This window comes from Lampetra fluviatilis, chromosome 32 (assembly GCF_964198595.1).
Source record: "Lampetra fluviatilis chromosome 32, kcLamFluv1.1, whole genome shotgun sequence".
Classification (NCBI taxonomy): domain Eukaryota; kingdom Metazoa; phylum Chordata; class Hyperoartia; order Petromyzontiformes; family Petromyzontidae; genus Lampetra; species Lampetra fluviatilis.
The window spans coordinates 10,419,886-10,541,781 of record NC_136306.1 but is presented as its reverse complement, the minus strand read 5'-3'; the positions used below and the strand labels follow the sequence as shown (position 1 = coordinate 10,541,781).

At 48.9% G+C, this 121,896-nt stretch overlaps 2 protein-coding genes across 3 annotated transcripts; both read left to right on the top strand.

Annotated features, from left to right (window-relative positions):
* Positions 1 to 241: 241 nt before the first annotated feature.
* LOC144943751 (interferon-related developmental regulator 1-like) lies at positions 242 to 28,507 on the top strand. The gene is made up of 12 exons (XM_078871545.1): positions 242 to 614; positions 6,868 to 6,990; positions 8,646 to 8,733; positions 9,587 to 9,711; positions 11,220 to 11,377; positions 12,048 to 12,095; positions 16,004 to 16,176; positions 19,500 to 19,608; positions 20,878 to 21,012; positions 25,387 to 25,515; positions 26,181 to 26,276; positions 26,731 to 28,507. Exons 1-12 carry the CDS (start codon positions 581 to 583, stop codon positions 26,809 to 26,811), a joined length of 1,299 nt encoding a protein of 432 aa, XP_078727671.1. The 5' UTR covers positions 242 to 580; the 3' UTR covers positions 26,812 to 28,507.
* Positions 28,508 to 42,282: 13,775 nt separating this feature from the next.
* LOC144943748 (MAP kinase-activated protein kinase 2-like) lies at positions 42,283 to 109,736 on the top strand. Of its 2 annotated transcripts, none has more exons than XM_078871540.1 (10): positions 42,283 to 42,858; positions 80,806 to 80,945; positions 101,079 to 101,143; positions 101,631 to 101,710; positions 102,205 to 102,331; positions 102,513 to 102,588; positions 104,114 to 104,238; positions 104,373 to 104,458; positions 104,593 to 104,667; positions 105,074 to 109,736. In XM_078871540.1, the coding sequence occupies exons 1-10, from the start codon at positions 42,634 to 42,636 to the stop codon at positions 105,437 to 105,439; spliced, it is 1,365 nt and encodes a 454-aa protein (XP_078727666.1). In that variant the 5' UTR covers positions 42,283 to 42,633; the 3' UTR covers positions 105,440 to 109,736. The 2 variants fall into 2 exon arrangements, with proteins under 2 accessions (XP_078727666.1, XP_078727665.1); XM_078871539.1 differs by having other exon boundaries at positions 104,593 to 104,673.
* Positions 109,737 to 121,896: the final 12,160 nt, after the last annotated feature.

The window sequence follows — 121,896 nt, the reverse complement described above, 5'->3', positions numbered from 1 at the left end:
CACCAACACCCACTGGGTCACTCAGCCGGCTTTGCCCCACACGGGCCGCGTGCGTTCGCGCGCCGCAGCAAGCCACGTGGCGCAGCCATCGCGCCTCTTCCGGAAGAGACTCACGACCCGCAGAGCAACAGCGGCGGGTGTGGTGGTGTTGTTGTACGTGGTGTAAGTGTGGTGTTGTACGTGTGTAGTGTGTGGTTGGTGGTGTAAGTGTGTGGTTGGTGGTGTAAGTGTGTGTAGTTTGTGGTGTGTAGTGTGTGTGGTGTATGGTGCGTGTGGTCTGCATCTTCCGGAAGGGAGAGGTGGAGGGGGTTAAAAAAAACGAGCACGCATTTGGGGTGCTCGTATCCGAGCTGGGAAATGTAAAAATCGACAGTCACAACCCACCACCACCATCACCAGCACCACCAGTCCGGGGCATCTCCGACCATGCATCTACTCCCAGTCGTCTGCCTCGGCGGGGCTTCCCGCTCGTTTCACGTCGTCACCTCGAGGTGTTTTAGTTGTTTTTTATAGAACAGAAGCGAGCGAGTGAGGGACGAAAATAAGAAGAATAAGGAGGAGAGAAAGCGACGAAGAGACGATGCCCAGGTGTAAGAAGCGCTCCGGCACTAAAGGTGAGGAGCGGCGGCTTGCGGCCTACGTCAGGCTTTCCGTACGGCCTCGCCTCGGTATCGATTACATTAAATCGTTCCTTAATTCTACGACGTTAAACGTTGTCGGTTGTCAGATCGCTACCAAGTAACGTTGACGACGTCGTCCGGTTAAAGCGAGGAGGCTGACACCACCCTCCGTGATTGTTATCGGGCTTAAAGTTGGGCTCAAAACGGTCGTCGGTAACGTTTACGGACGGACTTGGACCCGCCGCGCGAACGTGGAATGTCCTACACGTTTCTCTGCCCACGCCTGTGATTATTGAGCCGATCGCCCCGTTAAATTGTCGTGTGAGAGGCAAACCGGCTTGGACGTGTCTAGCGGTGGATAGAGAAAGTTTCGTGTATTGAGGCTGCACGCCGGGGCAGGCTCTAGGCCTACAGAGTGGTGGGACACAAGTTAGTGTTTTAACGATTTCGCGATCGATATTATTCATTATAAAGGTTTTTTGGGATTAGATCGCGTAAGTATAAATGTGTCATAACCCCTCTTCTTGGTTCTTTCGGTAAAGTCACGTAGAAGGGAAATAATAAAATAATATAAATATTAAACAGAATAAAATACAATTCTCACGACGTTTCGGCCACAACGCAAGCAGCCGTCCTCAGGTGAAGAACAGGTCTGTCGGAAAGACTGTCTGAATGACAACAAACTCCGTGTCATAACCCCTCCACCACCCCGACATGGCCAATTAGTAAGGGATTTGTCACGTAAACTAAAACACGCCAATTAGTTTATTACTTCAAGCCCCCACCGGTGTGTTGGAGAAGTAAATCCACAACATTAACAATTTGAGTAGTTCGACGTTTCGCTGGTAATTACATCAACCAACATCATCGGGCGATTTGCCAGAATATGACTAAAGTATTCTTGGTTATATCGGTAAAGTCATGTAGAAGGGAAACAATAAAATAATAAAAATATAAAACATAAAATTATCTTGCTGTGGATTTCACACCTGATGATTGTTGCTTGTGTTGCAGTCGAAACGTGAACATTTCTATTGTTTTATATTTCTATTATTTTATTGCTTCTCTTCTACGTGATGACTTTACCGAAAGAACTAAGAATACGAATCCCTGCAGTCACGAAAGTTTTAAATGAAAATGTTTGAACTGAAGTACTTTTAAACGTTGACATGTTGTTTGTGGTGGGTTTGTGTGCCCTCTCCCCTAGTATATAGATTATATAAGTTATAAACTCTTGCACACACACTATTTTGTAAATAATCTCACGGGACTGCGTGAAGTAAATTCTAACGGTGTCCAAGAAGGTTTCTCGTGTCGGTAGACTAAAGGTAACATTTGTATAAGTATCTCATATTACGTAGGAGCGCTTGATGTACATTACTGTATACTGCTTCAATGTACTCGTAACTATAAACATTCCAAAACTTTTATATTTCCTTCCCCAAAATTAATTACGGCCATTAAGTTGCGTTACTCGTTGGGCAGGGTCACTTTGTAAGGTTCTAAACGCTTAAAGATGTATATATATATTCTTGGTTCTTTCGGTAAAGTCATGTAGAAGGGAAACAATAAAATAATAAAAATAAAACAATAAAGAAAATGTTCTTGCTGTGGTTTTCACACCTGATGATGATTGCTTGTGTTGCAATCGAAACGTCGTGAGAATTGTATTATTTTTTATTATTTCCCTTCTACGTGACTTCACCGAAAGAACCAAGAATATGAATCCCTGCAGTCACGAAAGCTTTAAATAAAAATGTAAAGATGTAGTATATACCACGGCCTCCACCTTCACAGTAAACTCAAGTATCTCGCCTCCCGTGTAAGCATGACCCTAAAGCCATTTCAAAGTGAAGAAAACCAGCTGACTTGCTGCTACAGCTGTAACAAGATCAAGAGATGCCTGCCTTGTGTGAGAAAGTAAGACTGCCGCTAACACGCTAATTCTGGCACAGAGTGGCTCCTGCATGGCAAGGCAATGCCCCCACCCTAGGCCTGCACATTGGTAATATTGGCTACTCCTTGCCATTCCAGTAGTTGGCACTTAGTGTTGGGAATTGTACACGCGTGGGGTTATGGATTAATATTTTTAAAAATAAGGGTTAAGGCCCTTTTGTCTGTGAGTCGTCTCATGGGTAATGTAAATCCGAATGTCCTTGCTTATTTCCCTGGCTCCGTGAGGGTTAAGCTTTTTGACGTCAAGACCTCGGGCAAATTGGCTCCGATCAAAGCTGCAGTGATGGTGGTGCCTTTACATGTCGTACTGTAGCTGGGAGCACGGTCCTCAGTGAAGCCACACATCTTTACATTGATGGCATGATTCTGCTGTGGTGTTACGGTTATCACACTGGACTTGCAATCCATTTGGATTTCCCGGCATGGCAGTTCAAGGAATGGTGCAGAGTTTCTTAAACCTCTCCCCGCCTTTCTCCACCCAGCAATATAAATGGGTAGACCACAGGTTATATTCGGGTCGAGTGTCACGTGGTTAAGTAATTGTACTCCAACCTTATCTCGTGTGGAAGAGTAGGCCAAATACTAGCTCTCTCTAGTGGATGCTCTTCCACCAGCAATGGCTTGAGAAATCAAATACAAGGCTCAACCTTTACTTGGGCAACTTGTGATTTACGCACACTGGATATAAGCACACCTACCTTGCTTTCAAGGGGCGTAATTATAACCAGCTTATGTAATGCTTTATTAACACTTTATTAATGCAATAAAACATCTAGCAGTTAATTTGTGACTTGGCTTTTTTATCCACGCCACTCTCATTGTAGTTTCCTAACACTGATGCTGTTGCATTCATGTTGCCCAACTTCAAGCCACTGTTGGCCAAACATAGTTGGCGTGCCGTCGTTGGCTTGATGGCACTACTTTGCCTACCATGCAGTCCACTGTGGACATGCCATCGTTTATTCCCTGTGGGTAAATATCTCTGGGAACATATCACCCTGCTCATCAACAAGTGGTGTTGTGCAGAATATGTTTGCCCACTTTCCTGCCACGTACCATGAATGGTCATCATTACACAAGTGAGCTCACAAAAACACATGGCATTACTACGTATGCCTCGTCATTAGGTAGACCTCTCACCAAATCGCTTTGAATGCACCCGATCTCATCAGATCTCAGCAGCTATAGAAGGGGTTGAGCCTGGATAGTGATTGGATGGGTGACCACCATGCTTAAAATGTGTTTAAAGTTGCCGTTGGGCTACGTTGTGAGCTGAAGGCAGTACAGCAAACCCCGTTAATGTCCTGTGTGCTTCCATCTGTGCTCAATTTCAACAACCAGTGCTTGCCAGCATGGTGAAGTAGTTAAAATAACCCCGCGACCCACAGGGTGTTGGGCAGGGCTTGAGCCATTTTTGTATCAAATTCGGTAAAAATAAAACCCTCAATATTTTAAGAGCCGCAATGTGAATAACTCTATGACGCAGTCCTTTAAAGAGCCGCCAGTTGCCGGCCCATGGTGTAAAGGGATTCCTCCCCCCCCCATCCAGGAGTGGATTAACCAAGGGGGCTTGCACGTGTCTAACACATTGGGTAGCTTTCACCCCACAATCTTGCATGTGGGAATGGTTTGGGACTTGGCACCCTTCCCCGACCACGCAAGGCACGAGAAGAAACACTTTTGCTGCTTGGGGTAAATCTGACACGGCAGCCGCGTACCGGCAATACGTGTGTGCTCGCCGTCAAAGTAATGAATTGGTGCTGACCTGCTTAGTCACGTTGGAGAGGCTGTAATGTGAGGTTGGGGGGGAGGAAGTAGTATTTATTTACAGCTGCACTCGTGGAGCAGTGAGATGAAAGCGCCACAAACTGCCCTGGGTGTATATATACAGAATGCTTAACAAACTAGCATCCATTGTTTCGTTCACACTAATATCGAGGATTACATTAGCTAATGCCTAATGAGTAAACAGCTCCTAAACACAATAGAGTACTTGAATTGGTATTTGCAGGATTAAACCCATGATAACGCTAATGATAATTGCATGTTGTATTGTACACTGTGTGGTCTATGTAAAGCAGTATGACTGCTTTCCTGACTCGTTGGTTAAACCCAGGAGATGGAGCGATACAATCAGCTCGTGTTCACTTGCTTCGTTCATAATTACATCGCGCGATTGTTAGAGATGGTGCGGTGGCTTGGGGAGCCCTTCATCCAGCAGTGGACTCACCATGGCTGGTTATTTAACTGTGACTTTAAGTTCACTTTTAAATATTGTCTGGGTGCTAATTGTACATGCGGGTCGGCACATTGTCTTTGTGACGTAGCGCCCATGAGGTTGTTAACATACCTGGTTTTGTCTGACCTTTGTCACTACTTTCCACCGCGAATGCAATTGGGTGTAAGCCCTGCTGACATTTGAAAGTCAGAACATCATGTGATACGTAAAAAATGCTGTAGCTCTGTTTGGAGAATATTGTTGACTGGATAGTTGTTGACACAGCAACACTGATTATTCGATTGTAATATTTTAAACAAAGAGGAACAGTTGCACATCTTACAAACTACACTGTACTGATATTTTTTACATCATAGGACCTCCTTTGCCAGTACTGATATTGTCTTAAGTGATGTTCATATACAGCACTTGTAGATACCCTGCTAATTTCTAATGATCCTTCTTAACAGGTGATTGAATATTGTCAAAGGGATGGCTTCGTGTTATAAGTTGTAATGCGATAAGTGAGGTTGGTGGGAGACGTGTGAAGGCTTTGAGATAAGTTCCCAATAATGTCCGCCCCGTTAGTGGAGTATCCAAATGGATCTCCCTTGTGTTGAGATTCAATACAGTGCGTGTTAGCAGAATTTCCCACTCATGTCCTATCGTCTTGGGTGGCGCAAGCCCTGTTTTTTAACGTCCTTATTCTCTCAGCCCATCCAAACAGCGCACTGGAGTGAGGAATCGACCCCGTATTGTGTACACGAAGGCATAAACATGTCCTCCGATTACGATACCCATCGTAAAAAAAAACTAGCTGCAATTGACGTCGGTTGCCGAGTTTACTCGATGTCGTCATCTCCGTGTGACTCTACGCAGCTGTGGGGCAAGCTGTGGATAACAGTGTGTGTGCATCATGCAGCCCCTGTGTACTGTAAACTACATTAGATGTTAAGTTATACGTAGCCCTCTTGTCCGGTCCCACTAGTGGATGAAGGCTTTGCGCCATGCCGTTCCGGTCACGGGTTGGTGTTTCACCATACTTCACCATGCTGGTCAGTGTCGGTGGAATTTGGGGGAGAGAGGCTTAGGAAGAGTTCACATATCATCGTAGTCCAGGGCTTGAAGTACCGAGACACTGTTCAACTGCTCTTTACACTCTGCGCTGGTGAAGAAACCCTTACCTGCCCTTTCACTTCAAAGCACAAGCACATACTTCACAATCAAGTTATGCTACCCTTAAACTGTATTGGCTATAAATCATGTACGAGGTGATTTACATTGCCTCTTAACTCTGCCAAGTAAAAAAAAATAGTTATCGCAAATAGAAGCGTGATTATTTTATTAACTTGTGCTCCAAATTAGACATGAGTACGTGATCTGCAATCAATCTGTACGCTTTTAGCAAGTCGTGTGTGTGTTTTATAAAGCGTGGCGTATTTCTGCCAATGCTGCCAGTAGCCGTTTGCCTGTTGGCATGGCTTCGCAAGTCTGCTTTCAATGGCCTCAATGTCCCTGTGCGAATTTGCATCTGCATCTAAAATGTTATTACATTTTATTGTATGATTGCAATGCAATGAGGAACATGCATTCCGCTCATGAGGTGATTTTAAAGGATGTGTGATGGTGAGAAACCAATCTGTGTGTGTGGTACAGAAATTGCCGGGGGAAAAATGCCAATATTGTTCAAGTTCCCAGTGAGTTGTGTGACTTCAAATTGTACAAGCCAAACTTTAAATCTTTGAGCAGAATTTTTTACTTTATTCCAAACATGCATTAAACCAGCAGGAAGCATGTAGCAAATGACATGGAGTGACTGCTTAAACAAACTTCAAACTTAAACCAATTCGACATGTGAGAATTACATCGACCAAAAGTGTAAGCTTCCTGAGGCCAACATTTTTTAACTAAGCAAGTGGGGAGACTGAATTTTTGGCCCCATGACATATCAGACATAGCCACGTGAGAGATGGTGATGGTTTTGGGAGGTCCGCGGCTACATTGTGTCTGATGATAGTGATGAAATTAAAGTCCCGAACTACCCTCCCTGTACCCCCGTATCACCGATGGCAGGTGGCGGCGGCGGCGGCGGCGCTCGCTATGGCGTGGAGTCGGTTTGCAGCGAGGACGACTGTGCGAGTGAGGCCCGGAGCCACTGCAGCAGCGCCAGCGAAGTCACCAACGCCACGGAGGATGGTACGTGCGTACACGCCGCCAGTGCCCGCGCCAAAACCGACGGGGCCGCCGCACCCTGGCCAAACAAATTGCCAACGTCGACAATATTGGCAATTTTCATCTATCGCGTCTTAATTTCAACAGCGTCACAAGGAAGAAAAAAAAACCCTTGATAGGATTAAAGAGGGGTGTGGGAGGGTAAGGGGGTCAGAAGCATGGAAACGTGGGAGAGGGGACAGCACTCAGGTGCTCAGCACCAACAACAGCGATGAGCCCGAGGGACAGCCTGGGCAGTCTGGGAAACAGCCTATTTATCCCGAGGGCATCCACGGGAAGATATGGCCCATACAACGAATTCCCCCCCCCCCGCATCCTTCTCTGGCCCCACAACATTCCCATCGTTCACTTGTGTTACAAGGACTTGCTTTATTACGGCTCTGTCCAGATGCTGCTTGCAAACGACAGAACTTGTTTTTAATGTGCTTGGGCCTTTGTTTATTCCATTTATCTGAAAATGCTGTTGGTCGTCCTGTGACCGAGGGCTTACTTTGATTTTTTTTTTTGAAATGAATAGGGGGGGACATGTTGAAGTTGGGGAGGTGGGGTGTTTGGAATTGTAACAGATTGCTTTGGTTACGTTTTGACTCATTCTCTCATGCAAGGGACACACATTGTGGAATTGGCACCAGATACACAAGGCATGATGTGACCGCCCGATGAAAATGCAGACCAGCGACAATTTTTACCACTCGTGTTTAAATTGTGGGTTAATGTGAAAAGCTTTTCAAAGATATACCGTGAGTTATGACACACGTCCTAACTATATTACTGGCAATCTAAATTTGATGGCTTTTTCATTTCAATTTCTGGGTCTGTGTAGTATCTTCCTTCAGGGAGAAATTGATGTCTGTTTTAATGTTGGATATTTTTACTGGATAACTTAATTTCAGGTGCACTTGAACAGTTTTACTGCTGGGGCAACAATGGCTTGTCCTTGATAATGGCCTTGTGGGATATTTCTCCGCAAGTGTTTGTCGAGGTAATTTAATCGTTGACCACAATGGAAACGAATTGTGTAAAAACGGGGTGTTTCAAATTGTTTTTTTAACACTCATGAGAATTTGCAACAATACCACAATACATGTGCCTACGGGCTCTGGAGACTAACTGGAGAAGATTCCAGGCACGTTTTGACTTTTTGAAGCTATTTAAACATACATTTGTTATCATGTTACAGTGTATTATCCGTTCTTCTTCCATTACAACCATAGTCCCATATAAGTGTTAACATTTTTTAAAGCACCCTCTATATATACCAGGTCTCGCTCAAAGCTGCATTGACACCTAACTTATTAGCACATTTTTATAGCAGCCTGTGAAAGAAGAGACTGCATTTAATTCCGAGTTTAAACAACTTGTAGCAATCTTGGCATGGGACACCTTTCTTGTGCTAGGCATGTGTTCAACAAAGGCATAGGGCACTGTGCAGTGTTAGGCATGTGTTCAACAATAGCATGGGACACTGTGCAGTGTTAGGCATGTGTTCAACAATAGCATGGGACACTGTGCAGTGTTAGGCATGTGTTCGCCAATGTAAATCCTACTGTTTATCTGGGATAGAAAAAATCCTCTCCTTGCCGACTCGTGTGTTATTTATTCCTGGCTGTTTGTTACAGTGGGTGGTGAGACAACGGACGAACATGCTAACCAGGAGGACGTTGAAGACAAATTGAAAGACTTCATTGAAAGCACCCTGGATAAGAGGTGTGTTGCTGCACTTGAGTGCAGACTCACGCTGCATATATACAGTCGTCTATGTGCTAGGCAGCAGAGGGCTGTGCAGAAAACTCATTTGTTGTACTGTACTTCTATGTGCCCTCATCTAAGCTCTCCCATCTTTACCAACATGTACTCGCCAGTGTGGCGCTGTGTGGTCAAATAACTCCAAATGACCCTATTGTTTGGGGAGGCTCTCATCCTGCAGTGGATTGATAGAGGGCTGTACATGCACATTTACTGCAATAGCAATTTAAATATTGTATTTTATGGTTTTGTTATTTACTCTGATATTAGGCTATTGAAACAGCTAACACGCACAGCCATAGACGCAATGGACACATTTCTTAAATTCTCCCACCCCTATCCATCCAGCAGTATACATGGGTCCACCATAGTGGATCAGTAGGTCGTGTGTAGTGAGGTAAAGTGTCGATAATTCCACCTCTTCCTAGATGTCTGGCCAACGTGGAAGAGTAGGTCAAAATGTGGCTCTCAATCTATGTATATATGTTGAACTTTTTTTTGCACCGTACGTGGCCAACCGTGCTAGCGGTAGAGGCCCTTCCATTGGCAGTGGCATGAGCAAGCAGTTGCAGGGCCGCTCCTTTATCACGCACCGTGTAGTCCAGGAGTCGGCAACCAAAATAACAAGAAGGGCCATTTTTATCTAATTCAGTTAAACAGCTCAATATTTCAAGAGCCGCAATGCATTGTGTGGTGAATGGTGGTCCATACTAAATAACGAGTCACGAAGCGGTCGTTTAAGAGCCGCATGCGGCTCCGTAGCCGGAGTTTGCCGACCACTGGTATAGTCTAACCCGATAACCTTGTCACGAAGCGTGAAGATCCGCCTGGCTGCGCTGGAAGGCCTGCGCTCTGCCCTGTCGAGGAAGAACCTCTACGACTTTCTCACGGAGCGGAGGGTGACGCTCACCGACTCGTTGGAGCGATGCCTGAAAAAAGGTGAGCGTTTGTCCCGCGCAAAACTTTCTCTCTCCTCGCACTGCCGATCGGACAAATCATTGTTTGGTGGTACCGCGTTGGCGCTGGTGCACGAGCAGGAATGGCGAAACCGTAATGCGTTCATCAATAACACTTCCCTGAAAAGGAGAGTATATAACAGGCGACATTTCAGACATTGATTCCTCACACCACATAGAGAGGCCACAGAGGTGAAGCCTCTCTGTGTGCTGTGATGAAGGACCGTTGCTCGCCACGTAAAACCTATTATATACTTTTTCTTTTTAAGTCGGTTTCTGAATTGATAGGCTTCCCGGAGGTGAGCTAAATAGAAATTTAAAATGTTGCCGAAGCTGACGTCCCTGATGGTGTTGCAAGTGGGCTCGTAAGTACAAGAAGATCCATTTATAATTTCCCCACGAATGTAACGGGCGTATAATTATTACAATTTATTTCAAAGCCTAGACATGTCTCCCACCAATATCAATATACTGAAATCTTGTAATGCTCTTAACATAAGGAGCCACCGCTTTCACTCTGTTCAGCCACCTGTTGAGCAGTAATAGGATCATTAGAAATCATTGGGGTATATATATAGTTGAGTCACCCTGTATCATACAAATGGTTTCTTGTTAATGGACTGACATTCCCGTCAACCCAAGCCCCAAACGTACACTTCTTCTGCATTAAGCTGTTTGGCTAAGAGTCGCAGAGTGCGTAAGCAAGCTTCAGCATAAATCGGTTACTCATGATCTGAGTACCCTGAAGGGAGCTGACGAGAGGCAATCGTGACTCATCGTCGAGTATAATGCGAGGGGGAATTTAAACAGGGCTATTGCATTCTATATTCCGGGCAAGCGTCGCGGGCACAAACGTTGCGACATGATTGCTGTACATGTCACCACTAATGTGTGTACCTCTTTTCTCTAGGTCTGTCCGTATCTCTCTTTTTGATTATCAGTTATCTCTCATCTACAGCTATCTTATCAGCTGTCGCTTATCTCTCTCATCTCACTCACTAATCTGCATCTCTTTGTCTCGGCAGGCCACATTGAGAGGCCATTACGGACCACATTCTGCCAGTTAAAAAAATGCCACCCCAAGAGACAACAAACCGCCACCTGCTCCATTGCGTTGTTGTTTTTTGTCTATACAGCATAAGTATGAAAATGTGCTGAATATAATACTTGTTGTATGGTATTTCAATTGTTGTTTTTATATATGTGCTTATTGTTAATGAACAGCTTTTTAGTTGGCCAAACGTGGGCATCCTGATGTCAGCTGTATTGTGCAATTTAAACAAAACTTCACATTTCGATTTAAAGCTTTCGTGACTGCATGGATTCATATTCCTGATTCTTTCGGTCAAGTCACGTAGAAGGGAAATGCGTTGTTGTTTTTTGTCATTACTGCAGTGCTGCAGCAGCACGGCTGCAAAGCAATGCCGCTTGCTGACCGCTCGCATGGTCCTCTTTCCTGACACCGCACTCGCCGCTTTGCCGCCCCGACAGGGAAGGGCGAGGAGCAGGCGCTGGCGGCGGTGGTGGCCACCCTGCTCGTGGTGCAGCTGGGGGCCAACAGCGAGGGGGAGGAGTGCTTCCGCACCCTGCAGCCCGTGCTCACCAGCATCCTCGTCAACGCGTCGGCGAGCGCACACAGCAGGCAGAGCGTGAGTGCGCTCGGCTTGCACGCCTCCCGTCGTGTCGACAAGGCACGGTCAGCCGGTGCTGTCTGGCACTCGGCTCTTCCATTGAAAGTGCTTGCCGCAAGTGAACCACAATACTTGTGCTGATCTTGTTGAGGAGCATGAACCGTCAGGCGAACTCCGGTTGTCCTTGCAGCGGCCTTTTGGTTAGCCGTCGAAAAAGACGGTCAGTGCATCGCGCGCTTACAAATGCACTGCTGCGGCCGTCAGGAATGCTGTTGCCGATATTAGAAAGCCACTGGAGCTATGATTTTATGCATCTGATCATAAGAGTCAATATTAAACTATCGTTACATGCCTAATCATTAAAGTTGGTACCTACAAACAAATTTGATTTTACATCTTGTGTAACTTTTTTCTATTTTGCTATACAACAAAAGTATGAAAATGTGTTGAATATAATACTTGTTGTATGGTATTTCAATTGTTGTTTTTATACGTGTGCTTATTGTTAATGAACAGCTTTTTAGTTGGCCAAACTTTGGCATCCTGATGTCAGCTGTATTGTGCAATTTAAACAAAACTTCACACTTGAAGTGTGCATTTCTTGGCTTGTCCATGTTAACCTCTACCTGCTTCACACACAAAAAAATCCGCACACTGTCTAACATGACACATTTGCACTTCTTTGCAGTGTGCTACAGCTCTGGCCATGTGCTGCTACATTTCGGATGGAATGGAGGTGAGTTGAATGTTCAAGTGGTGCTGCAAGCCACAACATGCGCAGGGCCGGATAGTTGCTCGACGTTGTTGTGTTTGGTCCGAGTTGGGTGAAGCGAAGCTTTATGCAACACAGTTGGCAAAGATAACATGGTGCTCACTTTGGTGTTCGGTGAATTACGTTGCAACGGCTTGTAAATAACAATTGCCGACTGCAGGCTCAGAGTCCCAAAATGGCAAGCGATGAGCAACAAGACGGCACCATTGAAGGTGTAACGGTTGAAGGGTGAATGCATTTCTTGAGCTTCAGAAAGGTGGATGATTGGAGGAAGGGATTCCACATTTGAGCAGTGCGAGGCATGAAGCGGAAAGAGGAGTGTGAGGTGACCTGCAAGTGTGGTGGTTGAACACGAGAGTGTGGATGAGATGCAATGATCAGTCTGATAGAGCCGTGGCCTCAGCATGGTTGAAGAAATAAATGACTGAAGTTCACGGGGTTCATCGATACAGCCTCAGTCTAATTTTCACAGGTCGGTATTTAATTTCGATACTCTTCAGGGAATTTATTAATACAAACAGCAAATGTTATGTTGTCATATCCCAGCAGTCACGTGGTTATCACGATGTGATCTTATTATTCATGTCTATTATTCGTGAATGACTTTGAAAGCCTTTGAAATTTGGCATGTGCTTCTTATTTATTCAGTTTCTTAAAGAAGGTGACATTTCCCTTTATATATTCACCATTTGACTCTGGTTTAAACCCACTTTACAGCAGATAACTTGGCCAGGTTTCTTGAATGTTACAAAACACATGTTCACCACCATATGCCATTCACTTTGGATTATGGGTAGATTAAGTAATATTTAAAAAGACTTTTGTTAAAACACCCTTTAATGAAATGTACCGTACGAGTAATGGAAGAACTCCACGACTCCAGGAAGTGGCCCCGAAGTTTGCCATAACGTAAGGGATCATGGCCAATTACAGCCAACGTCAGTTAAGCATGGACAATTAGACCCAAGCCGAAACATAACATATAAAAAGAATGTTTAAAAATATAGATTTTTTTTATGATAGAATATAGTATTGTCTTCAGTATGACATATGTATACCAAGTTTGCAGTCGATAGCACATTGGGAAGTGGGTTAAAATTGAGTTACAAGATTTGAGGATACGACAACAACAACAGACAGAGTGAGTTAAATAAATGGGTGTAAAAATAAAACTGTTACGGTGACTCGGTACTGGAAAGTTTGGTGCTTGCCAACCTCGTGACTTTAAATAAATGTCACATCACCCAAAAACCTCGTCTGTGAAGTTTCAAACTGGAAATATGTCCCATATATGCTAGGCTGACTCAATTTTACATATCGGGTCACAGTCTTGTTTTAAAAAAAAAAAAGATTCTTTGGCACTTTAAATTGGTTTAAGAAAGTGTGTCGCTCGCCACACTAATTTCTAGTGAAGCCTTCCGAGGTACAATTGCGAGTGCTCCTTCTGGTGATGATGCTCTTGAAGCCGATGCAAATTTGCCGTTCTCGGCACACGTCACGTGGCGTGGTTGCTCGCTCGCCCAATTGCTCACTCGTCTAGGAAGGGTGAAGATTTTAGTGACGGCGACGCGCTGGATTTTTAAGCGTGCCGGGTGACCTCTGGAGCAGCAACCATCACATCAGAGAGCAGAGTTGCAATGTCGCCACTTTACGAGCGGTGAAACAGGAGAGGCAAGCGCGTCTGGGCACGGGTTTTATTCATTGACGTTCCATTTGGACACATTTCTGCATGTGATTGCATCGTCTTACCATGACAAATGTTGGCTCCCCATGCTGTGTTTAGTATGCATCAATGATTAATACAAATCACGCCGCGATAATTAATTATTCATGGGGTATGCAAATTTCGTGCAAATTAAATGCTAATGTTGGTTTAGGCTAACGGGGAGGGCAGGAATGTACCAACAAGATGGAGAAAATGAGAAATGATACTAACGGGATGATGGTAAATAGAGGACGTAAAAATAGTTTGCGAATTGCAATCTGCAATTGGTGAAACATTTTGTGACAATGAAACTCAACAATTGTTTTATCTAACCAGGTAAGGCCCACTGAGCTGTTTAGTTCTATTACAGAAGCGCCCTGGCTATCGCAGATGATAGCTCGACGATAAGTGGCTTATCATCATGTGGAAATTTATAGCAGCCAAATAGTCTTAAACGCATGTTTATAAAATATCTCTTGGAGGTGGGGGTTGGTTACTGAATATTTATTTGTATAACATAGAGTATTTTGGTTTCGCGACCAATATTATTCATAATAGAGGTTTTTGGGTTAGATGGCCTAAGTATAAAGTGTTCTTACGCGATCTCGCCCAAAAACCCTTATTATGAAGAGTATTTAGGCTTTTTTTCCTTCATAATGCCATGAAAAAAAATGATGCTTGATAAGAATTTGTAGAATAAAAAACATGCAAAATTCTTAAAAGCGAATCCATTTACTCTTTTAAAGGCGCTCAAAGAACCAATCCACACAGTCATATGTGGGACTCTTTTAATCAAATGTGCCTGCCTGAGTTAAAAAAAAAACACCTTCCAGGGGATTTCTGCAAATAGTCTTTTTTGGTATTACTCTATCTATACTGAATCTTCGGGCAGGTTCCTTCATTCTAAAAAAACAATCACCTGTGTCCACCGAACAATAGATGGATACGTTGCATTAAATTGGTTATTGGATTTTTTGTGTCGGTGCAGTGAAAATGTGGGCACGGCACCTCTGGCCACGGGGATGGAATCGTGTAGATCAGATTTTTCCAACCCCCAATCCTCACGATCCGTATGCTGCACACGCCTGATGATTAAGATCCTTCTGTGTGTTCTATGGAACTGGCGCTCCATGTGTCACTGGGATTTTTGCACACCGTTGGTGTACGGTGCTTTTTTTCTGGAAGACTGCAGTTTTTTCCTGGATTTTTCTGTTTGCGCATAGTCATTTTGAGATGTTTTTTTGTTCATGTTTTTGTTTTGTTGCGGTTGCACCCGATTCAAGAGCCGAATGGCTCACAGGGCTATACCTAATACATGAAACTGAAACACTTTGGACACGTGCGTACACAAAAACACAAGAGCCTCTTTGTCATTTGAATCTTCACTACCTGTGTGGAGTTAGTTAATTGCTTAATTTCCACTACCCAACCTATTGTCATAGGCCATTGCCTATGACCAAATCACCCAGAATGCACGCAATCTCATCCTATCTCGGAACTCGGCAGGGGTGAGCCTGGATAACGCTTGGATAGGCAACCACCGGGCACATAAAGTTATCACTTGCGGAGATATATATGGTGGACAGCAGAGGGAAGTGTTGTACTCTACCTCTATGCTCCCACGTTTGTGATGCCATCCTTCAACCCTCGCTAACCAGACATTGAATGGTCACATAACAACCACAGTCTGCAAGGCATGGGGGGGGGGAGGGGGGGGGAGGCCATCAGTGGTGGACCTGACACGCACATGACTTGGGACCACAGAGAAGAAAAGCATTCCATACCCACCCACTGGGCCATGAAAACATTTCGTCACCTGTTTAGCACCTGCCTGTGCTCGTGTGGGTGACTTGGCACTTGGTAGCATAGCGCGATCAGCGTGGGCCCTGGTGCCAAAACAATTGAATGGGACCCTTCCCCTGTCCAATTCCTCCACCCTCTTCCGCATCGCCCGGTGCCCAGGGCCCCACCAGCCCGTGGGCACCCGCTGCTGTTGCCGCTGCAGTTGCCGCTGCAGTTGCCGCTGCTGTTGCCGCTGCTGTTGCCGCTGCTGTTGCCGCTGCAGTTGCCGCTGCAGTTGCCGCTTCAGTTGCCGCTGCTGTTGCCGCTGCTGTTGCCGCTGCTGTTGCTGCTGCTGAAGCTCATTATTGTTGCGTGCCGTTCGCAGGAGCTGGTGGCCACCATGAAGTGCCTGGAGGCGGTGTTCTCGGCGGCGTACCCTAGCGCGGGCTCGCCGGCGCCGGCCCCCAGCCCCGCGCTGCAGGCGCTGCGCTGCGCCGCACTGCTCGGCTGGGCGCTGCTGCTCACCATCTGCCCGGCCTCCCGCGACATCATCGCCAGGTGCGCCGTTGCTCCCCACGTCGTAACCTTGCCCTCGCACTCCACCCGCCCCCCCCCACCCCGATATGAGGAAGCCACTGGAGCTCTGAATTTTAAATCTCGATTGAAAACTCATTTGTTTAGAACTGGTTTTTGTGTTTAGTTTGTTGTCCTTCTCCCGCACCTCCGATTAGCACGGTTGACTACGTACGGTACGAAAGAAGTTCAACATACATACTGTCCCCCCATTGTTCCATCACACCACTTGCCCCCTACCACCTCCCACCCCCAGCAAGAACATCCCTTTGAAGTGGATATTACAGAGTTACCTCTGAGACCCCTTTAAGTGACCTCTGGTCCACAGTAGAGAACGGTATTAATTTTTTTACAACAAAAATTGTTCCAGTGTGTTTCCATGATTGTATATGAAACTTCACTGACTCGGTGAGGGGTCTCTGAAAATGAAGTCACCAAACTACCTATAAATGGCCTTCATTAGGCATACACCTTTTGTGTACTTGGGAGTAATACCAAATGTGTGACTCAGCAGTGGAATTTAAGCCAAATTAAGTGAAAAAATAAATATAGCATGACCATTTACATAAAGGTGAGGGATTTTTGTTATTGTGCGGGCACTGGTGCCTGGGTAAGAGACCAGCGACTCACAGTGCTTGAGACTCATTTAGTCATGGGCCAATCACCTAGATTCCACACCCAGACCATCTCACCGGGACCAGCTCACCCCGAGATCCACACCTAGACCAGCTCACCGGGACCAGCTCGCCCCTTGATCCACACCCAGACAATCTCACCGGGACCAGCTCACCCCGAGATCCACACCCAGACCAGCTCACCGGGACCAGCTCGCCCCTTGATCCACACCCAGACAATCTCACCAGGACCAGCTCGCCCCTTGATCCACACCCAGACAATCCTACCGGGACCAGCTCGCCCCTTGATCCACACCCAGACAATCCCACCAGGACCAGCTCACTGCTTTGTCCCTCCCGAGCCACCCAGCCGGCGCCGTTGGGTGATGTTTTGACGAGTGTTGTTTTTGTGCTGTTGTTGCTTTGTGCTGGGATTTCCACTCCCCTCTCCCCCCCACTCCCACTGTGTAATTAGTGTTTTTGCCGCCGAATGTTTTTCATTGGTTTCTCTTTCCTCGCTGTTGTTTTGTGGCCTCGTTTTCTGCATTGGGCTTTTTTGTGTTGCACCGTGGCCGTTTCACTGTTCGCTGTGGCAGCGTTATCGGATGAGGCCGTTGTGCTCTATCATGCACAGCTTCCAGCGTGCGATCTGCTGTGTTCTGTACGTTTTCCGTACTTGTCGCCGCACTATGCCCCGCTGTGTTGGCAGACGTCGCGAACGGCATTGATTTTGGCCGGCACCTCGCGCTTGTGTAACATGACATGGGCGGGAGGTTCCGCTTGACTGCTCTGTGTATATTGTTGATGCGTTTTGTGCTGGGGACAAGGATATTTAAGCCTTGCTAACCTTGTTCTGGCTCAACTCTCGCTGTAACCTCGGTGCAATATTGTAGAGTCGTAATTAAGCCAGGGAGGTTTCAGGTATAGTTGAATGAAGGAACTGGCCTTGTTGCTGCTGCTGCTTGTCCTATATTTGACTTGACGATGTTCAAGTCACGTTTCAAGTCCGGTTGCTTAAAAAATAAATGCACGTCAACTTAATCGGGAAAAAATGTTTCGGTGTAAAATGTATATCAAGTTAAACGCACACATTAGTATATTGCGCAACCTTAGCAAGGAGTGATAATAGGTTTTTCCCCTCTTTTCTGGCAACAAAACAGGTGTTAAGACGTTAAAACACCAAACTGGAACATTTTACAAGGAATCATGTCTGAATTAACCACAATGCTTGGGGTCAGAATGCAAACAAAAAAACACTGATAATATATGGACGCCAAAAGGCGTGTCTTTTGGCGTCCTCTGGTCTAACACCGTTTGAGACGAGGCTCAAAAGAAAGCTGTCTCTGGTGTGGACCAATCAGTTTCAAGGACAATGCCACAGATATTATCACAGAGTGTTTTTTTGTTTGCATTCTGACCACAAGCATTGTGGTTAATTCAGACATGATTCCTTGTAAAAGGTTTCAGTTTGGTGTTTTAACATCTTAACACCTGTTTTGTTGCCAGAAAAAATGGGAAAAACCTATCATCATATTTTGGCAATGGCAAAGGAGGTCCCATGATGTCGATTTAACAAGGAGTGTTTAGCAAATTGTCTTAACTTTTGGTTGGGTCAAATGTCCTTGTCCTGAACACAGAAATGATGAGCAGAAATAACAGTACTGAGGCAATATTGTCACATGACGGCAAAACGAATAACGTTGAGACAGAGACGGAGGGAGACGCCAACAGAGATGATAAAGTATATGCTGGCATTGAGGATCACAGCGACGTTTATTGTACATGTTCACCTGGTGGTTGTGACCAATTCATCAAGGTCAAACCCAGAGACCTCATTCCATCGGGAAAATGAATATAGGTGAATAAAAACGGTTTAGAAAATGCAATAAATAAAAACACGGTACAGCTTTTTATTTTGGGATATTAAACCAGGTGAGCGCTTGGCAAGATGACAAGTCTCTTGTGATGAAAGCTATGTTTTGTAAAGTGGGAAAACGTGCACATTTTGTCTAAAATCTACCTTCAAATATGTATATGATGTAACACTGCAACAAAACAGCAATGGAATGTGTAGGTTTTAAGGGTAGTGGTGTGTCGCCCTCTGTTTGCGGATAGTTACCGCACGTCGTACAGCGTGACGTCCTAGATTTCACTCTGCGCGGCTGGAGGCTTCATGGAGTCTCATTGCTAGAGACTTGATGTTTCTCATCAGGAAACTGAAGAAGCTCCCAGCATGTGTTGCGAAACGTCAGACGTGACGCTGAACGGCGTGCGGTACAACCCCGGAAATGCTTGAGAGCATCAATAAAACTACAAGATGATACAAAAAGAATAGGCTTTTCCCTTTCTGGCAATCATACAAGTCTGGTGTAGGTCAATCAGTTCCAAGGGCGATGCAAACATTATTAAAGCATACTTTATCAGTTGCACCTACGATTAGCACGGTAGGCCACGTACGGTGCGAAAGAATTTCAACATACAGGAATCAAATAAATTTCGCTGCAATGTTTTACCACAAGCATTTACGGTATAATACAGACTTTGACGCCTTGCAATAGCTGTCCGTTCCGGAAAGGTTCAACCCTATTTTTTCATCATCTTGATGGCGGCAAAAAATGGTCTCGTCGTTGATAGTAAAACTCTACGCGTGTTTTCTAAAAGGGCAGTTCCCGGTGTCGTGTGCCGTGTGTGCAGCCACTTGCCCAAGCTGCCGGCCCTGCTGTCGAGCGACAACGTGAACATGCGCATCGCCGCCGGGGAGGCCATCGCCCTGCTGTTCGAGCTGGCGCACGAGGCGGACGCGGTGAGCAATTACTCTGAAGTAATATATCTGAGCTGGTCCTGCCCACCACCCCCCCCCCCCTTATATCCGCACCACCCCCACTTCGACAACCCACACTGACCAACGTGGTGAGGTGAAGTATAAAAGCTAAAACTAAGCTTTTTTATTTACAACGTAAGGCCCACTGAGTTGTGTAGTTCTTTTTTAGAAGCGACCTGGCCACAAATGATAGCCCAACGAAGTGGCTTATCGCGTGGAAATTTATAGTAGCAGCCAAATACTCTAAACGCGTATTGTTGATTCTAAACGTGGAGGGAAAAAACTGGAGGACCCGGAGACAAATCTACGTGACCGCAGGGAAGAGAGACATGCAAACTCCAAATATACAGCAGGCGTCACGGTCGGGATCGAACCCACGACCTCCTGTACCCCGGGCAAGGTAGTTAACATCTCGCCACAGTGGCACCCAATTATGGTCAAACATTCCCCCTATATCAGGGGTCAGCAACCTGCAACGCGGCTCTTTCAGGGACCGCTCTGAGACGTTATTTATTAAGGACCACCGTCACGTATGCACGTGCATGGCGGCTCGTGAAATATTGGGTTCCTTTTTATTCACTGAATTCGAACAAAAAGTGTCTCCGTTATTCTGTGTTGCCGACCCGTGGCCGGGCGGCACGCTTGCACCGCACGCAACGTCCACTCCCACCGGTGGAATATAGTCCCAATCGACTCTCCTTGACGTTTTATCATCGTAATAGCGATGGAGAATTATGAGAGTCACTGACAAATTTAATAAATGCTTATGTTGATGCAGAATGGCTAAAAAGCGCAAGAATGTAGTGCAAATATTGTCAATCTTTATTTAAAACTAGATAAATCTCAACTGTTTGTTAATTTATGCCTGCAAAAACTACAACCTGAAGGTTTTATGCTTTTACTAATCGAGCAATATCAGTTTAAATATCTAAATGGCTTTCAGTATCATGTTGAACACGTCATAATATTTGGTCCCCATAATAAGTGAAATAAAGGCCCCCTTGGAGTGTGACGAGAAAGCCAATAGAAAGCCCCCCTCCCGTTGACGGTTCGTACGCAGACCGAGTCTCAGGGTGTCGGCAGGGCATTTGTGACATCTGCTTACAACCGTCCTCCTCGGGGTCGTGAATTGGGGGGGCGGGGTGAAGTGCAAAGTACCTGATGTATAACTCTATTATTCTCTTGTGCCTTCTCCCTATGATGCGCGGCTTTTGGGGTGGGGGCGGTCACTGACCCGCGGGACCACTGCAGGACTTCCAGTACGTGGGGGTGGAGGAGCTGTGCGACAAACTCAAGGACCTGGCCACCGACGGCAACAAATCCCGCGCCAAGACCGACCGCCGCAAGCAGCGCGCCATCTTCCGCGACGTCCTCAAAGCCGTCGAGGTGCCGTGTTTTTTAAAATTTTACATCGTCGCGTTAAACCGCGTCAAACCGCGTCAAACCGAATTTGTGGACGCTGGAGTCGTCGTTTTTTTCACGCTGCTGCACGGTTTGAATTTTGTGCCCTCCGATGCATCTTTTGTGCCCTCCGATGCATCTTTTGCGCCGTGCGACCGAGCCGTCCCAGGGCTGTGGCGAGCCGGTTCGGCGCAGCTCGGCGGAGAGTTGTTTTTCGACTGCGGGAACCGAGAGCTGTGCCGCTGACGTTACGTGCAATGAGCACGTCTTTCACCCCGTCCCCTGGCCCTGTTTGCCCCCCACCCCCCCCCCTCGGGCAGATTCAGATGTTCCTGTGAAGCCAGCAGATCATAGTTTTTGTTCCGGCTTGGCACAGCAAGTAGCTCGGTGAAAAAAACACCCATAACCGTGAACAGAATCGGCCGTGCTCGCTTGGCTCAGAAGTGGGATGACGATCACAATTACGATGTTTTTTTTATTTTAAAAAAGTTGACGCGGACGTAGGGAGCCTTTTGGCAATCACTGCTAGATGAGGGCCTCTTCCATTTTGCTGTTTTAAGCAAAACCAAATTGAAGTAACTTATAGCTGAAGAGGAAATTCAGCAGCCAGCATGAAATGTGTTAAAAATGCACAGTTGCCTTCAATGGCAAACCATAGCCGGAATCCCAGCATTCTTTGCATGCCGGGATGACATCACCATCCTTGCACATGTTTAGTTACACAGCTTTGTGATAGCCATCGGCTATAAATATCCCAGGGCCTGATCGAAGCGTGATCTCACAAAGCAGCAGCAGAGCAGTGATGGCTGTACTTGAGTAATGCTTCCGAATTATAAGAATGGAACCAGTATAGAGTTGCCTTGCTATCATTTTAGCTTAAATATAAAAAAGCTAAAATCGTAGCAGCCTCGAGTTGAGAGGAGGGGGGGTCATCGTGAGGATGTGGGATGTGGGCATAATGTGCACCAGATGGTTGATGTCACCTTGCTATTCAAGATTACGCGTATATCATCATTTCAATAGTTTGTTTCATTTGAGATGTCTAGTTCTAGACAGGCTTTTCTCAGAATTGCACAGTTGTTGCAACCACCATATGACCCGTACGTAAAAGAGAAACTGCACGCATTTTTTCGGGGGCGTGCGGGCGGGGGGGTGTGGGATTTTTTTTTATTTCCTGGAGACAGACCGGCCTGACACGCGCCCACCCGCCCGCCCCTGTCTGTTCTCGGAGCTTTTGTTTGCGCGCAATCGAATACCACACACACGCACTTCTTCCATTGCCTTCTTGCCAAGAGGGTCGTTGTTATTGATGCGCTCGAAAAGAAAACAAGAAAGCAAATAAAATATTTGCCTTGAAGCTCGCTAGCTGGGTTGCTCACTCAGTTGGCCGCTTTGTACCCCCGCCCCCATGATCAGTGGCTAGAAGGCGAGTCCAGTTGGCATGAGGGTTGGCATCGTAGTTTGTGTTGAACCCCCCCACACCCTCCTCACCACCATGCCCCCCACACCCTCCTCACCATGCCCCCCCACACCCTCCTCACCATGCCCCCCCACACCCTCCTCACCATGCCCCACTGTCCATCCCTGTAGGAATGAGCATCTCGTGGTAATGCGAGTGGTGTTCAGCGACTCTGTGTGGGGTGGGGGGGGGCGAGAGTGAGTGTGCCGCTGTTAAATATAGACAGCCTCTGTGCCCTGGAACGTGGTTTATTATAAGCAGGCTCTTATAATAATGGACAGTGGCTGTGCAGTCGGAGCCGGCATTCCTGGAGTGAGTACCTGCTTGCTGTTGGCTAGACGCGCGTGTGTACGTCGCGTTCTCAAGATGAATGCGGTGCCGTGGATTAAAGGGGATTGCGGTTGCGCGTGCCACTGGTACTGGCTGCGTGTCCTGCGTGCCCTTGACCTGGTGGGCAACAAAAAATGTCAACCGCGTCTCTTGTAACGTGTATGAGCGTGTGTGTTTCAAAGCGGTACCATTATTTTGGGATGATAAACTCGAGTCGAAGCGCGTTCGTTCAACTTGGCCGACTGCAGCAGCTGCTGCTGGTCGGGTGACTGGAGCGGTCGGAGCGCTGAGCCTGCACCGCTGAGAATTCTGGGTTCGAATTTGGGTTTCAGCTGTGCCGAATTAATCTGGCTCTCCGAATGGATTCTTTATCTCGTGCCATTGAATTATATATTACTGCAATTGGAATACATCGAAAGGTGGGAAAGAACAAAATGTTGACAGCAGAGTTCGAGTCTGTATCATGACAGCTATGATTGATGCATTACTCTTTTAGATAATGTAGTTTTGTGGGTTTTTTTTTAAATGGGTTGTGTTAAGGTTAACCTTTAATGGCATATATTGTCCTGGTCTCTGTGTATCCTGAGCACCACCTAGTGGTCCATCCATCCACTCCAGTGGGTACAGCCAAGCAAATGGCTCGGATGGACCTGTGATGCAAGGAATGAATGCATGATAGTAGAATATCGTTGACGATGGGATGTTGATTCCACTTGTTTAATGTCATTGTCATTTTACAGTCTTAAATATTTTCAGTCTCTGGCGATAGGAATGCGGATTTTGTTTATGTGCATGCACTCTTGTGATCTGATGGCACAGTAGAGAAGATACGCGTCTCGCAAACAGAAGGTTACGGGTTTAAGTCCAGGTCAATGCTTGACTCAGCCCTTCATCTCTGCGGAGTTCAGATGTTTTGACATTTACAATGATTTGGGTTGGAGTGGTGGCGCAGTGGTTAGCGCGTTGCCCTATGAACCCGGTGACCTGAGTTGGGTTCTTGGGCATGGCTGACATCATTGTTGATCAATTTACAGCCCTTTGGTAGGCCACTGCTGGAGAAAAACTTTGGCAGATTGCGTCGGTTATTGGGGTTGTTTGACCAGACTTGGCCAAGCTGGTCAGTACGGGTTGATGAAGGAATGGACCAGTGCTGGTTAAGTTATCACTATATTGTTAATGATTAATTATCATACGTATTTATATATATATCTATATATTTTCTATAAATATATCGCAGGCAATCATTGTGTGGAAAAACAATTTTGAAAACGCGTAACCGATAATTGGTCAAACAATACTCACAATAGCTATTCATAACTTGTCGATTTAACTTGCCCCTACCATAACCACATGGAATTTCCACCACTGGCTTAGGACTGTAAATAGGAGATTATGGTCACCCCACGTGTGACCGATTTACAAGTGAACATATGAACGGATTTACGTGTTTTCTGCGGGGTGCGGCCACGGCTACCACAGTTGCATTTCCAGCGACAGTACACATCGGTGGAGAGCTACATATTACTCTCTTCACCAACCCCCCCCCCCCACATTAACCAGCGTGGTGAAGTATGACCAAACAACTCCGATGTATCCAGCATGGCGTGAGACCTTCATCCAGCAGTATATTGAAAGAGAGACGCCTTTATACATCATTCAGTGGCAGAACGTGAGATTGTGTACGCTCCCGGCACATAATGGGCGGCACTCCACCGATTAGCTGTGAGTGCTCATGTGAAACATACATGGCGGCTTCACTGTACCGTGAGGGGGGGGGGGGTGGGGGATTGGTGGGGGGGGGGGCATTGCGTCAATGTGGACGAGAGTCACGCTGGGACAAGCCGCTTGCGTAACCAGAGTTCACCAGCGCTGCTCGGCAGCTCCATTTCCAGTGTCCTTTACAAAGGTTAAGCAATATGGCTGTACTGCCGCACATTCGTATTCATTTTCGCCCACCCATGCACCACCACCCCCTCCACTTCTTCCCCCCCCCCATCCCCCACCACCTCCTTTGTGGAATCTGAAAAATGATCGGGGCGAGGGCACTAGGGCAGCGTTTGTCGTACAATGAAGCCACGAGCCGGCAGAGTGCATGATGTTTACTGTTAGGGGCCTCTTCGGGCCACAGCCGTCGTCCCCCGATGGCTGTGGATGAATGCACTTTTTTAAGATGAATCAAAAGGTCATTCGTTGCCCTTCAGCCAACCCTTGTCTGTTGGCAGTGCTGGTGGAAGAGTAAGCCATGCCGAGTTGCTGCTTGCTTCCTGCCGCCTCCCGCGCTGAAACAAAGATAAATGCTTTAGAAGGTTTATTGGATTAACAAAACAAAAAACCTGTTGTCGTTTATTCTTCCCCTTGCTGAAGGCAAAATGTCTTTCGTTCTGACCCTTTTGCCGTAGCTTGCGTTTGTATCGTTAATGTAGAACGTGCAACAGTCTCCACACTCCCAAACTGGTCTCCACACTCTGCGCCACTGCCGCCCACGTGTCAGCCAGCAAGGGGCCGTTCCCCCGTTGGTCACTTGGCAAGCCTCCTCTTGTTGTTGGCTTTCCATTTGTTGCGTTGCCCAGGAGGGCGAGGCGCCGTCGGAGACGATACGCTTCGGGCCGGAGTGCATCTACGTGGACAGCTGGCTGAGGAAGCGCACGTACGACGCGTTCAAGGACGCGCTGGGCTCGGGGGTCCGGCTGCACCTCCAGGTGCGTGTGTATGCACGTTGAACTTCTTTCGCACCCCGCACAGCCAAACCGTGCTAATGCGGGGTACGGGGGAAGAACAACTAACTAAACGCAACAACAAGCAGTTCTAAAGAAACGAGTTTTCAATATACATTTAAAAGTGAACAGCTCCGGTGGCTTCGTAATAACGGAAGGAAGAGCGTTCCAGACGGCCGCAGAAGGGCATCGCAAAGCGTGCGATGCGGTGACTGCCTTTGTTCGATGACTAGCCAAAAGCTGCTGTGAGGATGACCGGAGCTAATGTCATGGTTTATGCTTCATGACAAGATCAGCCAGCGCTATTGTGGTTCATTTGTGGCAAGAAATTGTGTGCAATGAGTGCTACTTTATAAGTTCGCTCACTCCCGCCCTGTTGTACAATTGTTACATGAAGGAAAGTGCCTTTTAAACAAGGCTATCATGAGGGCTGGGTGACTGGTTCCCAGGTCTTCACGAACGGCTCTCAATTGCTGTGCATGTGTGTGGGGGGGCGTACAACGCACGCCATCGACCACCGAAAAACGATCGTCCTCTGTAGTTCAATTACAAGCCAAAACCGTCGTGAAGGAATTTAATAAAAATTGTCACGTGTCGTGTGTTTTTTTTTTTTTTGCCGAGCCTTGTTAAATACGTCAATTTTTGTCCAGGAGAATGAACTGCTGCGGGACATCTTTGAGCTGGGTCCTCCTCTGCTGCTGGACCCGTCGATGTTGAAGACCACGAAAATCTCTCGCTTCGAGCGCGTGAGTTTGCGCGCTCTCTTCCAGCGCCGCACAGAGGGGAGCAGAGATTTGCGAAAGCACCCCAATCCGACCGTTGCATCTGGCTTGCACACTGTGCACGCCCATTTATGGTCACAGTCCAGAGTATTGCCAGCATATAAGGGATTGCCCTTAGCCGAATACTTGCAAAGCGCCCTCCCCCTGTCCTGAGCTGTGGGTTAATTTGAGCCAAAACTTCCGCTCGACACGTGGGTGGTGGTTGGTTAGTGGTTGTTCATATAAATAATTTACATAAGGGTACCATAAAAAAAAACCCACTCTTAGACTCCCTCTGTTGAAAAAGCGATTTCAAGACTCAATGGCTTGTCACTTTTGTTATAAATAAAGGATTTATTCCAGCGCGAGCGTGGGTTTTAATGGCAATTCATTTTCCCCTTTTCCCTACCGCTCACCCCGCCTCCCTCCCCCCCGCCAGCACATGTTCAACTCCGCGACGTTCAAGGCGCGCACGAAGGCGCGCAGCAAGATGCGGGACAAGCGAGCGGACGTCGTCTGAGAAGGCGCGGGAGGTGTTTTTTTATTTTATACAAATAAAAAAAACCTTCACCTGCACTGCACCGCTGCCACGGTCCCGCGTGGACGTGACCGCGACACGTTTTTTGCATGCGCAGGGGCTTTTGGGCTCTCCCACTCGCTGTCTCTTGGTCTCGCGGTTCAAACAAAATAGAAAAATGTCATCGCAAGCAGTGCACTCGATTGGGTTCCACACTTGGCGTTTTTTTTGACGGCCAATTAGACAACACGCGTGTTCCATTTCAAGTCGCTGTACAGTGCATTTTGCCCGCCCCCCCCCGCCCCCCGCCGCCGCCACTTCAAGATGTTCTCATTGTTTAACGGTGTCGACAAGCAGCGGTGTGATCTTTATAAGTTATTATCGCTCGGACCAGCCAGTGTTATACTGCGTTGAAGGTTCCTCGCAGCGTTCGAGTCGATGGCTTGAACCGCCGCGAACGACGGGCCCCCCCCCCCCCCCCCCCTTGTCAGCTGTTGAAATGAATGCTGTCGTGAACGAGGCACGGGCGGGGGACCACGTGCTCCTCTGGGGGCAACGTCGTTGGCACCTTGTTTGTTGGCTTGGGGTGGCAGGGAGATGCTGCCCCGTGATGCTGCTCGGGCATAAAGGGACGAAATTTGGGAATCGTCGACAGTGTACCGTACGTTTGCGTTGCGTCCGCCGGATTCTGATAAATGCGGGCATTGTGATGAATGCAGTAAAATCCCGTTATAACGACTCCCAATGAGAATAATTTCGGTGAAGGCAAATTTTCTTTTGGGTACCTTGCGTAATTTTCGCACTGTAACAACTTTGTTTTTGTGTTGTAATAACAACAACAACCTACCCATTGCATATGTGTGTTGTCATCGCCAAGTGCTCACTCGGTGGGTTTTTTCCGTCCAGCAGGGCTACAGAATAACCGTTGTGTAAACACCCGACTATTTGGGGTCGTTAAACATCATGTGTTCATGACAGTTTGCCTTTCACTCAGTTGTTTCATTGTGTAAAACAAAACATTGCAGATAAAAGTAGATTTTCTAACTACCTTTTCAGCCATATCTGTCGTCATAACACGATTTTACTTGAATATTAGATTTAAGCAGCTTTTTAGGGTTTAGTTGCTACCCGGTTTATTGATTATTTTCTGAGCAACACCAAAAATAAATTCCCCTCTTTAAACAATGTAAGTTCTTTTAGCGATCATGTGATTCTAACCTAATGTTGATGGGGCCTTTATGAGAATGGTGCTCTGCACACGACAATGCTTTTGCAACAATGTGCTGCTTACTATCTCACGGAAACACGATGATCGTGAGTGTTAAAAACACGGGAGAAACTATTTTAAAATGCAATTATGAACCGTGGAATTCGATCGCCTCGCAAGGGGTGATTCTAGTCTCTTCGATTCGCCTCCAAGATGTTCATTGTCTAATCGTTCAGTCAACGTGGGACACTTTCAATGCACATTGTTGCCGCTGAGGGAACGACCGAAAACATGCCTGCTTTTTTTATGTAAGGATGTTTGCTTCCATCACTTGACGTAATTTTTACATGCTGTAAAGGAGTGACATTAAGCTACGTTGAGTGTAATTACATTTAAAAACCGAAAGCGTGAATATTCTAATGATAAGAGAACAGGTTATGTTTTTGAAAATAATATTTATTATATCAGATCAATAAAATTGTTCCATTGTTACCGCATCTTTGTGTTGGAAACGTTTAACCATAAGCTCCAGCGCAGAGCAAAATAAACTTAGCTTTTAGATTCAAATCGATCCACGTGGTGTTAGTATTTGAAAACAATGCACAAATGTGTGTGTGTGTGTTCACAGTTTAGTACAGTGGTTAGCGCGCTGTGCCTAAACCCGGCGACCGAGTTTGATTCCCGCTCACGGCCAACACCAGTTATGATTATCTGAACCGGTCCTGGGCCTCCCCTGGGTCGACTCAGCCTCAAATGAGTACCTGGTGTGATGTGTAAACATCGCCAACTAGGGAGACAAAGGCAGCCGGGCATGGCGCAGGCCACCAACCCCCTTATGTGCCATGCCGGCCTTCAGAGGTGCAACTCGCTAACATCGCTTGCTCCTATACGTGTGATATTTGTCTTTTGTTAGTTTGTGTATGCGGGACCTTGTCCTGTGCTCGTCATTGAGGTGGCAATTGTTTTGCTTCGAGTCGCACCTCATGGGCTGCAGTGTTAGCTACGCGTGCCCTGCGAGATGTCCTGAGTGTTTGAACAGCCTCGTGCACGCACAAAGTCAACAATCATGATTCCTTGGTCAGCTTAAAATGTGTGTAAACATTTGGCAAAATTTGCCATAAACTGCAAGGCGGAGACGTTAAAGACCCTGCGGCATATTTGGTAAGAGTGGACCTGTGAACTGGTGTCGGCTCGTATCTAAAATGTAAAATCCAGGTTAAGTGGAATGACGTACTCGTGACTGAAATTGGAGGATGAGATTTCCGGTATGAGTTGATATACAATGACATTTGGGTGGAAACGGATGCAGTCCTCAACCCAAGCCTTTCACCAACAGCCACCAGCAACAATTTGAATGTTTCTTGCGCCTAAATGCAATCGCATCTCGAAACGCTGCCAAAAATAAATGCCTGAGAGTGGGTTGAGTCATGGCAGGGAGCCGTGAGGGAGGTAGAGGAGGGGGGGGCAGCACCTCGTCACGGCCTGGAATCGAGCAACGGGGCCCCAACACCAGATAACAATGAACCCCCAGGGGCCGTAACGCATCGCCAGCGGTCCCCAGGGCATCCTTTGGAGGCTGACGCCCTTTAATGGAAATCCGAATGGGATAATGAAAAGCAACATGCCGCCATGACTTAAGGAAAAAAAAACGTTTTCATTCGGTACACATTACCTGCTACGATGTGGGGCAGAAACATGGGCGAGAGAATGAGCAGCCTATGGGTAAGGTAAAGATTTCAATTCGGTGATAGATACATTGACTTAAGGAAAGTCAGCGGCATTGGGTCACGTCTGGAAGGGATGACGGCATACGGACAAGCTGGTGATGGAAAGGCAACCGAAGGAGTCACCACCGCATAGATGGAGTGATGAGACCAGTTCATGTGCAGGAGGCCCGTGAGTGATGGTAATGGTGTGGGGGAGGCCTTAAACAGGAGGTGAGTGGATAACGTTTGAGCATGATGATTTCTAAACCCGACTTTTGAATTTACAGTTGCTTTTCCCGAGCAAACATCTAATCTCATTGAGAACCGCACGTAGATTTACCTGGTAAAGCCCACTGAAGCTATATGGCTATTTTGTTTAGAAGCGACCTGGCCACAAATGATAGCTCAACAGAGTGGCTTATCGCGCGGAAATTTGTAGCAGCCAAATACTAAACGCATATGGAGGGAAAACCCGGAGGAACCGGAGAAAAATCCACGCAACCACGGGGAGAGAGAGACGCAAACTCCAAATATACAAGCGACAGGGGAGGGCTCAAACCCACGACCTCCTGAACACCAGGCGAGGGTGTTAACATCTCGCCACAATGAGTTGTTCGGCTCTTCCGTGGGTGTCCTGGTTGAAGGGTAGACGACATTGAGGGATGTTCAAGACCCTGTGACATTCCAATGCCAAGCCACTTCCTGCCTGCATCATAGCCCAACCTCTGAACATTTGTCAACGATGAGTAATTTATGAAAATTGTGTGCCGCTTTTTCCAGCACCAATGTGGTTTTGTTCAGCGAAGTCATCGGCTGTGTGAGTGTGTGTGTAGTCAGTGGGGAGCGGTAGTGTAGCGGTTGGCACGCTGCGCTATGAACCCGACTACCCAAGTTCGATTCCTGCTCACAGGCAACACCAGTGAACCGGTCCTGGGCCTCCTCTAGGTCGACTCAGCCCCAAATGAGTACCTGGTGTGGTGTGTAAACATCGCCACTAGGGAGACAAAAGCGACCGGGCGTGGTGCTGGCCACCCCACCCCCCCTCGTGTACCGTTTTTGCTTTCATAGGTGCTCGCTAACAGCACTTGCCCCAACAGTCCGTTAAGGCTATACGGGGGATCTTTGTCTTGTATGTGTAGTCACAGCAACGCTTCGTTCCTGTGACGACTACCAGTCCAGGTCACGTAAGTTGTGAACTGAAACCCTCACCACTGGTTTTTAAAAAAACACCGCATCGGATTCACGTTTCAGGAAAGGGGATATTTCGACCGCAGTGGATAATCTTTTTTTTGCTGGTGACATTTAAGCAGTTGAAGTTTAATTCCAGAAAGCAATGATGTCAGCCTTAGGGCATTTTTTTCCCCGATTCAAAATCCATTTCAAATTTCTAGTATTTGACACCGCCACACCGCGTCTTACTCACGTCTAATGATGCCAGTTAATTTATGTCGCGCCCTGTATGCCACGGGCATGTTTGTAAATGTCCACGTGGAACCCCATTGTCAAATCCACGGCTGGATGAGGGCCTCCCCACGCCGTGTGGGGCGTGGGGGTTAGTTGACCACACTGTGCTGGTTGGTGAAGGTGAGCGGTATAGATGCGAGAGCACAGAAGTACAGGACAACAACGGGGTTTTTTGCGCCCCGATCTCGTTAAGACCTCAGAAGCTAAGCAGTCCTGCGGCTGGATAGCGCTTTTGAATGGGCGACCGCAGTGCATGATAGGTGTTATAGGCTGCGTGGTGCCACGTTGTGGGAGGCAGAGTGCAGTGCAGCAAAATCCATTGTTCTATTTAAAGCTTTCGTGACTGCAGGGATTCATCTCCTTGGTTCTTTCGGTAAAGTCACGTGACTTTACCGAAAGAACCAAGAAGATGAATCCGTTGTTCTGTTCTTCTATGCTCCCGTGTCGTTACGCCTAATCTTCTCCAACCCATACTCCCCAGCGTGGTGAAGTATGGTCACCCCCCCCCCCACCACCTCGTAGTCCATGCCCTGGAGGCCGTGGGGTGGCCCTCATCAAGCAGTGGATTGAGACGAGGGCGGCTGTCCGCGTGCCTCTATTAATAGCGGGATGTGCATCGTAGCCCATGACTGGGTGAATGTTAAAAACCAGACTCAAGTTTCAGAACGGGTTCCGAGGGGAGTCGCCACAGCATCGCCACGCTGCGTGTGCCACCTGTGCCCGGCCTTCCTAGCTGCTGCTCGCTAACAGCACTTGCCCCAACAGTCTGGCACAGGCTACACGGGGGAACTTTGTCTTTGTTTGCCACCTGTGTCAGAGTTACGAAGCGGCTGGCCAATCATCTCCTTGTGGTCACGGTTCGTGTGCTGCGGGCAGAGCGTGGGGGTTTCTTTCTTTTTCCTGCGCCACGACTATTTAGAATCAACGTCACGCGTTTCGTGGAGTGTTTGAGCTGCAATAAATGTCCACGCGGTAAGCCACTTCGTTGGGCTATCGTTTGTGATGGCCAAGTCGCTCCTGAAAAAAAAGAACTACGTAGCTAAGTTGGGGACTTACCTGGTCAAATGAAGTCGTTTTCACTGCTTGCTCGGGTTTGGACCCTCCTTCATTCTTTCCAAGACATTATACATCCCCTGGGTTTTGTCAGTTGCTAAATAATAATAATGATGATACCCCACTTAAGAGAATGCATTCAACGTGTGCTTGTCACCTCCTGCACGTCAACGGAATTCGAACCACGAGGTTCTGAGAGCAGCAGCAGCAGCCAGTCAGCCAAGTGCGGCCTTCGATTTAAAGCTTTCGTGACTGCAGGGATTCATCTTCTTGGTTCTTTCGGTAAAGTCACGTAGAATGGAAATAATAAAATAATACAAATAAAACATAATAAAATAATATAATAAAATAATATAATAAAAAAATAAAAATTTTAGATTTATATAATAACATAATACAGTAATATATTGAAATAATAATATAATATAATATTATTATTTTTCGATTTAAAGCTTTCGTGACTGCAGGGATTCATCTTCTTGGTTCTTTCGGTAAAGTCACGTAGAAGGGAAATAATAAAATAATAAAAATAAAACATGATAAAATAATTCTCACGACGTTTCGGCCACAACGCAATCAGCAGCCGTCCTCACGTGAAGAACAGGTCTTCTACGTGACTTTACCGAAATAACCAAGAAGATAAAACGTGTCGTTAAACCCGCCACCACCCGACACAGCCGATTAGCAAGGTTTATCACGTACACAAAACGTGCCAAATTCACTACTAGTACAGCACACCGCTTGTGTGTTGGAGCGTAAACCCACAGCATTGACAATACGAGCATGACGTTTCGCCAGTAATTACAACCAGCCTCATCAGGCGGCAGCCAGAGTTGTGGAGAAATCCTCCAGTTTCGGTCTTAAACCATTTGCTAGACTTTTTGGCAGGCGATGACTCAATGACCAGATTGCATTTAAACCTCTCAAATATGTGTTCCCTGCCTGCAACGTAGAACGCCTAAAGTTATTGTGAACAGATGCGCCAATATGAGTTATTGTAGTGCCAGCGTTATTGGCTCTGCTACTATGGGAAAGCGGTGGAGCGAGAATGGGTGGTTAATAGTTATATACCGTTTAATCATCATAATTTTCATCGGCCATGGTGAATCCACTTGTGAATGAGGGACTGCCCAAGCCGTCACGTGCATCGTAAATGTGTCTTCATGAATATCGGGTAAATGCCTCAACTAACTACATGTATTTTTGGCAGTCAAATTATCGGATGACGTTGGCATCGTTGTGTACAAAGACAAGTTTCTTTATTTCAGCACGTGGAAAATATGCGTACAGATTTTATATACATCATTTAAATTCGCAGCTCTTTGTATCGAATCTTACGAAAGAAAACGTGAACCCGCTAACTGCAACGCGCGCTTTGGGCAAGTGTCGGTCCTGTGGCAGGCAGCACCTCGAGCTCAATAACCCATAGCATCATTGGTACCTCATTTGCCAGTAAAAAAATATGATAATTGTTTTTTTACCCTTTTATCTGGCAGCAAAACTGACACCTTTTTTTTACGAGGAGTCATGTTTGCATAGACCACAATACCTGCAGTCATAATGCAAACAAAAAACATAACTCTGATAATGTAACTGATAATTGATAATAAATAGGACAGTGCATAGATTATCAGAGTTATGTTTTTTGTTTGCATTATGACTGCAGGTATTGTGCTCTATGCAAACATGACTCCTCGTAAAAAAGGTGTCAGTTTTGTTGCCAGATAAAAGGGTAAAAAAACAATTATCAACCCATATCATCTGAAAATCGATGCACTGTTATACCCGTGTTACGGGCCCGTGCGTGCCCGAGCATTAAGCGTCACAGCTGTTGTTGGCTTGATTGGATTCTGAAAGGCAGCAGCGGCGGCGAAGACCGTCATCAAGCAGGCGTTTGTGAATAGCTGGAGGAGTCGCGTGCGTGGTGAGCACAGCGGAGGCTGCCCGCTCGCTGTGGAGTTCAATCTGGCCGGGTATCTTGGGCCCTGACTCTGGGCATCTGTGAAAAGAGCTTTATAGCCCATCGGATTCCTCGTGAGTGTGGAACGTGGGGGTTGGTGGCGGGCGGGCGGGAGGGGGAGGAAGGGAGGGGGTGAGTTAGAAGGTGGCTAGGAGATGTCAACTACCTCGCCTGGTAGGCAGGAGGTCGTGGTTCTATCCCGATCCTGACGCCTGCTATATATTTGGAGTTTGCGGTGTCTCTCTCTCTGTGGCCGCGTGGATTTTTCCCCGGGTTTTCCCTCCACATTTAAAATCAACACGAGTTTAGAGTATCTGGCTGCTATAAATGTCCACGTGATAAGCCACTTCGCTGGGCTATCATTTGTGACCAGGTCGCTTCTGAAAAAATAACTATATAGCTTCAGTGGGCCTTACCTGGTAAAATAAAATAAAACATTTAGTTCATGTTTATTTTTTTTTTAAAATCACATTGACATCACAGCCTACGACCGCCAAGTCACCCTGCACGCGCCCGATCGCGTCGTCTTCTCGGGAAGCGAAAGCGACGGTGGGCCCGAGGCCGCGACGTGTTGGTCCAGGAGGTGACCAGTGATGAGTGTCAACTGACTCCCCTCCCCACCAATCTCTCCCTAGCGCACGTGCTGGCTTGTCTCTGGTTCACTCCGCACGCGAGAGGCCAAGCAGCCGATCGTGGAATTGCCCGAACATTCCGATTGCACGACCCTGGTCGGTGAGACTGTCATGGGTAAATCATTGGCACGATCTACACTAAAATCAGTGTTCTTCACTCATTTTTAGATATGGGGAGGGGGGGCGTCACTTTCTCCGTCATCGTCAGTGTGAGGGCCGCCACACATTTTAAACCATTGTTGGGGTTTGACACCAGCACGACGACGATGATGGTGATGGGGGTTGTTTTCACTCTCTGTGTATCGTCGGGGGCCGCGTGTCAGAGGCCGCACTAAAGGCCACCAAGGGCCGTGAGTGGCCCGCACTGAAGAACACTGAACTAAATGATTACTATCCGCGAGATACTGGCAGGAACATCGTTATGGCAGCGTGAAAGCAGTACATCAAGTAGGTTGCAACGTGGCCTTGAATTGTCCGCATTTGACAAGTAGAGATACAATTATCTCCCAAAAAACGCATCTTTATGATATCATCTTGAAAACTCCCCTGGGTAAACAAATACGAGAATAATGTCACAAGGTTATTCCTCATTTGGGGTGTAGCGGTAACGCTGTGGTTAGCTCACTACGAATCCGGAAATCTATGTTGAATTCCCCATTTAGGCTCACATCACTGCCATGTAATATCTGAACCGATTCTGAACAAACCTCCCAATTTTATTAAAATCAACACGGACCTGTTTGAAGCCACTGGGACTGTGCCAGCCAAGGCAGGCCGATCTGTGGTAGCTCCACTACACAATCGTACTGAACTCTGGCCCAGATATGGAAGAAGACCCTGGCAGCGGGCGTCATTAATACCCTTGGATTTCCCGCGCCCTTAAGTGTGCAGAACGGCACGTGATGTGTGAAATAATCTGAAAGAGATTCTGGGTAATAAATAATTAAACCCATCTCATCATTTTTAATCCCCCAACACATAAAAAATATAATTGTAGTCCATTGGCTTCCGGGCTCACGTTAGACAGCGGCATTTGTTTAAGTAAATTTTAATCTGGACCGGTTTCCAGCTTCTGGTTGGCATAAAGTGGTCAAGCCTGCTCAACAAATCCTACTGTTGGGGCAAGTGCTGTTAGCGAGTAGCACCCATGAAGGCCGGCACAGCACACGATAGGGTGGGTGGCCAACACCACGTCCAGCCGCCTTTGTCTCCCTAGTGGCAACGTGTTTACACACCGCACCAGGTACTCATTTTAGGCTGAGTCGACCTAGGTGAGGCACAGGACCAATTCGGATAATCGTCACTGGTGTTGGCCGTGAGCGGGAATCGAAACCGGGTCACGCACACACAACTTACCACACATACAACCCACCACACACACACAACCCACCACACACACACAAAACCCACCACACACACACACAACCACCACACACACAACCCACCACACACAACCCACCACACACACAACCCACCACACACACACACAACCACCACACACACAACCCACCACACACACACACCACACACGCACACAACCACCACACACACAACCCACCACACACACAACCCACCACACACACAATCCACCACACACACACAACCCACCACACACACACAACACACCACATCTCAAGAGACGTTCTGATCTTCTTGTGTCTCCCCTTCTCAGAGTGCAAGCGTCTGCCGCACACAACCGCCACACCCTGGGAGATGCTCGGTGAGAAACTGCGCCCTGGATAAAACCATTTCACCCACGTGTCCTGCCCCGACGAGCTATCCCCCCCCACCTCACCTCGGCTCTCTTCCTTTCTCATCCTCAATCGATGAGCCGGTCGCACCCGCCTGCAATTCCCCGCGGCGACTTGATCATCCCATCCGATCCGTCTCCTCCGTCAGACTGGAAGAGCGACGCGAGGCGTCTCACGTGGAAGTGCGCTCACGTGCCCGCGCGGTGAAGTATGGTCAAATAACCACCCCACACACGCACACACCACCAGACATCACCACCACACACACACCACACACACACACACCACCACCACACCACACACACACCACCACACACCACCACACACACACATCACCACCACACAAACACCACCACCACACACACACATCACCACCACACACACCACCACCCCTACACACACCACCACACACACCACACACACACACCACCACACACACTGACCACACACACACACCACCACCACCACCACACACACCACCACCACACACACACACCACACACACACACCACCACCACACACACCACACACACACACACCACCACCACCACCACACACACCACCACCACCACACACACACCACTACCACACACACCACCACCACACGACCCGCAAGGCGTGGGACTTGGGGTGAGTGCGGACAGCGAGTGCCTAAACTAAACTTTTTATTTTATTTGACCAGTTAAAGACCCACTGAGCTATGTAGCTCTTTTGCAGAAGCGACCTGGCCACAAATGATAACTCAACGAAGTTGCTTATCGTGTGGAAATGTTTAGCAGCCGAATACTCTAAACGCACGTTTGTTGATTATAAATGTGCAGGGAAAAACCGGAGGACCCGGAGAAAAATCCACGCGACCACGGGGAGAGATACACACACCAACTCCAAATATACAGCAGCAGGCGTCAGGGTAGGGATCGAGCCCACGAACCTCCTGTATAGCTGGCGAGGTAGTTATCATATCCTAGACACCATTATGATAATGACAGAGAGAGAGACACGCAAACTCCAAATACACAGCAGCAGGCGTCAGGGTAGGGATCGAGCCCACGAACCTCCTGCACACCAGGCGAGGTAGTCAACATCTCTTAGCCACCGTGATGATGATGACAGAGAGAAAGACACGCAAACTCCAAATACACAGCAGCAGGCGTCAGGGTAGGGATCGAACCCACGACCTCCTGTATACCTGGCGAGGTAGTCAACATCTCTTAAGCCACCGCGGCGCTCCACCTATGAAGGCTGCTGGCACGGCACACGAACGGGTTGGTGCGTTCCGCAAGCATCGTGCCCGGCCGCCTTTGTCTCCCAATCGCGTTTGTTCACACGCGCAACGTGCTGCTGCTATACGTGGGGGTGGCCCGGGACAGGTTCGGATATTATTGGCAACCGACGTTATCTGTGGCCGAGAATTGGCACCGCACAACACGCACGCACGGACATAATGACTCTGCATCGTCTGTATCTCTCTGTGTGCACGTGTGTCTGTACAATGGCAACCCTCCAAGCAATACCGCAGATTCAGATCAGGTTCTCGACTGCTTCTATTTCCTGCATTGGCCGGTTGACTTGTGTCCTCACCTGCAGACCCCCCCCCCCTCAGCACACGTGGCTTCTGCAACGAGCGCACCAGATTGACAGCTGCCGTCAGATGCATCGCCACTCTCTCAAGCGAAGACTTGCAATCCTTGCGAAGAGCGTGCTTTTAAACATCGGCCGTCGTTCGCCATTCATTGGCGGTGACGTCGCTCGGGTTGTCTGCGGTCCGTAGCGCAGCGCGCTAACCACTGCGCCACCGCTCCCCACTGCACTACCGCCACACGTGTACACACACACGTGTACACGTGTACATACACACACGAGTACACACACGTTTACACACACACGTGTACACACACGTGTACACACATACGTGTATACACACACGTGTACACACACGTGTACACACACACGTGCACACACACGTATACACACTCACACACGTGTACACACACACGTGCACACACGTGCACACACACGTGTACACACGCGTGTACACACATACGTGTACACACACGTGTACACACACACGTGTGTGAGTGTGTGTATGCAACGCTCAGGGGCCCCTTATCTCGCTCATCTGTCGCTGAACACAGTCACGCAATGAAGTCACCAGCCCGCAGCCCGGCACAACACGTCAGCTACGGTAATGCGAGCGCGGCGCAGCTCAGCCTTGCTCATGCACACACACACATCACACCCTACACACAGAGAAAGACACAGATCCCCCGTATAGCCCTAACAGACTTTTGGGGCAAGTGCTGTTAACGGGCGGCACCTCTGAAGGCCGGCACGGCACACGAGGGCGTGCAGATGTTTACAGTCGAGCAACAGCGGCGATGCTTACACACCGCACCAGGTACTCATTTGAGGCTGAGCCTACCTAGGGGAGGCCCAGGATCGGTTCAGATAATCGTCACTGATGCTGCTGGTAGCACCCTACGCTACCACTACACTACAGCCCCCAGCACACGCACACGTTACAAACACACACACAAACACTACACATACAGTACACTATATGTATGCACCACACGCATATCTTAAATCGCAGGCGCGTCCCCCCGTGTCACAATTCATAACCTGCCCGTCTGCTCCTGCTGCTGCCATTGTATTACCAGCAGCATCAGCAGCAGTGGCAAGAGTCACGTTGTACGCGAAGGCCTTCCCAGCGGTGGTGTATAGCTTCCCTGATGTGTGCATACACGTGGACACGGACGCGGAGCGAAACGTCGGACACGCGTATTACATCTGCCCCACGTTGCGTTCCACGTGCTTCTCGACGACGAACCGAAACAACTCCCAGGGCGTGGAGCGAAACGTCGGACATGATGCCGAACAGCCCGCAATTGAACCCAAGCACACGCGTCACAGAGCCAGCGATGAGTGAAGGATTTCTCGCCTACATTTTGATTTAAAGCTTTCGTGACTGCAGGCATTCATATTCTTTCATATTCTATCATATTTCTTTCTGTGGATTTCACACCTGATGATGGTTGCTTGTGTTGCAGTCGAAACGTCGTGAGAATTTTTATTGTTTAATATTTATATTATTTTATTATTTCCCTTTTACGTGACTTTACCGAAAGAACCAAGAATATGGTTTCTCGCCTGTCACTCGGTATCTACTGATAGAGAGTAACTATGCATGCGCCGATTTAAAACTTGCTCATCTGGAAACATTTTTTTAAAAATGCAATTCTCACTGGACCGCTTTGGTGTAAAGCGCAAGTCCCCAACTCGCATCCCACTCCATGTGACCATGCAACACCCATGCAACCCATGCAACCTCCATGCAACCCATGCAACCCATGCAACTCATGTAACCCATGCAACTCATGCAACCCATGCAACTCATGCAACCCATGCAACTCATGCAACCCATGCAACCCATGCAACTCATGCAACCCATGCAACCCCCATGCAACTCATGCAACCCATGCAACCCCCATGCAACTCATGCAACCCATGCAACCCCCATGCAGCTCATGCAACCCATGCAACCCCCATGCAACTCATGCAACCCCCATGCAACCCCCATGCAACCCATGCAACGGGCCGCAGAGTAACGGTCACTCCAGGCTGCGTCTCTTCAACGGACGAGGAGCAATCTCCAAACGTCGCCAACTTTCTCCCCTGAAGCCCTCTCGTCGTGGCGAGCGCGACCTCCTCCACGTTAACAATCAGCTCCCGATCATCACACGCAAACAAATGAATGCAAACCACTCAAATCTACCGGTCTCTGTATGTGCGACATGCATAAGGGCAATTGCCCGAAACGTCGCCTGTTAAAAAGATGTGTTCCCCCCCCCCCTTTAAGGCCACGTGCAATGTTTTTGTGCCGGTGCGCGAAGCGTTCTTTGTGTTATTCCATCGCGAAACCCGCGCGCGTTCGAGTCACGACTCGGAGCTCACGCAGCGAATTCTCGATGAGTTCACGCGAACGCCGCGCGCGGCTTACGTAACGGCATGGACGCCCGCGAGAACGCAGCCAGCCATCATCACCATCATCACCACCACCAGCACCACCACGATCATAGCCAGCGATGATGGGCACAGCCAACAGATTCAGAGATGCGCAGACGAGGACAGACACTCTGCGGTGATGGCGCTTGACTGCCGATTGACTGTTGTCGGGAGAGCGATGTGGTGCTGTGTACGAGGGGGCTGCACTGCCATGTGTGTATGCGTGTGCACTCTTTGTTTGCGCAGGCCGATGCAATGTGCAGTGCACGTTCGTTTCTTCGTGCGCGCAGCGCGGTGTGGAAGTACGTCAGCAATGGAGAGACAAAGGCGGTCGGGCGTGGCGTTGGTCACCCACCTCCTCGTGTGCCGTGACCGGCCTTAATAGGTGCTCGCTAACAGCACCTGCCCCTACCGTGTGTACAACAGCTATTTAGGGGGAATGTCTTTATAATGAATGCAGCATGGGGCTTTTTTTTTCATCTGGAGAGCGGTGGTGCAATGGTCAACGCACTGCGATACCAAGCCAGCGGTCGCAGTTCGATTCCTGCCAACGGCGAACATCACCGGTGACTGATTATCTCAACCGGTTTTGGGCTCCCCCCCCCCACCTCTAGGTCAACTCAGCCTGAACTGAACACCCAACAGACGGGGGATTGGGGGGGTTTGTATTTGTGTCGGAAGAAGCGTGGATGATTCGTGGTTGGGTTAATTGGGTTGGTGTCGAGGAGGGGAGGGGTGGGTGGGTAGGGGGAGTGATGTGTGGAGGGGGGTGAGCGAGAGAGAGGAGAGATGGAACGTGGATGGGGGGAGAGAAAGGGGGAGAGAGGAGAGGGGGGAGAGCGTGGGGAGAGAGAGAGAGGGGGAGAGAGGGGGGAGAGAGTGGGGAGGTGGGTATTCGAGAGGGGTTGAGCAATCAGCTGATTACACCGCTCTTACGCTATTGGGCGACTCCCGGCTGTGCGTGCGTGTGTCTGTGTGTCTGTGCGTGTGTCTGTGCGTGTGTCAGTGCGTGTGTGTGTCTGTGCGTGTGTCTGTGCTTGTGTGTGTCTGTGCGTGCGTGTGTCTGTGCGTGTGTCTGTTTTGTGTGTCTGTGCGTGTGTCTGTGTGTGTGTGTGCTTTTGTGTGTGTGCGTGTGTCTGTGTGTGTGTCTGTGCGTGTGTGTGTGTGTCTGTGCGTGTGTGTGCTTTTGTGTGTGTGCGTGTGTCTGTGTGTGTGTCTGTGCGTGTGTGTCTGTGTGTGTGAGCGTGTGTCTGTGCGTGTGTGCGTGTGTCTGTGTGTGTCTGTGCGTGTGTGTGTGTCTGTGCGTGTGTGTGTGTCTGTGTGTGTGTGCGTGTGTCTGTGCGTGTGCGTGCCTGTGTCTGTGCGTGTGTGTGTGCGTGTGTGTGTGCTTGTATGTGCGACGGAAAGAGCGGTGGCGCAGCGGTTAGCACGCTGCGCTACGGACCCTGGACGACCCGAGTTCGATCCAGATCGCGGCCAACACCGGTGGCGATTATCAGAACCGATGCCGGGCCTACCCTAGGTCGACTCAGCCTCAAATGAGTACCTGGTGCGGTGTGTAAACATCGTCACTGGGAAGACAAAGGCGGCCGGGCGTGGTCCTGGCCGCCCATTACCCCCTCGTGCGCCTTTCCGGCCATCATAGGTGCTCGCTAACAGCACTTGCCCCAACAGTCCGTGCAGGCTATACGGGGGACCTTTGTCTTTGTTGTGCTGTGCGCGTGTCGTCACGACTCACGCTCAAGAGAAGTTGCTCCACGTCGAGAATCGAAACCCGGGCACAGTCCAGCGTCAAGCGCGCACCCCCCACCCCACCCCACCTCTCTTCCTCCCCCACCCGCCCCACTCCGCCCCTGGCTGCCCGGATCCTGGATCAGCCCAGCACTTGTCACTTGCCGAGGGAGTGAAGAGAGACGGAGAGAAACACACGGAGAGAGAGAGAGACGGAGAGAGACACACGGAGCGAGCGAGTGAGACTGCTTGGCTTAGGTCGGGATATGCGCCGCGTGCGCGCGATTCTGTGCGCCCTCGTCTCGTCTCATCAGCGATGTGGACCAACGTCAATCAAAACGTCCAGGGCATAGGCGCTCAACAGCAACAGCAGCAACAGCAGCAGCAGCAGCTGCAGTGTCAACCGAGACCATCTCTGCAGACCAAGAGACACGCGCTCACCGATGACTATCAGGTCACTGGGCAAGTGCTGGGGCTCGGAGTGAACGGGAAGGTGTTGGAGTGCACCAGCAAGGCGACGGGGCACAAATACGCGGTGAAGGTGAGTTGGGGATGGCTCGCGACTGTGGGGGTCACACGGGGGGCGGGGGGGACGGCGAGAGGATTTGCTTCGTGGAGACACTCGCCGATCAACATAGTGGGGTCTGTAGCTAGAGGGAGTGGTGGGTAGTAAGAGTTTTGAAGGATGTTGAGTGTCGATCTGTATTGAGTTACTTGGACGGTGGTGGTGGTGGTCGTGGTGATGATGGGATCATGGGGGTAAAGACAAGCCAGACAACATCGATTAATTAGGGGAAGGGGTGGGATTTGTGCGCGAGTGTGCCATCACCACCATCATCATCACCGCCATCATTAACCACCGTCACCACCACGTTACATCATCACCACCACCATCACACGTAACATCATCACACGTAACGTCGTCATCGCCACATACCATGTAGTGATGACGTAGCCAACCGATCAGCACCGCTGGCTACGTACGGTGCGAAAGAAGTCCAACACATACCATGGGTCAACATCATCATCATCATCACCATCATCATCATCACCATCGCACACAATCATCAACGTCACCATCATCGCCACTGTCGTCATAACACCATCGTCAGCGTCTCCCATCACGCACGATCACCATCACCAACCATCACAACACCGTCATTATAATCGCACGCTGTCACGCACGCGTCTCGCGATGTCCGTGGGTGGTTCCACGCGTGGCCGAGTCGCGCTCTGCCTGATCGCCCAGCCGCCTTAAACCCTCTCCCGTTCGCTTCGGCTGCCGCACAACCCCTGCATGACCCTGTTGGAGCACACACACACGCTGCTGCTGCTGCTGGAGCACACACACACACTGCTGCTGCTGCTGGAGCACACACACACACTGCTGCTGCTGTTGGAGCACACACACACGCTGCTGCTGCTGGAGCACACACACTGCTGCTGCTGCTGGAGCACACACACACGCTGCTGCTGGAGCACACACACACACACTGCTGCTGCTGCTGCTGGAGCACCCACACACGCTGCTGCTGGAGCACACACACACACACACTGCTGCTGCTGCTGCTGGAGCACACACACACACTGCTGCTGCTGCTGTTGGAGCACACACACACACGCTGCTGCTGCTGCACACACACACACACACTGCTGCTGCTGGAGCACACACACACACTGCTGTTGCACACACACACACTGCTGTTGCACACACACACGCTGCTGTTGCTGGAGCACACACACACACTGCTACTGCTGCTGGAGCACACACACACACTGCTGCTGGAGCACACACACACACACACTGCTGCTGTTGCTGGAGTACACACACACACTGCTGCTGGAGCACACACACATACACACTGCTACTGGAGCACACACACACACACACTGCTGCTGTTGCTGGAACACACACACACACTGCTGCTGCTGGAGCACACACACATACACACTGCTGCTGTTGCTGGAGCACACACACACACTGCTGCTGGAGCACACACACATACACACTGCTGCTGTTGCTGGAGCACACACACACACTGCTGCTGGAGCACACACACATACACACTGCTACTGGAGCACACACACACACACTGCTACTGGAGCACACACACACACACACTGCTGCTGTTGCTGGAGCACACACACACACACACTGCTGCTGTTGCTGGAGCACACACACACACTGCTGCTGGAGCACACACACATACACACTGCTGCTGTTGCTGGAGCACACACACACACTGCTGCTGGAGCACACACACATACACACTGCTGCTGTTGCTGGAGCACACACACACACTGCTGCTGGAGCACACACACATACACACTGCTACTGGAGCACACACACACACACTGCTACTGGAGCACACACACACACACACTGCTACTGGAGCACACACACACACACACTGCTGCTGTTGCTGGAGCACACACACACACTGCTGCTGGAGCACACACACATACACACTGCTACTGGAGCACAGACACACACTGCTGCTGTTGCTGGAGCACACACACACACTGCTGCTGCTGGAGCACACACACACACTGCTGCTGCTGCTGGAGCACACGCACACACGCTGCTGCTGTAGCACACACACACACACGCTGCTGCTGCTGCTGGAGCACACGCACACACGCTGCTGCTGCTGCTGGAGCACACGCACACACGCTGCTGCTGTAGCACACACGCACACACGCTGCTGCTGCTGCTGGAGCACACGCACACACGCTGCTGCTGTAGCACACACACACACACGCTGCTGCTGCTGCTGTAGCACACGCACACACACGCTGCTGCTACTGCTGCTCGAGCACACACACACACACGCTGCTGCTGCTGCTGCTCGAGCACACACACACACTGCTGCTGCACGATCGTGCAAAGGCAACAGCAGCAACAGATCCCCCGTGTAGCCTCAACGGGACTGCTGGGGGCAAGCGCTGTTAGCGAGCACCTATGAAGGCCGGCACGGCACACGAGTTGGTGGGTGGTCAGCACCACGCCCGGCCGCCTTTGTCTCCCCAGTAGCGATGTTTACACACCGGGTACTCATTTGAAGCCGAGTCGACCTAGGGGAGGCCCAGAACCGATTCAGATAATCGTCACCGGTGTTGACCGCGAGCGGGAATCGATCTCGGGTCGCCGGGTTCGTAGCGCAGCGCGCTAAGTTGTACTACAGCGCTCACCGATGCATCCACTGCTGTACACTCACTGCTGCACACAATATGCGCACACACAGACACAGGCAACGCTAACAACCACTGCTTCACAACTGCTGTGAACGCTGCTGCACGAATTACACACACACACTTGCATCCACCACACACTCACTGCACGTGCTGCAAACTCCACACACACACACTGCAGTCGTTACACACACCGCCCCGACAACCATTGCTCTCACCTTGCAGCACTAAGCCTTCTCGCCCGCTAACAATTGACCTTAATGGGTGCTCGCAAACAGCACTCGAAGGCATATGAAACTGTACACGGTGTATGATATCACGAGATTTCTCACGTGGACACGTGCGTGTTTTGCGTTTGTGTCGGGTTCCCGAGTTAAGATTGCTCTCAGTAGGGCAACATGGTATTCTCTGGGGTTCATTCTTACCCCCAGGTCTCCCTCGCGCGACAGGGAGGCAGGAAGCCTCCGTGGGCTCTAAACGTGGTGTGTTTTTATCTTTCTAGGAGGCTATAATATCCACCGACATTTATAGATAACGACTTACCAATCCAACCTTACCTACCTACATACCTACTACGTCACTACCCAGCTGCCTCCCCAAACCACCCTGTCAATCACACACACAGCCACTCACCCAACCTACGAACCGCCCACACACCCACCTACCTACCCACCCACCCACCTATCTACCCACATACTGACCTATTGACCTACTAAGCCATCCACCCGCTGATCTACCCACCCACCTACCCATCCACCCACGTAACCATCCACACAGCCACCTACACCACCGTTGGTTTCAATAACTACAAAAATAACCTGAATCGAATTCGTCAATAACACGGCCTTCAAAAGACAATTATACAACGGGTAACGTTTCGGACGATGGTCCTTCTTGACGTCCCATAGACGGGCCAAGCCTCTCTATGGGGCTCTGTCGAGAAGAGACATGAATGGCAGTGTTATTGACGAACGTGCTGTGTCTGTCCTGCGATTTGTGCTTCTTCACTACTGCCATAGCAGCAGCAACAGCATCACCGGATCATTTGCATTCAGTAGACACCCGGGTCAGATGATAATTGTTTTTGGAGAGGGGGGGGTATAAAATGTAATACCTGGAGCAGAATGACTCTTTTCTTTTTTAGGGTTGACAAGAACCATCACAGGTGCACTCACCCCCAGCCAATGTATCCACCTCCCCGTCTCAGCCCCCGTCCACTGCTCCGCTGTGTCGGTCCAATTCTAAACCGCAGCAAACCCCGAGTTTGATTTACACCGCTGCCTCCCGCGGCGAGGTACGATCGCGAAAGAGAGAGAAATGAGAGCAGCACCTCCCATGGGGTCGAAGCATCGGGGACCTGGGAGATTCAGCAGCAGAACATCTGTTCATCATGACGTGACATCTGCAATCGCAGGTGTTTCATTTGTAGCATTTTTTTTTTAGCATTCGTGATGGTTACCCGACCGGCAGAATGTACGGTACCTCTGTGCCGTACACACTTCACCAACTCACACTGACCAGCATGGTGAAGTATGGTCACATAATCCTCCCACCCCACCACTCACCATGACTTGTACTGCGTAGGGGAGGGCGTCATCCAGCAGCAGGTTGAAAAGATGACAGCGCTGTACGTGTACTTCTTGTACGTGTAGGTGCACTCATCCAGCAGTGGAATGAGCACGGTTTATGAATGATGAAGTTGCCGAACACAGTCCCGCAAGGTTTACGATGCAAAGTGTGCAGCGATGAAAGAGTGCTCGTGGTATGACTGTTTAGCAAATTGCAGCTGCATTCAAGTCGAGATGATTTATTCACGGCGACATTTAGGAAGAGGTATTTCTGAAATCGGATTGGGTAAATAAAGTCGTAAAACTGAATCGGAGAAATAATTCGCCGTTTTCGACTTGCTGATGACATACTCATTACGTCGGCCAACACGATCGAACTGCGTGGACAAGATTAAATAACTCGACTGCAAAGTTTATCCGTGCAGTCCTGCCGATGAGAATTGACGCATTTTGTGAATCGAGCGAGGTTATGCAAACCTGTGTTCACATCTCGATTTAAAGCTTTCGTGACTGCAGGGATTCATCTTCTTGGTTCTTTCGGTAAAGTCACGTAGAAGGGAAGTAATAAAATAATAAAAATGAAACATAATAAAATAATTCTCACGACGTTTCGGCCACAACGCAAGCAGCCATCCTCAGGTGAAGAACAGGTCTGTCGAGAAGACAGCGTCTTCTCGACAGACCTGCATGTCATTCAGACGCTGTCTTCTCGACAGACCTGTTTCTTCACCTGAGGACGGCTGCTTGCGTTGTGGCCGAAACGTCGTGAGAATTATTTTATTATGTTTTATATTTTTATTATTTCACTTCTACGTGACTTTACCGAAAGAACCAAGAAGATGTGTTCACATCGTCGCAAGGCCGTGAGAGGTCACGACAAACGTTCGTGGTGGGGCCTTCTTCTCCCCGCAGTGGGTCGAGTTTGCCAAGCGATGGTGGGAACTTGGTGAAAGAAAAAAAAACCGATGGGAATTCCAAAGTCGAGCGGTGCCAGGAGGGTAGATCGGAGAGACATTGATAGGTGGCATTCACACGGACGACAGGAAAGAACATTTGCGAAACTGGATAACGGCAATCCGAGAATCATAATTAGAATATTCCATTCCTTTGTCAGCCCACTTCTGGATGGAGGCAGTTGTTTGACTACACTCAGTGCCGGATTAGGCTAATGCGGAGCCTGTAGCATATGTTATAAAGGGGCCCTAAATAAAAAAAAGAATCATGGATATTAAAACACACGAATTTTTTACTTGCATAGTAAAGTCAATGTAGTTTTCCATTTGCTATACAGCCAGATAATACGACAAATCGTTCATCTTAAACACCCAGTCGTTCATAAAAGTTGATGGCGGTATAGTACTGTAGTAATAGCTCAAGTGCAGAATCACTGAACCGGAATTCATAGCTTGAAAGCATTTAGCGCGGGGCCCTTGAAAGTGCGGGTCCCGTAGCATATGTAGCTACTTTTGCTACTAGGATAATCCGGCATTGGCTACACTGTGCTTGAGCATACTTCACCGGGCTGGTCAGTGCAGATTGGGGCGAAGGCAGGAGGCTGATCAGTCGCCCGTTCACTGACCCCCCTTAGCCTTGGCCAGGAATCGAACTCGTGCCGTTAGGCGCATCGCACGGGGCAATACATCACCGCGCCATCCAGCTGACACCCCTGTACATTGCGAAGTGTCGTGGCTTTTTTGTATTTACACGCTTTCTTTTAACTCACTCTGTCTGTTGTTGTTGTCGTTGTCGTATCCTCAAATCTTGTAACTCAATTTTAACCCACTTCCCAATGTGGTATCGACTGCAAACTTGGTATACTTATGTCATATTGAAGACAATACTATATTATATCATTTAAAAAATCTGTATTTTTAAACATTCTTTTTTATATGTTATGTTTCGGCTTGGGTCTAATTGTCCACGCTCAACTGGCGTTGGCTGTAATTGGCCACGGTCGCTTACGTCATGGCAAGCTTCGGGGCCACTTCCTGGAGTCGTGGAGTTCTGCCATTACTAGTACATTTCATAAAAGCGTGTTTAAATAAAAGTTTTTTTAATATCACTTATTTACCTTCGCGTTCTTCGGCGATGGCATCCACACAGAGCGGCGGAATTACTCAGAAGCACAACGCAGCAACAGTGGCGCTGATGACAGAGACGACGTTCCCTTCTCTGCCGCCGTTCATTCACATTTTCCGCTGAATGAACATTCTGCCGATGAGCACGTGGCCCCCGTACATTTGACGAGGCATCGCACTTGCGCGGCACTCTTAGATGATTTTTTTTGGGTTACAAAAAGAAACGTAACGTGTAATTTTGTTTTACGCCGTTACGCTGCTGCAAGTTTTGCCTAAAATTAAATCTCGCGTGTTTGTTGTCGTCGTCGGTGTCGCTGTGCACGACAATTTCAGGATTTGTCGTTCGTCACGAAGGGAGGACGTCCCGTCCTGTGCAGCTGCGAAGGGCATCAATTGCCCGTGAAGATAAGATTGATTCACGGAGCACTTAATGCACATTCAAGAGGCATTCACTAACACATTCCTGCGGAGGGAGCTGGTAGGAACGTCGGGTTGCTCGGTCAATGGCCAGGGTCAACGGCGGCGTGGTGTATTCCGCAAATATGCCCGACTGTGAGGGCGGGCACAAGCCGGCGTGAGTAGGTTAAATGTTGAGTTTTATAAGGGCACCACGGGGTGAACAGCCCCTCCCCCACCCAGCCCTACCCAGCCCCACCCAGCCCCACCCTCGCCACCCAGCCCCTCCCCGCCCTCCCCTCTACACCCAGCCCCTCCCTCCCCACCCAGCCCCTCCCTGCACGACGGACGGACACAATAATCCCCTGTGGGCTGGTGTAACCAGGAGGATCCTACCAGTAATAAATATATCGCTTTATGGGGCGTAGTAAATCAGTGGTAAACCGTGGCGGCACCGGGGGTAAGGCAGCCAGTACCAGGTGCACAACGCCACAGGATTAGTGATGGAGACTGCACGTGATGTAATTTAGGTTGTGTAGAGTAATGGCATGTCGCACAATCTGATTTATGTCGCATTACTTTAATCACAGTGTTAACTAATGACTCGACGGCTGCCCCTTTAACATTGCTACGCCTAAAAGCAATGTGGTATAGAAACACCTTGGCTCAGCAGGATCATATATATTTTGCAATATAATTATCCTTAAATGTCTATTTCTTAAATTACCAGTGTGTGTGTACATAGAAGATTGACGTATTAACAACATGGTAGCATGCTTTAATATGAAATAATTATGCTTTAATATAAGATAATTCTTATATTAATAAGATAATTCTCATATTAATATAAGATACTTCTCATATTAACGAAAAAATACCGTGTAACTATACCATGCTTAAACTGTACATATGCTCTAAATATACAGCGTCGTTAACGAATATGAATACAGTACAACAATCTGGTCTTGACCTTTGACCCTATTGACTGGAGGCGTGAGATATGGCCCGTCAGCTTTATGAGCCCCCTCCCACCCCTCCCCCCGTATAAACCCCCAGAAACATTAATGAGATTCCCTCTTTATCCAGCTCCCAAGGTATACAAACATGCAAGAGAGCATTTACACACGCCAGCAATGTCCACCTGCAGTGTCCACCTGCGTTTGCAGATGCCTGTGAGCTTACCGTGCGGATGACACAGCATCGTACCTCTAACAAGTATAACCCGTAAAAACAAAGTTTTTCACTATAAATCCTTTATATGCGTGGCGGCTAGAGTCCTCTCGTCCTCTGGCTTGAGATGGCTGCCACCTATGGGTCAGATGATTGCCTGCCACCATTAAGCAATTGGTAATTAAATATAATTTTTTTTTTCCTAAAAAGTGTAAAGTTACGGAAATTTTTTTAACGAAAATAAATTGTCACGCACAACGAGTCTGTGTGCAAAATATCAGCTCGATTGGATCACGGGAAGTGGGTTAAAAAACGACCGAAAGATTTGCACGGTCGTAAGCAAGCAAGCAAGCGCGCAAGTGAACTTAATAAAAAGGATTTTAAAATACTTCACCACCACCATCATCATCACCACCGCTACCACTGCCCCATAGCAAGGCTGCTTGCCCAGGTTTGTAAGTAGTGGAAAGGAAGCTGATATTTTGCGGGAGGAGTCCTTAAGCAATGAAGAACAACTAAGTATCTATGTGGATTTTTTTCCCAGGCCCACTGAGCTACCTTGTAGCTAGCTTCTTCTTGGTTCTTTCGGTAAAGTCACGTAGAAGGGAAGTAATAAAATAATACAAATAAAACATAATAAAATAATTCCTCAGGTGAGGACGGCTGCTTGCGTTGTGGCCGAAACGTGGTGAGAATTATTTTATTATGTTTTATTTTTATTATTTTATTACTTCCCTTCTACGTGACTTTACCGAAAGAACCAAGAAGATGAATCCCTGCAGTCACGAAAGCTTTAAATCGAAATACCTTGTAGCTCTTTTTCAGAAGCGACCTGGTTGTCACAGATGATAGCTCAAGGAAGTGGCTTGTCACGTGCAAAGTTGAAATCAGCCGTTGATTCTAAACGTGGAGGGAAAAACTGGAGGACCCGGAGAAAAATCCACTCGACCACGGGGAGAACGTGCAAACTCCAAATACACAGCAGGCGACAGGGTTGGAATCGAACCCATGACCTCCTCTACACAAGGTGGTTAACATCTCGCCACCGTGGTGCCCCATCATGATCATGGTCATCATTGTCTATGCACTGCTGGGTGAAGGCCTCCCCTCACCAGTGCCATCTCTCACGACCTTCCCAGTAGATATTGAACTTCTGGGAAAACCGCGTTGCCGTTGGACTTGGTGTGGCTCTCCTGGATATAAACAAGTTAAGTAAATAAGTACAATTACCACAGGGGCCACCACGAAGAGCAAACCGTCACGAGTGTCGTGACAGCCGGGACTCTATTAGCAATCGAAGGGAAATAGACAAAATACCTCTGGAGAGTCGGTGTGCCAGGTCTCCTGACTACTATGGATCGGGGTTAAAGTCAACGGGTCTTCTCTTTCTGAGAGCTTCTGCAGCAACAGAATTCAGGAACTGAAAAGACTTTCTGATATTAGCCACGGCCTGAATTCCAACTCAGGTTGCCGCTCCAACACTTCAAATGTACCTTAAAAAAAGAAACCCTCAATCTTGATTTGTACGAATCGCATGACCCTCCGTCAGAAGACAAACGGGATCGGTCCTTGAACAGACGTCGGACAAAGTGTAGACAAACCGGCGATTGGGACGGATGTGCTGTGTCCGGTTGGCTGTTTTTAAGGACAGGAAGGAAACTCCATGGGGAGGGATGGCGACAGTGGGGGTGGACGGGGGGCGGTGGGGTGAGAATGGATCTGTTCATTTGTTTATTTTCTCTCAAGGCCATATTTGACTCCAGAGCGGGCCCCCTGAGAGACCCACAGGTAAGGGATTCCAGCTGTTGTCTTTGGCTCTTGCTCAAACATTGTCGCTGGCTGTTATTTAAAGGCCAGCGCGCATTCCTCGGAACAGTGAGGGCTCATTTCGTTTGTTTAATTTTGAGGCCGCAGGACATTCGTTGAGTTGTGGCGTTGGCGTATCACCGAGAGAGCGACGTCGCGGTGTTGTTTTGCCCTGTCTGTCAGTGCAAATAATATAAAATGCGGATAATCATCATCATCATCATCTACAAGACGAAGCATAGGGGGGACAGATAATTTGAGCTTTTGCGGACCCTAAAAAAAAAAAACCTACGGCGGGTAAGAGAGAGTCGCGGGTAGTAGGATCGCGGATAAGATGGGCTTCTACCGACAACACGAAGGGCGGAAGAAAGCGACGTTGCAGAATAAGAGCAACACGGGCGGTCACGAGAATAGAATTTCCCTGCTTTTAATTCAGCATCGACTTTCCTGAGTACGCGCACCGCCAGGATCTGCGCACCGATCCAATCGATCGATGCGCCCAGTGTCCGCTGCACCGTTGAGGGCAAATTCGGCAACGCTCGTGCACAACTCACGCGCGCGCGTGCGAGTGAGCGAGCGAGTAGATACAACGACGGGGAATCTCCCACGAAAGGCGACGGTTTCCCAGCACGCGCGCGGCCTGCACCACGTGTTCTGACTCACGGTGGAAGCCGTCGGTCCACGGTCCCGCGCAGAGGTTCAGCTGGCGCGGTGGCCGCTCGCCAAACGGTGTGCGTGACTTCCCGGGTCAGAATTTTTTATTTTCTATTTCTCCTCCGTCGTTTCCCTCCCGATTGCATCGCGAAAACCGCGTTGCCGTTGGACTTAGTGTGGCTCTCCTGGATATAAACAAGTTAAGTAAATAAGTACAATTACCACAGGGGCCGCCACGAAGAGCAAACCGTCACGAGTGTCGTGACAGCCGGGACTCTATTACCAATCGAAGGGAAATAGACAAAATACCTCGGGAGAGTTGGTGTGCCAAGTCTCCCCTTCGGGGCTGTAAATATTTAAACTCGTTGACGGTGTTGAGGGAAGCCTCCTGACTGCTATGGATCGGGGTTAAAGTCAATGGGTCTTCTCTTTCTGAGAGCTTCTGCAGCAACAGAATTCAGGAACTGAAAAGACTTTCTCATATCAACCACGGCCTGAATTCCAACTCAGGTCGCGATTCCCGTGCGCGCGTCGGATAGACGAAGTCAAGTTCAAGTTTCATTTATTTAGGTATAGCCCTGTGAGCCATTCGGCTCTTGAATCTCCGCTCGCATTCTCCTCGCATCTGTCGCGGAGCGCCGGGGCCGTTCGCGTGATACAGAACGGCCCACGGAATCGGATGTCGCCGAACTACCGCCGAGATCCTCGGCAAAGTGACCTTTCTGGTCTGCACACAATGGTGAGTGGATTTGTGCGGTCTTTTTGGTGAGCGGGCTGAGTGCCATCAATGCACCGCACGCCAGGGCCCGGTTTAATCACAGGTTTAATCACAGGTTTAATCACAGGCATCTGCCTGGATTCGAACTCGGGGTCATCGGTGGTGCAAGGATCAGCGCTCCGGCCTCTGATCCTGCATGGGTGAGGGGCAGTGAGTTGGAGCAGTGTTTCTCGACTCCAATCCTTGTAACCGTCCGGCCACGTCATGGCACCCCCTCCCCGTGTGATTACCAACCAGCAGGTGAATGCAGCGCGAAGTGGCCTCACTTACATATCGATGGAGAATATTGGTGGTCAGCAAAATTCGGAAACCGTGGGGGGGGGGATGGGGAGGCCTGGAGTTGAGAATCACTGCATTAGAGCAGGTCACGAGTTCAAATCCCAGTCAGGGGGTTCCAACCACAGAACTCTGGGTTCAATAAAAATGTGCACACCACCACTTTGTGGATGTTTAAAGCTATTGTCATTTGCACTCACTCGTGCCTGCCATAGGGATGTGGAATTACAACAGCTGCGTGAAGATAGAAAAAAACAAACAAAAAGGGAGCACGCGTTTTGTCTCAGCCTCTTCAACCACCGCCCTTTGATGTCGCTGCAATGCACTCATTGACGCAGAGTGCACCATGGGGTATTGATATTGGCACAGTCAGAGTGTTCTTCTTGGTTCTTTCGGTAAAGTCACGTAGAAGGGAAATAATAAAATAATGCAAATAAAACATAATAAAATACAATTCTCACGACGTTTCAGCCACAACGCAAGCAGCCGTCAGGTGAAGAACAGGTCTGTCGGAAAGACAGCGTCTGACAGACCTGTTCTTCTCCGCTCGAACTGACAGCACCTCGCATGGCAGATGCATGCCGGGAAGGGCCGCCACGGAGTCGTTAGAAACACAACCGACTTGGCCCCCCGGTTCGATGCCACACGCTCACCATCGCTGCTGCACGGTCAGCGGATCTCTCGTGCCTCCGTCTCCATGACGGTCACACTCTGGGGCCCCGTTCCATTGCCAGTCTCATTTGTCGTCAGCGTCCCTTCCAGCAAAGACGTGTCCTTCCCGAGCCTCCACTTATTTCACTTTTTTACGTTTATTTTTTTATTTTTTTATTTTACCAGGGTAAGGCACCACTTACCCTGGTAGAACTGAACAAGCAAGGCAAGCATTTATTAAATGGAAAACACTCCTTGCAGACCGCAACTTGAGTACATCACTGAAACTGCGCACACTGAAATGCTACATCTGGTCAATTTTGCTGTACGGAGTAGAGACGTGGACACTGACAACAACAGCAACAAAAAGGCTCGAAGCTTTCGAAATGTGGCTGTATCGAAGAATGCTGAAAATCCCATGGACAGCCAAAACCACCAATGCACAAGTTCTGCAAGATATGGGCACTGACAGGCAACTGCTGAAGACCATCGTTAGCAGGAAGTGTTACGACCTAGGCCACATTGCCCGAAACGACCACAAATATTAGCTATTAAAGCTAATCCTGGAAAGAAAAATCGAAGGGAAAAAACGACCAGGACGGCCAAAAACGACATGGCTCAGTAACATCAAAACATGACTACAATTAACAACAGCAGCGCAAACTCTACACGCCGTGCTAGACCGGGACCAATATCATCGTGAAGTCGCACACACCGTTAGGCAGCACTAAAGAAAAAAAGAAGGCACCACTACTTAGCCATGTAGTTCTTTTGCAGAAGCGACCTGGCCACAATTGATGGCTCAGCGAAGTGGCTTATCATCATGTGGACATTTAAAGCAGTAGCCAAATGATCTAAATGAATGTTGATTCTAAGTGTGGGAGGGAATGGATCCGGAGGACCCGGAGAAATATACAGCACAGGCATCAGGGTCAGGATCGAACCCACGACCTTCTGTATAGCAGGCGAGGTAGTTAACATCTCATTAGGGCCAGGATCGAACCCACGTCCTCCTGTATAGCAGGCGAGGTAGTTAACATCTCATTAGGGCCAGGATCGACCCCACGACCTCCTGTATAGCAGGCGAGGTAGTTAACATCTCATCAGGGCCAGGATCGAACCGACGTCCTCCTGTATAGCAGGCGAGGTAGTTAACATCTCATCAGGGCCAGGATCGACTCCACGACCTCCTGTATAGCAGGCGAGGTAGTTAATATCTCCTAGCCGCCGCGGCACCAAATCAACGTGGATTCTCTGATCGGCATTGGTTCACCACGGCGTGTGATCATCTTCTTGTCTCTCAGCGTGATGCCCAGCATGCGTCCATCCGTGCGTCTTTGCGCACCATTCACATTTTGTTCCATGTTCTTAACATCATTGTAAAAGGGGACTTTAATGAATGTGCCTTGCACAGTTCAACGCTGCTGCCGGCAAATCCGCCGATGAACGTGTTATTTGCGGTAAAATATTGAATGGCATCCATAATGCATCGATCATTCACATGTAGATATGTTCCCGTATTCTCTCTCTCTCTCTGTCTCATTACGTTCAACTTGAATCCATACCGTATTCCTGCTGGATTGACGTCGTTTATTTTAGGACAGCTCTCTCGTAGCTGCGATGGCACGATGTTGGAGCTGTTGGGGGGGGGGGGGGGGGGGGAGGTTGCACATCGAGATTTGTGAACCCCCCTGCGATCTGACTTCGATTCCCCGGGGCTAACATCAAGGGGCGAGTGACCGTCCGGACTGATCCAGGGTGGTTCCCTCCCCAGGTCCCAATGCGCCAAGGACTTAGCGTGCCGCTGCTGTACGGTCAAACAAGGTCTCCATCTCACAGTGGATTGTTAAAAGGGGTCGTAAGCTACTGTTAACGCTTCATTATTAAATTGGTCATTATGTGTTTTACGTCATAAATTCACAAACGCACGTGCCTATAAAAACAAATGCATCTCAAAAGGATGTTTGACGTGTACTTGGTAGCTCTGCTAAACGTAGTAATTGTACCTCGTATTAATCAACCAGGCTGCAGTCAATGTTTTACTGCATTGCGTAGTAAACACAGAGGACACTACCGAGATCGTAAAATTATATATGTGCGCGCGTGCGCGCTGGTAGTATTTATATGACCTGCATTCTCTTTATGTGTTTGCCCCTTCATCACTTTTCTTTCGAGATGGTTTCCTCGTACGATAGCACAATGTTTATAGCGGTGTGTGTATGTGTGGGGGATGGGAATTGTTTATAATTTCCCATTCAAATGCTCCTCATTGAGATGGCTGTGTGGCTCACGAGCCCAGAGTGCTGAGCCCAGGACAGCTGAGGTCATGGCTTTTGAAATCTTGAGTTTCAGCCACTCATTCGTCAAACCAGAGTTCTTACGTGTGGTGAGTCTCGGCCCGGTCACAAATCTACTGCACGCACACTAAAAACACTTAATTTAATTTCGCTGTTCGATTCATTTTGGCCGAGTGCCGTGTGAGAGAAATCTCTTTGGCAGCACTTGTGGGTAAGGTGCAGCGTCACTCTTGTTCAAGGCATATCAGATGTGGTTTTGTGATATCTCACTCCGCGGCTCGTTCCCTAATACACCGCGTCACTGCGGCAGTTCTGAATGGATGCTTCACCATCATCACCATCATCATCACCATCATCATGAGATTATCTCCGTGCTGAGTCATTGCGTGAGGTTATATTCATGTCACGTGCATCGCCCTTCGTTCCCTGAGAGCATTACGTCATTTCTCATTCAGTCATCCGATTTCCTCGCTTGTATCCCACTCCATTTACATCTCTAGCTTTCATATCCACACGTTATCGTTAACGCCACCGCTGTCGACTTATCGAGATGCTTGTCTGATTTTTCTGCTCATTCGTCGAGGGCCAAAATGCAGCAGGAGGATGCGAAATGCGCCATAGATCAGCATCGTGTAATTCCAGAATCAGAGTCAGCTTTGTTTCTGAGAGGGCGTGACCTGAGCTGGAGATCGGGCAAATACGTTTAGTAACGGAGGGAACTACGCTCACGGCTCAGCGACCACCGCCTCACTGCCATCTGCGAGTCACGAGGCAGCAGGCATTTAAAGTGAATAACAGAGAGAGAGAGAGAGAGTGGGGATTGCAGACCCAGCAGAGGTCGCAACCGGGTACCCGATACCCGTACCCTACCCGATACCCGGCTACCCGTACCCTGCCGGGTACGGGTACGGGTACCCGTTTGCGACCCTGGTGCGACCGGGTACGGGTACGGGTAAGGAATCAAAACCCGTTTGCGACCTCTGAGACCCAGGCACAGCCACAGCAGCAGCAGCAGCAGCGATACAGCGGTGATACACGATGCCTTGGGAATAGCGACTCCCGATGCAAGGGAGGCCAACGTCCTTGGGGACGGACTGCATGTGTATGTACGTATGTTGAACTGCTTTCGCACCGTACGTAGCCAACAACATACCAGGGCGTGCGATGCCCTCTCCAACCTCTGATTGGCCACTCGATCTCTCCACTGGTCTCGTTGCGCTATGGGGACGGAGTCATTGGCACGAAACGTCGCCTCTCTTGGTCCGTCCGTCCGTTTCAGCCCCAACACGCTCACGCAATCGCTACGGGCGGTCGCGTTGCGTTTTTCTGTAATCTGTCAGTTGTATGTCTGGCAGTAATGGCCGGCTCCGTGCGTTATCGGTGTCGCTTGTGTGACACCGACAGCGGACGTCTGCAGCTGTGTTTTACGCGAACAGTCCGTTTATTTATTGTGATGATTATAATTGAGATGAAATCGGCTCCGGGGAGCGGTCGGGAGCTGTGAGCAGCTTTCGAGAGCTCCTGAACGCGGCTCGTGGTTGGCGTTCTGCTCAAGAGACCCGGACCACGTGATCACTCGCGATCACCAGAAATCACTCGCGATCACCCACGATCCCTCGCGATCAATCGCGATCACCAGCGATCAATCGCGATCACCCAACGACCACTTGCGATCACCCGCGACTCCGCATCGCGTCGCGCCGCACGCGATGGCGCTCAGCCGACCCGTGCAGCATGCTGAGCGTTTTGTACGGCATTGCCTTTCCACAACCTAGAGAAACATTTCTTAAACTGCGGAATCTCCCCGATCCGTCGAGTGTTGGGTCGCGCTCGCGTTTGCTGCCATTCGTGAGCCAAGAATGGTGGGAATTCCACATTCGTGTGGCAGAGAGCAGTTTATCTTGAATCGTGTTTGTTTCTCCAAATTATAATGCAATTGTGTTATCGGTGTCGGACTCTGTGACAGAGCATCCATTCCGATCTCTCGCAGAGTGTTAGAGAACGGCCAACGGAAGAGGATACAACAGAGCTGCATCTGACATCCCTTGAAGGGAACCTCGGGACCACGCAACGGAGAATTGCAATTTCCCCACCCAGCATCGCTACGTGCATCGCTACGTTGAGTTCAACCGATATTTATAATTCTCAGATGCTGGAATTGAGCCAAAATTAAGTGCAAAACTAAAAGTAACGTGATGGCTTTTTGTTGTGAGTTTAACACGTAGGCTTTGGCGACCAATATCATCCATAATACAGGTTTTTTTGGGGGGGTTAGATCGCGTAAATATATAAATGTGTCATTTTGATTCGAAGCTTTCGTGACTGCAGGAATCCATACTATTTGGTTCTTTCGGTAAAGTCACGTGGGTATATTTCATTTTATATCTACGTGAAAAGAACCAAAGAATATATAAATGTGTCATTAAAACCCGCCACCACCCGACACAGCCAACTAGTAAGGGTTGTCACGTAAACAGAACGTGGCCAATTCGTCACTCGTACAGCACTAACCGGTGTGTTGGAGAGCCAAGCTCTGTTTTCGTGACAGCCCTTACTTTATGTTGTTGTCGCTGTCGTGAAGTCATTTGTGACCGGTCTGAGACCATAACAACTCGTCACCACATCTTGTCTGAGCTGGTTCAACCACAGGGGCCAGCTGACAACCTGGAGTCGAACCCAGGTTGTCAGCCGTGCGGGCTCGGCGCTGTGACCTCTGTGCCACCCGGCCACCCCTGAATCGAGGCAACATCTATCTGCTGCGCTCAAACTATTATCGTTTAAATTCCCCGTCGCTTCTCAGCCCGATGACAGGCTTCCGGACCTTTGGCGACTGCCACTCTAATCAAGCAGGCTCAAGCCGGGCCAAGCGCCGAGTGCTGTTTACAATTTTCATCTTTATCACTTTTCCGTGACCGTTTGTCGAGAGTGCTAATTTGTGTTAGGGCGGGCGCGTGACTAGCGACGGGTTCGCAGCTGCTCTTCCAAGCAATCGGAAACAGCGAACAAGTGGCCCTGACGTTCAGACGACCTTGCCAAGTGGCCCGTCCAGACGAGGTCAAATAAGCGGCGCTGCTATAGGTCACCGAAGTTGCGTTCTTGCCGGCGTTGCGCCCTGTGACGAGGGATGTTTGTGGGCCGTGAATGAGGCTGCACATTTGTTTCTAGGCAGGTGACGGTGGTCGCGGCCATTGTGAGTTTGCATTAAGTCTCTGAAATATTAGCAATTGCTTTTGAAACGCATTCGATTGGGGTGCTTTCGCTTTAAGGCTGGAGTGTGGTCTGGGACTGTTTCTGTTGTTATTGTTTGCTGCCTTGCCCAAGCTTGATTAAATCGGACTCATATAATGTATGATTTATTTATATTTCGTGGCCTGCTTACCATTTTCTCTATTTTGAGCTCCTATCGTCGTTGTTGTATTGTTTGCTGTTGTAAGTTGCTGACCTGGACACGTCATCTGCATCTTCAGCCACGTCACACTGGGCGTGGCTGATGAACAGCACATCAGAATTGGAATCTTGATTTGTACTGGAGGAATCCGGGAAGCCACGAAGTTTTTTTTTCACAGATGTCCGGCAGGTTTCACAGATGTCCGGCAAAAAAACACGGGGCTTCATTGCCCACTGGGGTCTATCCAGGTCCGCGACCAATGAAATACAGGGTGCTTCAAAACAATGTCAACACTTATATGGGACTATCGTTTTTAATGGGAAAAAAGAACGGGTAATAATACACTGTAACGTGATAACAAATGTAATGTTAAGAGCTTCATAAAGTCAACGAGTCTCCACTTGTTAGCCATCGCTGTCAACGCGTGCCTGGAATCTTCTCCAGGTGGTCTCCAGAGCCCGGAGGCACATTTCCTGTGGTATTGTTGCAAATTCTCAGAATTGTTAACATTTTTTTTTAAGCACCCTCTATTACTTTGGCATTGAAATGAGACTCACAGCCCATGAAGGGGAGGGAGCAGGGTGATGTTTGACACGTGGGGATGCGTCACTACAGAGATAGAGCGAGAGAGGGGTAGGGGGGTGGGCTGCCCGTTCATGGTGTTTGATGAGGCATCAACTCGGCCCATCGTGCCATCATTTTTGGGCTGCTTGCCACCGAACGGAGACGGTCACACCGCATGATCGCGCGGCGCTTTCGGATGCGCTTCTGTGGCCGTCTGGAACACTCCTCCTTCCGATGTGAGGAAGCCGCTGGAGCTGTGCACTTCTAAAGCATCGCGGTTGAAAACTCATTTCTTTAAAACTGCTTCTTGTACTAATAGGGGTTTTCCCCTTTTTTCTGGCAACAAAACTGACACCTTTTGCAAGGAATCATGCTTACATTAACCACAATACTTGCAGTCAAATGAAAAAAACAATACTCTGATAATTTATGCATTGTCTTTGAAACTGATTGGTCCACACCAGAGACAGCTTTCTTTGGAACCTAGTCTCATATGGTGTTCGACCAGATGACGCCAAAAGGCGCACAGTTCAAAGACAACGCACTACCAGAGTAATGAGAACTGTTTCTTGTGTTCAGTTTGTTGTCCCTCCACCTGCACCTCCGATGAGCAAGGTTGGCTACGTACGTTGAGAAAGAAGGTCAACGTACGTACGTGCCACCGAGGTGGTTTCAAATGAATGCTGCCCTGTTTTGTTGGACGTAAATAGTTGCCGTCCTAATCAGAGATCTGTCCCTGGCGGAGGTCACCCCGATGGCTCAGAGCACTGAGCGGGCATTGCTAAGATTACATTTGGATTTAAGCCAACCGCGATTAACACCGGCTTCTCACGTGCAAGTGAGTTCATGCTCTCAGTCAGCTGACCGTGACCTGCACACACACACACAAAAACGCGATCATGTTAAGTTCATATTCTTGGTTCTTTCGGTAAAGTCACGTAGAAGGGAAATAATAAAGTAATATGTTTTATCTTCTTGGTTCTTTCGGTAAAGTCACGTAGAATGGAAATAATAAAATAAAAAAAATAATAAAATATATTAGTATATTTTTATTTTTGTAAATGTTTTCTTTTTATTATTTTATTGTTTCCATTCTACGTGACTTTACCGAAAGAACCAAGAAGATGAATCCCTGCAGTCACGAAAGCTTTAAATCCAAATATGTTATATATTTATATTATTTTATTATTTCCATTCTACGTGACTTTACCGAAATAACCAAGAATATGAATCCCTGCAGTCACGAAAGCTTTAAATCAAAACATGTTAAGTTCGTTTTGTTCCCCACTCCATTTGGATGTTTTTATCCATACGTGGGACTCAAAAGTTTGGTGTTGTTGTCACGCAGCGGACACTCTTCGCAGTCAGCGCTGTGCCCCGAGTGGTTGGATCAAGAGCCCCATGAAAGTGACTTCCCCCCCCACTCCTCGATCTCTCCTCCCACTCCCAGCCCCGTCCACTTCCCCCCCCCTCCTCTATCTCTCCTCCCTGGCTCCTCCCCCCTCTCTCTATCTCTCCTCCCTGGCTCCTCCCCCCCCCCTCTATCTCTCCTCCCTGGCTCCTCCCCCCTCTCTCTATCTCTCCTCCCTGGCTCCTCCCCCCCCTCTATCTCTCCTCCCTGGCTCCTCCCCCCTCTCTCTATCTCTCCTCCCTGGCTCCTCCCCCCTCTCTCTATCTCTCCTCCCTGGCTCCTCCCCCATCTCTCTATCTCTCCTCCCTGGCTCCTCCCCCTCCTCTATCTCTCCTCCCTGGCTCCTCCCCCCTCTCTCTATCTCTCCTCCCTGGCTCCTCCCCCCTCTCTCTATCTCTCCTCCCTGGCTCCTCCCCCCCCTCTATCTCTCCTCCCTGGCTCCTCCCCCCTCTCTCTATCTCTCCTCCCTGGCTCCTCCCCCCTCTCTCTATCTCTCCTCCCTGGCTCCTCCCCCCTCTCTCTATCTCTCCTCCTTGGCTCCTCCCCCCTCTCTATCTCTCCTCCCTGGCTCCTCCCCCCTCTCTCTATCTCTCCTCCCTGGCTCCTCCCCCCTCTCTCTATCTCTCCTCCCTGGCTCCTCCCCCCCCTCTATCTCTCCTCCCTGGCTCCTCCCCCCTCTCTCTATCTCTCCTCCCTGGCTCCTCCCCCCTCTCTCTATCTCTCCTCCCTGGCTCCTCCCCCCTCTCTCTATCTCTCCTCCCTGGCTCCTCCCCCCCTCTCTATCTCTCCTCCTTGGCTCCTCCCCCCCTCTCTATCTCTCCTCCCTGGCTCCTCCCCCCTCTCTCTATCTCTCCTCCCTGGCTCCTCCCCCCCCTCTATCTCTCCTCCCTGGCTCCTCCCCCCCTCTCTATCTCTCCTCCCTGGCTCCTCCCCCCCCTCTATCTCTCCTCCCTGGCTCCTCCTCTCCTCTCTCTATCTCTCCTCCCTGGCTCCTCCCCCCTCTCTCTATCTCTCCTCCCTGGCTCCTCCCCCCTCTCTATCTCTCCTCCCTGGCTCCTCCTCTCCTCTCTCTATCTCTCCTCCCTGGCTCCTCCCCCCCTCTCTATCTCTCCTCCCTGGCTCCTCCCCCCCCTCTATCTCTCCTCCCTGGCTCCTCCTCTCCTCTCTCTATCTCTCTTCCCTGGCTCCTCCCCCCTCTCTCTATCTCTCCTCCCTGGCTCATCCCCCCCCCTCTCTATCTCTCCTCCCTGGCTCCTCCCCCCCTCTCTATCTCTCCTCCCTGGCTAAGAGTACTTTAGAAGTTGTTCTGTGATGTCACGCGGTAATGCACGGCTTGCCGTGAGATGAACAAAGGGCAATTTCTTCACCGGTTAACGTAACTCCAATAACTTGAATTCGTTAATAAGCTGGTTTCTGCCATAGCATTGTGGATTGTCCACCTCTGGCTCACGAGTGCCAACGAAGACAATTACTACCCAATATAGTACTCGTTTGTGAATGGAGATTCAGGATTTGGGAAATGTACAGTGCTTCAGTCTATCGATCTCCTGTTCATCTCTGGTTCACAACCCTGAGCCACTGCTGCAGATTCCTCGCTGTCTTGGCGGTGGGGGGCGAGTCTCTCCATGGGACGACCGCCGTTGACTTTCTGCCCCAAAAGTGGTGCTCGTTTTATCGACCCCACCCACCCCCCCGAAGGGGATGATGAGCTGAGTCACCCCCCCCCCCATCCCGCCTCCAACAACCAGGATTTGAACTCGCAACCTCCGTACGTGCGAGCTGTTTCACTCCACTGCTGAGCGTCCTTTCGTGTGGTGAGCTTGAAGAGCAGTGCAGAATGTCGCGAGAGATTCGCCAATGTACAGATGCAAGATACCGGCTGAGAGCCACTCTGGGGCGTGACGCTATGGAAAACAATTACGAAGAATACTCGAGGCTCAACGGATGAATCGATATTGCCCTCTGACTACAGCAATGGTGATGAACTGCCCGTCGATGTTAAACATCTTACAAGCCTCCACTATTTTTCTTTTAACAAACTGCATTGATCAATCGTCTACATCGGAGTCCCCCAGCTGTAATTCACGGCAGGCCCACGTCGTCGTTAATGTAGCACGTGCTTGGTGTGTTCGCTGCGAGGTCACGTGTGTGGACTGTATGACGTCGATTTGCATTGTGACGTCACAACGTTCGTACACGTGACCACCAATGTGTACAGGTAGTCCCCGACTTACGATGGTCCGACTTGCGATATTTCGACCTTACGATGGCAATAGCGATATGACAAAAATTGTAAATTATTTTTGATTTCGCGCGGTAGGCAAACGCAGCAGCGTACGAGGTACGATACTGTACGTTGGGACGCTGCCGGGATGTACTGTACGCATTTAGTTTATACAGTACGGTACTGTAAATTGCTCTGTTTTGCTAAATTATCACCATTCTTTAAGACTCCTGGGTAGGCTAGGCTATCGTTTGTGGCCAGGTCGCTTTTGAAAAGAGCTACGTAGCTCAGTGGGCCTTACTTGGTAAAGTAAAATAAAAATCAGTCCTGACCAATTGCTTATCTGCTCTATACATTCCCAACAGACCTGGCGGCTTAGGATGGGAGAGAGCCTTTAACAATGGATAGGCATGATAGACATGAATACTCGCATTGTCATGTACACGCATGCATTAACCCCCGCCCCCTCTAGCCTTCGCACGTGAAGGGTTCACAAGTGACGTCATCACATCTATGCCTCTATTTAAGGAACAACACAGGAGGATTTCTCCACAAATCTGGCTGTCGCCTGATGAAGCTGGTTGTAATGACTGGCAAAACGTCGTACTCAGATTGTAAATGTTGTGGCTTGGCTCTCCAACACACCGGTGTGCTGTACTAGTACGCTATACACTACACTATACACTACAATACTACACTATACACTACACTACTACACTACACACTAGTGCTGTACTAGTGACGAATTGACCACGTTCTGTTTACGTGACAACCCTTACTAATTGGCTGTGTCGGGTGGTGGCGGGTTTAACGACACATTTATATATTTACGCGATGTAACCCAAAACACCTCTATGATGGATGATATTGGTCGCGAAAGCCTCCTGCGTGCTAAGTGGACCAGATGACGCCAAAAGGCGCATGCCTTTTGGCGTCATCTGGTCCAACCCATGTGAGACTAGGCTCTAAGGAAAGTTATGTTTTTTTTTGCATTATGACTGCAGATATTGTGGTCTATGCAAACATGACTCCTTGTAAAAAAGGTGTCAGTTTTGTTGCCAGATAGAAGGGTAAAAAAACTATTATCATATTTTTTACTGCCAAATGAGGTTCCAATGGTGAGGCATTGTGTTGTTAGGGGACAGGAATGCACTGACGTTGAATCCCAGCGCACTTCCCGCGAGCCGTGTCATACGCACAAGGAGACCGTTTGTTGTTTAGTTGAAGTTGTCTGAACGGGCATACTTGGGATGAAATCCCTTTGTGTTGTTGTTGTCGTTGTTCATCATCCCGGGACTCGCCCAATGCAACTCACGATGGAGACGTAACCGTGATTTAGCAAAGTAATGCGATGCGGTTTTTTCTTCCCCCTTTCTCCGTCCAAATTAAGCTCGCGGCTTTCCTATTCACTCGTTTTGTAATCACATCACGGCTTGTTAATCAGACCGGACAAAAAAATCGTTCGGGGATTGATTTTTTTCTCTTGAGCAAGTATAAATTCACCTGCCTCAAAGCCCAAAATGAGACAGCGCGGCACAAAGTTATTTTTGTGTGCACGCCGGAAAGAGAGATCTCTCTCTCTCCGCGGTGATACACTCCACAATGTCGTGGAGTGTATCAACTTGATGTGTTGTTGCTTTTTTATGCAGACAATGTCCTTGTAATATATATATTTTTTTATCATCGTCGTTACTATTATCGTTGAAGAGGATTTGATCCCAAAATGATATGCACATGCTCTTTGGTTCTTTTGGTAAAGTCACGAAAGTTAAAATAAATCTTTTTCATTAAATCTTTTAATTTTTTTATATTCACCTACGTCACTTTACCGAAAGAACCAAAGAGTATGGATCCTTGGAGTCACGAAAACTTCAAATCTAGGATATGCACATAGTTATCCCATAATTGAAATTGTAAAGGTGCGGCTCTGAAATGTCTTGCTTACACCCCCTGTTGACAGAAGGGCCTCCACTAGAGGGAGCTCTAGAGAGACCCTCTGGTGAGAATGTTGGCCTACTCTTCCACGCCAACTAGGCATCTTGGAAGAGGCGGGAATACCCACGCTTTACCTGGCCGTAAGTGACCTGCCGGTCGACTAACCGTGGTGCTGTCCATTTATAGTGGCAGACAGAGTAGAGAAACTTGACCCGGTGTTTGAACTGCCGTGCCGGGAGGTTGATCAGGCGACCTCTGGATTGCAAATGCAGTGTGTTCAACTGTGACGTTCTTCTTATTCATCTTATTGTTCTTCTTCTGTCTTTCATACAGCTGCTGATGTCTATGCAGAGCAACAAACTATGTATTCTTAGGTTTTTTTCGGTAAAGTCACGTAGGAAAAAATAAAAAAATAAAAATTTATAAAAGTAAAATAAAATAAAAATCTAAAAAAAAATCACGACGTTTCAGAGGCAACACAAGCTTCCGTCTTCAGGTGGAACCGTCACAGCACGATTTCTGTATCAACCGTCACAGCACGATAGCTGTATCAAGTTACTTGATAGAGCTATCGTGCTGTGACGGTTCCACCTGAAGACGGAAGCTTGTGTTGCCTCCGAAACGTCGTGATTTTAATTTTATTTTTATTTTACTTTTATTAATTTTAAGTTTTTTACCTACGTGACTTTACCGAAATAACCTAAGAATATGAATCCTTGCAGTCACGAAAGCTTCAAATCTAGAATCAACAAACTACGATTTCACATCCAGGTGGTCAAGCCCAGATAACCGCAGCGTCAGAAGTAGTGGCGTTATACATTGTTACGATGTCTCCTTCGCATTTGTGGATCGGGGCATCGCGTCGTTATCCATTGTTACGGTCTGTTCTGGATGACCACAGTCGCGCACTGCTGCAAAGTTTTGTTTTACTTCCCATTTGTGGCATCAGCTATACGCATCTACTGCCACGCTTTGTCCTGTGGATGCGATTGAGGGTGGGCCATGAGCAGCTTCGTGGAAGATGAAATCCAGGGAATCATCGACGTTGGGTCTTTCACAAGGTGTTTGTGAGTTCTTCTGAACCGCGACTTTAAAGACCAAATAATGATTGCATATTTGTCATTGCTACTTTAGTACATTCTCAGTGCGTTGTAAAATCGACAAAGATCAGTCGTGGCTTATGCAGATTCTATTGATGTTCTATAATGTGCTAGAAGATTGCTATGTGGCGCATATTAAATCTAGTCTGTGCTTATAGCTATAAAACATTAACAAAAAACAACGACATTCATGGAGTTCAGCCCCCGCAAATTACAACCCAAAGGTGTGATTGCTTTCCCGCTTATGGCAGGGTCATCGTAAAGTTCTCAAATGATTTAAGTCTCATGGGAAACATTGAGAAACAATGGGCTCCCGTCATGATGTCCTTTCCCCGCACCTCCGAGTAGCACGGTTGGCCGTGTACGGTGCAAAAGTTTAACAGACAAACATCATTAGTGATGGATGGAGTGTGACACTAAGTTTGGCACAAGTGTGCGGAGCTCCAGTACCCTTTGCTGGTTATCGAGAGTAGTTGTAAGAGCTCGACGAGGTTAAATCTGCACCACCGATTAAGCAATAGGGTCGATGGCACATGCAGGGATGTCGTGCCGATAAAAGGCGACGTCCTCCGGCGTGGAAAGTTTTTACCGAGGTGACGTCTTCTCCTCTGGACATGGGTTGCAGGGCGGTTGCGGTGGTGGCCACTTCTGTCTCGCAGCAAGAAAAGGGCCTGGGTTCGATTCCCGACTCGGGTGCCTTCCTGCGTGGAATCTGTCTCCACCCCACCCCACCCCGTTCGGCTTTGTGCTTCCTCCAGGTTCTGCAGTTTTCTCCCATAGATTAATGCCAAAAACAAGTATAACCCGTAAAAACAAAGTTTTTCACTCTAAATCCTTTATATGCGTGGCGGCTAGAGTCCTCTCGTCCTCTGGCTTGAGATGGCTGCCACCTATGGGTCAGATGATTGCATGGCACCATTAAGCAATTGGTAATTAAATATAATTTTTTTGTCCTAAAAAGTGTAAAATTTTGGAAAAAAATTTTCACGAACATTAATTGTCACGCACAACGAGTCTGTGTGGAAAATGTCAGCTCGGTTGGATCACGGGAAGTGGGTTAAAAAACGACCGAAAGATTTGCACGGTCGTAAGCAAGCAAGCGAGCGTGCAAGTGAACTTAATATAAAGGATTTAAAAACAACAACCCCCACATGTAATGGACCCGGTAGTGGCACATGCATTCGAATGCCTGAAAAATAAACCTGCAAAAAATGCTCAATTGGAATTTCACGAAGCAGCCCTTTACTGTGAAAAACTGGCAGGACCTTTCCCGAGATTTTTTAAAATATATTTAATGACGCTTTCCTGCATATAGCCAAGCGCAGTAGTGACAATAACAACACTAATACTATTCTTGGTCCTTTCGGTAAAGTCACGTAGAAGGGAAATAATAAAAGAATATATATGTAAGCAGCGGAGTTAAAGTTAACACCTGCGTCCCAGATTAAATTACTTTACGCGTCAATTAGGCATCTGACACGGTCAAATGGCTACTGCATTATTGATTTGAGATATATCCCCCCACACTGGGGCTTGCCAGCTCGGCAAACAGGCGCGTGTACACAGACCCAATCGCCCCGTAGTGAAACATGCAACGCTGGTTGACGTTGAGTCAACGTTGGTTGACACTGGGCCAACGTTCGTGTGCCTACGTAAACCAACGTTCGCGTGTTTTCCGCGTGCGTGTTATATCTTTCGCGAACAGTATTATCCATACTAAAGGTTTTTTTTGGGGGGTTCGATCGCGTAAATATAAATGTGTTGTTAAACCCATCACCACCCAACACAGCCAGTTAGGAAGGTTTGTCACGTAAACAGAACGTGCCAATTAGTCACTACTTCAGCACTCCGGTGTGTTGGAGAGTAAACCCACAACATTTACAATTTGGAAACGACGTTTCGCTGGTAATTACAACCACCTTCATCAGGCGATTAGCCAGAATTGTGAAGAAGTTCTCCTGTTTCGGTCTTAAGTTGAGCTGTAAAATATCATTGTTATTATTTTACATGTTGCATCTGATATGTTAAAGAATAACAATTATATTTTACAGCTCATTATTATCCACACTAAAGGTTTGTAAAATATCATTCTTATTATTTTACATGTTGTATCTGATATGTTAAATAATACCAATGATATTTTACAGCTCTTTGTGAATCCACGAAGCAAGGATTCCGCACACCGTGGCGGTTATGGGGATTGTTTGACCATACTTCACCACGCTGGCGAGCGCGAGTTGGTGAAGCTGCGTGGGGCCAGGACTGGTTCTGATGTTAGCCGTGGCCAGAAATCAAACTCAGCTCAGCAAATTCACAACACAGCGGTGTGTGAACGACTACTCACACCCCCCCCCCCCCCCATGATTTGTGTACATATCATCCTCCTCCATCATCAGCCATGGTCAATCCACTGCTGGATGAAGGCCTTCCCAAGCCGCCACCATCCCGCACGATCCCACAATGTTAATAATCCACCTCGCGCACCTGCCACGCGAGATGATCTTTGTGGCTCCATCTCCTCTGTAGCAAAAACTAACTCCTCTTGTTTGCATGTGTGTGCGTGTGTGTATGCAGTGCAGTACTAACAAATGGCGTAATGTTTCGATTTAAAGCTTTCGTGACTGCAGGGATTCATCTTCTTGGTTCTTTCGGTAAAGTCACGTAGAAGGGAAGTAATAAAATAAAAAAAATAAAACATAATAAAATTATTATAATTATTTTATTATTAAAATATAACATAATAAAATAATTATAATTATTTTATTATGTTTTATTTTTAGTATTTTATTACTTCCCTTCTACGTGACTTTACCGAAAGAACCAAGAAGATAAATGGCGTAATGGTTACAAAACACCAGACTTGCAATGCAGAGGTCACCGGTTCGATCCCATCCCTGCTCGGCTGTTGAAACAACGGCCTCAACGTTTCTCAACCCCCCCTCCAGCCTCTGTCCACCCAGAAGCAGTCTCATCCGTGGGTATGTCACGTGTGGTGGGGTGCAGTGTGGGTACTCTGAGACCTCTGGTCAGCTTGCAAGAGTCGCCCAAACAGCCTCTGGCGGAGGCAGCTTCTGCCGCTAGTGGCGTGGAAGCGCAGTTGCAGGGCTGCGTCTTTGCCTACGTTATTACGTAATGCATGACCGGTACTAAAAATAAAATCACATTCCCCAGCCCGACGAGACGGTATGGTCTCGTAGGCAAAAAATAGGCGCGCGCTCTTACGTGAGCCTCGCCATAGCCTCGCCATACACGCACGAGGCTGCCACCGGTCTGCCACTAAAAGTCTGGACTTGTTTCGGCACAAAACGGGCCTCTGGATGGGTCACAGAGAACAACGGGACGAGCCCCGCGATCCGTCCGGCGAGGGGCTCTCTTCTTTATTTTTTTAATTTTATTTTTACGATCAGTGGAAACCAGAAGATGCTCGGTGTAGTCGGCACTTTGCTTCGTTCATCATTTCGTAATTTTTTTTTTATAACTTTGCTTAATGTAAACCCCCACCTCTCGCTCACTCTCTCGCTCTATCTCTCGTTCTGCACGCAGCCCTTCTCGCAGTCCGACACGGCCTCTCAACTCCGGTCCCCGTGGCCCTCCCGCGCCCGCGGCCTCTTCTTTAGTCACCAATCGCATTTATTCGAACGCAAGTTGAAGCCGTGACGCAACGCAACGCACGCAACGCAGCGCTTCGAGTACTTTGCACAAGTCGGAGCTCGCCGTGCGTTCTGGCGGGACGCGCTTCGAGGAACGCTTTGCGTGTGGATTCTGCGAATCGCGTCACCTTTGCTCAACGTGAAGCCGTTGGGCAAGTGTGCCCTCGTTCACTTGTATTCCTCCTCCTCCACTTCCGAGTAATACGACTCATTCTAGATTTGAAGCTTTCGTGACTGCAAGAATTTATACTCTTAGGTTTTTTTCGGTAAAGTCACGTAGGTAAAAAATTAAGAATAAAAATAAATACATATATTTCTTTTATTTTTTTTTACCTACGTGACTTTACCGAAAAAACCTAAGAGTATAATACGACTCACTCAGAGATCGTATTTCGCTATGCTGTGCCAGCCCTATATTAAAACAAACACACGTGATGCGATTTCTTTGTTTCAGAAATCGTCGGTGACCGTGCTGAGCACCACAGAATGAGACTATTTATTTATAGTGGTGGAAATGACTGTGCTGGCGATTCACGTAGTCACCACAGCTGACTTCCAGCATACAGGATCAATTCTAGATTTGAAGCTTTCGTGACTGCAAGGATTCATATTCTTAGGTTTTTTCGGTAAAGTCACGTAGGTAAAAAAATTTAATTAATACAAGTAAAATAATCGTGATTTTTATTTTATTTTTATTTTACTTTTATTAATCAAATTTTTTTACCTACGTGACTTTACCGAAAAAACCTAAGAATTTGAATATACAGGATCAACCTTACTAAAACAATAAGACTATGATTCAAACGCAAACCACTTCGATCATTCTCCTCTGTAGCTGCTTGCAGTTCTGCTACGGGACTCTTCGGTGCGTTCCCGGGGGTCTTTCGTAAATTGTCGGAAACCGACGACGCTCCCGGCCGGCACGTGGGCCGAAACGTCGGACATCGCACAGCCAAATCAACTTGACCGGCGTCATTAAGGGCGGCGAGTTTCCTGGTCACCAACAGACAACGACACACAAGCCCCTTCGTCGAATCACGTCGCCTGCAAAGCAGCCACAGCAGCAGTAGCAGCAGCAGCGTCCGCATCATAATCCACATTTAGCTCGTCCCCCCACGTGGCACAACAGACGTCACCGCTACTCCCCCACCCACGCGGCTGCCGCTGCTGCTAATTCTGCCAGCGCAGGGGTTAAACCTCTAAGAGCTTGGCGGACGTTCAAGAGATGAGATGAGCCCTTCTGCTTCCTGCCCGATGCCCGCTGCCGTTAGGAGGCTTGTGTGTTGTGCGTGCGCTGGGTGACGTGCGGCTCGGGCAATGTCACTTCGTTGGCTGGCACGGACGCGTGCCCGTCGCGCTGTCCATATTTAGGGATTTTTTTCCATCGCCCGCGACCCGGTGGCCGAGGCGTGAAGCTAGCGGCCGCAAACTACAAACTCAACTATTTTTATTTGACCAGGTAAAGCCCACTGTGCGTTTTTTGGCGTCATCTGGTCGAACACCGTATGAGACTGGGCTCTAAAGAAAGCTGTCTCTGGTGTGGACCAATCAGTTTCAAGGACAATGCATGCATTATCAGAGTATTGTTTTTGTTTGCATTTGACTGCAAGTATTGTGGTTAATGTAAACATGATTCCTTGCAAAAGGTGTCAGTTTTGTTGCCAGAAAAAAGGGGGAAAACCCTGTTAGTATGCAGTTCTTTTTCAGAAGCGGCCTGGTCATCGCAAACGATACCTCAACGAAGTGGCTTGTCGCGTGGAAATTTACGGCGGTTCAATGCTCTAAACGCGTGACGTTGATTCTTAATGTGGAGGGAAAACCCGCAGGACCCGGAGAAAAATCCACGGGAAGACACGCAAACTCGAAATATACAGCAGGCGTCAGGGTCGGGATTGCACCCACGACCTCCTGTATATCAAGCGAAAGAGTTAACATCTCACCACCACCACCCCGCGATTCAGAGTCGCTAATCAATTAAATAAATGTTTTCATGCTTTCCACCAAATGTTGATCAACGCTAATCCATAGCTGTCAACCCCTTATCAGTGCCCTGCCTTATTACAGACCAATTCAGACCTCATTGGTCACCCCGTGCCCTTATAAATCTCAACGTTCATCCTACAAAGCCCCATCATCACAAGGGAGAAACACAAAGACACAATGCTGCCCGTATTGAAACGGCTGTACGCCGTATGGACCTGAAAACTCAATCTCCCTGTACAAGAATACGCGGTGTAAACCGTATGGGTATGGGTTGACAGGAATGTCCGACTTTGTCCATCTGTTTGTCTGTAACATGGGGTGTGGTGTGTTGATATTAGGGACTTATCGTATAGAAAGATAGGTAGAGTGATTAAAGTGTTTCTCAAAACTCGGCTGTAAAGAACTAGCGATAGCTTCTAAGCCTTGTTGGTCAAGGCTATGGCGTCACACGCTATGCATGCACCTGTCACAATATAGGTGACATGTGTGACATCATCTCGCATTGGCACGTCACATGTTGTGTCGCTACCTCGTGTTGTGACTCAGAAGGTAACGTTATTGTGCCGAATTAAATAAACGTGCTTCCAAATGCAAACTCTCGTTGGATAGTATTACAGAACCTATGCGTTTGCATTCTTTGCTGCATTTAACATGGTGGTGGACTGTGATGCCTCTGGTGGCCGTAGAGATTATTGCATTCAACACGTCTATACAGTTACTGTATATCAACATCAGCTCAAGCCTCCCCTAAATCACGTGACTTGTGTGTGTGGCCACCACAACTCTGAATACCTCCCCTATCCCCCGCCCCCTGTGAGAACAGACGCCGCCCAATGTGAGAACAGACGGGGCCCACAATGAAACACAGCCCCGCCCACTGTGAAAACAATCCCGCCCACTGTGAGAACAGCCCCGCCCACTGTGAAAACAGACGCCGCTCCACGCATCGTTGAGGCCCTCTTTCTCCCGATCCCAGTGGCGTAGTAACGACATTATCAGCTCGGAGGTGCGGCAATCGGTCAGGTGGGGCCCAATGTTTGATTTGTTTCGCACGGTCGCACCCAGGCGATTATATATCGTGGATCTTCTTGTCGAATCACATCATTAAGCATTTCGTAAAAATTTATTTATAACCGCCTTTTAAATACGTTTTCGTTTTTTGACACTGTTGGTAGTTGTCAAGGGGACCCCAACTCGTAGCTTTGGCCACCAGGGGGGGGGGGGCAGGGCACCCCCTTGCCCCCACACTCGTTAAGCTCCTGCCCGATCCTCATCTCTCCTGACCCTCTCTGCTCTCGCGCCTCCGTTCCTTTTCCACCCCTTTTATGATTATTTCCCATTCTTTCTCTTCTCCCTTGCCATGTCCTGTTCCTTTTTCTTTATCCATCCATTGTATCCTTGACTCTACGTCTCTACCCTTGGTGTGGCCGCGGGAAAGTAAAAAAATAACAAATTGATTCATATCCACGCGGTTCGATGCACACACGGTGATCCTAGGATCTGAATTGATGAATCAATGGATCATTCCCTCTCCCATAAATTATGCATCAGGACTGTTACACCTTCCTTTACAGACATCCCGTTGTGTTTATTTTGATTTTTGAGATGTGATGCTCTTGCTCTCATTGATTTTGTATTCCATGTGTAATGTATTTTTTGAGCACATCGCATTGATTTTCACTGTCCAGGGCTTTTATATACGTATAAATATCTATAAAAATGAATGTATCGTTCTTTTGAAATGTGTGCTGCTTATTTTGTTTTCAGATTGTGAGCATAACTCACAATTTTCCGCTTCTAAATCTTGAGCAAAGGTTGGATAGATGAACGGAGCAAATAAAACCGCTCTCATTCATTTACCAAGACGGAATGTTCCATATCTTTGTGAACGCAGCATCCCTTCTGCGACAAAGTGGCCTCTTGAGATTTTTTAAAAATGAATTTCAAACGTTAAGCATATTCCAAACTGGTGGCTCGTTTAATTTGTGCTACTTATCCTCTTGCAAGACGTCCAGTTGGCGTGGATGAATTGACCAAAACACCGTCGAGAGCAGTGGCTCTGTCGGACAGACAGCTGTCTTGCTGTCTTTCCGACAGACATGTTCTTCACCTGAGGACGGCTGCTTGTGTTGTGGCCGAAACGTCGTGAGAATTATTTTAGCTGTCTTTCCGACAGACCTGTTCTTCACCTGAGGACGGCTGCTTGCGTTGTGGCCGAAACGTCGTGAGAATTATTTTATTATGTTTTATTTTTATTATTTTATTATTTCCCTTCTACGTGACTTTACCGAAAGGACCAAGAAGAATTATAATAATGTTTCATTATATATAGGACGTCGGCGTTCATGCAAAGAGCATCTCAAAATCATTCAGGAGCCACAGACAAGCCTATGGTGAAGCCTTCCTGCTTGCCCAAGCTCTGCAGTCGTCTGTGTGTCAAGATGTTTTCTGCCAATGAATGAGTGTTTATACACGTGGGAGGAAACCAGAGCACTGAGAGAAAACCGCACGCGTGCGATGGGAAAAGACTCACACAGAAGGGACAGACGCACGCTTGGATTGACATTGAGATACAGAAGTAGAAACATGGATTCTTCTTTTTCTTGTTCGTCCATCATAGTTGATGATGACCATGGCACGTTTGTCATTAGAAAACGTACGTGACGTGGATCGGGCGTTGCTGCCTCGTGCTACGTTAGTAAATCACGTGACCTGCGCGTCTCTCTGGCAAGCAAACGAAGCAGCTGCAAACCACGGACAGCCTTGATTTCATGTGATGGAATCTCGCTCAATGGTACTGTGCTGACCTCTACTGACTAGCCACGTGCTTGTCCTGGGCTATTCTTACGTTGTGCAGAAATGTGCTCTCGCCAGCGATCGGCACACGCCTCCTCCGTTAGCGCTCGTGCTGGGGATTTTAATCTTGGACGGAAGTTTTCGCTTTATGGCTTTCAATCGCTCGATATCGGTGTAAGCCCCTGTCACCACTTGCTCAGGCTGCTGCTGGTGGAAGGGCTTCCACTGTGTGTATATATGTATGTTTGCCGAACTTCTCTCGCACCGTACGTAGCCAACCGCGCTAATCGGAGGTACGGGGGGGGGGAGGACAACAAACTAAACACAAAAAGCAGTTCTAAAGAAATGAGTTTTTCAACCGAGATTTAAAAGTGCATCGAGCTAGAGTGAGGGTCCATATTGTACCCCACCAGGCGATCGACTCAGCGAGGCGTACCGATTTATAGCTGCTGGGTGATCAAAGGTGGGGGTGGATTCAAACGAAAAAAAAACTTTTTTGTCTTAACTGCGGCGCTGGGAGATCGGATGGAGTTGAACCGGTGACCTCTGCATTGCAAGTGCAGCGTTAGTTTTACTCCAAGACACCAACAACATCAAATGCTCTCCACCCCCACCCCCTCCACACGGTGACGTGCCACTTCAGTTCCTGGACACGAGAAGGGTGAGCGAGGCAGGGATCAATTGGGAAACGCAAGGCCGTAATCGTAAATCATTGTGACGGCGTGCCAGTCGGCGCGTATTAACTACTACTCGCGAGTGGTCTGCCCGAGTGAATAATGCACAACTCATTTCTTGTGAAAAGGTAACGGCTTGAAGCGTTGAGCACTTCTCGTCAGCGCTTACGTTATATATACACACACACAGACACGACTACTCTCCCGTAAGTTATGGCAACTTCCCAACTGGTGTGCAACTGCGGTCATCCACAACAGACCTTACAACGCACAGCGACGCAATGCGCCGATCCACAAATACGTCGCCTCGACAGACCTGGTCTTCACCTGAGGACGGCTGCTTGCGTTGTGGCCGAAACGTCGTGAGAATTATTTTATTAGGTTTTATTTTTATTATTTAATTATTTCCCTTCTACGTGACTTTACCGAAAGAACCAAGAAGACGAAGGAGACGTTCACGGCGACGCACACTCCTAGCGGTGACGTTCAGATGACCAAGCCCAGATAACCTGGCGCCGCGGTTCTGTGGGCTTGATCACCTGCATGTGAAATCGCAGTTGTTGTTCTGCATCCACATTATCTGGCGGTACGTGGTCTGGCCCAGCAAACAGGGCAATGCTGGCCCAACGTTGTCGGCTCAACGTCTGTGCGTGGTCCGAGACGTTTGGAGAACGTTGACCCAACAATTCCACGTTTGGCCGGCTAATTGCTTCATTCTTGTCATTATTGTGCACTCATCAGTTCTCGCGATGTCTGCCAGCCTCTCCTTGCTGCTCGCATACCTGTCGACCCCTTATCACAGTGCCCTACCTTATTACAGACCAACTCAGACCTTGTTGGTCACCCCGTGCCGCCTTATAAATCTCAACGTTTATCCTACAAAATCGCATCACAAGGGAGGAACACAGACACAATTTGTTTTGCCCGTATTGAAACGGCTGTACGCCGTATGGACCCGAAAAGTGAATTTCCCTGTACAAGGATACGGGGCGAACCGTCTGTGTTGACGGCTGTGTGGTCGTGTGACGCTACAGGAGGCATCCCACCTGTTTTGGCGGTGCCATCAAATGTCGGCGCTCTAAATAGAAACTGCAGTTGGGTTGGCTGCATAGCGAAACAATAACCACATTAGAATTAATTATAGCCCTGGTGTCAATCCACTGCTGGATGAAGGTCTCCCCCCCCCCCCACGACCATACTTCACCACGCAGGTCAGCGGATTAGGAATTATTCGCTCGTATCAGTGGTAAAACTAAACAAGTTCCACAACGGTGAAGTGCTCCATTTGAGTGTGAGCACGTAACGGGCATTACATACGCACAGCGACGGCACGGCCCCGAATTACAATGTGTCCTGTGAAGGGCACATTGCATGAAACGTCGCCTATTGCATATTTCTTTCCACCCTTGAAGACCACGCACAGAGTGTTAGTGGCACGTCTCGAGTTCTTGTGTTTTAATAACAAGTACGGCATCACAGTACTGCATCACAGCATTGAATGTTAACTATTATAAAGCAGCATACAGGGCAGTTTATACTCTATGGTTTTTTCGGTAAAGTCACGTCGGTAAAAAATAAAATAAAAATACATTTAAATGAAAACAACTAAATTAAATCACGACGTTTCGGAAGCAACACAAGCCTCCGTCTTCAGGTGGAACCGCCACAGCAAAATCGCTGTAGTGAATAACGAGAGCTGTTTAGAGAACCGTGATTATATAGGGCAAAGAAACGTCGTGGTTTAATTTAGTTGTTTTCATTTTAATTTATTTTTATTTTACTTTTTACCTACGTGACTTTACCGAAAACCCCAAAAACTATGGACCCTTGCAGTCACGAAAACTTCAAATCTCGACGGGCAGTATATGTCTGTAGGGGGCCGGGGGTCAAAGTTCGAGACACCGGGCAGCAGAGCCCCCCCCGCCCCCACCACGCAGAGAGCCTCTCGCTTTCATGCGGCCCCTGCTGGCGAGCGCCGTGAGTGGTGAACTCAGCTCGCAATGCTGCCCTCCCCCCCCGTGGGGAGAACGGCGATAGACACCGCTGTGAACAGCGAATCGGAGGTGAGGTGGGGAAGTACAGAAAACTAAAAACAAATAAATGCAACACAAAAAGCGGTGCATTTGTTCGTCGACGTTTACAAACTGCAATTGAGGTAGCCGATACAATTGTTCGTCGTTGTGTGTGCCTGTTGTTTTGATGCCGTTTCTAAATTTGTGTATTCATTTATTTTATTTTGCTCGGTTGTAGTATTTTAATTTGATTGCTAGCGGCTGTATATTGGATTTGGTCCTCGTATATAATTAATGTGAAAATTTATGGGATGCCATTATCATGAATGAGGCTATTAAAATGATAACTGTATTCACTACTTGATTACCATTCAACACTTGTCTTTCTCCCACTTCTGACAATATAACACGGCGTTGTTTTAATTTGCCACGAGCATATTCTCCCCCTCTCCCCTGTATTATTGAAACAAAAGTTGGGGGTGCGTTTTACAATCAGGTATCTGTGTGTGCGTGCGCTTGTGATCAGATCCGTATACCCACTGACAACGGGCGTAAGTGTGTGGGGTACATCTAACTTTCCAGCAGCCTCTTGTAATCAGTAGAATACGGCAACAGTAATTTGCATACCCTCTATATATCCACTGTATGTGTCGTGAGACGGATACAGCTATCGTGCTGTGACGGTTCCACCTGAAGACGGAAGCTTGTGTTGCCTCCGAAACGTCGTGATTTTTATTTTATTTTTTATTTTACTTTATTAATTTTTTACCTACGTGACTTTACCGGAAAAAAACCTAAGAATACGGAGGAAGAGATTGATCGTCGTTTGGCCGTTGTCTGTCCCATGCTGGATGAAGGTCCCCCCCCCACACTGTTGCCATCCCTCACAGCTGATCTCATCCCTCCAGCTCCTGCGGTCAGCTTCCTCTTGGATGAATTATCTCTGCTTTGGCTGCCGTTCCAACGCCAGCCAGCCTCAACCTAATTTACGAGAAACATTTATAACTTACAAACCGCCTCGTCAAGCCACTGCGTGTGTCGCGAGCGTCGGAATCAATGACAATCGATGGGTTTATTCTTACACGCATTACATCGCTTTAGCATGGAGGAGGAAATTGGAACACCTAGAGCAAAAAAACACACGTACAAAGGGATAACTTTCAGAGCTCCGCTACAGACAGATTTCAGGATCCTTTGGTCTGCTGCCATCTGACCGCCACCACCAGCCCAGTGTGAAAACCCCCCAGTTGGTTGACTGCATTGCTGAGAAACTCGGCAGTTGCCGATAAATCACAATGTGACATGAATACTCTGTTGGAAAACTTGTAATCTCCGGTCAACTTTAAAGACCTCGGTATCTGTGTCATGTGCTGATTTCAAGCCCCCATCTTGCATTGGAAAGTCGCCTCCTCCAAGCTCGTACGCGGGTGAATTTCCCCCCTGTCTTAGAACCACCTTTGTTGACTCTTTGGGTCAGCATCCATTACGAACCAGCACTCATCCACTTTTGGGGTTATCTGCAATTCAGATTCCTGGAAAACAAATCATAAAACCCCAGCAACAAACATGTCCAATGTATTTGATTTACAAGAAAATAAACAAACCTATCTTATACAATTTGGAGTACGATTCCAGGAACATGTAGTCACAAGCTGAAGGTCCCTTTGTTTCTCATGCCAGATTACGTTTTTTTTATTTGCTGGAGCGAGCCACCGGGACGTTGCACCTCCATTCCACGACAACTTAGTTCTGGCCACCTTACGCATTTCGAACTCGCTGAGAATTCAGGCCCTAACTTGTCTCTCTCCTCTGCCACCTCCACCCGACTTCCCCCTCCCCTCTCCCACGTGGGCTCCGTGCCGTGTCCGCCGGCGCCGTGCCCCAGATGGTGGGCGACTCGTCGAAGGCGCGCCGCGAGGTGGAGCTGCACGCCCGCGCCTCGGGCTGCCCGCACATTGTGCGCCTCGTGGACGTCTACGAGAACACGAGTCAGGGCAAGGCGTGCCTGCTCATCGTCATGGAGTGGTGAGTTCACCGGCCCATCACGCCCACCCCAATCACCGTGCGTCGCACGCGCGGCCGCGCTGTGGCGGTCGGCACGCCGGATTTGCATGTTTAGATTTTCACGCCGCTACGGTTGGAGAGATCTTCTTGGTTCTTTCGGTAAAGTCACGTAGAAGGGAAGTAATAAAATAATAAAAGTAAAAGATAATCAAATAATTCTCACGACGTTTCGGCCACAACGCAAGCAGCCGTCCTCAGGTGAAGACCAGGTCTGTCTGTGAGGACGGCTGCTTGTGTTGTGGCCGAAACATTGTGAGAATTATTTTATTATGTTTAGTTTTTATTATTTTATTACTTCCCTTCTACGTGACTTTACCGAAAGAACCAAGAAGATGAATCCCTGCAGTCACGAAAGCTTTAAATCGAGGTTGGAGAGATGTTAACTCCCTCGCCTGGTATGCAGGAGGTCGTGACTGGCAGGGCGTGGGCAGCCCTTCGTGCCGCGGTCGTGAGTTCGATCACGACCCTGATGCCTGTTGTATATTTAGAGTTTGCGTGGTCTCTCTCTCTCTCTTTCTCCCCATGGTCGCGTGGATTTTTCTCCAGGTCCTCGAGTTTTCCCCTCCACATTTACAATCGACACGCGTTTAGAGTATTTGGCTGCGATACATTTCCACGCGATACGCCACTTCGTTGAGCTATCATTTGTGGCCAGGTCGCTTCGAAAAAGAGCGAAATAGTTCAGTGGGGCTTACCTGGTAAAATAAAATGCAGTTCATAGTTTAGATGATTGTGCAAATTTCGATTTAAAGCTTTCGTGACTGCAGGGATTCATCTTCTTGGTTCTTTCGGTAAAGTCACGTAGAAGGGAAATAAAAAAAATGAGGATTTGCTGCTTGCGTTGTGGCCGAAACGTCGTGAGAATTGTATTTTATTATGTTTTATTTTTATTAATTTATTATTTCCCTTCTACGTGACTTTACCGAAAGAACCAAGAAGATGATTGTGTAAATTTCTTAAGTCGCCCTCGCCTCTGTCCACTCAGCAGAAATAATTTGTTTAGTCACGGTTCGTCGATCGACAGTCAGGTCGTGTGTGGTGGGGTCAAGTCTGGGGTAGTATTCCTCCTCTCCCAAGACGGTTTGCCAAACAAAAAAATGGGCCTTCTAATGACTCTTGTTATTCCATTGGAACCTCATTTGCCAGTAAAAATATGATAATTGTTTTTTTACCCTTCTATCTGGCAACAAAACTGACACCTTTTTTTACAAGGAGTCATGTTTACATAGACCACAATACCTGCAGTCATAATGCAAACAAAACACATTACTCTGATAATGTGCACTGTCCTTGAAGTTGATTGGTCCACACCCGAGACAGCTGTCTCGGGTGTGGACCAATCACTCTTGTTATTGTTATTAACATCATCAATGTATTTCCTCATCACAAACCCTTCACCAACCCGCACTGACCAGCATGGGCAAAGTTCGGTTATGCCGCCCCATGTCTGGCAGGGCACGTGTGGGCAGCCCTTCGTGCCGCGGTGGCTTTTGCATGTGGCCACAAACGATTATTGCCGGTAGCGGTTTCGCGCAGGGCGCTGTTAGCCTGGCAAGAACCGAGTTACGTTCCAAGCCGAGGCTTACGTCAGCGACGAGCAATGTCAGAAGCAGGGGTTTACCCTCCTTCACGAACCCGCATTGACCAGCGTGGTGAAGTACGGTTACAAAAAAGAATAACACCAGCCCCGTGGTCGACAGCGCGTTTGGAAGCCTTCGTCCATAGGTGGATTGAGAATGGCTGGAATTTATTTTTTATTTTATTTCCCCAACTATTTATATATAGCCACGAAGGACACACGTCCCAAAACAATATGCCGGATTGCATTTTCCTCCAGGCTAAATCAAGATTCAGATTCTGGAGAGGAAAATATCCACAGTCAAACTCGTTTTGACGTCTGCATCGGTGTTCGTGGTCGTGCCGTTCGGCGCGATGTCCGACGTTCCGTGGAGCTCCTCGAGCAACTTCAAGCGGGTAGTCTCTCAACTCATTTCGACTCGCAATTTGGCGCACGTCCGCCTGGCAGCACGTTCCCCGCCACCGGCTTTGAAGTCACCGCGCCGTCTTTCCCGAGCGTTACATCCAAGGCCGTGTCGTACTGGGAGTCCCTGAGAGTGATGTGGCGCTGTTGGCGAAGGAATCTCTCTAAGTAATGAGCTGTGCGGTGCCGTGTGAGCGCCGATTCTGAATGACCGGGCGCTCAACCGGACGTCTGCGAAAAATATCTTCATAGCTCATCGGACTCCTGCAGCCCAAATAACAGATTCTGATTGCGAGATGCCAGGGGGTGCTCAGGAAGGCGATGAGCCTGTCAGCCGATTCTGCGTCGTAATGTGCCACTGAGATTCTCCCGATTTCGTTACATATCCTCGCCTGGCTAGCCGGTTTGCATGAACTAAGATGCAAAACATGTTCTCAAGAGATATAGTTTGTGATAGTCAGGGCCTTGCAAAAATCCAATCAATAAAAGTCAAAGGTGCAGTCCTGCAATTGCTGACGGAAGGGCTTACTGTTCCATGCCGGCCAGACGTCTTAAGAGATGGAAGTACCACCCACATTTAGCCTCACCACGTGAGCCCTGCCCGTTGTGGTGTGACCGTGCGTACTGCTGGCTGCACCAGAGGCCGTGGGAGGGGAGGTGCGGTGGGAAAGGTTCAGAGCAGAGGTGGTTCCACCAGCCCACAAGGGATTATTGTGTCCGTCCGTCCGTCGTGCATCCAAAAATGGGAGGGGTGAGGCTGGGTGGAGAGGGGAGGGTGGGGATGGGCTGGGTGGGGAGGGTGGGGAGGGGCTGGGTGGGGAGGGTGGGGCTGGGTGGGGGGTGGGAGGGGTGGGGCTGGGTGGGGAGGGGCTGGTCACCCCGTGGTGCCCTTATACAACTCAACGTTTAACCTACTCACGCTGGCTTGTGACCGCCCTCACAGTCGGCCATATTTGCGGAATACAGCACGCCGCCATTGACCCTGGCCATTGACCGAGCAAACCAACGTTCCTACCAGCTCCCTCCGCAGGAATGTGTTTTGATTTGGGAATGCCAAGCCGAGGAACGGGACGTGTCTGAGAGTATCACAAGAGAGGAGATGGAGCGACGGAATCGGCTCGTGTGCAGGTGCTATCTGGATTTCTACGTATCGCAGGATCGTGAGGGATGGCAGATGCTGGGAGAGGCATGTATCCAGCAGTGGAGAGACCATGGCTCACGGGGTTAATTTGAGAGGTAGAGATAACAGAAGCAGTGGAGGGACGTTCACACAGGCTCATGGCCACTGCTGAGTAAAAGATCATTACGATGTGTTTATGTTGAACTTCTTTCGTATTGTACTTTGCCAATCGGGCTAATCAGTGGCACGGGGGAAGGACAACACAACTAAACACAAAACGCAGGCCTAAAGAAATTAGTTTTCAATCGAGATGAGTTAAAGGTGCATGGCTCCAGTGGCTTCCTAATGTCAGACGGAAGAGCGTTCCAGACGGGCACAGAAGCACGCGACGCATGAATGCGAATTGTGTTACAGTCGTCAACTATGAATCAACTGTGAGTTATCGACTTTTATGAATAACATCAGGCTGTGGACAAAATCGCGACGTGCCCGAGCTCATGTTGTTTTGCTGCTAGCAGCGTTTACAAAAAAAGAAATCAATCATCTCTTACAAACAAACACGCATAATTTCTGCATAAATCTGGCGGAAAATGTGATTCGACTCCAGTAAGCTTTTTCTTTTGCCGACCCCGGCAAAAGAGGCAATTCACCATCAACGGATGAGTTTTGAGTCGTCGCAAGCAGAGAAAACTCGGAATTGGGAATTGTCATCGTTTGTCACGAACTACCGTGGTTACGGGAGCTGCCCCGTAGCGAGGGCTGACCACCACGTGATGCTGCACGGTGATTGTTGGCATTTTCCAGCAACGGGGAAAGAAAAAAAGTTAAAACGTCGTTGGAACTTGGTGTGAAAATATCCTCCATAATGCATAGGTTGTCGTTTTAGAATATCAAGGAGATTATTTTTTAAATATTTATTTATATCGTATATTTTATATTTTCTGTTTCACAGTGACGTAGACCCACTGCTGACGCAGGGCGACGTCTCACTTTAAGCTGTCGTTTAGTTTGCGAAGGAATTAATTCCACTTTAAGGTTAATGGAAAAACGTTCCGTTTGCGTTATGAAAATCTAGACATTTTGGTTTCCAAGTTGACGTTGCTCCTTTTATTTGATGGTTATATTTAATATTTCATAATCTTGCTCTTTATAAGTTTTTAGTTTTTTCTTCTTGGTTCTTTCCGTAAAGTCACGTAGAAGGGAAATAATAAAATAATAATAAGAAAACATAATAAAATACAATTCTCACAATTGTATTTTAGTGAGAATTGTATTTTATTATGTAATATTTTTATTATTTTATTAATTCCCTTCTACGTGACTTTACCGAAAGAACCAAGAAGATGAATCCCTACAGTCACAATTGTGAACTTACGTTCACGAACCTCTTCTGTAATACTATGCAAATTTTTTTTTTGCAATTTTCCACATATGGAAGATGCTGCACGGGTTTTTGTTAGCTAATAATATAATTGCTGGTGTATGCCCACGCTTGAAATGAAGACGAGTTCTTCACAATAAAGGTTTTTGGGTTCAATCGCGTAAGTATGTGTCGTAACCCCTCCACTACCCTACACAGCCGGTACGGTTTGTCACGTGAACAACAACGCCAATCAGTTTACGACTTTCAGCCCACCGGTGTGTTGGAGAAGTAAATCCACAACATTTACAATTTGAGTAGTTCGACGTTTCGCTGGTAACTACATCAACCGGCGTCATCGGGCGAATTGTGACGTGGTTCTGTCCGCGTGCGTTTTTGCCGGCGAGGCAGAGGTCGCAACCGGGTACCCGATACCCGTACCCTACCCGATACCCGGCTACCCGTACCCGGCCGGGTACGGGTAGGCCGTGAGTCACCGGTGAGTCATCGTTTGTCACTCATTTCGGGTAGGGTACGGGTAGGGAACGGGTACCCGTACCCGGCCGGGTACAGGTACGGGTACCCATTTGCGACCCTGGTGCGGCCGGGTACGGGTAAGGAATCAAAACCCGTTTGCGACCTCTGCGGCGAGGCTTCTGTCATTGAAACGAGCAGCAGCGCGTTTCGTGGCGGTGTTGCAGCACAACATCGACAGCGGGGAGACAAAGGCGGCCCCGGGCGTGGTGGTGCTGTCCAACCCGCCCCGTCTTGTACCGTGCCGGCCTTCATAGGCGCTGCTTGCCTGCCGAGGCTACACGGGGGACCTTTGTGTTTGTTTTCCAGGCGGTGACTCGACGCCTTATGTCAGGGCGCGTAACGCGACGGCGATATCCGATCTGGATGAGAAACGTCGCTCGGTGTTGTGTTCGCTAAAAGGCGCTGTTCGAATCACTTGAAGTTGTCGCCGGTTTAAAAGAACGCTGTTTTTATTGCTGGTTTACAAGGTTACAAACCCCCCCCCCAAAAAAAAATCACCCGTAAATATGTCATCGTCATCGTCGTCATCACGAGCCGTGGTCTACCCAGGCCTCTCACGATCCGAAGTTCAACAACCACAAAACCCATCATCATCATCCACCCAACACCTCCACACGAGCTGTGCCATCGCTTCGCTCCTCGGCGTGTTCGACAAACGCGACGAGGTTACAACGACAACAACACTTTTCGATTTAAAGCTTTCGTGACTGCAGTGATTCATCTTCTTGTTTCTTTCGGTAAAGTCACGTAGAAGGGAAATAATAAAATAATATTTATTTTATCATGTTGTATTTTTATTATTTCCCTATTAAAATAATAAAAAGAAAGCATAATAACATAATAATATTTTTTTACTTTATAATGTTTTATTATTATTTTATTATTTCCCTTCGACGTGACTTTACCGAAAGAACCAAGAAGAACAACAAACAAACACGTCCACCTGCCGTGGAGTTGTTTTTAGACAACGTGTAACAGCGTCGCGTACGGTAGCGACCGAGGGGGGCTGGCCGCTCGTTGACTTGTCTGTGCACATCGAGGAGACAAATTTCACTCCCGGCGGTCGCTTCGTTGATGATGGTGGGGGAAAAGTTTTTAGTTTTCCTTCTTATTTTTCGTTGCACAGGAAATAAACTGGACGGGGTTCATTTCGTGAATTCGTTGATCGTACAGAGGAACGACGAAACCCGACAGCGGCGGAAAAAAATAAAACTCCTATAAACGTCAAATATTCACAAGGAATGTAGCAGCAGAACGGTAGCCCCTCAACCAGCCGATCCTCTGCTGTGTTGGAACAGCGACAACAACGAGGTTAACAGCTGGTTTACGTTTAACAAGAACTGGGTTTGTGTTTTCATAACCCTTAGAAGATTAGCTTTTATTGCGGATCGAGAATTTGCATAGGAGGTTGAACGGGGCCGCGGGCGGGTCTGTAATCGGAGTGCGGTGGTTGAGAAGTGGTCCCTTTGCATGGGGCTACTTTGCATGACAGTCTACATTATAGACTGCCAGTGCACTCACTCAGTTTAATAACCAGGCTACAGTCTACATTATAGACTGCCAGTACACTCACCAAACTTAATAACCAGGCTACAGTCTACATTATAGACTGCCAGTGCACTCACCCAGCTTAATAACCAGGCTACAGTTTACATTATAGACTGCCAGTACACTCACCCAGCTTAATAACCAGGCTACATTCTACACTATAGACTGACAGTACACTCACCCAGCTGAATAACCAGGCTACAGTCTACATTATAGACTGCCAGTGCACTCACCAAACTTAATAACCAGGCTACAGTCTACATTATAGGCTGCCAGTACACTCACCAAACTTAATAACCAGGCTACAGTCTACATTATAAACTGCCAGTACACTCACTCCGATTAAGAACCAGGCTACAAGTCTACATTATAGACTGCCAGTACACTCACCCAGCTTAATAACCAGGCTACAGTCTACATTATAGACTGCCAGTACACTCACCAAACTTAATAACCAGGCTACAGTTTACATTATAGACTGTCAGTACACTCACCCAGCTTAATAACCATTGCTACAGTCTACATTATAGACTGTCAGTACACTCACCAAACTTAATAACCAGGCTACAGTCTACATTATAGACTGTCAGTACACTCACCAAACTTAATAACCAGGCTACAGTCTACATTATAGACTGCCAGTACACTCACAAAACTTAATAACCAGGCTACAGTCTACATTATAGACTGCCAGTACACTCACCCAGCTTAATAACCTGGCTACAGTCTACATTATAGACTGCCAGTACACTCACCAAACTTAATAACCAGGCTACAGTTTACATTATAGACTGTCAGTACACTCACCCAGCTTAATAACCATTGCTACAGTCTACATTATAGACTGTCAGTACACTCACCAAACTTAATAACCAGGCTACAGTCTACATTATAGACTGCCAGTACACTCACCCAGCTTAATAACCATTGCTACAGTCTACATTATAGACTGTCAGTACACTCACCAAACTTAATAACCAGGCTACAGTCTACATTATAGACTGTCAGTACACTCACCCAGCTTAATAACCAGGCTACAGTCTACATTATAGACTGTCAGTACACTCACCAAACTTAATAACCATTGCTAGAGTCTACATTACAGACTGCCAGTACACTCACTCCGATTAAGAACCAGGCTACAGTCTACATTAATGTTTTTCTTATTATTATTTTATTTTCATCATTTTTTTCACTATATTTTATTATTATTATTATTCTATGTGACTTTACCGAAAGAACCAAAGAATATGACACGGAGCCTTAACTTTACTCTCAATGGATACAAACTCGTTGCCATCCCGTGCATATTCATAATCTGGCGTTCGTACGGACAGGGGACTATACCAATGGCCGTGTTGCTGATTCTCTTGATCGATTTTGAAGTTTTGGGCTGCTCGGGAACAGGCCGTGCCTTGCTCACATCAGATACCGGCGGTGGTGTGCGTGATTATTGGTGACCATAATAATTGAATGTTGTATAACTTCTCATTATGAATCATACAATGTATTACAATCGTAAGATAGGGCGCGCTAAGCGTGTAAGTGTGTTTCTATAGTGAACAGGGCATATGTCGTCTCTGTCGCAGTATCTAAACACGTTGTGTTGTTTGTGTACATAAAGTGTATCGTTGACATGGATATACTACCGCAGCATTCCCAGTATATCGAATTGGTCGAACATGCCGAGCAATGCAAGACCCTCATGAACGCAGTCTTGAGACTCGTTTGGCCTTTTCTAGTCAAATACGTGAATATCATCATTATTGTTACATACGCAATTTTCACAAACATCAAGCACATAACATATCCAGTACACAAATGTACACAAAAACATTCACGTACCACGTAAAGTGCTGTACGGCTTTCTAAACGTTTTTCGAAATATGTCATTATTTTTACACAATATTTAACCATTTTTTTTGTTATAATCAGTCGTTACATCGTTACTTTAAGTCACTGTTTAAACATTGGGGGTGCACTGCGGCGCGATTAACAAGGTTCTGGCTCCACTGGCTCCACTCACGCACACAAACAAACGCGGCTCATTGCGGGAGAGATGCCGATCCGTGCCGATTCCACTGACGATAGCGAAACGATTGTGACGGCGATGCTGCTGCTGCTGCTGATAATGGTGACGACGACGATGGCGATAATGGTGACGACGACGATGACGACGATCGTGCTAATGGTGACGATGGCCGTGACACGTGATCGTGATGACCTGCGTCGATTCGTGATGCACGGCTCCGTTCAAGTTCATTTCATTTATTAGGTATAGCCCTGCTGGCCTTCGTCTGTAAAAACAAGGATCTTTGTAGCTCATCGGATTCCCTCCGGTATAAATAAAGATTCTGGTTCTGCTCGCTAACAGCACTTGTCCCAATAGTTTGTTGAGGCTATAAGGGGGATCTTTGTCTTTGTGGGAAGGAGCAGTGGCAAATACCCCTCCCGCTAGCGTCAGGGGCCCCTCGCTTGCGGTTTGGAAATCGGAACTCTGGCAGGAGTTTTGAGTGTGACGTCCTGTTTGTTATATATTTTTAAAAAAAATTTGTTGTTGAAGCAGGAATATGCAAGATATGCGCTTACAAACGAAGTCGTGAAACGCCTCCCTTCTCTCACGCTCTGCAGTGGCGATCGTTGACGGGGATGTAGCGTTGTTCCAAACACCAAGAGGCAACGAAGGCGGAAAGAAATAATAGTCGACGAATGAGATTGAGATCGAGCGTGAAGTTTTAAATACTGCTGAATAACAGGCAGCGATTCTTGCGGTGGATAAAAAAAAAATGCGATCGTGCACACGACGGATTGAAAACGTTTCGTGAATACCGTTTTTTTATAATTATAATTTGGTGAAGTGTTGAACGAACTCAGTTTGAGTATAAGCGTGACAGATAGTTGTTTGCCGTTTTAAAAACGTGTGTTTTTTTACCGAATAAAACGATTTCTAACCCATGATTTTCACTGCTCCGATTGCAATATTTTGCTCGGCTAAACTGCGAGTACCTTTACTGAATTCATTCGACCAAACACTACATGCGGTACGAATAGGTTATGTAATATATCGTTGACATTAAATACATATTAGTGATATACTCTCTTTTATTTTTAATTATCGTGTGCTGTGATATAGAATTAATATATATACATGTATAACTTTGAAGTTTAAATACGTAACATTTTTTTAATATATTTTTTTAAACAGGTAGAAATAAAAGTGTACAAAATTTTTGTCTCGTTCAAAGGAGACTTTTTCTAATTCTAAAATAAATTCCAGCCCTTCTCAATCCGAGGCTGGATGGAGACCCCCACCGCCTCCCCCCACGCACCCATGTGGCTCATGGGGGGGGGGCGGGGGGTTTGACCATACTTCACCACGCTGGTTCAGTGCGGATTGGCGAATGGGAGGTGGGGAGGGTTGGCCCGGTTCCGATATGACTCGGCACTGATGCTTGCCGCGATCGGGAATCGAATTCAAGTTTTCCACGTTCTTTGTGCAGCGACCCAACCACTGTGCCACCGCTCCACCCTCCACCTCCCCCCCCCGAGTAGGAAGATCGTGGAGCAGATATTGAGCGGAGATAATCGGGGGGGGCGGGGGGGAATCTGCTGCGACTGCTTGCGGTAAAACACTTTTTACGCAATGAAATAACCAACGTTTCCACCGCGTGGTACACTTCAGATTGAGCATCACACATCTCGATCTCGTCGTTACTAAAACGTTGCGCCAAATATTTATCCGTGATTGTTAATCTCTTTTCCCCTAAAACAACAAAAAACGCATCAGAAATTTCCACGAGATCTTGCAGCGTGCGCGCGCACACACGCACAAAGACAAAGATCCCCCGTATAGCCTGAACAGACTGTTAGGGCAAGTGCGGTTAGCGAGTAGCACCTATGAAAGCCGGCACGGCGCACGAGGGGGTGGGCTGCCAACACCACGCCCGGCCGCACCAGGTACTCATTTGAGGCTGAGTTGACCTAGGGAAGGAGGCCCAGCACCGGTCCTGATAATTAATCGTCACTGGTGTTGGCCGTGAGCGGGAATTGACCTCCAGCAGCTGGGTTCGTAGCGCAGCGTAGCGCTAACCGCTATAATACCGCTCCCCACACACACACAGACACACACACATACACAAGCGCGCAGACGCACATACGCACACAAACTGTTTTTTAAAAATTTAAACAACGGAATAATCACGTACGTGAAACAACCGAGTTTCATAATAATCCTCTCACAATTTGTGGGGGAATCAACAGCGGTTGTCCTTTGTACAGACGCGCCCCAGCCATATGAACGTGGAATTTCCACCACTCGCTCTGCAGGGCTGTAAGCAGGAGACGAGTACCGATGCATCAATGCTCACTTGAGCGGAAAGTCACTCTGACCTTTCTCTACTTGCGCGTGTGTAAGTCGAACTTCTTTCGCACCGCACGTGGCCGAACCGTGCGAGCGAATCGGAGGCGTGAAATGAAAGCGACTGCTCTGGCATGATCCGGCGGGGAGGGGGGAGGGAGGTGGGAACAGCGGCTGTGTAGTTGCCATCACTGCACTCGGATCGACGGTCACTTGAGTTCAACACCCGGTCGTGTGCCACGCCACCTGCTGTGAAACTCCTTTTCGCTCGACTCAGCTGGACGTGAAATTTTTTTCAGACCCAAATGTTTCGCTCGTTATGTGACGGGGGAAATTCTGCGCTTCGCGTAATGTTTGCGACCCTGGAATTCAAGGACATCCCCCCCCCTCCCAGTGACGTAACGCTAGGAAACGAGTTGACTTGTAGTGAGGACTGAAGAGCAATTCTAGATTTGAAGTTTTCGTGACTGCAAGGATCCATACTCTTTGTTTTTTCCGGTAAAGTCACGTAGTTGAAAACAAAATAAAATAAAAATAGAACTACATAAAATCACTATTTAATCACTGTTTAATTTAGTTGTTATATTTTTATTTTATTTGTTTTCACCTACGTGACTTTACCGAACAAAACAAAGAGTATGAAGAGCAATTGTTAGCTCCGTCTCGCGACCTGGCACCCTCCCAGCTTGTCTGTGGTTCCTCAGCAGCGATTGTGATGGTGCTATTGGCGCGCACGACGTACACATATAGGATATGAATCATTAGATTCGTCAAGCAAAACCAAAAATACACACACATCGGGAATATGAGTATCCGCACGGAATGATGATCTACATCATTCCTTTCATGGAGCAGCAAAAAAAAAACCCCAAAGAGATTGCATTTATATTTAGAATGAAATTCAACTCAACACGGGTAAAGTCGTTATCACTTCAGCAATATAAAAAAAACATTCAAAAACTTCACATTTTGCAGATGCTGGCTGGGTGGGGCGGTGGGGAACCAATTCTTAACATTGAAACCACAACATTTACAATTTTTGAGTAGTACGACGTTTCGCTGGTAATTGCATCCAGCATCATCGGGCAATCACGCTTCAACACACCGGTGGGCTAAAGCAGTGAACTATTTGTCTTTTGTCAACGTGACACTTTTTTTGCTGTTTGGCCGTGTCGGGTGGTGGAGGGTTACGACACATTTATAAATAACGCGATCTGACCCAAAAACGTTTATTATGAATGACTTCCACCTTTGACTATTTCATTTCGCTTTCTTGTCCCTGCCCACGAAGCCCCCCCCCCAACCCTCCCACTTTCCCCTGGGACCAGCAAATGCGTCAAACTTTGGCCAAGCCGGCCACGCTGCTGACTGTTGGCAGAACCCTTCCACCCCCTCCACCCCCATGGCGAGCCGGGGGGTGGTGGGGGGTCACGCTGGAGCTGTCTCACTCGCTGCGGTTGGGGGCCGCGTGTGGTTTTTGAGGTCTACGCTTCTCGGGATTTGGGAGCTGCTGCACTGCCCGGGCCGCGGGCTCACCATGGAGCGTTATTTTCCAGGCAGAGACTTTTGCCTTTCCTTCTCTCCGGCGGGCGCCATCGCTTACTGGAAACACGATGGGGGTGGAGGAGTGGAGGGCGTTCGTTGTCTTTTTGCCCACGCAGCGTTCCCCTCTGAGAGCAGCGGTCACGGGTGGCAGTTTGGGGCAATTGAGCTGCGCAGAGCCAACAGGGGGGGGGGGCCTTGCCTCAAGAGGGTTCGGCCGTTTGTGGCGCGTGCGTGCGGGGGGGGGGGGCTCACACAGCGGTCGGCAACGCCGAGCTGGCAACATCGCTGACGAATATCTCGACCCTGAGTTGACTCTGGCCTCAAATGGTTACCTGGTGCCATGGTGTGTAAACGTCACCACGGGGAAGACAAAGGCGGCTGGACGTGGTGCTACCCCCCCCCCCCACCTATCCCGTCTCGTGTGCCGTGCCGGCCTTCATTGGTGCTCACTCACAGCACTTGCACCAACAGGTTAAAGCGATACGAGGGGTATCTTTGTCTTTGTAGTGGTCAGAGCTTCACGCTGCATTTCAGGTCAATTTCCTGCTTGTGCACCATACCGTGAATAAGTGGTGTCCTAGCCATCCTCGTCCACCCCTAGGTTGACTCAGCCAAAAAATGAGCACTCTACCATGCGCAGGGGGGGATGTGGCAAGCATCAAATACAGATTGCTTCAAAAAAATGTTAACACTTATATGGGACTATCGTTTTTAATTGAAAGAGAACGGATAATAACACTGTAACATGATAACAAATGTAACGTTAATAGCTTCAAAAAGTCAGAGAGTCTCCACTTGTTCGCTATCATTGTCGACACGTGCCTGGAATATTCTCCAGGTGGTCTCCAGAGCTCGGAGGAACATTTATTGTGGCGTTGTTGCAAATTCTCATAAGTGTTAAAAAGTGTTTTTTTAAGTACCCTGCACCCTGTCCACAAGCCAGGTGTTGATAGGCTGCGGGGCCACGTGGGTGGGGCTGGCGAAAGCAGTGGAGTCTCGGTTGCACTGCACTCTCTTTCTGATGCTCGACCACTCCCTGCTCCCCAATGTGCACCACCACCACCCAACCCACCACCACCCACCCCACCACCACCATCCACCCCACCACAACCCGCCACCACCCACCCCACCACCACCCAACCCACCACCACCCAACCCACCACCACCACCCACCACCACCACCACCACTCACCCCACCACCATCACCCACCCCACCACCACCACCTACCCCACCACCACCACCTACCCCACCACCACCAACCACCAACACCCACCCCACCACCACCCACCACCACCACTCACCCCACCACCACCCACCCCACCACCACCCACAACGTCGTGTGGGAAGCCCTCACCCAGCAGCGGATTGACGAGCTGGCCGAGCTGTCACGTGCCCACTTCAGAAGCAAAAATAAAAACGACTGTTAAAATATGAAACGGAATGGGGTTAAGATGCACACGACTGTGGGGGGGGGGGGGTCACACGGCTTATCTCGTCAACTCGTGCTGTTTCCCCCCCCCCCCCAGAGCGAGCCGCGAGTTGCGTGCAACAACGCCGCTCTCTCGGTCTTCCTTCGTTTCCAGCAAAAACGACGTGGAACGTCGTCTCACTTTCCGTCGACGGAGCGAGTTGCAGACGCACGAAAACGAGCAGCCGCTTACCGAGCGGGAAACTCGAAGGAAATATTCCGAGGCGGCGTTCACTGCGCCGCCGCTGATTAAGGCAGCGTTTGTTCGTGCAACGTTCAAGGGGTTTGCGGTGTTTCTCAAAGCAGAGACACTTTGCATGATTTTAGCACGTCGGCTTTCGCGACCAATATTATTCATAATCAACGTTTTTGGGTTTAGATTGCGTTATTTATCAATGTGTCGTAACCCTCCACCACCCGACACGGCCAATCAGTAAAAAAGTGTCACGTTGACAAAGGACAAATAGTTCACTACTTTAGCCCACCGGTGTGTTGAAGCGTGAAACCACAACATTTACAAAAAAATGTTTGTTGTGGTTTCACGCTTCAACACTCCATTTACAATTTTTCAACACACCATTTACAATTTTTTTTGTTGTGGTTTCACGCTTCAACACACCGGTGGGCTAAAGCAGTGAACTATTTTGTCTTTTGTCAACGTGACACTTTTTTACTGATTGGTCGTGTCGGGTGGTGGAGGGTTACGACACATTTATAAATAACGCGATCTAAACCCAAAAACGTTGATGATGGACTTTGCATCATGTTAGTTTGCCGTCTTTTGGCAAATCCACTGCCGGATGAAGTCCTGCCGACGTCGTCGTGGAGGTTGCTTGACCATACTTCACCGCGGCTGACGTCGACACTGATGTTAGTCGTGCAGGGAATCGAACTGGGGCCGCTGTGGTGCACGGCGGATCAGAGCGCGGACGACTGCGTCCCCGCATGGAGCTCGAACACGGCTGAGCTTCATGAGCGCCAGAGTCCCCCTGTGTGCGCGTGTGTGGGTTGTGCGTGAGGTCGACTCAGCCTCAAATGAGTAGCTGGTGCGGTGTGTAAAAACATCGCCACCGGGGAGACAAAGGCGGCCGGGCGTGGTGCTGGCCACCCCACCACCCCCTCCCCTCGTGTGCCGTTCTGGCCTTCATAGGTGCTGCTCGCTAACAGCATTTGCCCCAACAGTTTATTACAGTCTATACGGGGGATCTTTGTCTTTGTGTGGGTGTTCTCCAAGTATTCCAGTGTTCTCTTGTGTTTAAAAACATGTACATACGTAAAAAAACATATATCATTGGCCCTACATACTTAGCAGGAGCATCCTGACAACATTTAAATTATAATAGTTATTGTAGTTATTATTGTTATTGTGCTATATAATATATATATCACTGCATCTGAAGCTCCAACAGTTTGCTTTTCATGGGCCACAGGAACTAAGAAGACTGCCGGCACCACTGGCGGAGCCAGTGGGGAGGTGGGTGGCACGTGACCCCCCAATGATCCGATCGAAATCCCTAATTTCGATCGGATCATTGGGGTTTATTAGTAATAAATCGGCATTTTGCGACCCCCACTGCCACATTGTAGCATATTATTACGTGCCAGGGACTCTATGAGATGATAGGACAATAGTCTGAGTCCACAATTGGCAATAAGTAACGGCAAAGCGGTTATAAGTGACTCAGAATTGTGCGCAGTTGCGTATACAGTACACGACTTCCCTGAAGTCATTCACCTTCAGCGAGCGCAATGCCGATCACACAGAGCGGTTCGAATTCGACCCTCGATCGAATGCTGCGCCATCAGGGCCGGCCCGAGGCATAAGCGAACTAAGCGGCTGCTTGGGGCCCCCTGGCCACCAGGGGGCCCCCGAATCGTTTTTTTTTTCCAAGCTCAAATTGATAAAAACATATTTGAGATCATCAATGGCCCAGGAAAGACTAAGTGGACTTGCAGTCATTAGTATTAATAACAAAGTTGGCCAAGCAATACCATACAATGATGTCATTAGTGACTTTGCCTCCAGAAAAGCTAGGAAGGAACGATTTTGAGGTCATTGTTGTACAGTTGACATTGTTGAACCCTTGCTGTTCTTATGTTTGCTTTCATTATTTAAGTATCTTTTTTTTTGTAACATTCTATTTTTGATTAGATTAATGTTTGTCTATTTTGGTTTTATTTAAAAGATTGCACATTTAATGCACATTTGCAAATAATTTATTTAATATGTTTTTTGTGACCGTTTGTATTCAGAAGTTTTAATAAAAGAGTGAAGTATTTTAAGTGTTGTTTTTATTTTTTATTAATACATAACCTCACTGTATTCGTTTATAATATTCGCTATAACATTATAGTGTGACATTTGTGTCAATAATCTTCTAGCACAGATGAGTCTGCGTGGTGGGAGGGGGGCCCCCAAATCAAATTCTGCTTAGGGCCCCCAAGAGGCTCGGGCCGGCACTGTGCGCCATCGCCACACACGCATCGAATAAAAAGCAAGGGACAACTCCTTACTTACGAACAACTCCTAACTTACTAACAACTCCTCTATCATTTTTCATTGCTGGAGGGGTTGCCCCCCCCCCTACCTGACAATCCTGGCTCTTTTTTCTTGGTTCTTTCGGTAAAGTCACGTAGAAGGGAAATAATAAAATAATAAAAATAAAACATCATAAAATAATATAATCAAATAAAATAATAAAATGATATCATAATTTAATAAAATATTTTATATAATAAAATAATACAATCTTATCTAATAAAATAATATAATAATATAATATAATTCTCACCTAATATTATTCTCAATCCTAGCTCTGCCATTGGCCTGCACCCACCACCGGTGCCCACCGCGTGGCCGTGCCGCCAGTGCCGCGGAGGGGCTGCGAACGATCGCTGCTGCCGCCGCCGCGACACTTTTGCTGCGTGTGTGGAAGGGGTGGGGGAGCAGGGCCCGATCAAGGCGTGGCGGCTTTAGGGGCTGCAGCCTCCGCCAGCTGGAGGCCCTCCAGAGATGAAGTGAAAAGTGATTTCATTTGCGAACGCTGAATTTCATTTGTTGTTAGCCTTGTAAAAAAATATTAAAAAAAAAAAATTATTCTTGGTTCTTTCGGTAAAGTCACGTAGAATGGAAATAATAAAATAATAAAAATAACACATAATAAAATAATTCTCACGACGTTTCGGCCACAACGCAAGCAGCCGTCCTCAGGTGGAGAACAGGTCTGTCCATTCTACGTGACTTTACCGAAAGAACCAAGAAGATGAATCCCTGCAGTCACGAAAGCTTTAAATCAAAAAAATGTTTCTTCAACTTTGTTTTCCTTTGGAAAATATTACTGGGGGGGGGGGGGGCTCACGGTACCTGTAGTCCAGGGGCCTACAGCATCTTAATCCGGCCCTGGAGGGGAGGGGGGCGGTTGCTGTGGGGGGGGGGGGGGGTCACGGGAATAGTTGTGCTGTGTAGGATCATCGCCGCGGTGATTCTGGACCGCGCCGTGCGTCGTTTGACGCAGACGTCTCGCTCTGCGTGCCGGGAGCTTTTTCGGAGGTGGAACGTTTTGTTGATCATCCGTCTGGGATGATCCGCCTAAAGTTTCGCGCCAACGTGTCGCTTCAGCAACGATTCTCGTTCAAAATCGGTCGACGCATTGCGACGGCTGACGCTTTGGGCAATGGGCCTCCAGCGTGCATCGCTCGCTCGCTCTCGGGACGCAGGGCTCCGTGTTAGGTGCGTTGTTTTTATTTCGCTGGCGCACCGCGGGTTATCCGCTGCCTTATTTGTTCGAAGCCGCCGAGCGAGAGAAAAAAAAACAATTTAGTCATCTTCCGTCACTGCAGCGAGTGATAAGCGGCCTCTGACCAAGCAGTGAGCTCAGCAACGGGAGCCGCTCCGGCAGTTTTGGTCCCGCAGGGAATTTAATCTCCGCCGCAGTGTTTCTTAATGTTTGAGAGAAAAAAATCTCTGATTTTCGTTGATAACCATCGCTGTTGTTCTTGCAGTATTAATAGGCTTGTAGAAAAATTGCGTTTATGTAATAGGCACGGCGCCAAAAGCCATTCCCGTCTAGGCGTTTGGGGCAACGGGCAGGAATGGTTTCTGTTTAACGCCGTCGGTGTGTTTGATGGCATCTGGACCACGAAGCGAACCACTGCGGCCTGCGCTCCTCCTTCAACGGGGGAGTCGCGAAACGACACGAATTCTCGCTCTCTCTCGCTCGCTCGCAAACTCCCCAAGCCCTCTCGTCGCAGACGGCGTCAGACCTCCCTCGCGACATTGGCACCTCGCTACGGAGCAACAAGTCGCGGCATGCGTCGAATGTTGCCGCTGCTATGGTCACTGTGCGTGCGTGTCGTTTCTTTTGAACGCGACGCATTTCCACGCCAGGTTGTGTTCTGTTGCGGGGGGCGGAGGGGGGGGGTTAAGGGTCACGCAATTTTCACCTCGGCAGGCAATGTTGGTCACGCAAATCTGAATTTATATCAGGAAGGGGAGAGTGTTGATTTCACGGTGTGAGATGTAACAATTAGTCATCGTTGTGCAACGCGCGTTACAAATTAGGTGAGGTTAGTCGAAAATGTACCCTCGCCTTTTAATTTTAAATAAGTGGCTTTATTTTGTGGAGTAGCCTACTACATTGACACGTGATTCACAGTGAGTTTATTTTTGCGTTAGATTGTCGTGTAAGTAAAACGTAAATTTTTTGCTAAAACCGTCCAACACCCAACAGAGCATCCCGTGGGAAAATATTGGCGATTAAATTTGGGCTTTTCAGCAAAAACGATGTATTACTCACGATATTGGTCGTGAAAGCCTAAAATATAACTTTTAAACGTGTACACCTACGTATCTTTCTTTTTTTTCTGTTATAATATTTGTACGCGTGTGCACGTTCATGCACACGCAGAGGTGGAACGGCGACACTGAGACCGGATCGAGGAAAAGAGGAACAGAATCGCCCCTCCCTCCTCCGACCCCAAAATTCATTCAGAGCGACAATATCGAAGATGTTTTTGCTTCTTCATTCTGAACAGTGGGGTTGGAGAAATAAATTCATAATCCGAAATGTCTCTCCCTCTCTCTCTCTCATGATTTTTCTGTTTGCGCATAGTCACTTTAAGATGTTTTCTTGTTCATGTTTTAGTTTTTTTGTTTGTTGCGGTTGCACTCGATTCAAGAGCCGAATGGCTCACAGGGCTATACCGAATAAATGAAACTGAAACTAAATGAAAACTGAAAACGTGAGCCGCCTCCTTTCTCTAAGGCATCGGCGAGCGTGGCCTTCCCTCCACTCAGCTCTGTCCGTGATGTTTACTCAATCATGAAATTAAATAATAGCTTATTTATTTTTAAATGAGGTCGTCAAGTGGAGTTTAAGATGAATACGTACAAAACTAACATCACAGACAAGAAAACAGCTCAACGATTAAATTTCGATTTAAAGCTTTCGTGACTGCAGGGATTCATATTCTTGGTTCTTTCAGTAAAGTCACGTAGAAGGGAAATAATAAAATAAAAAATACGCTGCCAAGCTTAGCGGTGTTCATTAGGATGCTGTCTTTCCGACAGCTCTGTTTCTTCACCTGAGGACGGCTGCTTGCGTTGTGGCCGAAACCTCGTGAGAACTTTATTATGTTTTACTTTTATTATTTTATTATTTCCCTTCTACGTAACTTTACCGAAAGAACCAGCTCAACGATTGGCCAATGGTCGAGGCTAACGACAGAGCAGCAGTCAAAGTAGGGGGAACGCGTCCGCAGGGGGGTGGCTCACTGCTGAGATGGAGCGGTGACATCCGCTCCTCGTGTGCAGGATCTAGATGTGTGTATGTTGAACTTCTCTCGCACCGCACGTAGGCAGCCGAGCTAATCCGAGGTGCGGTGGAAGGACAGCAAACTAAACTGATGATGATAATGATAGTAGCGATGATGATGATGACGGTAGCGATGATGATGGTCGTGGCGATCATGATGATAATGGTGGCGATAATGATGATGATGATGGCGATGATGATGGTAGCGATGATGATGATGGTGGCGATGATGATGGTCGTGGCGATCATGATGATAATGGTGGCGATAATGATGGTGGCGAACATGATGATGATGATGGCGATGATGATGGTATCGATGATGATTGTGGTGATGATAATGATGGCGGTGGCGATGTGTCTGCAGCATGGAGGGAGGAGAGTTGTTCAGCCGGATACAGGATCGTGGCGACCAGGCGTTCACGGAGCGAGGTGAGCCGCGCCGCCCTCACAGTGCGTGCAGTGCGTGCAATATGTCACGAACCCAGCGACCCGAGTTCAAATCCCAGCCGCGGCTGGCATCAGTGGCGAGCGATGTCCAAGCCGGTCCTGTGCGCCCGCGTCACCAATCCGCCCTGACCATTGCGGAGAAGTATGCTCCAACGACCGCCACCAAGTCCAACACGCAGTGGGGTGGCCTTCATCCAGCAGTGGATTGACAAAGGGCTGTAAAATATGCATGCACGTTGAACTTCTTTCGCGCCGTGCGTAGCCAAACGCACCAATCGGAGTTGTGGGATTTCTTTTCCGCACCAACCGACGAGCACGGTCGACTACGTACGGCGAGAAAGAAGTTCCACATACACGCGTACATGTTGGCAATAACAATAATAACAATGGGATCTCGGTAATAGGAGTAATAATGATTATAGTCGTTCTGAGACATCAACAGCTCGCGCTGCGCCGTCTCTCGCCGCAGAGGCCTCGGAGACGATGAGGGACATCGGGCAGGCCATCCTCTCGCTGCACTCCATGAACATCGCTCACCGCGACGTCAAGGTGAGGGCACCCCTGGCGGTGAGGGTGGGGTGGGTGGGGGGGAGATGAGTGGGGGGCCCCGGGCCCCGGATCGCCTATAGCGGGGGGGGGGGGGTGAAGCAGAAGAAGAGGAAGAACCGTTGTTCCGTGTTTGTCTTTGTGCGCAAACACGGCAGGTCGATGACTAACACATTGTGACTGAAGTAAAGCAGAATAGGTGATGGAGTAAACTGCGTCGATTTCGTTCGCCCCCCCCCCCCATCCGCTCAGTTATTCTTTAACAATGGAGTTTGACTTTTGTGCATTTTTTCGTCACCAAGACATTCCATAGTGACCCATTCCCCTGCCATATTTAATCAATTACTTCATGTTATATTACGTTTCAGATTTAAGTTTATTAAAAAAAATGGCCGCCTGCAAAGGGTTCAGCTAAAGAGGCAGAACGGGGAAGCTGAAGATCCGTTGTTGTTGTCGTCATTGTTGTTGTTGTCGTCGTGGTGGTGGCGAGCGAGCAGCCCGAGAACTTGCTGTACACAACGCGCCAGTCGGACGCCGTCCTGAAGCTCACTGACTTCGGCTTCGCCAAGGAGACGACCACCTTCGACTCGCTCAGCACGCCCTGCTACACCCCCTACTACGTGGGTACGTGGGGGGGGGGGCGCCTCGGGGGAAACCCATGTTGCCCTTCCCCCGCACCTCCGATCATCACGATTGGCTACGTAAGAAGTTCAACATACGAAAGAAGTTCAACATACGCACGTACGCGTGTTCGCCCGCTCGCGCGTCACCGTCTCGCCGTGTGTTCCCCTCTCTCTGGGCGCAGCGCCCGAGGTGCTGGGGCCTGAGAAGTACGACAAGTCGTGTGACATGTGGTCCCTCGGAGTCATCATGTACATCCTGTGAGTCCACGTGCTCTCTCTCTCTCTCCTGCTTGATCCCCAATCACCCAGGCCTCTCTCGCGAGTGAGACTTCATCCTGGGCCTCTGGAGTTCTCACCGTGCGGTTAAATAAAATTCACACACTCAAGGGAGCCATCCGTGCACAATATTTCGTGTACAAGCACCTTTATACGTTTTGTTAATTTTTATTTGATTGATTAATTGGTAGCGGTTATGGTTGTTTGATAGCGGTGATGGTGCCAGTGCACTTTCACGCGTTTGTCAGGCCCATTATTCGAGTAATGCTTCTCTTGGTTATTTTCTGCATCTTCTTTGTTCTTTATTTCTCACCATTTACCCCTTTACAGATGCAACAAGACACTCTCAACAATCGCACGTGACCATTATTTTTTGTCTTCTTGGTTCTTTCGGTAAAGTCACGTAGACGGGAAATAATAAAATAATAAAAATCTTAAATAATAAAATAAAAATTCTCACGACATTTCGGCCACACAAGCAGTCGGCCGAAACGTCGTGGGAATTTATATTTTATTATGTTTGATTAATATTATTTTATTATTTCCCTTCTACGTGACTTTACCGAAAGAACCAAGAAGATGAATCCCTGCAGTCACGAAAGCTTTAAATCGAGATTGTTTTTTGCATTCAAATTGGCCTTATGCTCAAAGAAGCATGGGGAGGTACTCATATTCTATTTCGCAGACTTGAGCGAATGGTGGAAATTCCACATTCCTAAACGAGAGACAAGTCTATCCATACGCCAACCACCGCTGCCCTCCCCACAAAGCAGTCACAGCAGCTACCTGGACGATAGAACCAGAATCAGAATCATTATTTATACTGCAGGAGGAATCCGATTAGCTATAAAGCTCTTTCTGATAGATGACCAGTAGGGGCAGGTCAGAACGTTACAACAACAAACAAATACAAAAACAAAATAGGAGTACAAAGTATAGGAAAAGTAAACAAATCACTTCAAAAATATATACAAATAAAACTGAATTATTTTCATGTTACCATGTAAGATCCACTGAGCTAAGAATAACAGATGTTGCCACCTGTCCTAGTTTTCCCAGGAACATGCTCTTGTTGAGGCAGCTGTTGTCCTGTCCAATCTGCAAGTCTTACCGGGACATTGAAAGCCCCGGGTGTTGTTAGTAGTGTAATTACGATCATGATGATGATAATAATAATGCATATGTTTTTAAAGTGATTTGTTTACCTTTCCTATACTTTCCAATCCTATTGTGGTTTTGTATTGTTTGTGGTTGTAACGCTCTGACACGCCCCTACTGGACATCCGTGAGGAAGAGCTTCATAGCTCATCGGATTCCTCCTGCAGTATAAATACACATTCTGCATTCGCACATAGGCCTCACCTTATTTACGTACCTTATTTTCTTCTTCCACGGTATGTCCCACGTATTTTTTTGGACCTCCGAGGTGGCAACCGCCCTAAGTTACGACGGTAAATCCAAACCGCCCCGTGACCTCTGACACCGCCCCGCCCCCCCCTCTGCACAGGCTCTGCGGATTTCCTCCCTTCTACTCGAACCACGGGCTCGCCATCTCTCCCGGCATGAAGAAGCGAATCCGCATGGGCCAATACGAGTTCCCCAACCCCGAGTGGGCCGACGTCTCGGAGGAGGGTGAGTGGTGGGCGACCGCCGGGGCCACCCGCCCGTTCTTTTATTACGCGGGGGAGAGGTCAAACCCGGTGACCTCCGGGCTGCGAAGCCCTCCGAGCCGCGTCACGACGTTGTTCCGCTTTGTCACCCGACAGCCAAGCAGCTGATCCGCCAGCTGCTGAAGACTGATCCCACGCAACGAATGACCATCGCCGAGTTCATGAACCACCCCTGGATCAACGTGAGCGCTCGCACCGCACCGCGTTCATTATCCCCGCACTCGTCAGAGTAACCGAGTCGATGACGATGACGACGATCACCCTGGCACCTCGTGGGGCCACTCACGCGAGCGGTGTGTGTGCGCGTGCCCCGCAGCGCTGGATGGAGGTGCCGCCCACCCCGCTGCACACGAGCCGCGTGCTGCAGGAGGAGCGGGAGATGTGGGACGAGGTGAAGGTGAGCTGTGCCGTGGCGCACGCACGCAGCACACGCCCGCAGGCCGCGGGTGCCCTTCGTGACAAGTAGAGCCGGGCCATCCTCGCGGGGAGTCATGAACTGAGGAATGAGCGGGTGGGGGGGGTCCGTGCCAGCCGTCCCCGTGTATCACGGTCCCGGGTGGCGCTCATGGAGATCGCAAGCAGTCAAAAAGTGCAACGTATAAAATACCCTTCCCCTAACCCAAAGCCCTAACCCCCTCGTGTTCGGCTAACCCAGGCAAGCCATGCATACGTACATGCCTGTGTGTGCGTGTCTGTGCGTGCATGCGCGTGTCTGTGCACGCATGTGTGTGCGTGTGTGTGTGCGTGCATGCGTGTGCGTGTCTGTGCGCGCGTGTATGTGCGTGCGTGCCCTCCAGGACGAGATGACGAGCGCGCTGGCGACGATGCGCGTCGACTACGAGCAGGTGCGCATCAAGCAGCTCGACGAGTCCAGCAACCCGCTGCTCAACAAGCGGCGGCGGCGGCGGCGCCGGCACCGCCGTGGGGCGGGCGGCAGTCCCCACGTCGACGACGACGACGACGACGACGAGGAGGAGGAGGAAGAGGAGGAGGCGGGGGGCGGCCGCGGGGAGGAGGAGGTCATCGCCGAGGAGGAGGCGACGCCGCAGGACATGTCCGTGAGCCTCTCCGAGGAGATGCTGGACGCCAGCGAGGGCCCCAACAACAACGCGGACGCTGTCCCCGCGGCGTCCAGCGGCGGGGCCGCGTCTCTCCAGCCCTAACGACGGCCATCTTCCCCCCCCCTTCTCTCTATCTCCCTCCCTCCCTTTCTCTCTCTCTCCTCTCTCTCCTTCACTCGCTCGCCCTCTCCCCACCCGGCCCCTGCCGTTCCCTGTCGTCTCGCCGAGCTCTGGCGGTCGGTGATTAGCGTCGCCGAGCTGCGTCGCCATCACCGGCATCGCGCCGGCGCCGGTCGGGGGTTAGACGCTGCCGAACGAGCACCCGAGGGGCCCCGCGGCCTGGCGATGGGACCTCCTCGTTCGAGACTCTCCGGGTCGTTGGGTGGCCAACGGTCACACAGCGACAGGCGTACTGGATGCGGCGTGCCGGGCAGGGGAAATATTCTCTGGGATGGGTCGCTGGCCCGGACAGACCCCAGATCCCCCCCTTCCTCCCCTCGCCTTGCTGGCGTGAATCTCTGCCCATGCCCCTTCGTCCACAAGCAGCGTAGCAGACCACCCGACTCCATCCTCGGCGCAGAATCCACGGCGACGACCGCCCGACGACGAATCGACGCGGCGCGAGCTGTCGCAGCCCGGGGCTGCGATGAGACCACCAGCCTCCTAACCCCCGACACCTTTCATTGGCGTCATAACAACATCGACGACGATGACGACGGTCTACAGAGCTTTTGTCCACCCACCGCTTGCAATGAAGCTCTCTCATGCGGACCGATTGTGGGGGTTGTCTGGACACATTTTGACATCGCGCGCCGGTGAGTGTGTGGGCTATTGGTGGGGTCGCTGGGTGTGTCGCGTGGGACCGGTCCTCCATATATCAATCACCGCCGATGTTGGCCTAGGCTAAGGATCGAGTTGAGGCCACCGAGTTGAGATCACGGCTTGCCGAGCCTCCCGGAGCGGTGGTGGCGAAGCGAGTTGGAGCACTTCCACTTGGAGGCGCCACTGGGTTCGACCCCGTGGCGAGTGATGTCTGAACCGGTTTCTGGACTCCTCCCCCCCCACCCCCCCGACTTCACCTTCCTCCACTGACCAGCGCGGTGAAGTATGGTTAAACAATCCCAATGACCAACACGTTATGGGGATGTTACTAATCTAGCAGTAGATTGGCAAAGGCCTGTTAATAATATCAATAACACTGGTCAACAACAAAAAAGTTTTTTTCTGGCCTGGACTTTTGCAGATGTTTTAGACTAATTTCAGGGTGCTGATTCCAAATCTGATCTCAGATTTGCTCTATCACATCTCATTTTTATGCTATCGGCATACCCCATTTTCATTGATTTTACCCGAAATTAACTCTGTCACTTATGATTGCAAGTTGTTGCGAGTCAGTGACTGCTTTAGTGTTAAAATATGGTGCTGTATTTTTAGGATAGTGTGTTTATAATATCATTTTATGTAGATATCCACATTTATTTAATATTTTTCTTCTGCAGTTTTTATTGAAAATGCATTTTTTGATATCTCAAAAACCTGATGTGATAGACAAAAACTGATGCCAGATTTGGAATCGGCACCCCAAAATTACCTTAAGACCGTTGGAATACCTTATGCCAGAAAAAGTGTGTTGACCAGTGTATAATTCTTCTTATTATTGATGTCCCGCTGCTGTGCTAACACTGGCCACTGATGTTGCGAAGGTTTCCCCCGCGTGTGAAGGCGGCCGGCGAAGTCTGTAGGTTTTCACACACGCCACCACTTTGTTCGCGATGTTTTCGTTTCATTGTCACGGCGTTTTTAGAATGGCACGCGGCAGCAGCGGTCGGCGTGAGTTCAACACGTGGCAGGCTTTTCGCGACCAATGTCATCCACAATACAGGTAAAAAAAAAAGATTGGGGTCGGATCGCGTAAATTTAAATGTGTGGTTAAAGCCGCCACCACCCGACACGGCCAATTTAGTGGTGGTGGTGTTGTGCGCGCCGTGCGTGGCTGTCCGTGCGGTATTCCGATTGCCCCTCGCTCGGGCTCGTAACACGACGCGAGCTCTCTCGCATGTTGAACAAAATGCACTACGGAGCTCAGTTCGCAATGGTTGAACCCTCGGCATGGCGATTTCTAATTTTCGCATTTCATCGGGAAATTTGAACCCAAAATCAGGCCCCCGTGATGCGAAATTTCTGGACGATCCGAGTGGGTTTTTTTTTTTTACGGATTGGCGTGAAGATGAAATATATACAGCTGTGACGTCACGCTGCGCTCTTGAGCCACAAAATAAAAGCGTCGGCGCACAGCTGCCGGGTGACGTCACACTTGTGTTGGCAAGTAGACACGTGACGTCATCGCGGCATGTCCACTGATCAGAATGTCAGACGCAAAATTGTCCAGATCGTTTGAAACACGTGCCCATTACGTGCACTCGCACACTCAAACCCCAACTATTAAACTATTAAAACGACGATACTATTTTTTTTATTTTGACAGGTATAGCATTTTTTCAGAAGCGACCTGGCCACAAATGATCGCCCAATGAAGTGGCTTGTCACGTGGACATTCACAGCAGCCAAATGCTCAACGCGTTCCTCAATAGCACTGTGACTTTGAACAGAGGCAGAATATTCTTGGCGACGTTTCAGGCAGTGTCCCTTATGCAGAGCACACGAGCCCCTTGCTCACGTACTCTGAAGACGGTCCCACTACCTGAAACGTCGCCTGTTGCATACGTTTCGTCGTAAGGCCGCCGCGTTGTTGACCGACCGTGCTGAATGTTCGTGTTGTTGTTGTTGTTGTTTGTGCGCCAATGCAGCAGCGGTGGTAGCAACATCATCAAACAATTTTTTTATGCACTCGGCACGTGGCGACGCACGGATTCAGCGATCGAAACGGAACGTTCCGCTCACGAGACTGCGCGAGAGGAGATGGCCAACAAAACATCGATTCACGCGTGTGCGGTGGGGTAAGGCGCCTTGGGACATGAGTGGAAGGCGCCTTACATATACATGTTAATTGTTATTATTGTTAAAGTGAGGCTACGCGCTCAAACCTCTGCCGAGATGTCTTGGGCAGCGTGGATGAGTCGGTCAAATTATCCTGTCGAGTGGCTCTCTCTGAAGATCGGCATTCATCAGCGACAGTTTTTATCATTGATAAGAGGCATGTAAGTTACCATATCTACAAGCAAAACTGCCGACTTGTTTAATTTATGTTGCGTATCCTGGTGGAGGAGTTGGCAAAAACACCCTCTAGAGGGCCCTCCACCGGACGGACTGTCAAGAGCTGACTCTTCGCGAATGCCCCTTCCACCAGCAGGGTGGCGCGAGTCGGCAATTGCAGGGCTGCGCCTCCGCCGGTAATGATGACGTAAGAATATGGGGGAAGAAATAAAATGAAAAGCCACCCGTCCTATTCTTGAATCCAAATGTGGCCCAGAATCGTGAATTTGTTTTCGTTGACTTGATAGAGGGCGGCGTTTATGTGTGGGGGGGGGGGGGGTGGGGGGGAGTGGATCATTGCATCTCTAAGATGGACAATCGTATTAATGAACATTCGTAAACAAAAGGTTGCATCGTACAAGTCATGTTCGTCAATGCTTGAGAAACAAACAAAGTGCAACCCGGAAATGTTCTCATCGCCTTACCCGAATAATTTTTTTTTTGCTGCGTGTGCACTCGTGTTCATTTATTTTTCCGTTCGGTCAAAAGTGGTTTTCCCTGCGGTTCAACCTTCCCACTTATGTAAAAAAGAAATTTTCTCGAATGTTATGACCGCGGTAACTCTGCTGCTCGTACAACAGCCATCGGCGGCAGAGCTCATTCGAGCGCGCAAGGCACCGCACGCGCGTGCCGTGCCGGCCTTCGTAGAGGCGCTCACTTAACAGCACTTGCCCCAAAAACAGTCTGCTAAAGGCCAGACGGGAGATCTTTATCTCTGTTTCTGAACAAGGCAGAGGAGGTTCGCTGCCGGGCAGTCGGAGGCAGTCGCCCTCCAGCAGCAGCGGAGGGCAGAGAAGCGACGCTCACAACAAGGAGCGGAGCGCCGGGCAGATAAAACGCAGCAAGTTGGCACGGTGGGGAGCACAGGGTGGTATATCGGGCAGACGTCTCAAGTCAGTCAACCCATTGGCACCTGGGCTCTGTTCCGTCACCTCCTGGCCGGCAGCGAGCCTTCGACACTTTCACGAGTCCTCAAAGTGCACCTAGCATGGCACGGGCGCCGTGGTGACGTCACCGCCACTTAGTGGTGCACGGCGGTTGTTGTTGGTGTTGTTGTGCGTACGTGCGCACGCATATGCGTTCAGATGATTTTATTATCACCGTCATCCCCTTTGTTAACTCGGACTCTAAATTGTAGCCATTTTAAACTGAATAACAACAACGAAAAAAAAAATTTGTGGTATTAAAATGCAAAGAAAACCCGGAGTGTTGTTTTTCATTGACGTGTTGGGGAGATGTGAAAAGGTGCGGCCGGAGGTACGGACGGACGTGTGCGTCACCCCACGTTTAGCAAATGGAACGTTCCATTTAGTAAGCAAGCCGCATTTTGCCGATGGGATAATCTTGGAATGGTATGGTCCACTCGCGGGCACGGGATGCCTGCACCCGAACTGATTGGAGCACCCCGCACCTCCGATTAGCACGGCTGGCCACGTACGGCGCGAAAGAAGTCCATCGTACACACGTGCATCCATCTGTCCGCCGCACATTGTCAGCGGAACAAGCAAAGGCACGCCTCCGTGTCAGTCGGCGTGGAAGGCGTCGTTGAGATGAAACGTCAATTTCGAATTTCTCGAGAGAGGAGGACAGCCACTCCGTGTCGCAGAACGGCTCCACTGGAAGTGGAAACCCCAGAGCTACCTTCGAGAGATGCTTTTTCAAAGTGATCTCTGCTCCACGCACAACACTAGGGGGCATCGCGGCACCTGAAAGGAGGTTTGGCATCCGCAGCCCCGGGACGGGCGGTGACGCCGGACGGGACAACCGCCACGGAGATGGAGCCGCGACATCAGATATTCGCGCAGGAGTGAGATGGATCGTGGTATCACGTGACCACGAGAGGGGCAAGGGGGGGGGGTGACCCTTCTTGCAGAACTGACGACGACATGGTTGATGATGCTGTGCGAGACGTGTGTGTGTGATGTGTGTGTGTGATGTGTGTGTGTGATGTGTGTGTGTGATGTGTGTGTGTGATGTGTGTGATGTGTGTGTGATGTGTGTGTGTGTGATGTGTGCGTGTGATGTGTGCGTGTGATGTGTGTGTGTGATGTGTGTGTGTGATGTGTGTGTGATGTGTGTGTGTGATGGGTGTGTGATGTGTGTGTGTGGTGTGTGTGTGATGTGTGGTGTGTGCATGTGATGTGTGTGATGTGTGTGTGTGATGTGTGTGTGTGATGTGTGTGTGATGTGTGTGTGATGTGTGTGTGATGGGTGTGTGATGTATGTGATGTGTGTGTGTGGTGTGTGTGATGTTGTGTGTGTGATGTGTGTGTGAAGGGTGTGTGATGTGTGTGTGATGTGTGTGTGATGTGTGTGTGTGTGATGTGTTTATGACAACTACATTCGGTGTGGTAGGGCTACAGATTTCTCGTGCGATATGTTTTGCTGTTGACTCACACGTTGCTGCGGGTTATTCGTCAGCAAACATGCTGATGAACTTTCATGAACCTCCGTGGGAATTGAATGCCTGTCGGCTAAGGGAGTTTGCTACACCTCTCCCCTCTCGTCTCACTCTACTCCCCTCCACGCACTCTGCTACCTCTCCCCTCTCGTCTCACTCTACTCCCCTCCACGCACTCTGCTACCTCTCCCCTCTCGTCTCACTCTACTCCCCTCCACGCACTCTCCTACCTCTCCCCTCTCGTCTCACTCTACTCCCCTCCACGCACTCTGCTACCTCTCCCCTCTCGTCTCACTCTACTCCCCTCCACGCACTCTCCTACCTCTCCCCTCTCATCTCACTCTACTCCCCTCCACGCACTCTCCTGCCTCTCCCCTCTCATCTCGCTCTACTCTCCCCCACGACTCTCCTACCTTTCCCCTCTCATCTCGCTCCACTCCCCTCCACGCACTCTCCTACCTTTCCCCTCTCATCTCGCTCCACTCCCCTCCACGCACTCTCTCCCGTGCTCAACCTTTGCTCAGTGAGAGATCGCTCATTCTCCTCTGCTGTGCCCATACGTTTATATGTCCTCCCCCCTGCCGTCCGTGCTGTCGACTGCCTGCACCTCTTCCAGTTCAGCTTCGAGACCTTCATTTCCTTCCGCCTGTGACTGCCCGCCTCTGCGCAGCGCACGCAGAGCGAGTGGCGCAGTGGGTAAGCGCCGCACTGCGAACCTGGAGACGCCAGGGGCCGTCCATAAATGACGTCACGCGATTTTGGACCATTTTTGACCCTCCCCCCCCCCACTCGTCACACGGCGTCACAAAAAGTCAGACCCCCCCCCCCCTCAAATATGACGTCACAAAGCTCTGCCCTCCCCCCCAAATAAAACATGCTTCAAGTGGCTTTAAACTATTGTCATTGTAGTGCGTATTTAATGTGGCGCTGCACTCTGATGTTGTAGGAGAAAACATTTCTTAAAAAGTCTATTTAAGTAGAACGTGTTGTCTATATTTATTTAAAGTTGCGCATTTTGATGTGACGTCACATTTCTCAACCCCCCCCCCCGCTCGTCACACATCGTCACAAATGTCTGACCCCCCCCCCCCAGGTGCGTGACGTCATTTATGGACGGCCTCCCACTTCGTTTCACCAGGCACGGACAACCTTCGTGGAGAGTGAATATCTCCACGTGAGATTGATACCCCCCCCCAACCTGCTGGATCCGGCTGTCCGCCGTAGCGGTTCGGCGTCTGTGAAGATGCGACCGCACTTAGTAGACGCGACACGCGGATCCTAATTGATTGCACGTGCAAGGTTATTGCTGTTCAAATACCGAGGAACACCGCTCGGCATGTTCGCACCTCGGAGGTGGAGGAGGAGGAGGAGACGCGACAGAGGAGGCGGCTGCAGTGTTTATTGTGACGAGGCGCTCAGCGCGAACAGCAGCAACGTATCATCATCATCGTCATCATCATCATCATCACCATCATCATCATCATCACCATCATCATCATCACCATCATCATCGTCATCATCGCCATGATCATCATCGTCACCATCATCATACCACTTTTGTCAGCGCGATAAAAAAATAACACCCCGTCGCGTTAAAGCGCACGACAGAAAGAAATACAAAAGTTAACATTAAATAAACTTAAATTATCATAAATTATCACAACAGCGATTGTTAATAAATATATAAAACATTTCATATTTTATATATAAATATATAACATATAAAATATCTTTTTATAATAAATACCATCGTCTTCTTGGTTTTTTCGGTAAAGTCACGTAGAAGGGAAGTAATAAAATAATAAAAATAAAACATAATAAAATGATTCTCACGACGTTTCGGCCACAACGCAAGTAGCCGTATTACTTCCCTTCTACGTGACTTTACCGAAAAAACCAAGAAGATGAATCCCTGCAGTCACGAAAGCTTTAAATCGAAAAATAAATACCATCGTGCCTACTTGATCGAAATTTATACCTTTTAAAAAGTTCAAGTAATACGTTTTACCATCAGCTCAAAACGGAATAAATAGTAATGTCATTGATAAAGAGTCACTTAATAAAAAACATCGGCTCAAAACGTAATAAATAGTAACAATGTAACTGTTAAATAGTAACTGTACTTAATAAATAGACAATACATAGCAATGTTTTTTTTAACAATTCACTTTGATTAAAATATCGCTAGCGTGCAGCCCGTGTCGCGTCCGGGACAATACCTTGAGCACGTGACTGGAGGTGAGGGGGGGGCTGCCACGTGACTGGGGATGGGGGGGCTGCCACCTTTGAGGCTGACAAACAAAAAAGCCCCAGGCACGAATCTCGCAAAAGTTACAAAAAAAAATCTCACGACCACCTCTCAAGCAGGGGGGGTTGGGGGGGGGCACCACGGCGCCACTGACGCAACACCGCAACTTGCGATGTCCTGGTGGGAACGAGAGACTCGGCAGGACAGATGCACCTCTGGTTTGACCAGAATGTCGCGGGCAACCTTCCCCACGCTGCACGTGTGCCGAGTTAAACGCAGGCACAGCGAGAGGTATACTGGATGTGCTTCGCCGGGCGCGGACGCATTTTGGATCGCACAGTCCTGAGTGTTGGCACAGCAGCGGCAGCAGCGACAGAGCGCGGCTCACTGCCGGGACTTTCTGTGCCGCTTCTCTCCACCCTGCCGCTGCAGCTTTCCGCCTCGCTGCTTCTTCGCTCCCGGCTTCCGCTTGCCGCCGCCGCCGCCGCCGCCTCCGCTGCGCCGACTGCCCGACGGCTTCTGGCGATCCGCGCGCTCTGTGCACGCGATGGGCAGCAGCTCCGTCTCTCGGAGCACCTTGCGGAGCATCGCCTCGTCCGAGGGAATCTGCGTCGACGGGGAAGAACGCGCGGGCGGACACGGTGAGCACATCGAGTTATCCCCGCCACGCCGGTCGGCCAGTTGCGGTTACGGACTGCGATTGACTGACCACGTAAAACCTCTAGGACGCGTTCCCGTGTGCGCGTTGTTGCTGCAGGGACTTGTCAAGCTCACCTTGAGTTTGGCATCAGCGAGTTTTGCCATGATTTCCCTGAATGTGGCGTCCTGTTCGCCTTCCTGCTTCGTTCCCTGTTGAAACAAAACAAAGAATCCAACGTCAGTGTCAAGTGTAACACAAACGTAAGCTCCCTCTCATTCAGCAGCGCCCTCGTGACTTGCCAGAAGCGGCGGTGAGAGGCTTCGGATCACTTCCTCCAGAGTCTCAATTCATGAACAGAATAAATGTGAGCCAAGCAGTGCAAGATATGCGAATATTGAACTTTAACCCTTGAAGCACTCGCTTTGTTTAAGGTCAACGGTGGTTGCCTGATGGATTTGACTGACTCCCGTAGGAATGTAAATTACGTGAATTATCCATCACTGGCGCAGGATGGTCGAGGCAGATGGAATCCGTCGCTCAACATCCCACGTAAGTGGCCATCATAGAGCTACATCTGAGATCCCTTCCAGTTGAACTCTGGTCCACGCACCGTGCGTCTGTGTGAGAGCGCGGTGTGGCCCTCTGGACTCACGCAGCTGGGTCGAACGAAGCTGTGAAATGTGCCGCGTTCCTTCTTCGCTTCCGTGTTGTTCATGAACCGCAGAGTTCCCGCTGCGTGGAAGGCGGCCGCGTACAGCTCGGCCACTGCCTTGCGGAAGAGGCACACGCTGGTCTCGTCTTGCTTCAGCTGCGGGGGAGAGAGAGGAGACGCGGTGAGCAAAGTGACAATGATCAGCATGATGATGATGACGATGATGACGATGTATTATTGATGGTGCATTGTTGAACACGAGCGAAGCCGAGCAATTGGCAATGCCAACGTACCACGTGGTGACGCATTTCATCCGTGTTGGGCAGGATCCTGAAGTTGCGCTGATCATCTGGGACCTGCACAGCACACGTGACAGCGCAGCGTTAGTTACTGCGAGCACGTGTCCTGTGGAGTGCACGCGCTGCACCATACAGGCTGACTGATCGTTCATGCAGGAAAAGAGGCAATTAACCGCTATCTGCAGGAGGAACTTGGGGGAGCGGTGGCGCACGAGTTGGCGCGCTGCAATGTGAATCAAGCAACCTGACTGCGACTCCCAACCAAGGGCTGACAACCCGTCAGCTGAGTTGGCAATTGCCGCTCGGCTAAGTCACGATTCTGGCGATGCGCGCTCCGCTCCACGCAATGCCCATCCTTCACACACCGCGACGACGAACCGGCTCAGAGACGCTCATTCATTCAATGTGCGACGTCACTTACTTGATTCACGACCTTCACGAGTTGCTTCATGTGCTCGCTGCTCAGAAACCCCGACGTGCAGATGTCCATTCCCGTCGCCCTGGCGTTCGCCTGCAGGGCCATTGCGGCCACGAGGCACAGCAGGAGCGCGCACGAGCCGCGAGCTTCCATCCTCTTGGTGAGTGCTGGCGGTAGAAGTTGCCGCTGCGACGGTGACCCACGACGACGGTGACGACGCGATCGCGTTCACGGAGTGTCGATGAGTCGGGGCGAGTCGCCTTCAACCGAGTTGCTAGCGGAGAGTCACGCCAAGTATCCACCGACTGAGCTCCTCTCGCTGGCTTTGAGAGCTCCATGATACCTGCCTCGGCTTTTATATCGTCCACGGGTGAAACCCTCCGTCGGAAAGCCCGTCTAATCGAAAGTAGAGACGGCTGCGTTCGCTGCAGCGGTTTTCACCGTTGCGTCACGGCGGAGCGGATGGGAGAATTCCCCCCCACCTCCTTTCTCTCTCTTCCGTGCCGCTGCCGCAGCTGTAGGCACCGCCCCTGCTGCTGCTGCAACTCCCCCTGCAAACGGAAACCGAATATTGGCGGTGGCTTTCGAGTGACGTGGGGCTACCTGGCGTTGCGAGTTGGCGGTGGGAGAGTTCAACTTCCTTCTTTCTGCTTACTGAGCTGTCGCGAGCAACTCCCTCGAGGCTGGCTCCCCCTCCCCCCCACCGTCACGTGTGGCTGCCCTGTTCGCCGCAGGGCGTCTTGAGTGTCACGTGTCCCCCGGTTGGTTTCACTTCGAGAGGTTCCCCGAAGCCGCGCTTGAACTCCGACAACACGTTCCGCTTCCTCTACTCGAACGGCATCGCGACGATGGTGGTGGTGGTGGTGATCATCGTCGTGGTCATAATCATGTTCATCATCGTAATCATCACCTTGATCATCATCATTTTTCCGATATTAGGAATCCACTGGAGCTATGCACTTTTATATCCGAATTGAAAACTTATAATTTTTAGAACTGCTTTTTGTCTTTTAGTTTGTTCCCCCCCACCCACCGCCGCACCTCCGATTAGCACCGTGGGCGACGTACGGTGCGAAAGAAGTTCAACACACACACAAAATGTAGAGAATATTTCAAAGCGCAATGCATGAGTCGTGGATCTAACAACGCCAGCCAAGTTCACTTGTGCTCTTGTGTTGAGCGTGTTCATCGGCATAATGTCCGACGTTTCGCTTCACGCGCTGGCTGGGAACTTCTTCGGGCAGCAAACTTGAACGGCGGCAACTCTCCATCTCCCTTCGTTTAAAGTTTGCCGGCTGCTGACGTTTGATGTAAGCCTGCCGATGTAGTGAATTTCCTGAAGTAGGTGCCAAGCACGCGGAGCGAAACGTCTGACATCACGCGGCACGACCCGAAAGGGGAGAGCTGGGCTGCGATTCGCCGGTGTCGTCAAACGGAAGTGTCGCACGTGTCACGGTGCATTCTCATTTCTACCCAGAGTGAGCACCTAGAGCCTTGCAGGGACGCCACGCATCGTAGAATACATCAGTCGATTTTAAGTGAAGTCATTGTGAGAATACGCAAGTTGGTATTATCGGTATCAAGGTAGCTGCGGTATGAACACGACGTTTCGGGAAACCGCTCTCCTTCGGAGCAACCAGAAAGTGATGTCCGTATAGGATCGTGTCTCGTGATGATGAGAGGGTAAAGATAGAGGCGCAGCCCTGCAATGCGTTGCTCGCGGGACTGCTGGCGGACGGGCCTACGCTGAAAGGAGCTTTAGAGAACTCCTTTCGACAGATATCTGTTAAACTTCCACGCAGGCCAGACGTCTTGGATAAGTTGGGAGTACCCACACTTACTCCGATCAACTAACTGCGTTGTCACGACACGTTGGGGAAATGGATACTCTCAATGTACCGTGAACAACCAGACCACTTAACAGTGCCAATATCTCTTAACCAAAACTCTGATGGGTGCTGCTTTTAGTAATCGCGGTCTTGCGTTCGGAGGCAGCGGAATGGCATCGCGAGCCCTGCACCACCACCAACAACATCGCCACCACCACCACCAACAACGTCGCCACCACCACCATCGCCACCACCACCACCAACAACATCTCCACCACCACCAACATCACCACCACCGCCACCACCACCATCGCCGCCACCAACACTGCCGCCACCACCACCATCGCGAGCCCTGCACCACCACCAACAACACCACCACCACCACCAACAACGTCGCCACCACCACCATCGCCACCACCACCACCAACAACATCTCCACCACCACCAACATCGCCACCACCGCCGCCACCACCATCGCCACCACCACCAACAACATCGCCACCACCACCATCGCCACCACCACCACCATCGCCACGTGTCCTCGTCGCCACCACCACCATCGCCACCACCACCACCATCGCCACCACCACCATCGCCACCACCACCACCATCGCCACCACCACCACCATCGCCACCACCACCGCCACCACCATCGCCACCACCACCACCACCATCGCCACGTGTCCTCGTCGCCTGCACGGCCGCGTCACGGCGAACTCTGCCGAGTCGCCACTTTCCAGACGACGTTCCGCTCGGTCGCATTGCTCGCCACGCGACTCTTGAGGAAAGTTCGCGGGGCTCTGGGAAGGAGGCATCGTGGTTGGGAGGGATGATGATGGTGGTGATGGTGGTTGATGATTGTGGTGATGATGCTCACCAACGGGCGAGACTGCTGACGGAACGGCAGCCAGTGGAGGGGGAGGGGGTGGACAAAATCGGCGCTTCCCGAGAAGAGCACCACCACCGCAGAGATGGAGCGATGAGAGCGGCAGCACTTGGGCACCAGTCAGAGGATGGGGTGAGGGCATCGCAGGAGATTTTGGGGGACGGGGACGGCTTCATCCAGCAGTCGATAGAACATGGCTAATGATGACCTCTTCACTTGTTACAACGCTGTTTGGTTGTAATAATAATAATTATTATCGATCTTTAAAATTACTTTCTGCTCTCAATTCGCTCCCTTTTCCAGCGTCATTGTCAACCCGCCTCTGGGTCACGGCCTCCCCACGCCGCGCGGATCCGCGGGTGGCGTTGGAGGTCATTTGACCAAACTTGAGCACGCTGCCCAGTGCAGCTTGGGGCAGGCGGAGTGCGAGTTCATGGGTCAAGTGTCGTCGGGGGCAGGTGCCGTGGTCCGGGTTGGTGACGTGAAGCGTCAGCGCCTGGTTCCCATACAGTACTCGCCACTGATGGTAGCCGTGAATCGAATTCAAGTGGCTTTGATAATTTTTTTTCATCAGCATCATCATCATCGTTAAGCAGAGGTCGCAGTGAAGCGAGGTTTGTATAGCCACGTGACACACCGCTTGTGATGGGCGCCCACCGTGCATAACAGGTGTTATAGGTTTCGTTACTTCTTCCGAGGGGCAGCAGATGGCAGTAAAGCAAACATCCATTCTGTTAGGTTTTTTCGGTAAAGTCACGTAGAAAAAAATAAAATTAAAAGTTAATAAAAGTAATAATGGAAATAAAATAAAATTAAAAGTTAATAAAAGTAATAATGGAAATAAAATAAAATTAAAAGTTAATAAAAGTAATAATGGAAATAAAATAATGAATTATTTATTATTTTATTTCCATTATTACTTTAATTAACTTTCAATCTAATTTTTTACTTACGTGACTTTACCGAAAAAAACTAATAGTATGAATCCTTGCAGTCACGAAAGCTTCAAATCTAGAACAAACATCCATTGTTGTACTGTACTCCTGTCGTGCTGCGCTCCTACCCGCCTTCACCAACTGGCACCGACCCGCGTGGCGAAGTATGGTCGCATAGCCTCCCACCACCAGCACGGCTTGGCGGAGGCCTTCATCCAGCAGTGGATTGACAAGCATGGCTGTGCACGGACGTCTAGACCACGTGGGCAGGTGTGCATTGTCTGGGTGTTTTCCAAAACGATTTCATCATCATCAGCGCTCATACAGCGCCCCCGTTTTACAGCAGCGACATATAACGACATGTAACGACAGGTAACGACGTATCACTACATGTAACGGCATGTAACGACATGTAACGCGCCCTGTGTGTGTCGCGCGGAGCGGTGGTGCAGTGGCTAGCGCGCTGCGCTACGAACCCGGCCACCCGAGTCCGCTCACAGCCGTCTGGAACGCTCTTCCTTCCGACATGAGGACGCCACTGGAGCGATGCACTTTGAAATCATCTCAATTGAAAACTCATTTATTTGGAACTGCTTTTTGTGTTTAGTTTGTTGTCCTTCACCCGGTAGGGCTACGAACGGTGTGAAAGAAGGTCACCAACACCAGTGGCAATTATCTTAACCGGTCCTGGGCCTCCCCTAGGTCGACTCAACCTCAAATTAGTACCTTGTACGAGGTATAAACATCGCCAGTCGGGAGAGAAAGGCGGCCGGGCGTGGTGCTGGCCACCCACCCCCTTCGTGTGCCGTGCCGGCCTTCCACAGGTGCTCCTCGCTAACAGCACTTGCCCCAACAACCTGTTAAAGGCTAAACGGGGGGATCCTTGTCTTTGTGTACACTGCGAGGCATTACGAAGGCGGGATTCCAGGGAGTGTAAAAGCTAAGAGAGTAAGAGTGCAGTGATTGCCGTGTTCTTCTGCTCATGAGACGAGACGCAATTTGTTCCCGTCTAATAATCCGGCGTGCGTGCGTGTGCGCGTGTCACCGGATTTGTAAACGTGATTGACACCGGGCACACGGTTGGTATGCATCTAACCTCCCAGGGCTTCGTATAAACCTGGGAAGACGGGAATAGCGAGAATGAACTCGGATGAGTTGTCGTGGTTTTCCACGTGGATCGTCGGGGGGAGGGGGGGGCGGTGGTGTAGTGGTTAGCACGCCCCGAGCCGTGAATCCGACGACCTGAGTTCGACATCCGGCCACGACCAAACATCGGTACCGCTCCCGAGGGATGTCCCCTTTACCAGCGCGTGCTGGTCCAGCGTGGTGAAGTATGGTCAGAGTCAGACGACCCGAGTGACCGACTCTGCGTGGGAAGACAGTCGCGACTCGATCGAGCAGCGGACCGACGACGAGTTGGTGATTTAGTGTCTCTGCGGGTACCGCACATCGCGAATTAGGGGCCGTCCGTAAATGACGTCACGCAGCTGGTGGGGGGGGGGGCAGACATTTGTGACGATGTGTGACGAGGAGGGGGGGGGGGTTGAGAAATGTGACGTCACATCAAAATGAGCAACTTTAAATGAATATAGACAACACGTTCTACTTAATTAAATATACTTTTTAATAAATGTTTTCTCCTACAACATCGGAGTGCAGCGCCACATTAAATACGCACTACAATGACAATAGTTTAAAGCGACTTGAAGCATGTTTTATTTGGAGGGGGGGTGGCAGAGCTTTGTGACGTCATATTTGAGGGGGTGTCTGACTTTTTGTGCCGCCGTGTGACGAGGGGGGGGAGGGTCAAAAATCGTCCAAAATCGCGTGACGTCATTTATGGACGGCCCCTTACACAGCACCGCACTTGAACGTGAAAGGAGACTGGCGGTGTTGCTGTATTTAAATCGAAGCCGCCCCGTGTATCGATACTAAGACCCACGACCGTGTCCTGCAGTTGGTGAGCAAATTCGTTCGTGGCGTTGGTCGATTCTGAAAAATCAGCGAGCGGCTCAGTCGGCCGTAGCTGGTGAGATTTAAAACTAAACAGCTTAAATAGTCGCTCCAAGCCTGGGGCGTGTCATTCAGACTCTGTCTTCTCGACAGACCTGTTCTCCACCTGAGGACGGCTGCTTGCGTTGTGGCCGAAACGTCGTGAGAATTATTTAATGTTTTATTTTTATTATTTTATTATTTCCATTCTACGTGACTTTACCGAAAGAATTAAGAAAATTAATCCCTGCAGTCACGAAAGCTTTAAATCGAAACAAAACCATAGTTTAGTTGTATTTGTATATATCTTCATAGGGATTTGTGTTTAACTGTTCTAAACTTTGCACCCTTAGCGCGTGTTTGTATTGATTGTTGTGGTTGTTACGTTCTGACACCGTGCCCCTACTGGACACGTGTGAATAAAGAGCTTGATAGCTCATCGGATTCCTCTGCTGTAAACAAATATTCTGATTTGCCAAAGCCTTGCTGAGTCTCAACATTCCTGCTCAGGAGGCTCCTGCAGTACTGGAGTACTGCCTCGAGTACTGCCTAGCCTAGAGTACTGCCTAGCCTAGAGTACTGCCTAGCCTAGTGTCTAATTATAGACGACTGTCTAGTTTGGTGTCCCACACGGAGGAGCACCGCTCGGCATGTTCGCACCGGGGAGGAGGAGACGCGACAGAGGAGGCGGCTGCAGTGTTTATTGTGACGCTCAGCGCGAACAGCAGCAACTCATTATCATCATCATCATCATCGCCATCATCATCATCATCATCGTTATCATCACCGTCATCATCATCACCATCATCGTCGTCATCATCACCATCGTCGTCGTCATCATCATCATACCACTCTTGTCAGCGCGATCGTACACCCGTCGCGGTCAGTTTACGACAATAAATACGGCAATTAACATGAACATAAATAATCATAAATTAACATAAATAAACAAACCGTACATTAAATAACAAATGTAAAACTAAAAAAAAACACGTTTTAATGTTTCACCTCCGGCTCAATAACTTAAATAAATAGTAGTAATGCTG

Coding starts and splice junctions, on each gene's coding strand:
- LOC144943751 (XM_078871545.1), top strand. CDS start 581: ATGCCCAGGTGTAAGAAGCGCTCCGGCACTAAAG. Junction 6,991..8,645: donor CACCAACGCCACGGAGGATG/GTACGTGCGTAC, acceptor TGTTTGTTACAG/TGGGTGGTGAGACAACGGAC. Junction 21,013..25,386: donor ACGTCCTCAAAGCCGTCGAG/GTGCCGTGTTTT, acceptor TGCGTTGCCCAG/GAGGGCGAGGCGCCGTCGGA.
- LOC144943748 (XM_078871539.1), top strand. CDS start 42,634: ATGTGGACCAACGTCAATCAAAACGTCCAGGGCATAGGCGCTCAACAG. Junction 42,859..80,805: donor GGCACAAATACGCGGTGAAG/GTGAGTTGGGGA, acceptor GCCGTGCCCCAG/ATGGTGGGCGACTCGTCGAA. Junction 101,711..102,204: donor TCGCTCACCGCGACGTCAAG/GTGAGGGCACCC, acceptor GCGAGCGAGCAG/CCCGAGAACTTGCTGTACAC.